This window comes from Channa argus, chromosome 2 (genome assembly GCF_033026475.1).
Source record: "Channa argus isolate prfri chromosome 2, Channa argus male v1.0, whole genome shotgun sequence".
NCBI lineage: Eukaryota > Metazoa > Chordata > Actinopteri > Anabantiformes > Channidae > Channa > Channa argus.
The window spans coordinates 26,807,027-26,908,180 of NC_090198.1; the positions used below are offsets into that span (position 1 = coordinate 26,807,027).

Here is a 101,154-nt window from a genome sequence, read left to right on the forward strand (position 1 = left end):
GCATCAGACCAGAATGGGACAACATTCCTCTCCTAAACTCCAGCAACTGGTCTCCTCACTTCCTGGACATTTAGACAGTTGTTAAAAGAAAAGGGGATGCTACGCGATGGTAAACGTCACCCTGCTCCAACTCTCCTGTGATGTGCTGCTGCCATCAAATTCAAAATGAGCTAATATTTTCTATGAATTGGTAAAATGTCTAATTTTCAATATCTGATATGTTGTTTATGTTCGACTGTGAATAAAATATGGGTTGATGAGATTTGCAAATCATTGCATTCTGGATTCATTTCAGTTTTACACATCGTCCTATTTTTGGGGGGAATTGGGGTTGTTCATAAATGCCATTCAACCTCCCTTTGACTTCCCTGTATTAAAATATCTCTCTACGTCTAGCTGACAAATGTCTCCAGATGACATCACTTGGAGGAAACTTCAATTGAGTTTACGTTATCTTGTTGCTCACACTATGGAGTTTGTAATCGTGGTCAAACTGCTTTTCCAGGGCTCCCCCAGAGGACATCATCTGAACACTTAAAGTTTAAAAAAAAAAAAAAAACTCAGCCGGGTGATGTCATCTGGAGGAGTTTTTCAGCTAGAAGCAGATAAATATTTTAATGCGGGGAAGTCAGAGGGAAGTTTAAAAGCATTAATGTATATTTACAAACTAAACTAAAGCCATAGCAAGCAAGTTGAACATTGAAGTCGCCCTTAAAGTAAAAAGCTGAGACCCTCTTGACCGACAGCTTCAGTAAACACTGTGAAAAGTCCTGCCTTGACTCAAACTATGGAAAATGTGACTCTAAAAAATGAGTTGAAAAGTTGTTGTTCTTCCCTGAAAACTGGCCATTGTTATGTACATAGACAGTCCTGCAGATGGCAGCAAAGATATATATAGAGTGCCTACACTACTAGTTTGAGACAGCATGTCATGTCCTGCAGGACAAAAGAGTCATGAGGGGCAGACAAGCCAATCAGTAAAATCCCAAATGACACCCTGCAGACTTTTCTTCTGCGGAGGGTTAGGTTATAGGAGGACAAGGTTCAGCTCCCATCAGCCCCAGGGCCTCTCTGTCCTGCCCTTCCGTTTGGATCTGCTGCTGGCTGCTCTGCTCCCTGAGGAGCCCTGTTGCTGCACAATACAAAGCAAGAAAGGAAGCTGTCCTACTGTCCTTGAAATCTAAAAATGTCATTGCAGACAAGCAGACACACACACTGAACAGACAGGATGTTTATTGTTCTCACAGTGTAGATTAGCGGCTTCAGTAATGTGTGTACATACAGTGTAGTAGTCTGAGTATTGATTCTCGTGTTAACACAGAACCATAGTAAAGCCAAAACACACTCTGAAACCGTGTGAATACGACAGCTTTATCCTTGGATTCACAATGACTGCGATACAGGGTTGTTGTTCTTGGCCAATCTATGATCCTAAAAGTGAGAATCATCATGAGTCAATCTGCACCAGACAACATGAGAACAAAACTACACACCGGCAAGGCCATATCACAGTTTCACTGTTTTTAATGTTGATCAGCCACAAACAACAATAGTTATATTGAGTGTAGGTGTAACACAGATATTGTCTCTTTTTTGGTAAATTTGTTTGGTCATTTTTATTTTTTTTTTGTCTCTTTTGGTTTGTTTTGTGTCTTTTAGTTGAAATAGTGACTTAACACCATGTCATGTTATCATGTAACAAGCCCAGCGTCTTAAGAGTTCATGCACTGTGGGAAGGGGACTGTAATACTGCATTTCTTCAGAAAAAGACTCCTAGACTACTCAGATTCTTTCTTAAAGAACTATTGTAGTAGCTTCATACGAGCTGATTTTTCACTGCTTAAACTATTAAAAGGCAGCTACTATGGAGCTCAATGGCCGCCTTGTCCAGCTCTGTGCGCATTGGTGAGGTTGCTTTTTTCATCAGCCTCTTAAACTTGACTGATGGCTGTGGAAGAGAACCACAGGAGTCCAACTAGACCTACAGTTGTACATACAGAGCCGAGTGTGTCCGTTTCGTCTAGCTAAAAGGTCTCATATAGAACGCTGGACCACAATAGCAGGTTGTAGTTAGACACTGTAGGCATTCATCCAGCTCCCATTCTCGCTCCTAAAACTGTGCTGACCCCGTTGCCTTCACACTGCACAGATTTCAGCAGTGTCCTAACCCACTAACACACAGTCCTACAGTTTAAAGGCAGCTAGTTTACCATGAGGTCTTTCTGAGGATTTCACACGTCTAATCTGCATTCATACTACTATTGTTGCCAAAAATTTGTCTGTAGTCTCTCCAGGTCTCTTCATGCTGGACTGGCCGTGGAGCTCGACTCACCTGAAGGCACAGGTGTTCATCTGTGTCCCCGCAAGATCAAAGGCCCTTAAAGCTACAGTGTGTCATTGTTTTCCCCCCCAAATCTTTTGCTACGATTTGCTACATTGTTTCCCAATGCAGAACGTGTAGTTTCACAAAAGAAATGCAATGCTTGCTCCTGAGGCAAAATCCAAGTTCCAAAATCCAGGTTTAGAGGAAAGAGAATCATCAATTAAAACCTCATTTCAGTTGGTTCTTCTTTAGTGGTTTCAGGCTAATCTGAGATTTTTGTTTTTTCTTCCTGAAAAAAATGTAAGTTTAGCTTTTTTAAACAACATTCCTACAGTCACCCGGGACCTATCAAAATCTACTTTAATGCCAAAAGTTTAATAAAATATGACGTTTGCCACTATTATTGTAAAGAATGTCAACCGTTTGGTTTTTCAACTTGTACATTTTGCATTGTGGACTAACCTAGTTAATTGTACATGTTAATGTGAGACTGGCAGTTAAATCTTGCTTATTTGACCAGTCAGAGAAGACCAAACCCTGTGCTCCACATGCTAAAACAAATGGGAACCACATATCAATGAGACCTCAGTATATGTCAGCAGTGGATTGACTTCAATTTTCCTACAGCAAGCTCAAGTTCCAACAGTTGCAGCTTTAACCAGAGCCTTTCTAAAGAGTGACGTGTAATGTCTTCGCAAAAAGATATAAGATGACCACAGGGACAAAAACTGTCTAAACAAATGTTTTCTAAAGAGACACAAATTAACTAAACAACACAGCTGAGACATAACAATTACTGGGGAGACCCAAAGATAAGATAACTATTAGAAGGGACAGTAAGATTAAAAATAGGAAGAAACACACAATAATACCAAAGACTCAAAAATAAAAAGAAGACACAAAACTAATGAAAAACAACGACCAACGAGATCACAAATGTCCAGGAAGTAATTGCTCCCTTCCTTATTCCTTATAAGGGCCTGCAGCTGTAATTCATTTAACCCTAAAACCAAGTCTTAGCTCAAACTGCTGGGAGCTTTAAAGAGGTGACATTCAGCTAAAGCGTCCTTACTTTCCACGATCGTCCTCTCTCTCATCTTCACTAAGACCAAGGTGCTAGTTGCTCACACTAAAAAAACACTACACACACACACACACACACACACGGAGGATGTGTCTGGAGCTGACATGCTTGTACATCCTGCCAACAACTGAACAGCTGACTGTGACAATTTCCTGTGTCCACTGTGTGTGTCGGCGTCATCTGTAATTTATCAGCGTCACCCTGAGCTGTGGAAAAACACAACAGCAACCTACATCATTTTTGTCTTCTCCTCAGTCCCCTTTCACCTCTTTTCTGTCCCTCGTCCCATTTTTCTTCTCCACCCACCACTGTGACTTCCCTCCACCTCTTCACTCCACCGCCTGCTCTCTGCCCTCTGATCCTTCCTGTCCTTCCTATTTCCTTCCTTTCTGATCACTTTGTCTCATTCTCTCACTTCCTGTCCTAGTGTTCCATCCTTCAACAAATGTCTAACGTAAGACCTTCATGTGGGAGGCGGTCCAAAATATCCACCTTGTGATCATTAAGTTTCATGTACCAGTGTGGTGATGATACAAATAGCAACCAAAGGAATGTTTTAGTATAATGCTCTAACCTCTGCACAATTATTTTAAAATACAAAACCAAATTACAAGCAGTGTGTTACACCACACTGGACATTTGTCTCAGTAAGTGAGGTTCAAATATGGATTTCTTTTTATGGAGATACACACATACAGCCATGTGTCTACAGACATGCAGAGACATATAATCTTCATGTGTGTGCCTGTGCATCAGTGATGTCGGCAGGTACAAGCATGTGCTAAATATAAACATGTCAGTGTCAGTGACATCAGGGTTCATCAGGGCAGCACATTCCAAGACCTGACACGCATGATTGTTTTAACTCCTTCACACACACACACACACACACACACACACACACACACACACACACACACACACACACACACACACACACACACACACACACACACACACACACACACACACACATCATTCATGCCAGAAGTGATGCACACCTATCTGGACATCAGTATGTACATTAGGCAAGCACACAGTCAGGGTGTGGAGATAAGGGCAATGTGGAAACAAGCAGCTGTCTGATCAGAGGACAAACTGCTGCCCTTACGTCACCCAGCATTTCTTCACCGTCTCATTCGCTCGTTTCTATCTCAGCCACATGCAGTATCCACCTCCTTTCTGGCTTTGTCTTCCACGGAGCTACACTGAACATGGATAAAGATATTTTTACCAATTATTTATGTTTATTACCTTTAGTTAGCTAATGTGTGATTATGTGAGCCAACTGATCATTGATTAAGACTGTTTTCTGGATCCAGTTCCGTCCGCAGACTAGCTGAGAGTTCGTATAAAGATCGAGTTTGAGTAAATGCAGAAATGCAGTTAAATTTTACGAGGAAAAAGTCAAAAAGACTCCAAAACATTGGAACTGGAGAAGATCGTCCTCCTTTTTTCTCCTATTACTCATAGTCTATCTGATGAACCTGACTCCCTGATCACACACATTCTTTCTCTACCCCACTGTCCGCTTTAGCTTACACACACACACAGAAAATACACGTTAACATCTGTTGCTCTGAAAAAACACACACACACACACACACACACACACACACACACACACTCATGAACAGCTTCTTAACACTAAGTGCAGTTTATGTGCACTTGTCTGTTGTTTTAATATCAAGAGCAGCCGATCCAACAAGTGGAATAGTTGAACGGGAACTCTCCTCTGCAGCAGACATTCATTGGCTACAGAGATGCACTGAAGCAGTCTCCATGTTATGTGCCAGCTCACACAGTTAGGGAAAGGACAAAAGTGAGCTGTGTGTGTGTGTGTGTGTGTGTGTGTGTGTGCGTGTGCGTGTGTGCCAGCTGGTTACATCTGGTTTAAGAGGCCACGGTGGGAGGCTGTTTTCTCCCACCTCTCAATATCAGTTACTAATCCCTCTTTCCCAGAAGTGTGCATTTGTGTGTGTTTTTCAATGTGTATTTAGTGTGTATTAACTGTTAACCCGGTGGTGACTGAATGTGTATTCACAATGGGTTTACTATGATGTGATGTGTGTGTTAACGCAATAATGAACTAATGTGCATTTTGTGTGTAGTCACCATGTTTTAAGTGTGTATTCAGTGACTGTTGTTCAATAGTGTTTGTTTTCAATGTCTGTTTAGTCTTTGTTCAGTGTGTGTCTTGTGTGTGCTTAGTGTGTATTAGCTGTGTGTTCAGTGTTCGGTGTGTATTTAGTGCTTTTGGTGTGTTTAGTGAGTGAGTGTTCAAGAAAGGGTTTCAATGTGTGATTATTCACTGTGTTTTTAGTGTGTTCAATGTGTGTTTTCAGTGTTTGAAAGATGTTTAGTGTGTATTCATATTGTATTCAGTGTGAGTATTCAATATAGGTTTAGTATTTGTTCGGTGTGTATTCAGTGTGTGTTGAAGATGTATTCAGTGTGTATAATTAGTGTGTATTGTTTATTCAATGTGTGTTTAGTGTGTTTTTTGTGCGCATTTAGTGTTTATTCAGTGTGTAGCCAGAGTCCAGCGTCTTTATTGTATCTTTTGCTTATGTTGTGATTGATGTTTTTTTTTGTGTATTTTACATTTTAAAAGATAAGAATAATCATAATAATTATGATGATTATTCTTAAAGTAGGAGTGGTGTAGTAGTAATGTAGTGGCCTAAAACTGAAGTTAAAGAAACACGCATTTCAATAAGCAGCACTGTATCACAGCTGATACTGGGATTTAAAATCTGGGGCTGTTTGATAAATCAACTTTAATGTCAGCAGCAGACTGAAAACTTCCAGTGTGACCCCCCAGACAGCTTTCATCTTTTTCCAAGAAACAAACACCAACAGCACCTAATTAAATCAAATGTAGATATTATTTATAGAAACTGGGTAACCTTCATCTCTCCAAAATAAAAGTTCTTTGTGAAGTTGTTTTCTTGCAAAGTCAGATCAAGTGTGTTATGATAAGAAACCATGTGTCCTCATTAGATTCTGCTTTGATTGAAAAAAAAAATGCTCGAGGTTATATCTACAGGATCAGGATATCAAAACATATTTCATATTAACCTCTTATCTGCAGTAATGTGCTTACTGAACCACAGTGGTCAGCATGGACAGATATGTGTGGGAGGGAGCTGTGGGTGTTTAAACTGGATGTGTCACATCGTTTCTCATTTGTGGAAATGCCACATGACTCTCTGTGAACTCTGAACATGCAAATAAACAAACCTGTAGAGATTTGGAATACGCATGAGAGAAGGAAGAGGTCGGGTGATGCCTGGTGGACAGAAGATGAGGCGCAGAAAGATCCAGAGAGTGTGTTTGACAGGAAAAAGAGCAGAGTGATAAAAAAGGAAGGAAAGGAGGAAAAATGTGGTTGCGTGAGAGCAAAGGTTAAAAGGACAGAGATAAAGCACATTCAAGCAGTTTCACATTCAATAACGATTCCAGGACTGTGGGTCACTCAGTTTTAAATCAATGTTCAGCCAGCTCTGTCCATGTGTGTGTACCTGCATTCACAATGCTGCACAGCAAAATCTACAGGACTGAGACAATGTTTTATAAGAGTAAAACATTTTTTAGCTTTGCTTAAAAGACTGAGACCAGTGTCGACCGAAGCTCGCCCAGGTGTGGACAGTGAGTCAGTCTGTTTTCTTCCCTAAATCCCTTTGACCTTTAACGGCCTACACAGACACTGAATAAACCATCTTAGCTGCGGTTGTTGCAACTCTCAATAGCCCTAAATCCATTTGCTTTCTGGCACTCGCGCAAAGCATTGCGAGCGCTGTCAAAGAAAACATGGAGAAGAAAGAGGAAAACCTTCAGCCGGCGGTGCAGAAAAGGAGCAGCAGAAAAAGCAAAGGCCGTTTCAGTCTGCAAAACTAACTGCTAAACCAGTGTACTCCTGCAAATACAATCTGTAAATTCTAATTTGGAAGTTTAGGTTAAACCGTTGTAATATTTTCAATATTTATTTTTTATATTAATCAGAAAGCAGGGCATTAAGTCCAATTAGGTGTCAGATTTAAACAGAATACAGAGAGCCAAGGCTGGGGAGAAGAGGTCCATTGTTTTACATATTTACACAAAATGCACAAAAATGAGCAAATTGTGCTTTGTTATTTTTATGATTTGCTCATGAATAAACGTTCAGTCTCACAAAGTTGCACATTTTGTCTCGGGGAGTTAACTTTAGCAAGACGAGCTTGAACCTAAGGCAGTTTTTCCACTTTTGATTCAAATCACAGTAATGCACCACCTCACCTGCCTGTGTAAAAGGTACCATGCCAGCGTGGGGGGGCCATGATTGAACCTCCTTTGAGAGAGGCCGTGACAAAGGCGGAGCGGCCTCGGCGTCTGTATAAAAGACCTGAGGCAGCATGGGCAGTTAGTGGTGAAGGCGTATGAAGTTTGGATGACATGTTATTGTACAACCGCCAACCGGGTTGAGAGTCTCCCACGTACACTGGAGGAGAAAGAATGAACGACATGATTCAGATTTAAAGTTGCCACGGACTGTGTACAAGTTGTTCTAACAAAGCTACAGCGGCAAACATTTAGAGAAGAAGAAGGTGGTCAGGTTTTTGGAGTCCTTATGCCTAACTGGACTTTAACAAGTTCCTTGTGCTTACTACCAGGCTGCACATCAGAAGAGTCCTCAAGAGTCCCCCTGGTTCTCCTCCCACTTCTCATCACACACATTTCTCGCAAGAAACTGAGTCTGTGATTTAACTTATGGTCATGCAGGCCTACTTGTGGTTCCCAGAGTTTCCACTGGTAGAATGGGAGGCAGAGCCTTTAGCTATCAAGCTCCTATCCAGTGGAACCAGCTCCCAGTTCAGATTTGGGAAGCAGACACCCTCTCTACTTTTAAGTCTAGGCTAAAAACCTTCCTCTTTGATAAAGCTTGTACTTAGTTATAGTTATGCTGCTATAAGCTTAGACTGCTGGGGGACTCACCCCCCGATGCACTGAGCTCCTTTCCTCCTCTCCTACCTCTCTCCTCTCTTCTCACCCCACATTATAAACCCTGCATGACATTAACCAACCATTACCAACCTGCCGGATGTTTTGTTGTTGCTTTTTGTTACTCTTTTTTTTTCTTTCTCCACTTTCCACTCAACCCAACCGGTCAAGCCAGACGACCGCCCACCCTGAGCCTGGTTCTGCTGGAGGTTTCTTCTGTTAAAGGGAGTTTTTCCTCTCCACTGTTGCCTAGGGCTTGTTCAATGGTGCAATTGTTGGGTTTCCTCTATACATCTTCATAGTCTTGATTTTATTCTGTAAAGGGCCTTGAGATGACTTTGTTGTGAATTAGCGCTATATAAATAAAGATGAACAAATTTAGTGGTGCGTATGTTTTTGGTGAATCTCCAGTGTCTGAATGATCACCAGTCTTGATGTAAAAGGCCTGTGAATCACACACATTTAAAAAAAATTGTTTTCTTCAAACACTGTCTCTGTGACTTTTTTAAAGTTTATCAGTTTCCGTGCTCCCCCTTCCCATCTGTCGCTCCCTGTAACATCATTTTCTCGACTTTCTCGTAACTGAGAGAGCAGCTGTCCGTATGCACACACTCACCCACACACACACATTGATTGGGGTTATACTGCAGCTTGTTAGGAGGGAAGATTGCATTTCAACTCTTGCTTGTTAAGAGTCAGCACTGATGTCACTCTGGCCCCTCTTTATGTAACACATGCACGTACACACACACACACACACACACACACACACACACACACACACAAACACACACACATACATGCAAACTGAGTGTGAGGCTATAAAATCATAAAATGAGCTGGAACTAGTGCCTTGAGATCTGGCACTTTTCCTTTTGTATGTATGTGTGTGTGCACATGTTACAGCAACATTATGCAATAGGGAGCGAAACATGTATGTTACACAATTATCTCAGACGTCATAACCCTCTGTATGTATTATTTTGCTTTCCTTTCTGTACATCTGAATATGACAATAAACACCTAATTGAGCCTAATTCAGTAAATGTGTTTAAAAAAACAGCACCATAATAAATCACTGGCTAATGCTAATAATGGCTGTTGCAATTTATTAATAATTTTCTATAACTCTAGCGTAGACAACTGCAAGATTGAAATTTCTAGGCAATTCTTTTTTTTTAGTCCATCACATTCTAAACAATATGATATATCATGATGATAGATACATGATGGCAAGCACATTTAAAAAAGCTTTAGAAGCCATTTTCAATGGACATCATAAAGATTGTAGGGCTTAATTTCACATAACTGTTTTGGAACCTTACAAAAACAACATCTCTATATGGGTCATAATTAGGCCAAGTTCGATTTAATACCCATGCAGGGGGATATTTTATTGCATTTTGACACAATATGTTATTGTATGCTGATATTACGTAATCAGTTGTTTTTTGGCTGTTTGAGTTCTGGGTCACAAATGAAACAAACAAAACGTCTGGAGACAATAAAGAAAATTAAAAACTAGCAGACTCGTGTATAATCTTTGTACCGGTCCTTTCCCAGCAGAATTCATACACAGAGGAAAATACGCTGTAAGTTGTATGAGTCAGTATCCAGTGTTCATGCAGGAGAATAACAGCTGAATAATATCATCAAACAGAACCTGCCGCCGCTTGAGTCACGGAGCAGCTGATCTGACCAGAACAAAGTCAGTCGACTCATTATGTACTAACTCTGTGTTAGTAAGTTTGTTTCCCAGACAGAGTTAAAGTCAGGGCATGTCCCATCACACACACACACACACACACACACACAAATACACACTGCCTCCCACAACAGAGACACGCCACAAACCAAATATCACATGGCAGCCTTCAAAATAAAGTTATTGCATAACCATGAGGGCCTGGAAGCGCAAAGTCTGTTTACAATGATCTAGTCTGAAGTTGGACAACTTTTGGTGTGTGTGTGTGTGTGTGTGTGTGTGTTAGTTTGACTACATCTCCATGGCCCCAAACTTCATCCCATCTTATCCCCTCTATCCTGGTGTGCATCAGCTGAGTGCAGCATGGTTGTTGAACTTGATTATCATGAAACCTGCTGTGCAGTTTAAAAATATGAATTCAGCCAAAACAACATGAACAAAAAAAACACACATTCAATCTGGAACCACGCGGGGTGAAAGCAGTTTAGAGTGTGTTCATGTCTGTGTCATACTACCGAAACATCCTGATGATTATTCAGAGTCTCTTTTATGGTCACATTGTTGAAATGAAACCGAACAAACACAACAACACTTCATGTTCATACTTCATTGGCCTTGATCTCAACCACACCACCAGTTAAAACAGTTTGCTATTGTTTCTTCCAACCCCAACTTATTTCTCTCACATATTTAGGCGTGTAACATACAGGGATCTTCTATTCAATAATAGCAACACCTTTCACTAACAATTATTCAATAAAGCCTGCACATGTGCAAACTTTGGTCTTGTAAATAAAAAGATTGGACTGAGAGGTGAGAGCAGCCACATTTAGCCTCACATAGGACTGGATTGTGCCATGTTTTTGCTAAAGAAAGGGGAGTTTGGGCAGACATGGTTATACTTTGCACCCAGAATTAGTTACAATTATTTCTTTGTATTTTTTTTTTGGGGGGGGGGGGTAAATTAAAACCCACCTCATTTACATTTAAATATGTTCAAATCTGGTGCAGGGGTAGAACACATAAGACCTAAACATAACCCCATTTACAGCCTGTTTGCTCTCATGACATGAAGCTACAGAGTTACATACATCCAGGAGTTATATTTAAACACACCCAGTTCCACCGCTGAGCACCAGGCCTCAAAATCAACAAAACACAGCAGGTATTATAACAAATAATCTTTATTTCTCTGGGTATAACACTTCTCTGCAAACACGTCCGACAGTTGAACAGAGAATTCAGTGTGAGCATGTTGCAGCAGTGTATTATCTGTTACACAGTTTTCACATGCAGAGACAATGAAAATGTTTCTCACGGGCTGAGAAGCTCGGTTTCCTAGGAGGAGTTCTCCACTGGTGTCCGAGGTGAGTGAGCTCAGGTGTGCGTTATCAGCCTTCATAAAACAAATGATGCCTCTGTGTCGCCCTTCTGAGGGATGTCAACAGTGAGAATGTGTGGGTATTCAGTGTCTGGTGACCAGAACTGGATTTGCTTACAATAACCCAAGGCCATTCACAGAAACACTCCAATGTATATCATGTATGGATCTGATTTTTCTAACACAAACACTTATGCAAAAAAATCACACTTAAAAAAATAGTACGGTATTTGGCTGTGTTTGTACTAATACAATACTTAAAATGGCACAAGGTAAAGGTCTGTTCCAACATTACATAAATCAGCAACTGCCCTTAAACTCATAAGACCACCAGTCACGTTCTTTAAAGCAAGTCCCCATCTGCACTTGGCCCAAACACAATACACTGACATTTCTGTCTCACCTTCAACAAAACACTACACTTGCAGCAGAAAACTCTGTCTGCCTACTACAAAAATCACTACAATCATCTTATTCACAACCGTTGACTTTCAGTGACCCATCTGTTCTACATTGCAAAGTCATTCCTCGGTTGTACAGGACACGCGGTGCACTGCTGTGGATCAATCTCATTCTGGCTCCTGACATGCAAAATATTAAAGTGAAACCGTGTCACTTCTAAACAGGAGAAATAACGCAACCTTTGTTCTGAAAGCTGAGGACAAGCAATGCAACATATTCCGTTCGGTGCTGTGAAAGGAAGAGCTCTGATCAGCCATGGGCGCACAGCATCTTCTGCCACTAAAAAGTAGAATCTCTGTGCCATGTTTCCAAAAGAAGAGAAGAAAACACATTACTCACATGATGCTTACACGGATTTCCAGGAAGCAGGTTACTCACTAACAAAGCCCTGTGTTTTGTCACCCATCTACCCAGACTTTGTTGCTCTTTACACCACAACCCTTGCGCCTGTCATACTTCCCACAGCCACTAGAAGTTGCATAATTGATTCATAATTAATACCACCTATTAATAATATTTACCTTCTTGCCTATTTGTGCTATTTGCCACAACTGAAACACAATTACTGGCATGATATCAACTGATATCAGCAATTAGATGAGGTGATAACATTCCAGTGGATTATAGAATATTTATCAGGTGTTAGAGGCTTTTGGCAACAGACAAAAATATAATTAATGCATTTAAGTCTATTTATGCTAAAAGCCAGATTTTTTTTTTCCCAGGCCCCAATCTCAGACAACTTCATTTCGCTGAAAAACTCCCCATGCTGTCTCTAAACTGTAAGAACAGAAAATCGAATAACTCGAGAGAGGAAATGCCAGCTACAGCATCATAAAGGTCTGTGTGACCTGTAGCCGTCTTAAGACCACCATCAGCCACAGCTGCACACAAACAGCAAGACAAGAAACTTATTATGCCTTTTCCTCAGTAAGAAAAATTACATTTTCTATCATGAGTAAAACATCAAAACAGTGAGTTCATTCAACATCTTCAGCAGAAAACTACTCAACAGCCCGAGTAAAACACAGTCTTCAAATCAGGGATCACAGCTGTGGACAGAAGCCCAAAGCCAACAGTTTTCCAAACAATATAATGCATTATTTCAGATTTGCCGTACAGTAAAGAGTGGTATTAGTGTACAACTTGAAGCCAGATTGTAGAAACATCTGAGGGTCTTTCAGGGGATGGGTTTGGACGATAATAAACACATTTTGGTGCCAAAAGTTATGTGTATATGGGTCCTTGGACACTTAACGGAGAGTAATAGAAAGGTTTAAACAGGAGTAGCTCACTAGTGGGGTAAAAATGTTTCACACAATTCTGTGTAATTGTATAAATCTATCGCATCAATGTACAAGTATTTCAGTCATCTTCACAGTACCATTACATTTGAAAGAAATGATTATTCACTGTATAACAAGCTCACTCCATTTCATACAACTTGAAATACTGAATTTAAAGCACAATAAAAGAAATCTCGTAAATTAGCGCTTATGGAGAAATAAAAGATCTATGGAGGACGGCTACACTTTTTCAAAATCAGCAGGGATTTTGCCCTGGATCTCCATCTGGTTTAAGAGTCCTGGTACCACATGGTTTCCAGCGCCTTTAGCTGTGGGCTAACATTTTTCACTTTTTCTGCAAAGCTTTTTTAAACATTGCATTAAGATCCCCAGTGTGAGTCACTGCATAAGCTGTCAAAGGAAATGCTGGCATGATAAGGATGCGGTGAACACTGTGCAGATGTTAGTCCTTACACTGCAGAAAACAACAAGAAAAGAGTTAAAAAGGTAACCAGGGTTCTTCATAGACAGGGGTTCACATCAGAGTTTAGATTTAAGAAATGTTTGAACGTGCAACATAATTTTTTGTTTTTACTGCCCAATATGAACAATGATGTTGTACTAAACAACAGCCCATCTGTTTCACTCAGTATGGACTTCAACCTTGTTGGGTCTTTTTCCATTGTTGTGTCTTTCTCCAATCTGGCACAGTGACGCTAACACAAGGATGCATTTAGATATATTGACTGTAGAGAATTGGTTTGAAATGACACTAACTACAATGTACAAAAGAAGGTGTGGCAGTTGTGTTTTAGTTTACTCTTTTTCTGCTTTACAAGAAATACAGTTTAATGTGTTGGACGGAAAACAGACTGCGGGGGCAGCTGCAGTACTAACAGAATACAGAAGCTGTGGGAAGGACAATGGATGGCTCTGTAGTTTTAAAGCTGAGTGGATACAGAATGGCAGGCGGGAGCGATGGTTAACACTATAAAAACTGCAGCTTATATCTTGTGAAAAGAACATGAATGCAGAGCAACAATTGCTGTGGGTAACTAGTAATAAAAGATTTCCTTCAATGTACAAATACATTTTACAGTGTAAGCTGCATAATTGCATTGATAAGATCAATGATTCAGTTTTTCCAGAATAATTTCCTTGCTACAATCCTACACATCAAATAGCTGCGGCTATTTTGTAAAACACGTGAAAACACTTGGTGCTCACACTAAAACCCATTTAAGTGCCTGGAAACATAGATCAAGCATGGAGGAAGTGCGACTCTTATCTGAAATCAATATATAGATTTTGTCTGCCTTGCATGATGTGCTCGTTACTGGTTTACAGGATGAGTTTCTAATTCATATGAACTCACAGCATAATGCCCCAGAGGAGCCACCTGGGTACTGCACTGAGCAAAAAATAACAATGTCCACCTGTCCCTTCAAGGTCAAGTGTTAGCCAGACTACATTCAACCACCACAGTGGTTTGGGTTGAAATTTAACCTAAACCACAGCCATGTGCCACTGATCAGTATCCTTTGCTGGTACTAAGACATATTTTAGGTTTCATAGTTTTGGGAATCGTGTTTCAGTAAAAACATGCCAAGAACAGCGTGTTTCTATCATGGAGAGGATGCTGGCATCATGATATGAACCTGAACAAATTCTAAGCCTCATTAAACTGATTCACTGGCTTCATTCTAGACCAAACACAGAAAAAAACAAAAAAACAAAAAACAAAACCAGATCGGGCCGCCCTGATAGCCTAATGGTTAGTGTGCATGATCCAGGTTCCAGATTATTTTTGCCGGCAGTAAAGTGTGCATGTGACCAGGATAAAATGATTAGCCACTTTGAAAAATGTTCTTTCATTAGAGCAACAATGACCGCAGCTATAAAAATCAGCTCCGGAATTAACCATGGGCTGGATATGCTGATTAATTTCAGACTTCAAGCAATGGAAATGGGTTCTTCTGTTCTTAAGGATGACAGCCACTCTATTTGTGTCAGCAGTTCTTTCTAATCATGAGTGTTGGAAACAAGACTAAAGTTAGAAACAAGTTAGAAAAATTTGTTTAGTTGCAGTTTCATGTAGACCACCAACAGTAACAGGAAGCATATGACTACACAAATCCAAAGTGGGTTTGGAAGGTTTTTTTTTTGTTTGTTTTTCTGTTCAAACTTGGACCCGTCCAAACAGCATTATGACCTCTGCCAGTTTGATCCCAGGAAAGGCCAGAGCATCTTCTCCTCCAGAGACATCGCGCTGGCTAAAACCAGGCTAGAAGAAGGACATTTAAGCACGAAAATCCCAGATTCTGCTGAACTGGGCTGAGCTCAGTAGTAAAATGTCTTCAAACTCTGCTCTGAACAAAAACATTTTAGATCCACAACAGTCTTACTTTGGTTCTCAGCGATCTGTTACAAAGAACCCGAGCTGGAATCCAGCGAATCCAGTCAGTACCCACACCCAGCTGAATCCAATTCAAGTTAAGTCGACAAAGGATCAGCACCGATAGCAAGACCAACTGCAGGGCCGGTCTAGGCCACGCAGCAGTATCTTTTCCACCACGACTTCGACAGACTCTTCATCGTGTCCGGTGTCTGTCTTTGTTTTTTATGTCGTTTTTGTTTTCCTCTCGGGTGCTTATGGGAACTGCAGGTCTGCAGGCAGGCCAGTATGGCCGTGTCAAACACTTCCTTCAGGTTTTTTTGGGTCAGAGAGGAGCACTCTATGTAGACCACGGCTCCAATCTCCATTGCGCAGTCCTGGGCGTCCGATGGGTCCACGGGTCGCTCCCCGTACTTAGCCAGGTCAATGAGAACCTAAACAGAGGAGGTAATACTGTGTTAGGTACAGTTTTAGTCATGTAGACAGGGGACATGTACGGTTCATTAAAAAGCCCGATAAAACGTTTGCATACTATCACAGTATTCTAATGAATTATTTAAATTGTCTAGTGAGCATCTCAGAAAGCTTTTGCATACTTGTGCACCTTTCTTTCTTTGCTTTCATGAAAAATAAACTTATTGTGCTTCAAAGCAATGTCTTTGATGTCTTGTAACGATGAATCAGTCAGTTAGTCAAGTTAGCAAATGGTCCCATGTGTTTACATGATAAGGATGGGAACATAAATTAGTGTACTGTGTTCACACTATATGCTAAAAAGCACAGAGCACATTGTTCACACCTTGACATCTCCCCTGAGGTCACACTGCGTCCCAACCAGGACCAGCGGGGCAAACGGGGCATGTCGCCGGATCTCTGGGACCCACTTCTCGGGAACGTTCTGGAAAGAAGCGGGACTGACGACGCTGAAGCACAGCAGGAACACATCTGCACTGGTGTAACACAGAGGACGCAGCTTGTCAAACTCATCCTGGAAGTTACGGGAAAGATCAAGAGACAGTCAGCCGCATGACGCTTTGGAGGGTATTTGGATAAACAGAAGAGATGAGCACAGCATGTAGTCATCTACAACATCCTGTAAGTCCTGACTGTTCAAGTGCAATTACACAAGGGACTGGGGCAAAAGCGGAAAGAGGGAGGAAGAGAAGAGAAAGGGACGATATGACGATAACCTCAAAGAGGAGGAAGTAGGACTCATACTGTATTTAGACCTGCCAGAGGAGTGGGCCAACTTTCTTCCTCTTTTGGTGTCTAAGAGGAAGAGGTTTATTTCAGTGATACTGGGATAATAAACAATAAAGACATCATTTTGTGTCATAGCCCTGATGTGTGACTCCTCCCTCTGCCTGTGATCCTCCCATTCACTGTCACTGTAATGGAGAAGATGATCATTTCAGCTTTACTGATGCTTATGACATCTTGCATGAACTAAACTCTATTGAGCAACAATATAACTTGAATTTTAATTGCAATTTTACAACAACATTGTTTTTGCATTATGAAAAGCCAACAGTATATACTGCTGTTCTGTCAACACTATAGTATCGTATCTTCAGACTGTTATTCTCCTCAGTGTGTGTTTACATACAGTTATGCGTGTTAAGTTCTATTATGTTATGTGGTATGTGTGTTTAATTTTTTTCAGCACATAATCACGGTTTGTTTTACAGTTAACAAATGGCTCTAACCAGTGGTGGCTTATCCCAATGTTATGTCGATTTTGTAGCAAACAGTATCTGTTGAACATGTTGACATAATTACATCATCTCCTGTTTTCCAGTAAGAGAACTTTTCCTAGGAAAGATCCATCGGATAGAAAAAGGCAGTTTCTTGATATCATGAACCGTGTTTAGTCTAATCTGTCTGTTATCTATAAACTCCAGTTCAGAAATGAGCCATGTTAGTGGGACTAGACTGTCTCTGTTTTATGGTGATGAGCAAAAAAAAATGTAAGTAGAGCAGCAAAACCAATGTACAGTGTAAAACATCAAACAGATTTAATTGAATCGTCTTAGAAATTATGATGTGAATTAATTAACTTAACTCACTACTTTTTTTTTTCAAATAACAAACCTAACAATACCTGCCTCTGAAATAGTATGTCAGCACTGTTTATGAGTATAACTGTTTTAAAGAATCCATTCATGATGCAAACTAAGTCATTGTTGTTTCTTTTTACAACAGTAAAAACTACTATGATGAAGGTATTGAATTTCGTCTTCTTACAGACACTTTAAGTGTGTAATTTAAATCAAGTTCCTCACATTAACTCAAGAACTCAGCCATTAAACTGAGAAATGCATTCAAATGAAACACCTCTACCTGGTAATGTTGTCTGTGTGACTGAAAGTCAATTCAATGTAGTATCTTCAGTTTACTGAAGTTGAATAGTTTTACTATTCTTTACTTACACTTACAACAGTTCTAATTGTAAGTAAAAAAAACATCTACAGTGCATTTATAAAGAAATGTTTACTGCATTTGTAGCAAGATATTTTAGATATCCCGGCAAAACTCATTAAGCAAGTTCATTAAGCTTTGGAAATTACTGTTTCAGTTTTCTAAACGATAACGCTTTAGAGGAGGAGGCACGTGAAGCCTCCACAATATCTCTGTTTCAATTCCAACAAACTCTGTTGCATGTTACCACACTTCATGTGCAGCACAACACTACCAGTTAAATCGAATCAAATAAAACAGCTTCTGTACTTCAGTAACACAACATCAAGAAATAATCACTTCAGACCATCACACCCACTGTTTCCAATTCCAACAAAACAACAGAAAATGCTGCTGCTGCTTCTCGGCTTCTATGTTGTTTGAAAGACAGATCACTGACCTGTCCAGCTGTGTCACAGAGCTGAAGTTTGACTGGCTGCCCGTCCACCGATACCGCCACTACACACACACACACAAATTAAGGTCAGAAACAAGTAAGACGTTCTTTCTACTCAAGGTTAGTAACTTCATTGAGTTAATAAATAACTTTGTTAGTAATTTAATTAAAGTACAAATGCTAAAGAAAAGATTAATTTTATGTACACTAATAACTATTTTAAAGTACTTAAGTGGAGTATTCCTCAAGTAAATGTATTTTAGATGTATTCAACTTCTGAGGCCAAGGTTTGTTCACATTTGAATACACAACATTTGAATTAGTAAATGATGGACCAGTTAATGTAAAAGTACTGATCGCTAGTCTGAAATTACTGTCCACAAAATAAACATTAGAGCCACATGGCGGTGACAGAAAGTAGCTGAGTAGCAAACATTAACTCAAGTACTGTTCACAAGTCCTTCATCTGAAAGCTGTAGTTTACAGTTACTCTGCAGATTCAGACCAAAACTACAAAATAACATGGGGTAACATTGGGGTAACATCATAACTAGTACTTTTTTGACCCCCGAGAGAAACTAATTAATAATAGCTTCACCTTTAGCAACTACAACAGTAATCAGTACATCACTACATCAGTAATCGGTAACTGTAATCCATTAAAGTACTGTAATATACACAACATAGTTCTAAAAATGTGTGTGTACATGCTTGAAGTAGATTTTACTACAGTGTAGTATTACTACACTATTAACAGCACTAATACTGTAGTACACTAAGTAAAGAATCTGCTCTGATAAATCCCAGATTGTCGATATTAGTACAGCGTGTCTCCTCTGTCCAGTACCTGAGAAGTTGTCAAAAGCTGTGGGGACGTACTCGGTGGGATACCCGTTGGTGGAGTAGCTGACCACCAGACTCGTCTTCCCCACAGCTCCGTCCCCCACCAGCACACACTTCACCCGCCTCTCCGCTGCCCCAGACCGCCGCGTCCTGCCCGAGCTCGTGTCCCGGCTTCGGACCCGTCTCGGTGGGACAGGCGGAGCGGGGGACACCGCCGCCGGCTTGCAGCCCCCATCGCCACGCAGAGGCATCTGGCAGGGAGAGGAGGGCGACATGAAGCTGGAGGAGACCAGGTCCAGAGATTCAGTCCCGGTTTGGTCCAGCTTCTACATCCATTCTTCCGGTGTGTTCCGAACTACGGAGCCGCTTCCTTCTCGTTTCCATGACTAAATCAGCAAAACTTCGAGGTCCCGCTCACGCGCCACAGCCCACAAACTGAGACCGTGTCCATGTTCATTTAAATATGAATCCAAGTCCAATTAAAAGAGAAGCGATTCAATTAACGGCAGCTGTCCGTCTGTAACAGCCCGTGTCCGTCCAGTCCTCCAAAGGACAGAGCCCTGCTCAACTCCCCCACATGACATCACGGGATGTGTGTGTGTGTGTGTGTGTGTGCGGGGGGGTCTTGTCAGGGTCGTGTGGACACATTTTAGCTCAATGCCGCCGTTGTGAGGGCGTTTTGACACTGTGAGGGTCAAGACCTGGTTTTAGGGTGCAGTTTGGGTTCAGGTAAAGGCTGTGGTGCCCGTCTTTAATTGTCATGGTTTAAGGGACACTGCACAAGTGTAAAAGCTGTGGGGGTGTGTGTGTTTCTTGGAAGGGCCCCAAACTCGTTGACACATTGACTTGTGCCTGTTCTTGTGGGGATCACTGGGCCCCCAAAGCTCAGAACAGAATTAAAAGGGATGACAAAAGATTAATGTAAGTGTGTGTCAATGGAAAGTCCCCACGGGGTCTTTTTGTGTGTGTGTGTGTGTGTGAGAGAGATAGAGAGACCTGACCTACTCATGGGGACAAAGAGCAAGTTCAGTAATGAACAAAGTACTACAATATTAACAAAATATTCATATTAAATGCACATCATGTAAATGGCCACTTATGTAGCACTTTTATCCAAAGCGCTTTACAATGTCGATTCCCCTTCAACCATTTACACACACGGCGTGCACCATGCTAGGTGCTCAACGGACCCACCGGGAGCAACTTGGGGTTCAAGGACACTTCGACATGTAGCCTGGAGCGGGGATCGAATCAATGACCCTGTGGTCCGTGGACGACTGCCTTAGCAACTGTGCTACAGCCGCCGTGTCCATCGCTTTAATGTAGCAGCTGATACTATGGTTCCTTGATGACTATATGTTTTAAACTAGAATGCTTCTACAGCTGGATCATCTGTATCTAGATTGCATTTTAACTATAATAATGTGGGAGGTGTAATAATGTGAATAGTGCATATGTGTGTTAAATGGACTTTTATCTTTATCTTGAAATAAAGTTTATCTATCTATCTATCTATCTATAGTACTCACCAAAGCAGAGGTCACCAAATTCTTACTACATTACTAATCAGATTCTGAAAAGTAACTAGCAGTATAACCATGTTTTCATCTCTTCAGGCCAGGCGAGAAACGAAGGACGTGTAGTTAAGTAACAAGTACTCATGTAAACTAATTTTGACAGCTTGAGGGTTTATACTTGGGCTTAGGAAAATCTTTTATTTGCGATGGTCAAACTATACTATAGTAAATGTATTTTATTAAAGGCTCTTTAGTCATCTCTTTTTGTTTTATCTACAAAGTCTGTTTCGGCATTCCTCTTTCACACCACACATGCATATGATATGATCAAACAATATAACTGTTAGATGTAGAAGTAAAATAGTAATATAAAAAAATTCTCCAACTGTAAATATACTTTAAGTAATTGATTAGCCTTTTTGTGGAACAGCTTTGACATTAGCGCCATCTAATGAAGTAAGAAATATGACAGGCTACTTTATAAAAATCCTCTCTACAATCTTATGAATCTGACAAAAATAATAATATGTTAAGGCTTTCAGATTCAGCGACCACATCACCATATTTAATAAATGGTGTTTATAAATCTGTAAGACACTTTATAGTGGATTATTAGAAGATTTCTTCATTACGCGCTGCAAGGAGTACGGAACCATTTACCGGCTGGTCTGTGTTTCCTCACGGACACTTCTCAGAACTGCACCAGCCTTGCATGTGTTGTGTTGTGACAGGTAGAAGATACTGTTTGCTGTTTCTGAACAGTCAGTAACCCAACACGTTCATTTTAAAGACAGATAAATGTCCAGCGATACAAACATGGCCTCGGCGGAAGTGACCCTAGGCTTCCTGGAGGAGGCGGAACCGTGGCGGCTGCGGTCCCCGCAGTTCCCCAGTAAAGTTGGAGGGAAGCCGGCGTGGCTCAGCCAGACAGGCATCCCCTCCCTACCCGCGCTGGCCTGTGAGATATGCCGCCTGCCTATGGTATTTCTGTTGCAGGTTAGTGAATTTTCTTTAAAAGGTAGAAATGTGAATAAAAATGTCAATATTGTCAGATACTGAACTGGAAGTTTTTAAACACCGGTTGACAGTTTCATTGACAGTGTCAAGTACAGTATATTCAAAATGTGTTAGCTGTGTAACAGTAACTCAGGACATGAGATACATAGCAACTTACAGCATTAACAATGACAATCCAACATCAGTATGACTTAAATTTGCACACAGAAGATTGTTGTATGTGTGTATATATATATATATAAACATAAAATAAATATTAAGATTGAGAGTTGAACTCTGAAAGCACAGTCACTTAGATGGACTGTAAACTGCTCTTCCAGGCATAATATTATGACCACCTGTGCAATTTACAGCAATTTTGCAAGTTTGGTATTCGGATGGCTCCTCCTCTGCTGCTTTGGACCAAACTTTGCGTCAGCTTCATCAAACGGCTTCACATTAATCCTAAACATTTCTTCTCTGTTGCAGGTGTATGCCCCGATATCTGGTCAGGACAGAAGTTTCCACAGAACGCTGTTTCTTTTCTGCTGCAAAACTCCGGAGTGCTACGCTCACAATGACAGCCGCTGTATGAAAGGTAGTCATTGCTGATTTTGTGCTTGGCATTTAGAATCTTGACATTTTCTTGCTTAAAAGCCAGACATCCAGTGGTTTCAGACTCTCGGGTTTAAATATTTTCTACTGTTACTGGAGTAATATGAAGTTAAACTGGATGTGCTTGAGTTTTGGACTGTTATTTGAAAGTGACATCCTGGACTTATCAAAAACTATCGCACATCTTTTTTTGGACATTTTTATAGAGCAGCTTAATTAAGTGTAAAAAAATAAATTGCATCAGCTTTCTTTTATTCTCATCCCCTCTCCACATCCTTTCCTCTGCACATTGTAAACTGTTGTAACAAGTCCCCTCTGTGGCCGTTTATTTTTTAACAAGACTCAATACGTTGTTGCCATCTGTTCTGACAGATTCTTTTATTTTTTTTCCCCATCAGTTTTCAGAAGTCAACTTCACAGGAGGAATGAGTTCTACTCTTTCGACCCTCCTCCAGGTTTGTGCATTTGTCCGTATAACAGTCCAAGGGTCCATCATTTCAGTCTTCGACATATTCCAAAACGGTTTAAAATGTGTTTTAGTACTATGTGTAACTGCCTGCTTGAATCTCCTGCAGTCATGTCATTACTGCACTATAGCTCAGAATCCCATTGCGATATTAATCAGTTGTAGGCCTTCTCATATAAGCATGGATCCAACATTGTATTCACCAAATACTGTACAAACCGTTTTCATTATTTTGAGTCCATGGATCATAAAATGTAAGGTAAAGAAAATTTGCAGATTAAATTCTCATGACTCTCACTGGACAATCACACTGATTTGTTTGATCAAATTGTTTTCTTCCTCCAGACGATGAACCACCCAACGACCCCGAACAGTACCAGTGTGTGCTGCCTGTCTCAGGAGTTAAACTGTGTTGGGTGTGTGGTTGCCCCGGAAACAAAGCCTGCTCCCGCTGCCACACTGTGACCTACTGTGGAAAACACCACCAGACCCTCCACTGGAAACACACACACAAGAAGGAGTGTTGCAGCAGCCAAGGTATGTGTTTGAGTTGTGAATAGGTGGAAGTTAATGGAGTTGTTTTTTCACCATGCTCTAGAGTAGTGATGTGCTATTATGTAAGAGAGTTAATGATAATTGTAGACTTTGTTTGTTGTTAATGCAAGACAGGAGGATTTGGATACATTTTCCAGTATCTGGCATCCTCAAGAAGAGAGGTTACTTGTAATTGTTGGGAGCATCACAAAGACGACTTACTGTAACCTGTCTGCTGCGTCTTTTGTATGTCTGTCTCTTTGTGTACAGTAGCTTCCACGGTCACAACCTCACCCTTCCTCTTCCCCGAGTCTGAGCTGGTCACCGAGCCTGAGGAGGAGGAAGAGAGGAACAAGGAAGACACAACGGAGGCTGAAGGAGGAGAGGACACCCAGAGGATCGTAGATTGTCCCTCCTTAGCAGATGGTAAGTTTAGATTTTTGCCAGTGGTCAAAAATACAGTTGCTGCTGGGTTCCGATTCACATCAGTATGGAAAATCTATTATTTGGTAATTTATTACTGATTAATTAATCCTTAGTCACCGTCTTTTCCTGACCTTCTGTTCTAGAGTCAGCCCTCTTAGAAAGGGACTTGGAGGAGATGGCCATGCATGAGACTGAAGACAATAAAGTGTTCCAGCGGTTTAAAAAGAAGATCGCAGCAGAACCACACCAGGTATGAAAGCTATGTGAAGCTAGAAGGTTCTACATAGATGGGTTCCTCTGTGCTCATGCCTGTGCTTTCTTAGGTGCTGCGTTACGATCGAGGCGGCTCTCCTTTGTGGGTTTCTTCTCAGCACATCCCATCAGATCAGGATATCCCACCATGCACCTGTGGCGCCAGGAGGATTTTTGAGTTTCAGGTAGTAACTGCTTGGTTATCTGGTCTCTTTAGGATTTATTGTGATTCATCTACAAGTGATTCCTTCCATCTTTGTCCGTCTTCAGTTTTTAACTAGCCAAAATGAAGCGTATTCAGTTGTTTTATTAGTGGGAAGATTCAGAAATGTTCATGCAAAAGAAAAACGGTGTGCTCTTCATACAGAAGAAAATATCTTACTTTTTGAGATGATTTAATAATAGTAGTTACAGCAAAATACATAGTAGTTTGCCATCATGCAACACATACAGTTGCTTCAGAAAGTATTCTGTCCCCTTCATTTTTTGCACACCACCTGGTTTTAAAGTTATGATTGATCAATAAAATGAAAAGCCGGGGGAAAAAAAAAAAAAAAATCACAAAATCAGATGAAAACATACAAGTGTAGAAGTGCTGGATAATAAATGTAACAGTGTCTCTCCACACAGGTAACAGTCCAGTTGTTGATTTAATGTGTGTGCGCGTTTGTAGGTAATGCCCCAGCTGTTAAACAGTCTGTGTGTGGACTCGACAGGAGCTAGTATTGACTGGGGGACGCTTGTGGTCTACACCTGCTCCGACAGCTGTAACCATGACGACCAATACTGCCCAGAGGTCATCTGGAAACAAGACTTCAGCTCAGATCTGCATACACAGAGTAAACATTCATAATGTCTGTCTCCTGCTGCACAGAGTTCAGGACACACTTGTACATTTGAGAAAGCAGTGAAGAAACTGGTTTTATTGGACTGAACACAGTGCTGCTGCTGCTCCTGTGTTTATGCACAGATCACATGTAAAAATCAGTTTTACACGGACAATGAAGATGTGTAATGCATCTGGGTACAGATGTGCAGATATTCACTCTGGATTCAAAGCACATTTGTTTTTAAAAGAAAGTGTTGGAAATATGTTATTCCGTGTACTGAAAGTTTATTATACAGTTTGACTTTATAAAGAGTTCAGACAGAGCTGTTGAAACCAATGCATCAGTGTTATTTCTAACCTGGGGGGTTACCAGACCATGTTCCTTTTCACCACGACATGGTTGCTGCTTAAGCATTAGCTCTAGAATACAATATAAATATAAGCTTGTGCCTTATTCTATAATAAAATTGTAAACAAAAGTTCTCTAAACAAGGGTTTGTTTGATTTGATTTTATAAAACAGTGTTTGGATTCTTCTGTTTATTCTAATCAAAAAAAATGATGATGCTTAGAATTATGCTTACACATCATCTTTGCAGTGATGTTCACTGTAGGAAGACAATTCAGCAGCAGGACATGATTTCAATTTGTTCACAGGAGCATTCTAATGTGAGATTTGGTCATTTCTCAGATTTCTTTCTTAGATTGATCAACATATAATGCATTACTTTTCTATCATTTAACTTTTCTAAAGCTGCTGACATGGATTTCAATTTTGTCTTTTACATATCTACCTAGTATGGATTTGTTAGCAACACAAGCTACCACAGGTGTGTGGTTAATCATGCTCCAAGTGGAATAAGTGGAACAATGCATTTAAACGAGTGGCAGGGAGTTCTGACATAGTACAGAATATTTAGGTTTATATAACAAACAATGGAACGTTTATATTATATTTGTAATAGTCAATGGTGTCTCTGTAAACACTTTCTGAATAAATAAAACCACTATCTGCTATTCAATTTAAAGTGATGCAGCACCGTGTAGATACTGGACAACAAAGACACAGTTTCCAATAAAAAAAAAAAAAAAAAAAACAGCTTTAACAACAAAGTCATTATGTACATATTTATTAATGTACACTGCAGCATATTAACAATTCTGGGGAAAGCAGTATTACATTGCATTGTGACAGAATTTCCTGCTCTTCTTTCTGCTTGAATCACAGGAGAAATGTATTATTAAATACTAAATAGTCCAATACTCTCATGTCTAGCATTCAGCTGCCAGGTGGCATATTAAAAAAGTAGTGACACTAACTTGGGAAACTTCAGCATAAAAATGTTTAAATATAGTTTAAAATGGGCAAAATAAAAAAGAAAAATAGCAAAAACAAACTTGGCAATATATCTGTCATCATACTGTTAGTGCTGCTCAATTTTAGATGCAGATAGCTGCAGAGCATCTCACCCTTTAAGGTTGGACTCACTTCGTTACAGTGAAAAAAATAAAATAATAATAATATATATATAAAAATTAACCATTAAAACACTTCTTGTAATGACAATGTGAACAGTTTCCATGTTATCCCTAGTTACTTTTGGACTGACGATTCCTGACAGAAACCGAGACACAATCCTCAAAGAAAAAACCAATAACTTGGACCAGATTCATTTTGCCAAGTTTAAGAGCTTCGGTTATGGCTTAACAGACTGAACTATAATGCGTCTCCTTTCTGAATTTACAGGGAAAGCTACATGCTGAACCCAGATCCAAAATAAATGTAGATCAATCTTCAGACCAACTTGTTTTGGGATTATTCTAAACAAATACGGCGATAGGAATGTGAGACTGAAAGACCCGAATACAACTTTATACAACCAGGGAGCTAAGTGGACAATTGATAAAAATGCAATGTATAAAACTATTGAAAACGGCTTAAAATAAAAACAGCAGCAGTCTCAGTCAGACTGGCTCTCTTGCAATCAGCAATCTTTACATTTACATTTATGTACAATCAGGGATGTGATGAGAACAGAATAAAAGACTGTGGAAAATAACTAAACTTTAAAATGTACCATCAAATGGAATAAGAACACGGGTAGAAAAATAAAAATCTACTATAGGGAGAGTGAAAAGTGATTAAACCACATCCCTGAAAGACAGCCCTTACATCAGTCCACTTTAAGAAGTCAGCATTTAGGATGACATATCAAATGATGATTAAAAACAAATCTGAGTAAAGAGACTGTGTTGGGGAGACAGTGAAAGTAAAAAAATGACAGGTCCTACGTTGTCTTGCGGAAGCCTTTAAGGATGGGGTAAATGTTTTCAAACGCTTCGTAGATCTCAGCTCTCACTTTGGCGCCTCAAAGACAAAACGACACAAATATCAGTAACTACAGTGTTGAACCTTTTACACTTAAACACAAAACGGCCTTTTGGAAACAAATTCTTATTATTTTAAAAAACTAATCTATTAAAATTGTACAATGTCTACTTAACCATCAGTTGACGCATACACCAAGGAGAATGGGTCTCTCACCTGTGAGGACAACTTTCCCAGAAACAAAGATGAGCAGGACAATTCTGGGTTTGATCATTCTGTAAATCAGTCCTGGAAACAGCTCCGGCTCGTAGCTGCGACACACAAGTCACTTTATGTTAGTCATTACATGAACACATGTAAACAAGAAACTTCAATGTAACTGCTTATCACCTAAAACCGTGGCAGTAAATCAGACGCCAATCTGGCAGTGAATAAAATGCTCTTCCAGTGGTGGACAGTGGCAGAGTAGATTTACTAAGATCTGTACTAAATTTTGTGGATGGTTGAGTTTTAAGATTTTATACTGCTTTATAAGTTAATGCTTATATTCTCAGGGAAATAATGCACTTTTTACGCCACTGCATTTATCAGGGGTCAGGCTTTTCTTGTCAGCATGTCCACTAAAGATTGATTTCCCTTCTATATACATTACTTAATTTGAGGAGTTATTAGATGGTCAAATGATTTTTGAATTTTTTCCAATATGTCACAAAAACTACTAGAAAACAAAAAGTATAAAAACGTACTCCCCAAATCATCTTTAGTACCTGTTTTTGAATGAAAGACTATTGGTGTCGATTGGTATTGAAACATTTAGTCAAGTAAAAGTTTTCAGTAGTTCTTTGAGCAGTGCCCTCTTCATCAATTTCAATATGAACAAAACCAGAAGTCATTAATAAATCCCATCCATCCGTGTCTTCACTTACAACACACCGACGTGCTGGTAACTTGACACACATGATCACAGCTTACAGTCATGGAATCAAACATAAATCACACAGTGTGTACCTGCTAAACTGTTGATGTGTGAGCACTAATCCTTCCAGCCGAATGGGAAACTTCACGTCGCAGCTGCCGACCATGTTCTGAATCTTGAAGTCTAGGAACTTGGCAGGAAAACCAAGCTTCTGCACGACACGAGCATACTTTCGTGCTGCTAATCTCGACTGCTCCTCACTGGTAAAAAGGCGAGTTGGTGAATGACAGATTACAGGCAAAGATGAATATGTAAAGTGGAGTAAGGATTAAGTAAAGGCAAACTCCGCCCTAAACCTTATAACAAACTGTAGCAAAGGAAGAGTCAGCTGACCTTTTGGCTCCAGTGCAAACCATCTTCCCAGAGCTAAAGATGAGGGCAGTGGTCCTGGGTTCTCTTATTCTCATGATGACTGCAGCAAAACGCTAAATAGAAAAAGAACAGAAAAGACTTATTTTACTATTCCTATAACCAAGGATACAAAATGAATCAGTGTCTCCACAAGCAAAGGTCTGAAAATTCTGTCTTGAAGCATCACATACAGCCAGCAAAGTTCATGAGACGTGATAGAAGTTCAGGTAGTTCAGGTCTCAAAAAGACTTGTACTTCCCTATATCAGCTTGATTAAAGTAGCAGAAACAATTATTCCTTGAAATTTGTTCCACGAATGTTTGTTTCTTACACACCACATAAGGCTTTGGTGGATATGGAACAAAACAAAAACAAGGTACGTTGAGAACAGCGGCGGTCACGACCTGCATCTGTCACCTAAAAATTACATTAGATTGAACATCCTCCGCATGTCTGTGCCAAAGATGCTGAGAATACAAAGTGAACATAAATACTGTATATATCAGGCCACTTAGTGAGAGGGGCCCTGGTGGATTAGTGGTGGAGCATTGGGTTGGGAAACAAAAGGCAACGAGTTCGAATCCCCCTCCACCAGGCATGGGCCCACCCAGCCACCAAGGGCCGAGCCCGAATAAAATGGGAGGGTTGTGGCAGAAAGGGCATCTGGTGTAAAAACTTAGGCAAAAATCAACGTTAACCACAGCCTTAAAGATTGTCATGCTTTTTGTGCAGGGGTCATAGCACCCCGCACAAAAATGCACAAAGACAAAACATGCAGCAGGAATCCATCACAGGAGGGACAAGCCGAAAGCAGTTGATGGGGTATTTGGGTGATTTAAGATGGTTCCTTGAAACTTGGAGACTGGCTGACAACAGCATAAATAAATATTCACATTGCAGATGGTTGCATGAATGTGTGTCAGTCTCACCTTTGGGTTGTACTCTGCATTTCTGGCTCTCAGGGCAATGGTCTTCAAGTCTAGTTTACAGCCCAGATTTACAGTAGATACAATGTTTCTGATAGCAAAGAGAATAAGAAAAGCACATTAAACTGACTGTTCAAGTTTCTGGAGAAAATTCTCTTTTCCATTTGTAATAAAAAATCAGATAAGAAATAAAACCAGAAGACCCAGTAGTCCCCAAAATGTCTAAATGTTTAGCAATGTTTTGCTTGGGTGTTTCCCTACATGAATATTTGCCAACAAACTAAACTCAAACCACTGACTTAAGCAGCATAAAAGGAGATGTGTCTTAGAAAATGTAGGCTTTCTAAAAAAAAAAGCTTTGGCTTAAGACTTCTGCTTTTCAGACTTAACAATAAAGCACCGATGGTAAACTGTATCAAGATTAATAGATATGTTTGATAAATACCCATTTAAATGTGACTTTATAGAATAGGCCTCAAACAATACTCAGACAATTCTTTGCATTGAATTTGAGACTTACTGAAGCTGTGGTACTATTCCTGAGCTCTCTGAAGCTGGTGTGGCCGGCGTAATAGGGGTCATAGGGGTCAGCGGGGTGTTTGCGGGGTAAAGTGGGGTGTTCCCCGGTAGTGCTGTAGTGGTTGAGCCTACTACTGTCTGGGAATGGAAAAGCTGAGGGGTCTGCCCTGACGTTCCCGGAAGACCTGGTAGATAACAAAAGGTTATTTTTAACTCCAGTTCTACTATCAAATACATTTCTGTTTAGGACTAGAATAATGAGGTATAATGTTGGAATATGGCACAAGTTATGTACCTGTGTTGGCCTGCTGTGCCTGCTGTGCCTGTTGTTGCCTCTGCTGTTCCTCCAGTATAGACAGACTGTTGGTGTTGGTGACTGGCTGGGGTGTCAGGCCTGTGCCGTATGGCATCATGGGACTGAACATTGTCATGCTTGGGGTCATGGAACCCTGTGCAAAAATGCACAAAAAGAGAAAACAGTTCAGTAGAAACAAATCACAGAAGACGTAACAATAATGTCAAAACATGCACCACTCTCACGTCTTTCACTTTGCATCTTCTTTGCATAAATGAAGTATGGGAGGAAAAAAAAATGAATGAAAGCAAATTGGTTGTCAGGCACAGGTTTGCAATTATGGCTGCATGGGTGCTTATAGGTGTACATCTTTACATTAATATTAATCTACCATGGAGGTGTTATACTGTATGTGACATTATGACATTAAGACTTGTTGCTTGGCGCCATGCAGTTGCCCAATCAGACAGCTAAAAAAAATAAACGTGATGGTCTGCAATGTTTCTCAAACATGGATTTATTTGTGTCGTCCCACTAAAATATCATCATTTTAGGTGAACTGTAGACAGGGTTATTTAAATGCTTATGTTATGCCGTCGTACCCTGAAGACCCTTTAAGTGTTCAACAATTATTACAGACTTGAGCTGCAGCCTTGCAAGTCAAATTTATACTGTGTGAATTTGGCAAATGATCTGTGTTGTTAAAAGTGTAGATAACATTAATGCAGCAGCTTCACATTTTGCTGATCTTTTAACCACAATTATCATCAGTCGGCACTAAAACACAATTGAAAGAAATAACTAGTCTTAAAACTCTCCTCTCTGAAAGACCAAAATTCTGCATGAACATTTTCCTTAAGTAGGTTATTTTATATTAATCTACCACAGCAGTATAGCTGTGCCACAGTTAATGTTAATGAGTAGTAAACACGTTTTTTCCTCGCCATCAATAAAACACACTATTATATTTAAATGATTATTTTTTGTTTTTTAAATATCACCAATGAGCTTAACAACGAGCCCAGTGGAAATTGGGGAGGCTGCGTCAGGAAGGGCTTCTGGCGTAAAAGCCGTGCCAACATGCAGACAAATGATCCCCTGTGGCAACTCGCTGAAATGAACTACTTCACTTGTAAAAAAACAAACAAACAAACAAACAAACAAAAAAACTTTCTATACAAGGTAAACTTCAGAGGGAAACACTTTAAAGGCAGCCATGTGATGTAATTGATGACATCATCAATACACTTATGCATACACTTCTTGAATACACAACATGAACAAAAACAGAACCTCTGCTATTTACTAATATCTGTAGTGATGAAAAATCCACAAAGAAATTATTAAAATTGTTTTACACAAAATGTATGTTCTTTTCCTGTTAAACTTGTCTGTTTAAATTCACATTTTCACGGTGTAGGCTCCATTTTAATTTGATATAATGTACAGTACAGGTGTAATAACTCCTGCCTGTATGCATCACTGTCATTGATGTCAGACTTTTAAGCAGTAAAACTTGATATTTGTAACCCAGGCCCTTGAGACTTTTATTATAAAGCTCTAAAAAGCTTTTCATCTCATCGTCTGGTTTTATATTTTTCATGTTTGCTGGGCAGCTCACCTAATCTCATTCCCACATTGTCACAACTGCCTGGTTTCTTTGACAAAGTCACCACACAGACCATGAGCTTATTCTTTTCCCAGTATGGACAGAAAATGTTGTCAAATTTGTTTTGTAACTATTTATTGCATATTTCCAAAATTCATAGGAAACATGTTAGTCGCACTAAGACAGAGTGCTGTAAACTGCAATGGGTGGATATATGAAGCAGAACCTTTTAAGTCTCTGCAAGATGCGGAGCAAGCTTGGAATGTGAGGTGAAAATCTGTCCAGGTTCAGAGCATGCTGGCACTGAACACTGGTAAGAAGAGCTCGTCATTTAAAAATACCTTAGTAGTAAAATACTTGGTGGCTGGAATTACCTGAGGGGAAGACAGCCCCTGATAGGTGGGTGTAATACTGTTGTTCTGGTCCATCGCTTCACCTCCCCGCGTTAGTTCACTCCCACCCAAGAGCAGGCAGGTTAGCTCACTTAAGACAGTATGTGCCGCAGAGCTGCAAGTCCAGGGTCCTTAGTGCAACAACACCGCACAACCAACCACCGTGAAATGGACTCCGCAGAACCGAGCTCTCCTTTTGTAGTCCGTCAGCTATGTCGTTTCTGTAACAGAGGAAATAACCTGGGTACACGTACGGAATGACTTCATTAATCGTTATTGTTTGTCGCCGTGTATCATGATGGTGGAGGATGACATGGAGTCGCAGCTGCGGCGGTGGCGCGAACACTTTGAGCTCGCTAATACCATCATTTAGCTTTAAAAGTTAAATGTTAACCTAACGTCACTTTTATTACGATGCTTTATCTCATTCATTTTAGTCTATGGTATACTGTGTCCTTTACAAAGTTTGATGTGTAAAACACCAGCGATACGTGTATTTATGTCCTAATAGACGTCCAACAAGACTTCTCCAAAATGTTACATATCAACACACTCTGGCTAGCTTAAGTTAGCTTCACAGCTAACGCTAGCCACACGAGCTAACATGCAAGTCAAACGCGTTGTAAGCAGAGTGGAATAACCTTCTAAAAGAGTTGCATATAAGTATGAGTTTGTCTGTGCACCATCATACACTGAATACCATTTTACACTCACGTTATCGCAGTCGAAAACAACAAGAAAGGAACAGAAATTCAGCTTGATGTTCGTTTCACCATCGGTTCTGTTGCTTGGCACTCATGACCATTCGTCGGTTGCTTCAGGAAGTTGATTTGTTTTGCAACTTTATTGACAAAAACGAACAATCGAAACGTTTTAAAACTAAAATAACAAAAATACTAAAAAATAAATACAAAAAATTATTTCAAAAATGAGATTTATAACATTGGACTATTTGACAGCTATAATATTTGCAAATGTGTCAATAAAAAATTGATTAATGACTAACAAGAATAAAATATAGAAACAAAATACCTGCTTAAAATGTGAATTGAGTAGCTAGCGTACATTTTAAAGGTTATTATTGTCTTTCAGAATGGCCAAAGGGTCCCCGTGTGACATATACTTTATCATGAGTGGATTGATAGAATAACACACAAGTAATATTTTGACAATAAATAAATACAGAAGATTTACTAATGATACCTCTTTGGATTAAATGTATTAATATATTTGTGCCCGGATTTAGAACATTTATATTTTAGTTATATCATTTCATTTTATTTTTTTAGCATCTGTGTTATGTTTTTACGTTTCTCCCTGTACTATTTTTTTTTTTATAAACTATTACAACGGTAGGCCTGTGAAGAGAATTGCCGGCTTCTTCCTGTTGCCAACTTCTCCCCTAATAGTTCATAGAATACTGAGCATACATAAGCTAATTATAACAACCAAGGAAATAATGATTCAGCATATTTGGAGTAAAAAGTACAAGAGGAAGTTCAACAAGACATGTAACATACCAGTAGTTCTTCAGTTTAACAGTTCATATTTGAAATAAGTTTGAGACTTTTTTATTTTGACATTTCAACAAGAATTACATTAATAAAGCATATGTGTGGGACATTAGCATATATTAATATTATATTTACACTTTAAATTGGTCCGTGTACGAAGTATGATTCTTTTTTTATTGTTTCATTTTTTACAAATTAATCAATGAAGCAATAATTTTCCATCGTACACGGACCTTACAGGGAGCGAAAATAATAATATAAAATATGTCCGTAAAAATATTTTATATTAAAAACATAGTTTGAATGTTTTATGTTGTTCCTGCTGCTGCATCCATTCATTTACTTTTACAGCTTTAATTGAAATTTTATTTAAAAAAACAGAAACAATAACCGTTTTCAAAACAGACGGAAGTAGAACCTTTAACTTCCGTTGCGTCACAGTTTACCGCAGACAGAGCAAAGATGGCGTCGCTGAGTGACAAATCAGTTTGGGACGAAGTGGAGGATGGAATCGGTGAAGAAGTGTTAAAAATGTCCACAGAGGAGATAGTTCAGCGGACTCGTCTCCTCGACAGTGAGATAAAGATTATGAAGAGCGAAGTGCTGAGGGTAACACACGAACTGCAGGCTATGAAGGATAAAATCAAAGAAAACACGGAAAAGATAAAAGTGAACAAAACACTGCCGTACTTGGTGTCTAACGTGATCGAGCTGCTGGATGTGGACCCCAACGACCAGGAGGAGGACGGGGCTAATGTGGACCTGGACTCCCAGAGAAAAGGAAAGTGCGCAGTCATTAAGACCTCCACTCGACAGACCTACTTCCTGCCGGTGATTGGGCTGGTGGATGCCGAAAAGCTGAAACCCGGAGACTTGGTGGGTGTCAACAAAGACTCCTACCTGATCCTGGAGACCTTACCCACCGAATACGACTCCAGAGTAAAGGCAATGGAGGTGGACGAGCGCCCCACAGAGCAGTACAGTGACATCGGAGGGCTAGACAAGCAGATCCAGGAGCTGGTTGAGGCCATAGTGCTACCCATGAACCACAAGGAGAAATTTGAGAACCTGGGTATCCAGCCCCCCAAAGGGGTCCTGATGTATGGACCGCCTGGCACTGGAAAGACCCTTCTGGCCAGGGCCTGTGCCGCTCAGACCAAAGCTACCTTCCTGAAGCTGGCAGGTCCACAGCTGGTGCAAATGTTTATTGGAGATGGAGCCAAGCTGGTGAGAGATGCCTTCGCCCTGGCCAAAGAGAAAGCCCCATCCATCATCTTCATTGATGAGCTGGATGCCATCGGTACCAAGAGATTTGACAGCGAGAAGGCGGGAGACAGAGAGGTGCAGAGGACCATGCTGGAGCTGCTGAACCAGCTGGATGGGTTTCAGCCCAACATGCAGGTCAAGGTAAAGATGGTGGCACCAAAACAAAGTTAAACATTTACATTTATAGACAGTATGTATCAGAATCAGGGTAATTGCCAAGGATCTTCTTGTGGTCCAGTATCAGTGGAAAGCACATCATAAACTTCAGTAGGAAAGTTACTAAAAAAAAAAGAAAGAAAAATGTTTTTTATAGCTGTTTATGCATATTGACAGGATATATGTGCAACTAAAATCCCCCAGCAAAAGAGTTTTGACTAAGAACAGTATACATGGTACAAAGGAAATAGTACTTTTATGCAGGATGAACTTGGAAAAATCTGGTAAGTCAATGGTAAGTGCGTGCTGATATGTACCAATAAGTGAAAACTAAAGGAAAAAACAACTAAGGCCCTTAGTAAGGTTATTTGCATAACTCACGTATGACAAAGTTTTGATCCAAAAATGTTTATAAATTTTTTTTTTATCATACCAGACTCAAAAAAAAAACCCAAAAACCTTCAGAAAACTAAAGCAATAAGATTAAGTTTACCAAAACGAGCACCGACTTTCCAGACTGCTTTCCTATGTTCATATTTTCCATGGTGGCCTTGATCACTTCAGTGTAACTGCAGCACAATATTATGCATATTCTTCAGGTGATTGCTGCCACCAACAGAGTGGACATCTTGGACCCTGCGCTGCTCCGTTCAGGTCGTCTGGACAGGAAGATCGAGTTCCCCATGCCAAACGAAGAGGCCAGAGCTCGCATCATGCAGATTCACTCCCGCAAGATGAACGTCAGTCCCGACGTCAACTACGAGGAGCTGGCTCGCTGCACCGACGACTTTAACGGAGCCCAGTGCAAAGCTGTGTGTGTGGAGGCTGGTATGATCGCGCTGCGTCGTGGAGCCACAGAGCTGAACCATGAGGATTACATGGAGGGAATCCTGGAGGTCCAAGCCAAGAAGAAGGCTAACCTCCAGTACTATGCCTGAGGACACTTCCTGTGTCTGTGTTTGTGTAAGAGTCTTTGATTATTAAAACAGTTCTTTAATAAACACTTACAATTGCTGATTCACTTGAGTTAATAAAAAGAAATTACATTTCATGAAAAAGCGTTGTTGTGTTTACTCCAGATGGAAAAGGTGTAAAAATTGTGTAAAAGGAAAATCGTGGTTTCAGGTGGTGCAGAGTAATCTGGCATCTGCTGTGTCTTTAGTCTTTTTTTTTTCTTTTTTTTTATGTCAAACTTACACATTTAAACAAGCTTACACGTAGCTCAGTTGAACTTTCTTTCTCAGTTGTCTTTTTAAAGTTGGAGACAAAGTAGAAAATCCACATTCGTAATAAATCAAGAAATGATCAGAAAGATTGAGGATTTATGGACCAGTCGTGATATGAAATAAAATAAAGGTTCTGCGCAGTAAAAGTAAATGTATTCCAATGCATTGAATATGCAAACTCCTTTCTCCAAAAGATGAGCGGCTCATCACAGGCTGATAAAAATTTGGCCATTCTTCAGGTTTGCAGCAGAGCATTGCTGACTAAAATAGCACCGTTGCATTGGGAAACATGGCATCAGAGCTAAGTGACAGTGTATAAATATTTCTTGTGTCTCTTAATCCTCAGACATGATTAATTACAGATTTGCATGAAAATATCATGGTTTCAATGCTTTTTGGAGCTGCTGCCTCACAGCTAGAAGGTCTATCTCCTTGCTGTGGCCTTTCTGTATGGCGTTTGCTAGGGTCCAAAGACACGCACGTTAGATTGTGAATCAAAAATTGTGCACGTTTAAATAGTTGTCTGTCCGTGCATGTTTGTCTCTGTCGGCCCTGAGATAGACTGCAGACCTGTTCAGGTTGTATCCTGCCTCTGACCTAATGACAGCTGGGATACGACTTCTCAGTTGATATTTCCTGTGAAATCTAAAACAAAAGGTGTGTCAAAACCAGTTTGTGCTATCTGGCATTTTCATATTCTAAGCTGCACTGATCTATGAGTCATTTTTTTGTCAGATAATTTCATTCAGTCTTAAAAAAAAAAAAAAAAAAAAAATCCTTTTTTTTGTTGTTTTTCATTGGCGTTAAAATCAAGAAACTGATGGTGGGACTTCCTACCTAGACAAGCAGACCAAAAACACAAGTCTGTTTTGTAGAATATATTGGATCACAGAAGTGCATTGTCCCATTTGGACATGAGGTTCCCAGTTAGAAACAGAAATGTGCCATTTTTTTTATGTTGTGTGCACAATTTCTGTAGCTTGTGGGAACAAAATCTTATCTTGTGCTCGTCTGTCCGTCCGTCTCCCGTTGCTCTTCGTGATGTTTTTTTCACTTACCGGATTTGAGGGTCTAAAGACAGAAAATGTTCTATGTTTTGTAGATTGCAAAGAGAAAAGTAACTTCACACGGTTTAGTTTATATATAAATGCATTTATTTAAGTTAATCATTTCTCCTCATTCAAAGTTTCTGCAGTATCTATAAAACAGGGAACAGTTAGAAGCGCTGTACAGTCTGACAACAAAACTAGGAACCGCAGCTGAGTACACCGTGTATATATGTACATACTGTACACACACTGATGTAGGTATATACAAAAATATACACTTTTACACATGTGATCCCTTCAAGCCACATTCCACCTATGAAACACATTATTAATCCATAAGTTCATGTCCCTCCTAATTCCTTATATTTGTGTCACCTGTTATAACCGGCTGATGAGACGTTTTACAGTATGTGCACCTCTTACGGCCTGACACTCACACACACACACACACACACACACACTGTTACAGTCACTCGTAGCAAAAGATGAAGACGTTTAAGCAGTCCTGAGCTGGATGTCTCAACAGGCATTTTCACAAACCAGAGAGGGCTTGTCCCCAGTTAATCTATGGGATTGGAGGAGGGCTGAGAAAGGAAGGAGTCCCTCTTTTCTACCAGTTTGAAGGACAAGCTAACCTGCCTGACCTCAATGCCTCATTATTCTAAACTCCATCAAATAAAGTATAGATCGTTCCCCTCTAAACACAGTGAGTATGAATAAATTCCTACAGGCTCAGTAGTAAAGATGCCCATGTTCACTAAGTGGTGTATAGTTATACGCCTCCTTTCAATAACGATGCATGTCTGCAAGACTGACAATATTCCTCCTCTGTCTGAAGATTTGTTTAGTCGTTTCCAAACAGTAACACACACACACACACAGACACACACACAGGGAAAGTTTAGTTCTGACTTATTTAAATCTATTCCAGAATTGATTTTAGCCAGAAAGCTTCAAAGACTTCTATCAGGAAGTTTATCCCACAATGGTCCATTATAAACCTGACACCAGATCGGCAGCTGAGAGCCATCCTCATCCCGGGTTCCTTAAAGAACAATGACATAAACAAAACACTGTTGGGGATTGTTCAGCACACACGTAACGAGTCCTCTGCAACTCCTGTTCTCTTTTTCCCAAGGCTTTCACCTGTTTCCCATTCCTCATACCAAAAGAAAGAAAAAAGCAGGAAGGAATATTTGGCACATTGTGCTGAAGATGTAAACATTTAATCATCCAATCAAAGTGAGGCGCTGGACTACTTAATTATTACAGTTATTTCCTCTGCATATAAAATAAAACATCAAAATCAAATAGCAAACCGTTCATCTTCACAAGATTAAGACTTGTTCCAAAACAAAAGAATTTAAATAACATATTTAAAATGCTGAAGCAGACGGGTGTATGTGGTTTGGTTCTCATGTGGGTTCTGTGGTGTAAATAGGCTCCTTTCCCACTGCTTGGCCAGGTTAACAGGGTTTTTTTTAATATTCTAAAATAAAAACAAAAAAACAAAAACAAAGACAAAGCAAATATGAATATAGAATACTCTTTCAGATGGTGCATTGTGAGATCTCTACCTCCCTTTTCTTGTCTAGTTCAACGAAGAAGAAGTGCGGCAATAGAGGGCGCTACAGGCCACTAAAACATTAGTTTATCACCAACACAGACAATAAAAGATTAGTATCCAAGACCAAGGAGGAGGCAGAGATCACTTATTAGGGTTCAGGTTGGGGTCACGTCAAACATCACAAAACTCATCTTTTATACAGGTAAACACTCTTCACACCCCAAGTCTTGGAAATCTAATGCCAATTTACAGCGAACCAGATGCTTTGAAAAAAAAGCCTCAGGAGTGTGAGTTGAGGTCTGTAACTATCCCACAGCAAAGAGAAGCAACATTTGATGAAACACATTAATATTTCAGATTTCCAGCTGGATGATACCAAATTAGGAGGCTGCAACATCTGGATTTGCATCTCATTAACACAGTTCTACACGACTCTAACAAATATTTGGGAAAGGTAAATTAATAACTGCACTCCGCTTAATCCCCACCCCCCCACCCCCACCCCAGCTGTCAGACCTGACCAGTGAATGATCTTCATGTTTACACCCCTCAAGCTCTCAAACAGCTGCTGAGCTGCAAATTCAGAATTAGCTGAAAACTGTTCATCTATAACCCTCCATATGTGAAGAGCTGTTATCAGTCCTGCAACACTCATTACCGCTTTGCTTGTATTGAACTGGCCGTGTTGAGTGTGTGCACTGCACCACACAACAGGTTGGGGGTAAATGATGTGAATCGGGATGTTTTCCCCATTAAATCCTCTCCAGAGGAGCATAAAAATCAAACTGAAACCCTAAATCAGATCTGGGCATGAGAGTCAAACGTTCCTCATGTCAAGGCGCCCACTTGGGTTGACTCTCATTCTGGCCTCGCAGCACAATGGTGCAACCTATCAAGTCACAGGATAGGCTTTCAACCCCACTCACTCTGCTTCAGCCGGTTGGACGTGTACGACAAGGCATATGTCAGAATATAAAGAGCAAAAAGGCAGGAAAGAGGACTTGGATAGAAGAGCATCAGACAACACGGCAAACACAACCAGCTGTCTTTGTCAGAAACCCAGTAAAACAAAGAAAAAGAAATCTATGGAGCATTTGCAAGCACAAGTATGACTGTGCGTATGAGAACAGGAGGGAAATATAGAGACACAGAGAATATATTTGATATTAAAAACACTCGAGGCTAAAACTAGAATAAATTAAGACACAGGAGATTTTTATAGGCTATTTCTCTTGTACTCTATATCTGTTCAGAGATAGTTTGTGTTGATGTAGTTGCCTTGAAGCTGCCAAGTGATGAGTCCCTCCAGATTTATTCACGACCAATTTCCCCAAACTCCCATCATCATGATTACTCATCGGTGACTAACGGTACAGAGGATCACAGCAGTAAAGATGAAGCCGTGACTTGTGACGCAAAAGAAACAGCAAGCATCAGGTGCTGGACTCGCAGAGAGACACGTTGTAATTACGGGTAGCAAGAACAAAAAAAACGGGCGTGTGTCATCACAGTATTTCAGTGGTGACGCCGAACAGTATCCCTGTTCTTACACGTGTGTTTCGGAGCCGTTTGCTTGTGCGCTAAAAAAATGCTCACCGCCGCCAACAGTGAGGACAAACAGTTAAAACCTTGTTTGTTGCAGTTTCTGAACGGATGCCTCATCTAACGAAGAAAAACATATGCTAATGCAGAGCACTACGGCCTGAGTGTAACCGATGGTGATACATGCAGCTACTGCAGGAGGAGCACTGGAGAATGCAGGTGCATGCACATTTCATACAGTTTGACTACAGTCAGGACCTTGAACAGACATCTGTTCCCAAGCTGGAATAAGCAAGTTTCTGTGAGGTCTCGGTCAGTAAAAAACCCAACCGGACTGTATCACGTGCCTTCATTGTTAGTAGAAATTTAGACTTCACCTATGCAGGGTCGGTTTGAGCTAAGTGAGCCAACGTGTAATATTATTTCATGATGATATCATAAATGTGAGTGTTACGTATCTGCAGCCATCACCTTTTGGATCTAGAGAGGAAGCGACAACATTAAGTCCAATCTGGACATGATTATTAGACAGTAACCTCCCCACAACAGCCACACAGACACTGACAAAGGAAATGATCTAAAGGAGAAAAAAGAAGTTAAAGAGCTGCATAAGTATGTAAGAACAAGACAAAAATGCTCCTCTGGTTTTCCTGAAACATCCATTTGAGATTTGGTTCCATTTTTTTAAGGAAAGTAAAGAAAAAATGATTTGTTTCCGTGTGTTTTCCTTCGTGACATGATTGTGAAGAAGTGAGAAGCTGTAGCAGCCAGTGCTACAGACAGCAAATCCTCAGAGTGGCCTTTAAGACACTTTCAGGTTTCAGGAACTGCAAGTCCGGCCAACTTGGCATCAGGCCTCACTAAAAGAACCTTTTCCCCAAACCCAAACCGTACAATACACACAGCATTCCTCTGTCCGGCTTATCTTTCTTTACTCTGTGGATACGGTACAGCAGAAAAAGCAACCAATAGGAAAAGCTCAAAGAACAGAGTCTGTTTCCTCCCCTCACAACCCTCCACGCCCAAACCCGAACCTGAAGCTCCTGTCTGCCATCACAAGCCCACAGAGAAAGCGCCGCAGATGAGCGCCGCCGCCCAAACACCCGGTTCTTTTGAGAACAAAGGAAAAAAAGCTCCTGTGAATCTATAGAATTATCATTAAGAAATAAAAAATATTAATAAGAAAATAAAATAATTACAAAGTAAAAATGTCAGAGTTCTAGTTCACCAGCATTGAAGAAAGTTAAAGAACAAAAGGAATTCGCTCGCCGTTTGCCTCCAGAACCATCAATGAAAAAACACTGAGGTATGTAGTTGGAATGGAGAGCCTCACTGTCACCATCCATCCAACACAGTCACATTCCTGTTTATGCCATTGTGGTCTACAAGCCCCTCCCCTATCAGGCGCGGCGCCTTTTTTTCTTCATTTTTTTAATTTTTCTTTTTAATAAAGTGAGGGGCGAGGTGGGGGAGAGGGGTGTAGACACGGCTGGCTGGAGGAGCAAGAAGGATCTATTATAATCCGTTGAGTTTGTCGTTCTCCTCGTTCTACATCCATCTTCTTATCCGCATGTCAAGAGTCTCGTTGGTGTCTCTCTCCAAAATCCAGCTCTTCCCGGGGTCTGCAGTGCCCCCTATGACTGTAAGTTGAGGGTGAACTTCCACTGCTGATTGAGGCTGGGGCTGCACACCTCCACGGTGAGTCCGCCCATCCTGGCACTGCGGCTGTCCAGACAGAGGTTGCTGCCCACATGACGAAGCTTCGAGTTGGACTCAATCTGCTCCCATTTCTGCCAATGAAAAATGATGACACACAAAACACCAACAATGCAGAAAGGTTACAGACATCTTACCGTCTAGTGGTGTTTGCCTTATTTGCGAACAAAGGACAAAGTAAAAGATGGGAGTTTACCTGTCTGCTATCGTTCTCTCGACAGCCTTGTAGTCTGATGAGGGAGCCAGCTGTTCTGTCCACCACAGTAAGACATAAGTCCATGTGTTTAACGGATTTATCCTTGGTCAGGGCCCATTCCTTAAGAAACAAAAGCATAAAAATTACAAGATAAATGTTTTCACACTGCTGTCTGTTTGCCCACAAACTGGCAGATAATATTCTGAGGAAGGTTTTCATAGGGAGTCAACATTGATTTCAAATCAGCATCAGCAATTTTATAGTTGCAATTCTAGCTGCAATTGAAGAAAAAAAAGAAAAACAGAAGAATTTAAATTAGCTACAGCTTCAAAACAACCAGGGAGGCGTAAGCGTCTGTCGGGAAACCTCCAGACGAAGCAACAGCATTAAAATGAAAAATCGAAAATTAGGAAGAGACATGATTCCGCCCAAGACAGCAAATAGGGGCAGATTTAAGGCCGTGGTGGTGAAGCTACCAAAGAACTGGAATAACACGCCCTCACACGAATTCCTCTATCAGACCGTAACACCAGAGCTGCAGAGACCAAAGCAACTGCGTGTTTTGCTATTAGTTTGTCTATCTAGTAATATACAATAATCCTGTCCTAATCTTTACTTTGCACATTTAATGTCATAAAATCTAATCAGTAAAAACATAAATAAATACTTGATAGTATTAAATACTTGGCAGAAAATGTAAATCTGCATCACAGCTTTGTTTTTCCATTCTGCTATATGATCAAAAAACAAAAAAAAAAATGTACTTCCTTATGGTAACTGCTTCTAGCTGAGACGAACTGATAACAATGAACAATAGTCTCGCCTCATACTGGGCGTTATCAAACGCCAGTCGAACAAAGGGTGTCTTCATCACGCTGATGGATGCACAAGGTGTGGCATGAAAGGTAAGAGCAGTTTAGTCCTCTACATGAACAAGAACAAATGTGCACCATTGTTCTTTAGTGGTGGTTTGTGCGGCTCAGACTTGGCAAACGACATCAGAAAGCTGGAGTGTTGTCGTTCAGCATCTGTGTTATATTACACTTTATAACCAACACCCACAATTATTAGTGTCCAAATAGACATTAGTCTTGTCCTTACATACAGATATACTGAATGTAAGTCGAGTTTCAATACATACATTATGATATGTTTGCAACAGAGCAGACATACAGGCTACGGAACTGTCCAGAAGTTTAAAGACATTTTCACTTTTTAATTATTGTTAAGGTCAATATGAAAATAGACATTAGCCAATTTCACCTGACCGTTGTACATGCTTTGTTGTTAGTAAAGTCATTTTAAAAATTGTGTGTATTGATCCACCTTATTAAAACAGGGGTGAGCGATCTGACGATCTTATGTGATAAGATGTCCACAATGTCTCATTTTAAATGACTCAAGAGGTGATTTATGACGGCCTTCCCCCCCTCACAATATTAATAATGGGAGCATTAATGATGTGGATCCGCCAGGTGCAATATACCGTGTCTGCTGTGTGCCCTCACCACCAGCCACCCGGGTGTTTGTACTGCAACGATTTCGCAAGCTGACCTGCGTGTGTTGTCGTAACTCTACCTGGTTTCCCCCGGCGTTGTGGCATTCATAGACGCCCACCACCCCGTCAGCAAAATGACCCAGGGTGTCCAAACAGTTTCCCCCTTGCTGCAAGGCTCCAAACGCTATATCCTGGTGGTCTGGGACTCTAAACACAAACACATTTTCAATTAGACAGGTTTATTATTTACCATTGCTTTAATAAGTTCGCTGACTAGTAGGAGAGCATAGCCTTAAACTTACTACAACTGCAATTATTTCAGTTTGGACTTTCTACATTCATAGCCACTTTTAGGTTTGTGAACATTTCGAATTTCCTGTGTTTCAACAAATGTTTGACCTAAAACATGATCAGAGTTTCATACAACTAAATAAAAGGAGCCCAATATTGTGTAAGGTTATCCATTCGTGGCAAAAGTAGGTTCCTGATTTTAGTTGTATTAGTTTATTCCTCCTCTCAGAACTGCTTTAACTCAGGGAGGGTGGTTGGCTTTATTGCCTACTTCAGGTCCTTCTGCTGCATTAGAGTTAACCTCAGGTTTTTTAACTAAGCTATTCCAAACCATCACATTTCTTCAGCTTTAGAATTCATCGGAAACATGACGTGTGTGTTTAGGGCCATTGTCCTGGCGCATGATGCGCTCTCTGTTGAGCTTCAGTTCATAAACAGATGTTTTGATATTTGCCTGTATTCATATTCCATCAATAATGGCAAGTCGTTCTGGTCCAGAGACAGCAAAGCAGACTCAAGTTATGATTCTGTCAGCATGTTTCACAGATGGGATGAGGTTAGTCTTCACCAAGCTCTTCTACTTTGGTCTCGCTCATCCACAAAATGTTTTTCCAGTAGCCTTCTGAGTTATCCACATGCCCTTGAGCAAACTATACAGACAGGCAGCAGTGTGATGTTTTTGAAGTAAATTCTCTTTTGTAACTTGACCATAGTTTTTAGATGCTCTCCTGATGGTGGACTCATAAACACTGATATTAATCACCGCAATAGAGGCCTTTAGTTTCCTAGATGTTACCCTGGGGTTCTTCATGACTCTTACATGTGTTGGTCTCAGTGTGATCTCATTGGCCAACCCCTCTTGGGGAAGTACGGTCTACTGGTGGAGTCCAAAGTCTTTGTGAGGATCAGCAACTGTCCTCCGAAGGGCTTCCATAACCTCATGCGTTCAAGCCATGACACACTTTCAATTCAATTCAACTTTACTTATATGGCGCCAGTTCACAACAAAGTCATCTTAGGGCACTTTACATAGCAAATTCGAGATTATACAAATGTGTAGAGGACACCTAGCAAATCCCCCTTGAACAAGCCATAGGCAACAGTGGAGAACTGCCTTTAACAGAAGAAACCTCCAGCAGAACCAGGCTCATGGTGGGCGGCCATCTGCCTTGACCGGGTGGGGTGAGAAAGTGAAGAGAGAAAAGAAAAGAGCAACAAAAAGCTGCAATGTACCTCAACCTGGCAGTGGCAACGGTGGAAAACTCCAACTTAAGTTAATTCTTTCTGCTTAGTTCGTTTTTTCAAATATTTGATGGTCTCTTGAGGCTGTGTATTGTCCAAATATGATCATCCCTGAGGTTCACATACTTTTTCCAATCACAAATATTTAATATAGGAGATTCTACTATAATAAATACATTTCTTGTTTTTTGCCTAATTGGGTTCCCTTTCTAGTTTTAGGACGTGCATGAAAAAAAAACCATTGTATGCAGAAATAGAGAAAATTCTAAAGGGTTCACAGACTCCACTGTATTCCTACAAGTGACAAATTGCAAACCTGCTAAAACTAATAATAACGCGGTTGAATCTTGAAAATTGAATGTAATAGTTAGTCATTAGTGCCACTAGTCATTAGAGTCTCATTTAAGAATAATAGAGCGCAGCACACAGGAGATCATAATGTTGTACTGCTACTGCTGCCAGATCTGTGCTCTGTTACAAATCAAGATCCTTAATGCAATGTGTGCCTGGTTATGTATTATCATTTATTAGAGACAACACTATTGAATTTACATGAAAATGAAACGATCTTCGTTTCTTACCTCAGTTCAGGGTAGACGTTCTCCAGGTACCACTTGAATGGTTTACAGGCTAATCTTTTCTTCATCTCCAAACGACTCTGGATACTAAGACAGAAAGAGACCGTTAAGTGAGGAGTTGATTATTTGTGGCTTCCAAATGCATCTGTAAAGCCTGATACAGGTTGAATCTTTGCTCAGCCATTTTGTACGGGCACAGAGCGGAGACTCCGGGCACGTCTGAAGCTGCTCGCGTTGGGGACATTAACTGGTTTTGCTGGTGTAGTGGTGAAAATGGGCCAACAGCACAAACAAGTTTTTCAATCGGAAACATCCCGAGTAGTTTCAACTTCCTGCTGAAAAGGATCTAAAACATTACTGTCAGATCTTAACTTCTGCAGAGGCAGCAAATTGGTTCCTAGAGCTCGAAACAGTGACATCCAGTTGGAGGTAACACCTCAGGTCAGTTGCATCTTACACTTTTTTTTTTACACTTTCCTTAAAAGGAACTCATGGCTCATATCCGATTTAGTGATGGAGGATGTGTGACCAATATTTTTGGGTATTTTGGAAACTATGGCCTAAAAAGTTTGACTTTAGATCAGACCAAATATTGGTTTAAGGGGCTGCTTTCCAAGAATTACTGTTTCAAATCATGGAGATAAGACACGAGGCAGAGAGGGAACCCAAATGAGGACACTCTCTTACTCATATAGCACAATTGATAATATAATAAAAGTAATTCAAAATGCTCCACAAAACAGTTATTATGCTGAAAAAAATACACATAAGAAGACATGTATAAAAAACGCATTTATAAAAAGCTAAGTTGATTTTTAAATGGACTCTCCTGAAGTTACCTGTCTTAATCTGCTACAGGCAGATGGAAGAGGCCTGAACCACTCAGGGCTTTATAAACTAATAAAAGGACTTCAAAAATCCTTGTGAAACACTGTGATGAGGCCAGAACTGGCACAAAGTGGTCTGTCCTCTTTCCATGGGATCAGAAAAATGATTACATGTGTTCTTTCGTTGTTTAGATATTTCATGTAAAATCCCAGGATGGTGGTTAAACAGACACTTGAGCCACATTGCTACAGTAGCGTGGTCAAAAGTTCAAACCATGCTGTTTTTCATTATCCGTGTGACCCGTTCATGGAGCGTTACTGTCTTATTCTGCCTCCTCTTCACCAATAGTTTGTCTCTGTCCTGTTCTGTTGCTTTTGTCTATGCGGTCATAATTTCACACTAATCCGTCCCGCAATCAAATATTATGGTAGTTCTTTGTTCAGTGCAAATCAGACATTGACTTTTTGCCCTCTTTTAAGCCTCATTTACTGCCTCGCATCACTTTGATAAAGGGGTTTTCCACTTCTTTCACAGCTGACACGTTAATTGGCTGTTAAATTAATGCGCCTATTCATGCGGCTGCTTTTGCGACCTTCTGATTGAGCAACGTTATTCTAAGGTTTCCACTTAAGGGCACTTACTTTCCATAGGGGACATTTCGCGCTGAAGGGACGGCGGCGTAGTAGAAGTTTTTATACTCATCCATCCACACCTCTGCTGCTCTCCTTGTGTTCCTGGCAGAGGGGAGAAAAAGAAGGATAAGAAAATAAGAGAAGTGTGCGTTTGAAGAGCTGACGAGGCATGAAACAAGGTGAAAGAAAGAGAAGGAGGATAGAATATAAAAACTTAAGTGGGAGAGACAGAAAGAAGGAAAAACAGGGACAGAAGACAGACAGAGGTATGTGGCAGACTGTGCCACTGTGGCATGGGAGCCAGACATAGCTAGTCATCCTCAAACTGGGCATGAGCCAGACACACACACACACACACACACACGCACAAACACGCACACACACGCACGCTCCTGCCACTTAGTTTTTATACTTATATAACCATAAGAGGGCAGAGTTCCACTGGTAAAACAGACAAATAAGAATCTTTTTATATATCCAAACACTGCATTCGTGTGTGTGTTAGTGTAAGTGTGTGTGTGTGTGGTTGTGTGTGCATGCGTGGGTGGCTGAACATGATCATATGAGCTTTTGATAAGAGGCGTTTTCTGAACCTCTGGTCAGACAGAATCATAACTTGCTGCCACAGTTGTTTGAGGTTTTGGTCTGTTTACAATAAAGTACAGTAGATTCTCAGGGCAGATAAAGTATCTGTGCAGAGTCTCAGCGTTGAAAGGAACTGACACAACATCTGCACTGTTACTCACTTCCTACTTCTATCTGGGTGTTGAATAATCCTGCTTTAAGTTTTGAAACCATAGTTCCCATAAATGCTTTTGGGGTGGGGAATGCAGCTTATTATGAGTGGGTGAGTGTGGACAAAATGTTTGCGTCCACGTCTTACTTTTAATTCCTAGATGCAGATCTTGGGAATTTGTGATCACTGGTAGATGTTTCTATGGGAACAGGATGTGAACAAAGCATCTCCTAGAGTTACAGGTCTATGTTTAAGCCTATATCTGTTTACATTTTGCCAAACTGGCACCATTCACAGAATCGTGAATAAATTATTCATAGGTCCGGGTTGTTCTGTACTCACTGACACAGACAGTTGAAAATGGATTACTTTGATACTAAAAATGAAGCAGTTCCCAGGCATGTTCTGAAAAAAAGAATATTTCGGTCTAAACTGATTTGTAATAATAAGATGTAAGTGTGTAAGTTGTTTAATTTGCACTGAATCTGAAGCCTGTGTGTATCACACAGTATCTGTCAGTTCACATTTGTCTCAGCTATAACTTTTCGAAGCGATCGAAATTTTAAATAATTGTTTGGGTAAGAATATCACACATATTCTCATTGCAGCAGTTATTTGTGATGGTAAACTGTATATGTGTTGAGTGTAAAAATCATGCAACTTGCACACTTGTTTTTACGTTCCGACGGTTTACGGAACGGAAGTTGAATAAAAGAACTATTGTCAGATTAACTCAGAGTTAAAATAACTGACAGTGTTACATCGTGAGGCAGCTGTCGCAGAAAGGCTTAACAAGTTGTGCCTGGAAATAACAAAATATGTCAATGCTCTGGTCTGGATGGGGCAGAATTTCTACCTGTATTGACACATCTTAAGCAAACTGTCTTTTTCCTTCACAGACACTGGACAAATAACGAACTACAGGGTCACATTCAGCCTTTTTGTTTCCCTGTGAAAAATCAAACCCAAACTCATCAAAAAAAACAAACTTCTGCTACAGAGAGTGTCTCACTTTCAAACCCTGACGATGTTTTCTGCCTTAATGAGGCTTAATGAGCACATTTCCAGAAATTTCCAAAACATCCTTTTCCTGCACTAAAAGCAGCAAAAATTATCATCTGAATATCAATGAACTCAAAATTCAGATGTCTGCCAGGCTCATTATCATATTACAAAGCAACAAACAGCAGAAACTTGTGGTTTTGAAACATAAAATTGTAATAACTACCACATAAAAGCAGGTAAAGTAAAAAATAAATACGGCTTATAGAGTAACGGAGGTCGAGAAGAAAACGTGGGAGACCTTTGTGGCACTACTTTGATTTTAAGTGGGAAATCAGTGTGAGCAAAGGTTATATTTGTGACACAGAAATCAAAAGCAAAAGCTCATCTTCGGGTTTACACTGAGGAGACAGACACGTCAGCCAGGTGACATGGAAGATTTTAAAGATTTCAATGCTCCTGAATGTTGAAACTCAAAACTTCCGCGGCTGCACACATCAGTTCACTGACTGCACAGAAAGTCCAAACTAGTTTATGATACAGGGCTGACGAGGAAAAATGGTTCAAATATTTAAAAACGATTCCTGCCTTTATACTTTTATCTAACTAAAGTCACTTAAAGTGAAACTGCACTAAGAGGAGTTCATGAAATAACTATAGCGCCTCTGAATGTGGAGCTGACCCACCCAATGCAGAAATCTTCATCCAGCTGCACAACAGCAGCACTGCCTGATGCACACTAGTGAACTTCACATGGGGTCTAGGGTGACTTTTTTCACACTGACTGTATAGTGGTCCCGTCCCAACATTGCGGCACCCAGAAGAACAATTATACCGTCACCCAAGCAGACAAAGCCGGTGCAGTGTTGAAGTTCCCCAGGGTCACTGCCCCACGGGACACAGTCTGAGGCTTTATCCAGACTGAATGGAGAGTCTGCATTGTTTAAAGCTGGGAACTGCATCAAACAGACACTGAATTTACTGTATATTAATAGGTTATGCAACTGCTTTTGAGAAACCTATGGCTTTTAATATTTGGATGATTGTTTCAGTCATTTCATTAAAGTAAATCTAACATTTTCTCAGCTGTGACTAATGGATGCTTTCTTTGTTTTTTTAACATTTTGTTCTATTTTCTGACATTATACAAAGTTAATGCCTGTAACTAACACACTGGAAATGTCAGTCACAGATCTCTGAAAGTTTGATTCAATGTTGACATTTACACGTATGAAACGTCTAATCCGACCATTTCTGCTCCCTGAGCATCTCTGCTGGCCACAATCTTCTCCGCCACATTGTGCAGCCATCAGAGCTATAAAATATTTTCTTCCTGCAGCGGTAAGACTGCACGTGCCATGAAAGTATTTTGTATTTGAAGCTAATGCACTCGGTGATGGATGTTTTCACTAGTTTGTAATTGTTGATTTGAATTATCTACTATATCTATGGTTTGATCCTCAGAGCTGCAGTGACACTCAACATTTATTTTGCATTATTTAAACCATGGCCACAAATAATAATTTGAGTAATAGCCTACAATATAATATATCTGTGTTAAAGCTAAGCTAACTGTTATCTAACTGTTATCATCCTGAAACATCCCTCTAAAGTCTTAACTGTGCATCTACAGGTTCCTCCCCTTTATATTCAACATCAGACTTAATATGTGGTGTCTTACACTGTAATTGCTGTACATGTCTCCAGCAGCAGCCATTATTACAGTGAACTAGCAGGTGAGCAACTGGAGTAGCTGGTCAAGTAGACTAGAACTCTGAATGTGATCACTTCCAAATCAACTTTTAGAGCATGTAGAGACGAAGAAGAAGTGGGGCTGGGGGCACAGGTAAAAGCCCTCAAATTCAAAGAATACTACTGCTATCATTTTGTACCGTCTCTGTGTTTCTCTTTGGTCATTTTCCACTAGTTTTTGTACGTCACAGGTTTGACTATTGTTCTTTATGCAGCAGTTCATCAGGTATAACTCTCTTGCTTACAGCTAGTACAAAACGCTGGAGCCCGAGAGCTTACTGGCACTTGTAAGCGAGAGCATATTACTTCGATACTAGCATCCCTTCCTTGGCTTTGAGTTCAAGATTTTATTTGCTTTTACGGCTTTCCATTGCCTTGCTCCCTCTTATATTTTAGAACTTCTCCATTCTTCTACTACTGTTCGGCCCCTCAGATCTACTGATCAGACCAGTCTGAGGAGCAGCGGTGACCATGCTTTTTCAGTCACAGGACCCTGGTTATGGAATAATCACCTTCTCCATGTAAGGCAGGCCCCATATGGGGCGGTTTTAAAATCACGTATTAAAACCCATTTTTGGACTGAGAGTTGTTTGCTTTGTTTTTTGTTTTATAGTTTTTATTAATGTAATTTATTTTATAAAACTGGAACTGGACACTTTTTAAATTTAATTTTTTTTATTTATAGTATCCTAACTTCTGGGGTTAACATGCATGGATGGGAAATGTGCTTGGTTAAAAAAGTAAATGAAAGTTGGAGTCTCTGAATCATTGTTTTACAGTGTTGGAAGTGTGTGTCTATGTGTGTGTTACCTCGCAAACACAGTTCCGCTACCCCCGGGGAAGGTGTATGGATGTTGCTTTCTGAAGACGTGGCCAACTCTGCTGCAGGGGATGATCTCCAGACTGCCACCGCACTGCCACACACGAAACGAGATCTCTGAAAACAAACCCACACACACGCACAGAGGTCACTAACCCTTTCTCACACATATTCCCACAAACTGTTTTCATAAGCGCGATGATATCATCAGGTTCCCACTGCAACACTGTCCGCATTTGACTAAGTGCACACACAAATAAACCTGTTTCTGAATTGTCGACCCAATTAATCACACTGCCTCGAGAGAAGCATGAATCATTCTGTTCGCTGTTTATTCTTAACAATTTCCCAACTGAATTCGGACAACAGCAACAGAAACACACAGCTCCGATTATAACACTGTGCATTATCTCTTTTGTGTTTTATTCAACGCTTACTCTAATCATTTTCACATTAACACTGTAATTTTCTAAGATTAACTGTTACTCTGTACTTTTCCCAGATCTGGCCGCCAAATACTGTAACTGAAGGATTTTCTTATTTTGGCAGGCAAACTTAAGATGATACCATGCACTGATCACAGTGTGAGACCCAATCGCTGCGCTACTTAAGCACCAAATCTCACAGGATATTGGAGATTTTTTATATATAAGTAGGAGTCGGTGGTTTTCCAAGCTAAAGACACAGCATGTATAGTGGAAATAAAACACAGTGTGGAAGACACGCTCTAAAATATCAAAATGATCTTTAATATCATAAGAAATCCTCCAGACACAACTGTCTATTTGAGAGGTTGATATTAGAGTCACAGTTTAAAGAGTCAGGCGGACTTCTGTTAATAAAAATTGAATAACTGGTTTTTAAATAAATGTGCAGTGTGTGTCTGGCTGTTTACAGAAAGCGACAAAATGCAAATAGCATGAGATAAAAAGCCAATGTCCCTCTCCCTGCTCCTCTATGCTCTTCTGTCATCTGCCACACTCTGCCAAGCTTTGCACAGCCCTTCAGGTATTAGTCATTACCAAATTATTAATAAATACGAAGCTGCAAAACATACTAATGGAGCAGAAATTTTTAGAGTTCTCGTTGCAGTAAGATAGAAAAAAGATTGCAGTAGTAATAACTGTGCAAGGCACAGAAAGCTCTTAACACCTGCAGGCTGAACCAGCTGTGTTCCAGTTGTACCATCATCATCAGAGAGTCATGTTGATTCAGATGAGGCGTCTGAAAGTAGGACATCTAATTTCTCTAAAGAAATGCTGAAAAGACTAAGACACGAAGATAAAAGAAAATACATTCCCAACCTTATCTTACTGTGGAGAGATGATGCTGACGCCTCCCTTGACCCAGACTCACGACATCTGACAGCAGTGCAGAAATACTCACGTTTTACTCAAGGTTTCTTGAGCACTTCCAACCAATCAGAGCTTTAACAATTTCTGCTTAATTAGTGAGTTTTGCAGCATTTCTTATTTGCTGTAAATGGATAATGACTAATGCTGTAAGGGCAGTGCCGAGGGGGCTGGGTGGAGCACAGTGAACTTAAACCGCATAGTGTAGCTTTAAGGCAACATGACTCTTGGCTAAATTTTGACTGGACTAAATGTTTCTGTGAATGACAGAGAAAATACGCCGTGGCTGTGAATGACTGCGCTTTGGCTGATGAAAGTTGACAGCTCTGCCAGATCTGATGAGGAAACACCGGTAATCGTGCCTGTATCTTATACAGGGCTTCGCTGCCAAGTGCAAGGTTGTGACCGTGGCTCAGACACATTACAGTGTTGTCAGTAGCTTCACTTGAATGTCTCTCAATCACCTCCCACTATTTAATTTCTTCTCTCACTCACAAAGTTTTCTATTGCTCTGACAAATGTTACAGTGTCATATTTTCATTTAGAACCAATGTCGTCTGTCTATTGTGATGCTACCAACTTCATGCTCGGCTGTGAGTCTGTGAATTTGCATTTGACCTGTGGCACCACTCACCAAGGTTTTCTCCACCCCATACATCCATCATCATGTCATACTTCCCCAGCAGCTCAAAATATTCCTTATCCATGACGAATAGACCTCCTGCAATCATCGGAGTCCTGCGAGGCCAAAAAGAGAATAGAGGGAGATTAGTAGTTTCATTATGTTAAACCATTTATTAAATAACATCAAAAAGTCTCGTTTTCATCTGCAGTCTCTGGGCAGGTTTATGTTAAACATTAAAAGACACAAAACAGACCAAAACATCAAGATGAATGTAAGACGATAGAGCACAAGTGCATGGAAACCTGATCGAACTCATAAAACACGGTCTGAACACGATCTTGGGTCTTACTTTATGGGGGCGATGGGGTTGCCTTGTCTGGCTCGTCTCTGCTCCAGAGTCATATAGTCCCATTTAAACACCAAATTCCAGTCAAAACCTACACGTACAAACACACGAGATCAAAGAACAACACTATTGTGATCACGATCAAGATCGTACAGATGTAGAGATTCCGAATTCGCAAGTCTGGATGTGTTCATGTGTCAGAGGCCTGCTGATTGGTACTCAGCAGGTGTTAATGGTAGTTATGGTAGTTAAGTCCCTTCTGCCGCTACCCTCCCATTTTTTTTTTCCTGTCCACGCTCGGGACTGGCACCAAGGTCGCCCTTGATAGCTGGGCGGGCCCACACCTGCTAGGGTGAGATTCGAATTCGCGGCCTTCTGTATTCCAAAGAGTCACCAGGCCCCCTTATGCAGTAAGCAGTTAAACTAAGTACAAAGGGTATGTACTCGGCCGAGGCGCTTTTGAGTGTGTGAGTGTGTGTGTGTGTTCGTGTGTGTGTGTGTGTGTGTGTGTGTGACATAACAACAGCATTAAGTAAAATAAAGCACTGGATGCCAAAACAACAGCATAAGGTAAAAAAATCTTGAAATAAAATGTAAAACAGTCCAACAGGTTTCCAAGCTCTATTTAGTGAAGAAGGTTGTGTGTGTTCATATTTACTAGGGGACTTTACCTCCTTTCAAATCGGCCGAGGCTCCTACATACTGGAAGTTGTCCATGTTAATGACGTCAATAATAGGAGAAACTACTCTGGTCTTATCCTGCAGAAGGAGAGAGAAAGAATAAATATTTTTAATATTAATACTTTCCTTTGGAAACTTTCTCAACTTTGTTAAAACTCGAAATGGGACTAAGAGCTTGTTAATAAAGATTTACTCATCTTAAAAAGTTAAGTATAAAAAGCTACAGGTGATTAAGGGTATTTAACCACATTTTGCATAATGTTAGGGAAGTATTTACTTCTGCTCTAACACCAGTGATTCCTGTGTTTATGTTCTATATGTAGCTCATCAAAACGTTCATAAAGTAGAACTGAAAGTTAAGCATCCTTTTTTTCATATCAAATCAACCTGTGAGCTGAAAGCCGCAGCAGCCTCATCATAGTGTAGTTTAGAGAAAGGACTGCTCAAGTGTCCAGAATGACAATAGGAGAAACAAGCCCCCAGGTGCTGAGTTGATTCGTTTTGATATGACTCATGAGGTTTCACCCACGCAAATAGCATTTTTCTTTCTTCCTTTTTTGTATTGAGTGATTCATTATTCAAAGGTGTAGCTAAAGCAAAGAAAAGCAAGGTCAATTACTCTGACAGCTAAATGATTTGGCTCCAGGCATTCGTTCACTCTACTGAACCCTGCTTTTTAATAATAAAGAGGTACCTAAACTGAAAATAGTGCGGCGCAATTGTCTAAGTGGAGGTTTGTGCCAAATGAAATTCCTTTCGTTTCTGAGATATAGCATCGATTAGTATGGGACAGATGTAAAGTCACAGGGACTGTGACCACCAAAAGCCCAAATGTATGTATGTGACAAATTGAAAGCAGTTCCCTTAATGGGCGACTACAACAAATTTTTATCCTGCTTTTTCTGGCTTTAGTTCAGTTTTTCAATGTACATTAATGCTTTTACACTTCTCTCTGACTCCCCTATATCCAAATATTTCTCTGCTTCTAGCTGATCACATCACTCCAGAGGAGTTTTTCATCATTAGGAGTTCAGATGATTTCATCTGGAGGAGCTCTGGAAAAGCAGATTGACCATAATTACAAACTCCATAATTCCATAATTTCCTCCAAGTGATGTCACCTGGAGGCATTTTTCAGCTAGAACAAGTGAGATCTTTAAAGAATTTACAAGGAGATGGGACAACATGAGAACATATTGCTTTGTTGCCAGCACAGAAACATAAAAACAACTTCAGTCTTCTTTAGTCTTTACTAAAAGGCCTCACTGTAAGTACCACCACCCAGCTAACATATAATGTAGCTCAATTTAAATGTATTATATTAATGGTTTTCACTGTTACCACTTGCTTTGGAAACAAACGTCTGAGATGTCTTGCTTTTTGAAACAGAATAAAACATGATGTTTTGTGATGTCTCTTTATAACTGTTTTGACTAAAGCAACCTCTTATCGGTGCATAAATATCCTCTTAACAGCTGACAGAGTAATTACAGTCTAAGTTCTGACTGCTTACACTTTGGAGAGACTCTCTCCCACACATTCAGGTCAGAGAAGAGAAATCTGCTGCTGGGAAAGTGTGCTGCTTTTACACTGCTGGGTTCTGAGCCAAACCCGGTAGAAATTGGGGAGGGTTGCGTCAGGAAGGGTACCCGGCATAAACTGAATTGAATTGAATTGAATTGAACTACTTTCCTGCTGTTTTGTAGTTGACCTCTGACCTCTGGGTGAAAGAGGTCAACTTGGAGAAGGGTGGGCTCTGAGCCCCTTAATTAAAGCTGTCCCTCTCCTTATTAATGAACTACTTTCTTCCTTTTACTAATGCGTCATCTGTCCGGGTTTATAAACACCTGAATAAAATCAGTACTGCAAGTTATTGATATACACTTTTCAGCAAAGCATGGACTGTTTGAATGATGACTCCATTTAAGTGTTTTCAGCATTTATTTACCACAAATAAAACTCTGTGCAAATGTTCATGGTCTTCACATATTTAGCCCAAAATCCAGGTACAAATAAAAAAAACAACCAACTGAAAATCCACATGCCTTTCAAAATATGGGCTCTACAGAAAGTGTGTCTGTACAATAATAATAGCTATACATATTTATTATTTATAATTGTAATACTGGAAGCTTGCTCCTTAGTGGGGTAGATACATGCCCTCTTTTTTAAATATGATGCACCTGAGAAACTTTTCACATCCTTGAAAAAGTGATGAAAAACTTTAAACATTAAACAGATAGTTTATCTGTGTGCGTACAGATGATAGTATGTGTGTGTGTGTGTGTGTGTGTGTGTGTGTGTGTGTGTGTGTGTGTGTGTGTGTGTGTGTGTGTGTGTGTGTGTACCTCAGCTACGCGCTCCAGCAGTGGCTCCAGCCAGTGGTCATTACATTCACAGTGAGAATCCAAAAAGGTGAGAACTGGCGCTGTGGCAGCATCTGCACCACGAACCCTCGAACGCATCAGTCCTGTGGGAAACATCCATTATCATTTGACCAGCTGCAAAACTGAACACGTCATGTCATGCAACTGTGCTGAGATGTTTGTCTGGGGATAAAAAGATAAAACTCATCACCTTCTCTGCGGTCGTTTCTCAACACGCGCACTTTCTCAATCTTTCCAAGCAATGCTCCGTCCTCCGCTGAAACACACAAAGGCCACACTGATCTAACACACACTGCATTTACATTTACACGCTGACATAAACAGGTGCGAGTGTGTGTTTAATAAGTCTGCACGTATTACTCACGATTGTCACTGTAGTCGTCAACCAGAATGATCTCTTTGACCAAGTGAGGCGGACTTTTCTTCAAGACACTAAAGAGGGAGGCAGAAATTCAAAGAGAATAAAAGTATAAAAAAAAGCGAATCTAAGCCTATAAATTAACAGCTACCTCCGTTTACATACCTGACCACAGTCCGCAGCAGAGCAGAGCGAGCTTCATTGTGGAAAGTGATGACGACGCTCGAGGCTGGTAGCTCTGACTTCCACTGCTTATGTCTGCAACTGCACACACAAGAAAGCATCCAAATTATAAAATAAAAAGGACAGAAATACACAAAACACAAGGTTAATGCTTTCTCTCTCTCTCTCACACACTCACACACAGTCACAAAGACTCCTACACACACACTTTAATAAATGTGCAAGCCAAGCTGTGAGCTGGAACTGTTCCCTGAATGGATTTTGATTACATGAGCACAATCAAAAGGATTCAGCGCGCACACACACACACACACACACACAGAGAGAGAGAGAGAGAAATGCTCTTCTGAAGGCAGGATTAACAGTGGGTATTTCAGACCACAGGGTAAAAACCTTGTAAGATCATGTATGTGTGTCCAACATAGATAAGTTCTGACCTGGCTGCAAAGTGAAGACCGTGTGTGATGGGACAGGACATAAGAAAAAGAGGAGCAGGAGCAGGAGGAGCAGAAAGCAGGATGAAGAGGGAAAAAAAAGGGGTCATTCAGTGACAAGCTCATTTCCAACTGATACCAAACTGACCTAAACACAACCAGCCCGTCAGGTCCTGTGGTAAGACACTATTCTATCATATCCACTCTACATTTTCAACCTAAAAACTGATCATAACCTTGTAAAAGCAGTATTCACTGAACTTACTTATATGTTTTTAATGTTGTGCCTTTTTAACTGCCTATACATAGCATCTTCTTTACTGCATCTGTTCATCTACCTCCTACTGAATCTATCACTCCTTCCATTGTCTCCATCATATCCACCCTCCCATTTGTATCTATCCATTTATCTCATCAGATTAGATGGATGGATCCTTCTATGGATACATATAGTGCCGCATTAGCAGTGGCTTTCCCTAAAGACAAAAATGTTGACGTGCATCAATACTGAACTGACAGCCTCCTCTACAATAAACTGGCTAAGAAAAGATCATATAGCTGTAGAATAACTCTACAAGCTCTTTTGATCCTGTGTTGAAGGCACAGTGCCTCTGGCATTAAAAAAAAAAAAAAAAAAAAACCTAGCGGGAGAATTTCTTTGTTGGAAACCTTCACAGCCAGTGCTGCTGCTGCACACTGTGCAAATGACACATCACTGGCAGATCAATGGGAGACACATTGCTGCTCCTTTAGTAGGCTAATGGCTCAGCTGTCTGAATTGGATCAATATATCAATGGGGCCACACCAGTGCATTTAGAAATAAATACAAATGGGACAATAGTGGCATTAGTTTCCCATCTTTGGATCTTAAAATGATTTACAGCTAAACTTAGTAGTCGCTGTCCTTTTTAAAGACGTCAGAACTGCATCACAATGTACTGGTAACACAGCACACAGTGCTCAGCATTACTATGCTGAAACAGACAGGGAGGTGCTGCAAAGTTGTGGCTGAAAACAAATCCTCAGTGTCACAACAGCAGGAAAAATGTGTCATGATGACAAGTCGCGTATCCAATTACTGTGGAATATTTTAACTTGGAATAAATCTTTTTTTTAAATATTATAGAAAGTTGCTCATAATTGGACGGACATTCTCAAAGTGATGGAATTTTTGTATTCCTTTTTGGAGTGGGAGTAAATCACTCACGTCTCCACTGAAATGTGGAGAGCTGCTGGTTGGGATTAGCCAGGAAATGGCGTTCAGACAGCAACAAGTGTGCGCAATCTGTGGAAGGACAAATGTTTCCAACATTTTTTTCATTTCATTTTTTTAACAGATGTTGTGTGTGGGGGGGGGGGTGCATTTGATCTGCGAAGGAATTGTGTAAAAATCCCTGTAGTTGTAGTAGACAGTAACGTAGTCACGATTATTTTTCACAGGGAAAATGTGAAACAATATATTAATTATCAGTGCTCTTCAATGTGTGATACAGGGGAAATGCGATATAGGCGTCAAGCAGAGACATTCTAAAAAAAACTACACAACCAAAGAAATATCCAATATCTATGTCCTACTCAGAGTATTTTTATACTTTCAGTGCAAATGCTGGGAGTGATACTGAGATGCTCAGTAAACGTGGGCTCGGAATGACTCCAGTTTCTCATAATCTCCCTGTTTTTCTCCAGAGTGAGGTGAAGCAGAGCCAGAAAACAAAAGCCCATTACTGAACACACAGTATGTTCTCAGCACCCTGCTTGGCTCAAACAGGTGAGAACACGGTGTCTCACTTAAAAAACAGTAACTCTAACCAGTCAAAAAACTCCGCCCAGGGTTCACGCACCAGCTCCCACTCAAACTCCCTCACTTTCCATTCAAGCAAACTTTTTGTTTGCACCTTATATTACATCACACTTAAACCTCGATTCACTAAACCCTTTAAAATAATGACAACCGCTGCATTAATACAAAACATATATCATTTGAGGTTATAATATTTCCTCTTCTTCCTATCCATTAGCTATACCATACTGAGGATGAGAAGGAGGGTTTATTTGTTGTGGTCAACAAATCCCCCCCAAAAAAGACATGTAATGAATTATGTCTACTCACTGGGACATCTGTAAATCCAGAACCATCTGTATCATAGAGCTTTCATTGTTGCTCAAAAACTGCAATTTTACGCCAATAATAAAACAACACCACCCGTTAATGAAACACCAGTTTTTTTTTAAAATACTTTAGAAAATTAGAAACTCAGAATATAGTAGGCAGATGTATTCCATTCATAATTTATAACTCAGTAAATACAGAAAGTCAACAAAAGAGAAACTGTTATTTTTGTTTCAATGTAGGTTTGCACATAACTCACCGGTCTCATCAAACACTGAACTCTTTTAAATGCCTCAACCCATACTGTGCATGAGACGGTTGTATCAGTTTGCTTAAACTTGCAGAAGAAGCCTGAGAACCCACAGTGGAGTTAAACTACAGTGTACTTGGTCCATTTGTTGTTATAAATGCATAAGAACTTTTCCCACTGAATTTTAAACGACATATCCCACATAAAATGTGCATGTATTTTATTGTTCTCAAATGTATGATGGCCCCTGTGTTTTGAAAATTCAATACGAATGTATTGACACATTATCAATCAGGTATTTGATTTATAGACATGACAAAAATATAGAAAATTACCAGCCCTGTCCTTTAAGAGGCATGTAGACGCTTTAAGACTGCCGGTTGTTTTATTGTATGCCACAGTGTTGAAACATCTGCTTAATATAAATCAGTGCAGACTGACAGGAAAACAGGGTGAGAGCAGGAGCTGTGGTGTAATAATTAGGAAGGCAACGCGTACATCTGGCAGACATACGATTCAAGCCTGCAAAAACCCAATATTAAGTCTCGATTTGTTCTCGTCTGCTCTTCCATTTAACAAAGGGAACAATCGCCAGTCATTAGCAGGGGTTTGTTTTAGGAACAAAGCAAACGGTGTCCAGTGTGTGTGTAGGTGTGTGTGTGTAGGTGTGTGTGTGTGTGTGTGTGTGTGTGTGTGTGTGTGTGTGTGTGTGTGTATCTGCTCTGCTGCTACTTCCTGCTTTCATCTGATGGACAAAACAAAGAGAGATCTTATGGTCTGGCAGCAATTAGCCAAATACACAGATAAAGAAGGCCAGCGTGTACACACAATCCCTGCAATCACGCATGCAACTGCACTGTGGTTTACAATCACAATCGTATCAACGCAGACATTCAAAGCGGCAGCACGGATACATACTGGTCGTGTCTTGTATCAGGCACAGCTCTGTCCATGCGAAGTTTGTCGCTCTCCACTTGATTAAACTTGTTCCTGGCGTATGGGTCCTGACCGGGTCGGACCACTGTGGCTCCAACGTACAGATCCTGATCAAAATCCTGCCAGCGGACCTTACCTGGAGACAAACCCACACATTAAGAATAAATATTTTGACGACCAACACGACAATTTGTTTTTTAACCATCTTGATCTCCTCTCACTCACTTTAAACACACTTCATACTATAAAACTTATGTCCATCCAGATTTCATGGACCACTTTGGGATTTTTGCCTAAAATTTCATGACAGCTTTTCTAAGAAAAATTGAGATGCATGTTGCAATGTTTCATGATGTTTTACATTGCAAGGTCTCACAGAATTCAGGGTATTTTATTTCAGCGGCAATAATTACAAACACGTAATTATAAACAGTTTATTATAGTTTTTCTCTTGGAGTTTCTGGACAAAACATATAAATATATAATTATTTTTACTTTGCTACGTTTCTTAATTTAAAAAACATACAATGAGCTGATTACTGATAGGAATTTATATTTTTCTCCATTATTAAATCATGTATGTCTGTTGAATTCCTAGAAATTAGCAACTAAATTGTAGCTACCATCTGGAAAATAATGAGAAGTTTTTCTGGAAAATATGGGACCTGTAAAATACAACACTTCCTGAAATTACAATGTATAGTACTTCTCCAAAAACGCACTAATCAAGCAGAAAAAACAACAACAACTTTCTCAAATCAGTTAAAAGGGTGAAAATTACTATACAACTTCAATTAGAGAACATCTCTGTACTATGCTTTTCAATTAATTTGTATCACAAAACGAATGAGGGCTGTAATTTAAAGGGGAGCTTATCACCCTCTTCTGATCTGTAGTATAACTACAGCGTTACACCGTAAGTATTCACACCCATCATGTTATTATTTAAGTACCCGTTAACTACAAAATACGTACACTGTGGGTATTTCTCTTATTCTTATATTGTTACCATGTTATCACCCAAAGATTGCTTATTATCATCAAGTAACAACAAATATGTATCCATTGGTATGTGGAGGTACTCGCTGTTACTAATAAGTACACAGTAAGGGCTGTAATCTAAAGAGTTACCTAGAAATATATGTATTAATGTATAATAAATATGTTTAACTTTTTAAATATCTAATTCAAAAAAAAAAAAAGTTACATACTGTATCATTATGCACAAAGCCAAAGAACTTGCATAAAAGTTGGATAGATAGACTGTTTTTGTGTCGATATACAGAGGATTTCAATCCAGCCTCCATTAGTAGAACATGAGAAAGTATTTGGATAAGAGAAAGATGAAACTATACCAAAGTTGTCAGGAGTGATTTATGAACCTTTCTAGTCCGTTTTGTTAAATAGGTGCAGTATCTGTAATTATGTAGTAAAAAAAGAGCACGTTCCCTTTTTCATGTTTCAACTGTGAGATAAAGCTGATACTAGCAGATAAACTGCAAGACCAGGTTTTAATAGGAAACATATTCTCAATGCGACACTCTGGTGTAACACGTGTTAAATAAACACAACACGTTCCAAAAATAAAAGCCGCCACAGAAGATTATGTTTGAAACCTTCGCAAGTGTGTCTCAGGAATGAATGGGATTATACATCGGGGCGGAATGTGAGATGTAGGCAGCAGCCTGGCTGATGCAAGGACCCTTCACCACTGACAGAGAGGAAGCCTGGTATCAGCTCGACGAGGCAGCAGCAAGGCACAGAGGAAAGCTGACATGAAATTTATGCTGGAAATATGCAGAAGAGAATTCGGGAGGCAAACAACAGACTACTTTAGCAAAGCCAGACAACATAGAAGAACATTTAATAAGTGCTGCAGTGAGTCAGGAAACAACTGGCAAATTTCAGAGTCGACTGATGCACAGCAGCCTGACATTTAAGTTTAGAAAGCCACGTTGCATCTGTCTGACCAGATTATTACAGAGATCATTGCGCACTAAACAGCGAAAGTTGTCATGTTTAATTTCACAGTTTATCACTGACTACTGAGATAGAGACACACACGAATAATAATGCAACTAATTAGCCGAGTGCAGCTGCTATGCTAATGACTTGTGTTAAGCATATGGCGGTATGAGATTACACCATCTCTCAGTATAGACGAGCATGTGCATGACAGGCAGAGACAGACAGATAGGGGAGTGTGTGCATGTGTGCGTTTGTGTGCACGCGCTCTGACAGCATGTGAATATATCTGGCATGCAAATTAGCTGAAGCTCGCAACGATCTGCCTGCGACTGTAGAACCCCAGAGATGCTGCTGCATGTGTCACCGTGCGATGTCCTTGCTGATATTTCTGTTTAGTGGCAGCAAGTAATTACTGACATGGAAGCAGTGTCTCGGCGTCTCCGTTAACGAGTCTCTAGCTCTCTTTCTGTCGTCCTGTGTTCTTTCTGCACTGAACCAAATCGAAGCTGAATATCTGTTCTCTCTCGTGCCCATTTCTCATTTTTCGAAACACTTCTCCAGGTGTGCGAATGGTGTGTTTGGATAGTTTGTCTTTCTTCCCCGGTGTTTATGGCAGAAACTATGTAACTCCGGTCTGGAAGATGCCTGGTGTCCTCCTGGATCATATTCTTCACCCACACATTTATAATTTTGTCGTTGGGATTGTTCAAACTGTGAATCCACTATGCTGCTTTGTTCTGTCCACACTACATCTTGCTGCTATTACTAAGGTTTCTTTCATATTTTGTTCCATTTAAATTCTTTAGAGCGAGTTTTTCCCTTATTCAAGCCGAAGGATGGAAAACTGAAAAAAAAAAAAAAAAGGTTATAAAAGGACGAGTTCACATTTCTTTCCGGTGTGTTGTCAAGAAATACGCAAATTTATGATTTGTGATTTTGGGTGAATCTATTTATAACCATCTGTGGCTTTGCTGCTTCAAACCCCGTCACCCTGTTGGCTGCCGTTGAAGTTTTCGCACTCCCTCGGCCTCTCATCACCGATTTGTTTCCACCCACAGCTGCTGACTGGTTGTTTTTGTTTGCTGAAACATTTTCTGGTTTGGCTGGTTTTCTGGCCGTTGCGCTTCCAACTCAAGTTAACTGGTACACAGAATTCACGCTCAGTATGGTTCCCTCCATCTGCACTGAACCATGACCCTAGCAGACCAGAGGATGATGGCGTTCAGCGTGCCCAAACATGTCTTATTCGATTAACCCCCTGAAAAAAAGAAAAAACACTAAAAGGAGCTGAAAGGCGGAATTTCACCACCAGGATCACAGATGGCCCTGTACGCACCCTCAACGCTGATATGATGGTTAACTGCTGCAAATCAGTGAAGGCCAGATTTTAAGAGAGCGTTCAGTTCCTTCTAAAGTTGATTCCAGTCAGTCAGTTCCGGGCAGTCAGGTGGCAGCCAGGCGGCGGCCGGGGAGCTAGTGCTGGTGTCCTGCTCAAGGACACACCTGGTGCGTGGGCTGAGATTTGAACCTAAAGACTTCTGCATCCCAGTTCTACCCATTGAGCCACCAGGCCACTTAAATAAAGTTGACTGCACAGGAAAAAGCTGGTACGAAGACGCTGATTTTTATGCTTTACACTTGCATTTCCAAGACCAAGAGTTTTGGGGGAATTGGTCAATATATTATATTTATATCTAAATTGTTCCTTATTTAGATACAAATTTAAGTCCTGATTCCGGTGAAAATAGGCCATTTTGATATGCTGCGTCAGGACTGAATAAAAATGAAAAACACTTTTTACTGTCGCATTAAAATGGTTTACATGAAGATTTAAGTGGATTCACACTTATATTACTACAGTTTTAATCATGAACATCTGAGCAACCTCTACTCTTTTCACTTTCCATATCTATCTATCCATCCCTCACACTCTCTCTCTCTCCTTCCCCCTCTTCTTGCGGCTGTTGCTGTGTGTGTGTGATGTTGTGATACGATGCCGTCCTTGAGTGTAAAGTCAGCCTCAAGTTGAAATACTCCTGGATTCCATTTTCACTCCTGGATCCGATAAGAGAAGAGTGTGTGTTCAGCACTTGTGGGTCACAGGCTTGCGAAAGATGGGGCTGCTTTGATTCAGAAAGATGATGGAAGCTAAGTGAGAAATCGTCGGCGTTTATCTGCTGGACTCAAACAATGTTCCTCCAAGTCTGGGTGGAGCCACATAGCTGGGTTTGTGGAAAGATTTAAATGGATCGTGGCTCCAACATTTTAAATTTGCATCACTGAATTGTTTCCTCTTCTCTCTCTGTGGTTATTCAGATATGATAAGGTTAAGCATGCTGTTCCTACTCTACTGGTAATTAAAACTATGCCACTGTCTTACCACATTTCGTAAAAGGAAACTGTGCTTCCTGTTGTGTAAAGTGTCTGCTGTGTACAGCCTTCACAGCTGGGATGCATTTGTCCTCCCTTTCCCTTTAGTACTAACACAACCACAAAGAAAGACACTGAACTCGTTCCAGATGCAAAGGGAGTTACGATTATGACAAAGGGTTTATGATACAGTTTGGATTTACACCTAAAGCATGAATATGTGTAGTTGTGGGACAAAAAATGAGATCTTTTACTTGCAGCTCCTCCCACGTGATGGATTAAGACTTTTCATCTGATTGGAATAATAAATGGTCTCATATAGATTTTCCCCCCAAACAGCTGCTTTTTCTCTTCTAATTAAAAATGTGAATGTGAATATTGATAATTGTCATTGTTTAAGAGATGTCCCCTACCCCACTATGATGCCTATTCTAATTGTTTAAACGTTATGTTTAAAGATTTATTCATTCATTTCACACAAGTTGCTTATTAAACTGGGATCAGCTTCCAGAAAACAAAAACAAACCAAAAAAAATAAAAAAAACAACCGAACAAAAAAATTACATACACGTGCATATTTTTTGAGTTTTGTGGTGAACTTAGACAAACTTTCCTTTGAAGAATTAAACACCATTCTGAACCCCTCCACCCAAAAAAGAAAAACAAGATGAACCTTGTGAGTCTTGTGTGGAGGGAGACATTAAGCAAAAGCAGTAAAAAAGTTGAAAATACTCAATTTGTACTCATACTACAAAGGTACTATCAGGAAAATGATATGTAAAGCATCAGGAGCAAATTAATGACTCGTTTTCATACATGTTTTTTGTGTACTCTCTTTTTTTTGTTTCAGTTGGTTATGATGAAACCAACCTTTATTACATGATCTACTCCCGATTAATCTGTAAATTATTATTTGGGGGGACACAAAAATTTTACCTGGCAAGGACTCAAATTGCGGACTATCAGACATCCTATAATTTGTATAATCAAAAAGTATGAAGTATTTTAAAGTTACACTAAAGTACAGTACACCAGCAAAAGTACTTAGTTTATTTCCACTACAGCATATTTAATTCACTGTTGATGATTGGCCTCTATTTGTGGTTGCTTTGCATTGTGGGTAATGGAGGTTTTGATCAGAAAGAAGAATGTTGATCCACCAGTTTTCACGACTACAATACTGCAGGATTCAAATGATGAATCAGTACTTTTTTAATGTAATCATCTAGTTTTTGGTGCATGATGGGGAGGGACGTTTCCTACCTGGTGGCAGAGTCTCCAGGCCGTGAGCCTTATCGTCAGAGCTGTGAACTTTGCTCCTGCTAGACGAGTCGCTGGAGCCCCAGTCATCCTGAAAGAGACAAAACAAACAGAAACACGTTGCATATCAGCACAGAGCTTCGGTTTGATCTGATAAACAGTGAGTCAGAAGCAGAGGAGGCCAGCTGAGACACATTATCCACGATATTGTGTTTTTAGGATATTAATTACAGCATTTGAGTTGGAAGAATTGTAACAGTCAGAGGACACTCAGGAGAAATGTTGAAAGACAACATGTGGACCTTATTTGAGCACTTTCACCACTAAATACTTAAAATGATGGATCAAATTTTGCATTTTGCAAAGATCAAAGCTGTCTTCGAGCAAAGCAGGGAGCAAATAAATCAATGCATACACATAATTATGCCATTAAAACACTTAACTGGTCCTTCAGAAGTAATGAGACTGAACCTATTTTGCTTCACGTCATAACTCAGTTAAATCAATGACTATAATCAGATGTGTGCACGGGCTTATACGTCTCAACCAGACCGAGTCATTTCTCATCGTTTCCTCCTGCCTATTCATCAGGAATTCATTGACTCGTTTCCAGTCCCGCTGAGTTCATCTCGGCATTGAGAAACACACTCATGTCTTCAGCGTTTACACACACAGACAGGCGACTGAGCCGTCTCTCCTTGTGTCTGTCTGCGTTACCATTTAAACCCACCAGATCAATACACTGGGAGGCACAGCAATTAGTGCCATTCAGTGTCTGTCCAGGCTGCCGGCCTGGACTTTACAAAACTATTGTCCAGCTCTCGTATTCGCTCTGTGGGTCCCTTTCACCTTCAGCATCTTCAGAATGCTTTATTGATCTGTTTTCTTTACTGCCTCAGGGCAACCAATCACAGTTTGAGATCCCCACAAACAAACAAAGAGCATTTAACCATTGATTTCCACACCTGAGAGCTGTGCTAAACCGTAAAAAGGTAGGTTTTTATACATTTGCATATCCAGTTGCAAAACAACTGTTTTTTTCTGACTGTCACTCATATTTCACTCTACACTGGCCTTCCACCTATTTTCCAAGTGACTGAAATGAGATTAAACTGTCTAACACCCTAAAAATCTTAAATACAGCTGAGTGTGTGTAATTCTCCGTCGAAGATAAAAACTACAGCTGGCAGTTTTCTCCCTGTAAAAAACACAGACTGACAGGCACCGAGGGGAAATATGACTCAATTTCAGGTAAAATAAAGCGACAAGTTGGCTTCAGATTTTTGCTTTTTGGGCTGTTTTTGCAGGAAAAGCTTTCTAAAGCTGACATTTTATAGGTAACTCTACGAAATGAGCTGCTTACAGAATCTCCCGCTGTTATAGCAGGTCAGCACAAGATTATGAAGTGAAGAACGTCTTTGCCTCATCAGTCAGTAAACATGCACACACACTGTATACATAGTCAGGTGACTCTATGAAAGAAGTCTGCGTCCTTTCACATGTGAACCATCTGAACTTGCCACTGAACTTTCCATCACTTTTCATCTAAAATGTTGATTTGTATTTCAAAAACCTGACTTTACTTCCACGGCCCATTCTTTAGAATTCCTCCTTTCTGACAATTTTCCAAAAGGCTCTGATAGATGTGACAGTCTGCACGGCTGTTCTCAATCCGTGTACAGGGAGACGGTAACTGACAGCTGGCTAAACAAGCAGCATTGTGACTAACTACTGGTTCACTGCTCAAAGCGTTGACAGACTATCAAAATAAAGTAAGACCATGCATCACTTTCTCCTCTGCTTTTTGCTGGCTCCAAAGATTTAAAACAGTTTTTTCATAGACTCGCTTAGCATTTTTGTGCTTCCAGCTCCCTCATCCCAAAGTTTATGGGCTTTTTAAAATGTGTTTTTGATGAGATGAGATGAGATGTCTTAAATAAAGTTCTGTGGTTAACACAAACCCATAAAATTGGTCAGGAAATAGCCAACTTGTGATTTTTTTTTAAGCTTTGATGTGTCTTTAAAAAAGGCAGTGGCTAAATGAGACTCAAAAGGTTGTTGTGAACATTAAACATCATTACAGCGAACACAGAGACGCGTCACTAATTTGCTTTCTGAGCCTCCTTTTCTCACGATCACTAGTTCGATAAAGTCGTACAATAAAGAAAACCTGTTTCCCAGGCCCATCCACGCCATTTGCTCATCTACTCAACACTCTCATGAAGAGATGGTGCTGAGAGCAGACTAGCAGGTAATTTTCCCTGCTGTGCTGGTAAATGCCAAATATTTATCTCATGGCTGCAGAGTTGGGTTCCACGTTTAGTGTAGAAATTCATCAGTTGAGTCAACAGGCAGTAGAGAAAGTAAACAGTAATGAATGGGAGGAAAAAAGCTTATGAGCAAAGCTTGAATAATGAAAAAAAAAAAAAAAAAAGGAAGGAAGGAAAAAAATGGAAGAGAAAGTACAGATCTCAAGCTGCATCTGTGCTGCCTGCCTTCAGTCCAAGCACCCCTGTGATTTATGGGAACTGTAGTCCATCACAAATCTCACACCAAGACAGAAAGCATTAGGAGATGATGAGAACAATGCACTGCTTTAAGGACTTTATCAACAAATGGCTGCTATAAATATGACTTATCGCAGCACAATTCAAAAGAGTAAGTAGAGAGCAGATGCTTGGGAGTTATTTTTATATCCCCACATCATATGAATGGATTTAGAAACCTCTTAGTAAAAATGGTCTCAGCCTGTATCTGGCTAAACACACACATTGTTGATTTAAAACCACACACACACACACAGACCAGGTACAGCTAGAGACATTAAAAAACCCTGAAACACATATTTATGAACAGTATTCTAAATATATTGTGCATAACCTCTACTCATTTCCCCACAGTTTACAAGAATTAGCACAAGAATTAAAAATAATTTTCTGCTTCTGAAACCCAGTTTAACTGCACAGCGTGAGGTAGTGACGAGTAAATGAGAGGAATCACACAACCTTGAGGTGTTTATCTGACTACAGAGCGGGTTCACGCACACCCATTATCATCAAGTGCATTGAATGGTTGGCTTTCAAACAAATCAAATCCACTCCACCCCCCCATACTGGACCAGCAGCCGTTCACCTTCATAGCAAGAAGACACACCCAGGGGACACAGGGCATGCGAGGAAGCTTTTTAACGATTAGGGCTCGGCATTCATCCCCATCGGTGCTCTGCGAGGATGTGTGCCGAGTCCCTTTCCTCTCTACTCTCCGATCCAATTCCCGTGTACCCGATTTCCGATCTCACGCGAGGATGAGACAGTCTACAGGGACAAAACAGCACTGAACACCAAGAAAGAAAGTTGCTGCTCTGTACGTCAATTGGCACAACTTGGACAGGGGTTTCAGTTTGACATTTGTGGGAAACCACATCTCAGAGGGGCTCACATGGACAAAGAACAGCGCTGCGCTGGTGACGAAGGCACAGCGGCAGTTATATTCACATGAAAGAAACCTGCCCAATGTGCCACTGCCCCATACAGAGCGGGAAAACTGTGTGGTGCACCGATGGTTAGGCAGCTCTCCAGAGTCATAAACACGGCCTAAGACATAATCTGCAACTCCCTGCACTGACTAGATGACATTTTCAGATCGTGTTGCCTCCACAGACCCAGCAGCGGCACAACCCACCCATGCTACCATTTCTTCAGCCTGACACACTGCATAGCTTTTACCTCAGACCCAACTGGAGCTTCAACCCCAAATGTCTCGCATGCTCCTCTGCATGACCACTGATTACAGTATGTGCAATAAAAATACATAAACACTAATGGTGCACAAAAATGGATGTTTGGATTTTAAAGTCACGGTTAGGTTCAGTAAACAATAGAGGACAACCGCAGCTTTTTGCTTGGTGCTGGAATGATTTCTGGTAAAAAAATAAAATAAAATTGGTCAAGAAGATTTCTTTTAGCTACCTTTAAACGTGTGTTTAAAAACTGTGAAATTGTTCTACGAATCTTTAATTTTTAAAAAGTGTCCTCATATTTTCCTTTATCTGTTGGTTTGGTCTCTCAGTGACTGCGTTGACACACACTGAAGTAACTGGGATACTGGAAATCTGCGTATGCATGCAGAAGCAGAGTAACCTAATTTCTCTGACTTATTTTGGAAGCCTGCCTCACAGATTTTAACTGTACAGTGACAGAAAATGCAGCTCTCTGAATATTTTTGTGTGTGTGTGTTTGTGTTGCAACAGAGTGACAGTGGGAGAGAAAGAAAAAAGGGGCAGATACACACAGCTGATCCACAACTGTCTGAGTTTAAAAATCTGCAAGGGAAAATGACTTATTTAGACTTGTTAAAGTTAGCACTACAAGCATTGGTACTTATTTAACCAGCCAGTCTGAGCTCTATAAAGAGCAGCTACTAAACAAAATGCATCCTGTGAAAGGTTTCTTTGGGTTATATCCTCCATGTTGGATGTTGTATTCTCCTAGTGCTTCAAATAAGGACAATAAAGTTATCCCTGACTGTTGGAATCCAAAGCTATAAAAAGCTCATTTCTTTGTCCTGGAAATGTGCAATGACAAGCTTATTCTCTATGCTTGTAAATTGTGTTTGCTAAAAAGTACTTTGGCACCAAGGGGCACGTGTATTATATGTGAACAAGTGTCAAAGGTCCACATATGGTTTAACTTAGCTTCAGGCCAGGGAATTACAGTTTCAGGCCTAGATCACAAGATTATTGAGCATCTCATCTGCACGGTGAATATGAAGCCACAGTTAGCCAAGCACCAGGACAGGGAACGAGCAGAAACAGCCACCTGGGCCTACACCACATGTAAAAACGGGTTTTTGTTTGGATCATGTTCAAAATACTGTCTCTACAATAATTAATTTTTCTCTCGGATTTCCTTGTTACTTTTTTTTTTTTCCCAGCGTTTGTCTGTCGTTCTTTCACTTTGTTCTCCTCGTGTCGCTTCACTTGTTTGTTTAGTTTGTATGTCATGCTATCCTGTCACATAGAGACAAACACACTGAGGTCATACAAACATTGAAACCCCCCCAACCACACACACACACACACACACACCTCAGTGAGTTGTACCAAAGCCAGTTAAAGCCCAGCTCTTTGGGTCCGGGAGTGAAGATCTGAAGTAGATCTAAAAATGTTTCTTTTGAGTGTAAATAAGGTCAAATGATAATTTAAGTACTGTGATAATTTAAACAATACTAGGTTATATTGTATTTTATAAAAAGGCATTTCTGTTAGAAGTAAAGCTTCTTTTGGTTTGTTTGGTTCTCTCTCTCTCTCCTGCTTCATGTTTCTGTTTAGGATTTTTCTCCTGTGGCAGTGGGTTTGTTCTGCTGGTTTGAACCACATATAAACTTTCATGGACGCATGTGTCCCTGTGGTGTGTGTTCGTCTCCATGCTTTGTTGTTGGTTTATGTAAGGCAGCACTGAGCATTTTATTGAATGCAGAGCGCCAAAGAATTTGTATCAATCATGAAAAGGATGATTTGAGGTATTTTTGAGTCATGCTAAAAAAAAACACACAGGAGCAGGAAATTACAAGAGTCAGTGGGAAACAACATTTGAACAGGACGTTAAAACAACTGAAACTCCAGACTAAGAACACGGTCTAAAGTTTACTTCGAGTACATAAGTATTAGGGCTACACATCAGCGAAACTCAAAGAGAAAATATTCATTATGAACTTGTACAACAGTTGAGCTACACACTGCAAGCAAAAAACTTCTAGTCATTACTTTATGATTCATAAGGTCAATTGTCTGTGTAACCTAGAAACTGTCAAGTGACAGGAAGAAAACGTTTTTTAATCTGTGTCACAACATCTGCATGACAATTTGACAGTTTGTATTTTTTTACTTTAATAACAGTATAACTATTTCAATGTAGGAAAACTAAACAAATAAAAGCATCTCTATTAGAAACTTTACATAAGGAAAACAATAGTGTCAAAACATATTTAGAGTATTGTAAAGTAAACACATTTCAATATTTAAATGTCAGCAGGATGTCACAGTGGGACAAGTTTGAGTCTTCCTGCTGCACACGTCAAAAACTGAACTTTGTGTCTTCTGTGATATATCCGACACTCTACTGAACACTGGCTCCTTCCCATCAGCTCTATTGTATCCAGGAAAAGAGCCTATGATCCATTACCGTACATTTTAACATTAACACATCTGATTTGAGGGTTTTTTCTGGTCTATTTTCTGTCAGTTACTTAGTTTTAGTAACAAGTAAAAGTCCTAACAAATGTGTCCTCTCTGCCAGTTGCAGGATCCACACGCAGACTGTCACACCTGCTTCTCGGATAATGGGATAGACTTTAAAACCCATCAGATCAGACCAAGCAGGCCTGTGTTGTGCTAACAAGTGTCAGCTCACATTTGTGTTTGTGGGGGTTTGAGAGCTCACATGCATTAGTGTGTTGCTGGGGTTACACGCAGACATAGCGCCTGCCTGCGTGTAAGTGTGTGGGTGTGTGCGTGTTCGTTTTATCTAGTCTTGGTCAGGCCTAGTCAAAGTATAATCCATCGTAATCTGATCACATCCTCGGAGATTAACTCAGATAAGAGCCAAGGGTGCACCAACAACACACACACTAAATATGACATATTATGTAATATGTATTTGCAGTACTGAAAATAAATACTGTATTTTTAGGTGAAATTTGTTTGATCATATTATTTAAAAGAGCTGAAATATGTACAGGTAAGTGCCTCTGACTTGGCACAAACATTCTGATTTTAATGAGCTTTCTGTGCAAACTGGTGATTCACTAACTGATCGCGGCATTAACTATTCACATCATTACCTAAAAAACCTGGACTTCCATAGTTACTGCACATAGGACATATCCACCACTGAAGCCACAGAAGTCAAGGCCTCTGTATTTTTATTACAAGTGGATATAATGGATATAATAATCATGATGCTGCAAAGCTTGACGCACTTGACCAAAGAATGTCACAGGCTGACAGTTAACATGTCAGTGCCATTAGCATCCACGCAGCCTCTGAGGAACAGCTCCTGTGTGGTCGAGTAAGTAAGTTGAGTCGAGTAACTTAACAAGCTGGTTTGCCTACATTCATTCCATTCCTCTAGGTCACACCCAGGCTCAGTTTTTGGACCTCAGTATGTGTAAAACCCCACGGAGTAAAATGCATAGCACCGAGCGTGAAACGTGAAAGTGATACCAGGGGGCTGCATGAGCACACAAGTTAGAGGGTCAAGACATTTACAGATGCACTTACAATTAACAGATTACTCCCAGCTTCAAGAAACTTGATGGGAGTGGAATTTTTAAACAAGACAATGATCCCAAAACACAGAGGACAAAAAGAAGCCAGCAGGACAATTTTGGGGTATTTTAACGATGGAGGTGGAACAAACCTATCTAGAGAAAAATAATACATGCAGAGTTGCAGATTTCTGGATCATCTATACTCAGGAGTATTAAATCTGTCATCAAAACAAAAAAAAGGAGAAAAAAAGTAAATATAAGATAAAGATAATATATATATGAACCTTTTATGAAGGTTAAATTAAACATTCATTTTCTTTAGGACTTTTTAGGCTAAAAACAATTAAAACTGGATAAAATGGACTGAACAGGATTTGGTCGGAGCATGAAGTGAACAATCTAGTGAGGGCTGGTAAACACATCTTGGATGCAACTTCTTCTTCACTAACCTGAAACTAAATTCGAGACTGGTTTTAGTGTGGACACTGTGGATCCAGATTAAACCATGTTTGCCATGAAACAAACACATGGACAGAAGCACACGGTGGTATGAGCGACTACGAGTCACTCTGGTTATTATGATACGTCTTGTACCACCTTTAGGGTGAAAAAAGTCCAGCACAACTTTACAGAGTCAAAAAAATGTTCCACTTGGTATCACACATTGTATCTTACAGATTTACAAACGTTTACAAGTTTTAGCACAAAAGTGAAATATTGTTTGAAATACTTAGTTCTTGTCTGTCTGGAAACAAACAAGGTGAAGCTGCTTTTTGCTAGAATGCTGCACATGGATGAAACCATGACCTTAAATCTGCTCCTACACTAACAACTTTCAAAGCTAAGTTGAAACAGCTCAACTGTTTTTCTGTGCCTTTGATTAATTAGTTTCTCTGCAGCACTTTTGTTCCCAAATTGCATTGTGGGCCATTTTATTTATAAACTATAACTGTGCTCTTACTGTGTTTCTAGTCTGCTTTTATCTTGGTCTTATTTACTTTCATCTTATCATTTATTTTTACTTGATTTTCTTCATCCTTGTATTTTCGAGGCCTGGTGGATCAGTGGTAGAGCATTGGGTTGGAATGCAGAAGGCCACGGGTTCGAATCCCACCCCACCTGGTGTGGCCCCACCCAGCCACCTTGTAGCTGGTCCTGAGCCTGACTCAGCAGCTGTGCATTTAGTTTCCAGATGAGAAGAGTAAAAGCTCTATAAACATATCCATAAATTAAATCCAACGTATTTAAACCATTTCTCAGAAAATATAAAATATACTGCTCATTGTCAAGTGTGTTCTTTCAGCCACAGGGCGGCAAACATCAGCGAGTGCTCTTAGTAATTAGAGAAAATGTCCTTCAAGTGGGTGGCTAACGTTCAAGACCTTTTGACAGCCAGCATCTGTCTTGCTGAAGGTCCAGGGGCAATCCTTGGTGGCAAAACTTGACCTTTGACCTCCCTGTGGAGTCTAAAGAGACGTGCTGCCAAAGGGATTCAAAACAACATCTCCTCCATCCTTCTCACTCTAATCGAAACAAATCCCCTAAAATCTACTAAAACGCAGGGTTTTCTCATTTTTTCCTTCACTATAATCCCAAACATCATCATTTCCATTGAACAAGGTTGCTCTTAGTGCACTATGGCCTTGAAATTTCTCAAGAAAAACAAAATATGAGAAATGCCTTCAATGTAAAACACACACAAATAGCATTAAACTACATGGCCTAAAGATTTCTGGAAGATTAACTATAAGTGCGTATAAACCAAAAAACAATTGCCAGATTTAATAATTCATTTTTTGATTACATTTTTTTCCATTAAAGGGAATAACAGTAAACACAATGTCTTCTTCATGTTATTCCTAAAAAAAAAAGAAGAAACATGAAACTTGAAACATGCCAGCAGCTAAACTAACATGCATCCATACAGCAGTGGGTTGAGCGTGTCAGTGTGTGTGTTGTGCTGAATGCGTTACCCGCTAACATGTGTTCATTAGCAATAAACCCTTAGCAGACGCTGATGGGAATTAGCAGGAAGCCGTAGGCCATTAATTAGCAGGTAAATGGTCATGGACACATTCATCCGTGCTCTGTGGGATTTCCCCTCTCATTCATGGTAAAGGTATTTCTGGAAAAAAACGTCTGCAGTTACGGCTGAGAAGAATGTGTTTATACTGAAGTGTTGGATACGCTAAATGTTCAACCTGATAAAATCATTATGCCGTTGAGGCAAACCTTTTTTTGACGTTGGAACAAGGACAGACCGTTTATCAGAGAGAAGAATACGAATTGTGAGAAGCTGAAACTATCAATTCCTCATACGTTTTTTTTGTTTTTTTTTTAAATTTCAAAGCTCATAAAAATCAGTAGAAAAGCAAAGTGGCTCAGGGGACATCTGCAGCAACTGTAGTTAAAGGATTTTATGGAACAGGCCTGTGCAGATGAGTACGTGTCACATGGCTCATCAAATAAAACAAGGAGAGCTGTGTTTGCTGGAGGGCAACAAATTAGAAATTTAGATTGCAACCCACCCCCACTTTCTCCTGTGCAATACTCTCATCATCCAGAAATATACAGTAGAAGTTAGCAACTGAACTGGGGACACCGTGTATATTTTGTTCGAAAACGTGACATCTCCATGTGCATTCAGTTCACACTGTGACCGTGTTAATATCCCTGATTCAGGCTCCCTGCGGTGATGCTGTCCTCTCCGACTCACACTGCAAGTTGTTTATCCAGGAGAAGAAAGACTCTAAACAAGTCGCAATTTTTTTCTTTTTTTCCACCTCTTCAATCACAGCACAGTGTCCTCGGGCCACACACACACACACACACACACACACACACACCCCCCTATCTTTCTGGCAGTAGTTCAACATGAAAAGAGTGAAAGAAGCTTGTTGCTGAAAACAAGTCATAAGAAACACGGCCATTACTGGGATGTCGTTACACCCAGATGAGGATGGAGGAAGCAGATGGTGGGTTCTGGCATTTTGGTTATTTTGTTGAGTCTCCCTACAAAGACTTACAGTAACACTCTTGTTGAAGTTCAACCTTCTGAAATGAATGTTTTCGTGTTTCTGTGGCGACAAATGTTGGAATTAAAACTGTAAAATTACATGTGACTGAACCTTTCACCTGCAAACATCACCCTCCTCCTTATTTGCCTCGATTACATTTCAATGCATCTCATCTCCCTCCTGCTGAACTCTCATGTGGTTGCATTTTTCCCCTCTCATCCCTCCATTGATCAGTCCTCACCTCATCTTTTCTCAGTCTTCCTCAGTCACTAATTTCATATTTTGATGTGGCATTTCCACTCACCACCTACAAGCAGAAACACAAAGCTGAGTAGGTGGTGAAAAAAAGACCCCAAATTAAATGAAACCATTTTATTTAAACCATGCCTGTTTTTTTTTTTTTTAGGAACAGAAATTATGTCTGATAGTTTACCATAATCTGGCTACTGCTGCTAAACACTGCTGAAGGGAAACATTACAGGGGAACATTACGTACATAGCTGATTAAAGTCTCCGGCTGGCAGACATGAGAGAGACGGAAGAGAAACATGAAAGCATTAGCAGTTTGTTCATGTGACAGCAGCCGGGCACAATCGCTTCAGACTGAAAGAAATGAACCCTCCGATGTCCCGCAGGCAGATAACACGTCACTGATGAGCACAGTCACAGGACCACGGCTTTTATGTTGCTAGAAATATTTCAATAGTGCACAAAGAAACAAGAACCTCTTTGTACAAACATTACTGCACACACTTTAAGATGTGTGCAAGGTGCAGTTTCTACACCAAAGAAGACAAACACATCTATTATCACCTGCTCTACAAATCTCCCTAACAATAAAAGAAAATGTTAACGTGTGCAGCTATGTTCTTCTACTGTCTGCACAGCATTTCAGGCATTAGTCATTATCAAATTACAGTAAATGACAGGCTGCAAAACGTACCAAACAAAAAGAAATGGTTGACATTCTTTGATTGGTTGGAAGGGCGAGCCTCCCTCAGAGATTTAAAGGCAGCGGATCTTCAGAGGAAGCTTTAACAGAGCCTCTTCGCAACAAGATGCATTTTGAAACATATTTCTACAAAATTGTTTTAATGTAACTTTAATTCTGATACATGAAATAACTTCCTAAATGTTCCAATATTAAAACAGCTTTTAAGTTTGATAAACCTTATTTAATGACTCCTTTTCCTGTTGCTTTTTCCAGGGAGAAAAACTATACAACAATAATTTACTAGATTTTGTTTGTGCCTCAGTTGGTAGAATGGCCGCCCACCGACCATAGGGTCTGAGGTTTGCGCCACAATCCTACCGACCACATGTCAAAGTATCTCTGGGTGGGACACTGAACCCCCAAGAGCCCATCCCCAGCCATGGAGTGCCGGTCCCAAGAAGGAGCATCACCCTAAGCTAAAAGGTCAAATAAATAAATAAATAAATCACTAGAATTTAATTATGTATTCTGTTTACTGCGTTACAGTATTCATGATATAAATATCCCCCTTTAAGTTTTATTTTTCACTTTTCTTTTATTGTACACAGCCTGCTCAGCTTTAACAACTTTAAACCAGCTGCCATTTCAAAAGTTGGTGCAAGCTCCATATTAGTCAATGACCTAAGGGACCTGGGAACCTTAAACAAGGTAATTCTATAAGAGAGAATGAGAAAGGCGGAGAAGAGCAACAAAAGGAGGGGAAGGTGTCGTTTGTAAAATCCACCAGACTTCAATCCTGAAGTCCAATCTTTACAGTCTGAATTCTCAAACGAGTAAACTGTGACACTGTAAACTGTGTCTCACCAGAGTGTGTATGAGAGACAGAGACAGACAGAGAGACAGAGACAGACAAAGAGAGGGAAAAAGAGAGAGCTAGAAACAGAGGGAGACTGAGAGAGAGAGAGAGAGAGACTGAGAGGCTCAGGGGGTGTAAGATGGCTCAATGGAGCAATTGTGTGTGCTGGCCCCCTTCCCAAAACCCCATCTGCATCCTACACACACAAAACACCACACGCAAAAAAAGATGTGCACACGCATGCACAGACACACACAAACTAGTTTTTTTTTTTTTTTATCTAAAAGGTGTTTTTTTGTGAACGCAGATGAAGATCTTTAATATGCGCAGAAGCAAAATTGATAATTGATCGAACTTTCACCACATCACAGCAAAAAGCTGTAAGAAGAGATTTAAATTCTCTGGATAAGCACCATCTACTGTACACCTGCTGCTCAAAAGACTGTCTGCACTGAAGGACACGCTGTCATTTAAAAAGAATTCCTAATGGTGCACACACACACACACACACTCTCACACACACACACACACACACACACACACACACTCTGTTGGTGCATGGGAAAGGTCTAAGTGAACACATTTCCTAAGCATTTAAGTTTTGGAGAGCTGCGAATCTGTACAGCTGCAGCTCAACAACAATAAAGAGAAACACAAGCAAAACATTTTTTCCAGTGAAGCTGATATGTAATGTTTTGTGCAAAAATGCCCAACATTTCTTAGCTTCCCATGAAGACTCACTGGTTCACTCTTATTTGGGACAATTAGTCCTATACTAGACGTTACACTCCTTGGCGCTGTGGCTCTGTTCATGTGATGCTCTGGAACAAATCAGAGAAAGCCTGACACAGACTGGCCTTCATAGTCTGCCTGAACAAGAAGAATTGATTGTTGAAACTTTAATTCCAATATTTAGTTAGAAATAACCAGGGACAACTAGGCAAAAGCTAATTTCAAGAGTTTAAATAAAGAGTTTTCTTTCCCTGTGGAAGAAGTAGCTAGCATTAAAGCATTATTACTCTGAATGCTTTTTATCACAATGGAGGAGAAACTCACCTTTGCCGTCTCTCGGGATTGTAAATAAGCTTTTAATCGGTCTGTCCAGTCATAGCTTGGAATTCAACTGAACACCACAATATATTTTCAGAACTACATCACCACCAGAGTCCAAAACAAAAAAAACTACCTTCTTTTCACTACATGTGTGGTGCAGCTTAATTGGAACTGTTACGGTCGGCCACCAATCCTGCAAACCTCAGTTCGAACCCTGGCTCCTGTCATTCATAGGGAAGACATTAAACCCCAATGTGCTGCTGGTGGTCAGGTGTTATACCCATAATAAGGTAGAAAATTTTAAATGTAATGTAAAAAAGTTTTTCAAAGTTTAAGACCCCTGAGAAAAAGCTTTTAATTACTTTCTTTTTCATAAAAAAACCTAAATATATTCAGCTATATTAATATATATATATATATATATATATATATATATATATATATATTTACCAGAAACAGGTTAAAGTGGGTTGTTTCTCTTAAGGCAAAGCACAATGTAAGCAAATCAACTGCTGTACTGAGCCAAATAGACAAAGATATAATTGATGATAGAAAGTTATTTAGAAATCTGCGGAAAATGTGAATATTATTTTTTTTAAAGTCAAACTGATTTTAGCTCTTATAGGATTTCAACTAAAATAAACTAAACAAAGTTTACTGCATTCTGAAAACAAAAATTGTCCATCACAGGATGTCAATCAGAAGATAGTAAATAAATGAGTAAAATTAAGTATCATATTCATTTTTATTTTCTGTCCTTTCGGCTTATCCCGTACGTTCGCATGCTTATTTGGCAAAGATGCCCTTCCTGATGCAACCCTCCCGAATTTCTACCGGGCTTAGGACCAGCACCGCCCCCAATTAACATATTAATTAAAAAAATAGAAAAGAGCCTAATGGGAAAATAATCTATAGATGAATCAATTAATCTAATAAATAATCGATAGCTTAAATCCACAAAATAATAGTAGTTAGGTGCAGCCCTAAAAGTGAGGCACCTGCACCAGCACGGGGATAATCAGAGGGAACAATCACTTGCCATCTTCCACCGGTCAATAACACTCATGAACTAATCTAGGAAAATGACACTTGAGACTACTGTACACAACCAGGTGTAGTCCGTTATGGTCTGTGTGCTGCCCAGCAACATTCATCTGTCTCTGTGCATGGCAGTGATGGTTCAATAGACACAATCAGCAGACGTCAGGTTCATGGTGTCAGTTACATCTATTGTTGGAGCACTGCAATGATGCCTTTGAAGACTAACACACACACGGGTCTTTTCATGTAGAGGGAGAGGGGTCAGAGACAGGTCCTTCTGGGTTTCTGTGCACAGTGCAGAAAGATGTGAAAGCACATCAAAAGAAGAAGATTAAAAAAAAAAAGTGAGAAAGAATTCAACAAAGAATGCTGGAGAGTGTAGTTGATTCACCGGTTTTGACCGAGGCACTGAGGAGATCTGAGGAGGTGTTAGAAACAAGATGGCTGGGGAAAAAGGCAGAGCAATGGGACGAAGCAGATGACCCAGATAGTCTACATTGCTCCCACGTCAAACTATGTGGTTTTCATCCCCCTACCTGAATTCACAGATCAGGATACTGGATACACACTATCCAGCACTTGCAGATTATTGAAAAATTCTTATGAAGGCAACAAGCTTAAATGCCTTAGTCTAATAGCAACAATAATGTTGCTTGATAATCTGCTACAGTCCAAAGTTTTGAGTTTGCCTCTGCTCATCGATGCACATTAATGGTGAGGTCAAGTTGTGTCAGAAGCTCCTCTTCTTTTTTTTTTTTTACCCAGAATTAGACCTTTATACAGAAAAAAACCCCTTGGTGATCGTGAGGTGGCCCCAGTCTTCTTTAGATATATAATAATCGCTCTAGTGCCTTCAGGGTCTACCCCAGTGTCTCCTACTAGTTGGACACAATGAGAAAAGTTGTCAAAAAGGCTTGTTGATCAGTAAAAGTAAAACTGAAGCTTTGCATTCCACCTCAGCTCCCTTTTCAACACAACACCTGCATTACTGCTGACGCTGCACCAATCAGCATGTCAACATGTTTTATCCTCACTTGCAAAAAGGACGCTGATATACTTAAACTCCTCTTTTTCGGGCAGAAACTCCCTTCCAACACGAATCCATTGTTTTGCAGCAGAAAATCATGGCCTCAGATGCTGACCCGCAAATAATTGTTAGTCCACTGGCTTCTCAACCAGCTGCAAACCACCCCAGTGCCCCCTGATTCAATAAAGGTGCCAACGTTGTCTGGAGTGGATAATGTTTGGACCACCAGTCATCAGTCCTTCTGCCTGTCCATGAATGAGGCTTCACATTAATCTTCAAACTGTGTCCACCACACAGGACATAATGGCAAAGTTCAGGAGTTTCACAAAGTGTCTTTCCCACTACCCGATGATACCCTCTTAAAATCAGCAAGTTTTTTCTTCAACACTTTGCCTGACACCATTCACAATTTGCTACGATGTCGTTTAAGCCAATCGACAGTCCGTCTGAAACGTGTTACCATCGGCTGCATCAAAAGACTGACACACATTAGTCTGAAACCAGAGATATTACATTTTATTTCCTGAAATCCTTAAAAAATGCCAGATGTTCAGCCGACGGTTATAATTATTCAGCATTATGAAAGCAGCTTATTTCCCGTTGTTAGTCGACGGGGGTTTGGGAATTAATTTGAAGGAATGACTCCTGATAAGGGGTGAGTTCAAATTTAATTTTCAGAGAACAGGGAAGGCGCTGCTGGAGACACCAAATGAGGCCGTGCAAAAAAAAAATGAAGCAAGAGTTAAAAGGAGAGAGGAGCAGGAGAGAAATGTCATGAGCATGAGGGTGATGGAGCAAAGTGCTGAATCACCTGAATGTGTCAGCAGAAGGAAAAAGTAGGTCAGCGTGTTGACCTGCAGAGTGGCCATGTTAAAATCCTGAATTCAGTTGTACAAACTGCTTCTTTAACTGCTTGCTTCCTCTCCTTTATTTACTTCTTTGATGACCCCCCCCACTCCTGCTCATCCTTTCCTCCCTGCTAACAGCAAATGATTGTCCCTCCTCCACCACACTGGCAGTCTGTCATTACACCCACCCAAAAAGGTCCATTCTTGCTATCATTAGATGGTTTATTACATGACAAATTATGGCTAAATGAGAACACAATGGACAACATAATGAAGGGGTCTTCGCTAAAATAATTCAGACAGATCAAAACAAATGGTTTTGGAAAGTTGTGTATGAACTTACAATAAGAGGTCCTAAGCGTTTCAGCACTGAAACACACCAATAGACCATGTTACCTCATACCACAGATGTGTGTGTGTTTGGCTGGAACAAGAAAAGGCTTTAAGTCTATAAATATTTCCTTTCCCATACAAGGTGAAGTTTTCTGTTAGCAACAAGGGGCAAGTATGTTTTTTTGCAAATGGGTGTCACATATGGAGGTGAGCAGTAGTGGTGTGTAATGTGTGTTGCAGTGTGTGTGTGTTGCAGTGTGTGTGTGTGTTTCGGCTAAACCAAAGCCAAGATTTCAACAGTCAAACATAGAATTTAGAGCCATATTCAATAACTCTTGTGATACACCAAAGTAAATAAAACGCACAAACGCACAAATCCGGATCAACTCTCCCACTGCTATGTATAAATGGATGAAGACACAGTCCTGTTTGGACATAAACCAGGCTTGTTCTGTTGTTGGCCTGGCTCCAATAATGTGCTCTACATGTGCCAAAGCAGTTACACAATGATTGAATGACTGTTGGCTGAGGACATCAGCAGGTCAGATCTATGATCCAGTGGGTGTAATTCTAACATTATTGTACAACGCGGGTGACAAGCTGTAAATGCTTACAAATGTCATAACTGCTAAAGCCGACTTCATGTTATTGTCCCTCTGTTGCTAAATCACAGTAAGTCACTTATTAGAAGGAGAAGTCAAGGCCTTCAGTGTTGAAAAGGTTTAAATCCCTACAGTTCCAATCGGGGCCATTTCTGGACATTTTGGTGCCTAAAGCGAGCGCCCGCCTGCCCTGGACACTGCCTGGCAGGTGCCAGTAACTCTGTAAAACTCCGCCTCACGCTAGCCCACATCTACTTATTGGTGTTTGGTTGGAGTGAACCCTGATCCAAAGACTTACTTCTCTGCCTCCTTCCAATGCACACTGGTAATAGTTTAACTAACATGCTTCTAAAGAGCAGAAACAACATAAAAGTAAGTAAATCTCAATCGATGCATTGTTCAACTGTAAAGTTATGATAACAATCAAAAGAACTTTACTTTCTTCTTCTCTGCAGTTTTGATGTTTGGACCCTTGGTCAAGACATCCTCTGGTGAGCCAGAGAGGTGGGTTTTTCCTTAACAATATAATGATGGTACAATGTCCAAACATCTTTCAATTAGAAAAATGTACATGCAGACTAGTCCCTGTTAAACATGACTATATTTAAACATGCACTAATTATTCATCTCTCTGTATGCTTCTAACATAACCAGTGTATCCTTTTCGTACTGAGGAACAAGGCTTATTAATGAGCCTTCTATATTCATTTTTATTTTATTTCATCCTTAATTTTTCACATGTAGGTGTATAGCAAAACAGAGGATGTTGGTGTGGATCGTTCGTAGCAGGACACGACTGACCGACTTCTGAAAAAAGATGTGTGGGGGGATGCAACATATAACAGAAAGCCACTTTGGAACTGTGGCTTTGTGTTACATGTTAGTCTTCAAACAACTCATCTAGAGACACTTTAAAACTGCCTTCACAGAGGGAAAACGAGCCAACTGGCCTTTGACAATGTTTGATTTCTGCAGTGTAAAAGAATCCATCAACATACTAACACGCCACACTTTCTTCTTTTTGTTGGTTTATCTGTGTGAAGTGCCAGATGCACTATTTTGTGAATCATTTGTATATGGGGTCCCAGGTCAGTCCTTTTTGATGTGCGTCATGTTATTGTGTGTACGACCTCACAAACTGCATGCAGACCTCCAGTCTTTTTTTTTTTTACATTAAAACTCACAAAGATGTTGAAAGACGCTGGAAAGCTTTTCCAGCGTCTTTTACTGAAAGATAAGTACAAACTCAAAAATCTCGTTCTGTTACTTTTCTGGCGCACAAAAGGACGTTATATTTGTAGAGACTCTTTTGAGTCCCTTTTAAACAAATTATTGCTCTCATCGTGCGTCTCGTCCCCGAGGGAAAAGCCAAATGTCTCATTTTGAGCTACGACCAATTTAAGGCAGTAATTTTCAGTAACCAGACAGTGACAGATTACAGATATATATTACATATCAAGCCATTTTTATGTACTAGTCTGACAGTTCAGGCATTTGGTGTGGTGTCAGGGTGTGTTATTCAAAGTTGGATCCGGCTATCATAAATAAACAGTTATGACTGCATTCAAAAGGCAGCTGGAAGATTTCTTATCATTAAATGAGAAGCGTGTAAACAGTACAAACAACTGCTCAATACTGCAAGTGAAAAGTAAAGGCTGCTGCACACAGAGCAACCACAGCAGGACTGGTCGATCCAATAAAAGTGTAAACCCACCTACATACCTGGAGAACATCATGCATGTTCAAAAAGCCATGGGAGAACTCAACCTAATGGTTTGCTCTCTTCAGTAATGGGTATGGGATTTGGTATGACTGTCATTTGCTTTGCTTCCCCAACTGTACACGCAGCAGTCTGCATACAGTCCAAAGATCAGACAGCGCATGCAGCCATGCTCTGCTCTACTGTGTCGGATGTGTTCACTCTATAGCAAATATTTGCCATTGAGGTGTTGTTGGCATGAGCACTGATGCATGATCGCAGATGTGTTCCATTTATTCCACAACTGCCCCAATTGCCAATTTTACAGTCTCCAAGGTTTCACACAACCCCACTTGACTTAGTTTCGTTGTACTTGTACAGCACTTTCCACATTTCCCCATGGCTGTGCAACAATTAACAGTCCAAAACTGTTAACCACTTCATGACCAGTAACACCTGGCACCTCTAAATACGTTACTAAATATCAAACCAAAGACGTATGCACTGCTGGTGGGAGGTACAGAATGACACAACATATGAACACTTCCTGCAGACACATCGAAAAGAGTTTTTCCTTGTCAGATCTACTTTTGTTGGATGGTTGCCATTACTAACCTGAGGTTAGAAAGGTAAAAAAAAAAAAAAAAGAAATGCAAAATTTGACCCAGAAAAAGATAATTTGGAGGAACACATTTATGTATTTATTTAGCTGATTGGAATGATTATAGCCAATACGACATAACCACAGCAGAAAATTTGACCTTTGCTTCAGGTCATTAAAAAAAAAAAAAAAAAAAACTTTAAATAGGTGCCCCAAACACAACAAGGTGTAGCCAATCATGCATGGTTGTTCTCTGCTGATAATAGTTGCCCTTGAGCCCTAGTCCACAACTTCCTGGAAGGGTGTACCTGTACCTGTAGAACCTGTCTAATCTTTGTTAAAATAAACAACAGAGATATTTGCATGTTACAACCATGGAAAGCAGCGCAGGGCAGTGTTGGATGTATAACGTTGTGTTAGGAAAAAAAGCTGAACCACATCCCACTATCTTACCCACACGATAATGCATTGTTTTGGCAGAGCCCCCTGAGGTGCAGGTCCCAGCTGTGTAACACACGTCCCCATTCAAAAGGACAAGAAGTGCTGCGTTTTCTTGCACCGAACGGAAGTGCGTGTGAATGCTGCCTTTGCCCAAACGTCGATATGTTGTTTCTGGCAATATAGTTCCTTTTTTAGTCCAGCAGAACGAGGAGTTTTATTCCTTTTCTCCTCAAGCACATTGCATCTGCATCTGAGTTGTACTTGGTCTAATCTGAGAAATCTGAGCTGAAAACTATCACACAACACAGCTGAAGTAGCTAAAATAATGCCACAATGTGTCAAAACAAATGAAAGCAGTGAAGTGCAAGAAGAAACATTTAAATCAGCGTGTTTGTACAATCTAACCGGCTGATTTATGAACATCATAATTTTAGCTGGCTTTGGATCACCTCAGCGTGCAATGGTTCAGCAGCAGAGCTAATTAAAATTTTAACACGGCTTTGCTCGACACCTCCAAAACACCATCACCCTCATTTCTAAGGAGGATCGATCTCTCCAGTAGTGCAGTAAGCGAGTTTGATTTCATCTCTAGTATGCTGCTGTTTTTGGAACGCGAGAACCGTGAGTAACAGAGTGTGAGAGCTCAGCAATCTGCCAACAACAGAAACAGACTTCAGTCCAGCAGGAATACAAACTCTCTGGTGCCACGATTTATCTCAATTCTGCCATTACAGCTTTTAAAAGCATCATTTCATTCAGACGTCACTCAGCTGGCATCAGCCACACGCACAGATCCGTGCGCGGGTGCAATCAACGCGGTCACAAGCAGAGTGAGACCGTGAACCCTGACCTGCGATAACATCACCCACCCTGCGGCTGCCATGTTGTTAATGGACAGCAGTAGAGAGAAGAGGGGACAGTGGAGGAGAGATGGAGGCTGATTGTGTCGGGAACAAACAAAGCTGACAGACGACACGCTGTTCTTGTATCATGAAACAGAATGTAGCCCAACAAGTACTCCAAGTTGGGCCCAGTAGGTCGTACCTGGGTGTGTTAACAGTTTGTTCGCAGCGGCCTTGGCCTCACCTCCACGTTAGAATTTACAGCACAATGACATGCGGCACAGAGGGCAAGAAACAACCCATTTCACACCGATCCAAGCTAAGGTGTTAGATGGTTCTTGCTATTCTTAGGCCATCTTGATGGGGTCTGACACAAACACATCTGCTCCACCCCCCACCGAGCTGAGAGCGCAGATAAATCAAACCTACCTTTTAAGGCAGAAATGCACAGACAGTAAAAAGGCCCTGCTGGCCCTGGAGCTCAGGAGATTCGGTTACTCCCTTTATGTCTGCTTTGCCTAAATCTGTAGTTTATGGCCCCAAAGTGGGTCACGGGCCCGCCTCTGGTGGGTCTGAACATGACGGGAATATTGTATTTTCATTGACTTTTCATAATTGGCTCCCAGGGTGACCGGCTGGCTTACTTCAAAAGAACTTTCAAACAAATGGCATGAGAATGCAAGCAAGCACGAGAACAGAGAAATGTATTTGTATGGCTTGTTAAACACACACACACACACACACACACACACACACACACACACGCACACGCACACACGCGCACACACACACAGCAGAGGAAGGAAAATCTAGAAGAAAAAGAGGAGGGGGGACAGATAAAGGGAAATAAGTACATTACCATATGGCCTGTTGTGGAGAAGCTGGGGAGTTTAACAGAACTGCAAACTAAAATATGGCCTGAGTGAGGGGAGCAAGCATTGCTAAACACATGCACAATAACCCGATGCTCACTGGATAAAGAGAAACACTTGGTTCAAATGACCCTTAGTTCAATTTTACCACTGTTGCTACACATGCAAGCTCTTTTTATTTTCACACACAAACACCCATGAGCAGCTTACAGTGACGTAACAGCAGCAGATTCACCATCTCTGTCATGGCTGCTGATAGGAGCACAATGATGTGATGGAAACAACAAAAAGGGTCGCAGGCAAACGGGCAGGTAACAGGTAACAGAGACAAGAAAACATAACATGCATATGGCACGAACTTTGCTGCTGCCCCGGCCAGAGGGTTTTGATATTTTGTGATTTCTCTGTAACCGTGGGTCTGGGGGCTTACTAGCGCATCTCCACTAGACAAACACACTATTCAATCAATTTCTTGCATCTTACTTTTTTTAGTTGTTTTTAACAAATACTGCATCTACAAAACAGAATTTAGTCTTCCGCTGGCTTTGTTAATGACCTGTTTACTGGTGCCACTGGTGTTTCTGGCTCAGCCGCCGGTTCGAAAGACTTTCCTACCATAAATCATTGTACATGAACAATTACAACAGGCACAGAATGTAGAGTCCTGACGCAGCAGAACTAGTCTGCTGTTACATTTAAACCCATGCTCATAGGAACTTTGGCTAAAGCAAAAGCTTGCGTTGCTATTATGTGAAATGGGTAAATGTACGTGGTTTTATTTACCGCACTGTTTCAGTCTGTTTTAACACCTACGGTTGTTGTCAACTACTTGGTTTAGGGTTAGGGATGGCTCCATTTTCCAGCTTTTCTTGAGCTATTGAGCTCAGACACAGCAACTAAACGTGGTCAAATTACTGGGGGAAAAAAAAAAAAAAAAAAAAACTTGGGTGTGGGTGTTTCTAAATTGTGTAAGGAGTTGGTTCTTACGCACAGGATGGTCTGATACACAAAACCTGCTGACGTGTCCCTGAGAGCAAAGACAAGCCCTCTGCAAAAGCCAACAAAATGGAAGAACATGCTGTGGTCAAACACACACACACACACACACTCCGGGGTCCTCCAATTATTCAGTTTGCCCACTTCTACCCACATACTCAGTTCAGGAACACTTTAAACACTCAGCCAGCCTTTCAAACAGCTCGAAGAAGATGGAGCCAAGTCAGCACCTCTGCTTCCTGAAACCCATTTCAACATAGTATTAAGACACTCTACAAGGCTTTTTTTTTTTTTTTACTAGGGAGTTTTTATGAGTGTCTAGTTGTGTGTTCAGCTTAGTTAGTTAAGGGTGCAAAGGTCATGAGAAGAAGCACAGATTCAGTATAGGTCTCAAATTATAATTAACCACAACCTAGAGGCGAGCAAGCTGACGAGCTTTTAATCAGTGCATTTAAAATGAACTCAAGTCGGCCGTCTTGGAAAAGCTGATTTCTTAACTGTCATGTGAACAGGAAAATGGTTTCCAAAATCAGGGTAGGGAATCAGAAAAGCAAGATTTCTCCAGGCAAATTTCTCCTGGAGAATGCTGATTTCTCTGCCATGAATACCATGTAACCAGCTTCCCCCAACTGCGCATGTGAGCAACGAAGGGCTGCAGACAGGAACATACAGATGAGTGAAAGAATGATTGAAAGGAGAGATCAATAGCAATGCCGTCTTATTTTTAAATCAAAGTCTTAAATCAAATCAATCCTACACTTTTTTAAATCAAAAAGTGCATGTAAACAGAGTAATTGTGATCACTCTCAAAGATGTCCACACTTCAGGTAAATCTATTTATTTCTAGTCTAATTTGTCAGAACTGTGTGCAAATTGTTTTTGTTTTTTTTAATAAATAAATAATCGCCAGATCAGCCCCTTTAAACGACCTTTATTCTTCCCGTTTCTGTTTTAATCTCACGAGTATTTATTGTGTGATTTGCATCTTTAATATACATATCCTTCTCCACCGGCTTCATTCACTTTGACATACTTCCTTTAGGCGACCACCAGAGCATGTCTGACTATCTGACAGTGACAGTGACAGTTTAGGAAAGTCAGTGGAGAAACTCGTTATCAGCATATTCGTCCAGTGTTGCTGCAACTGTTGACAGTTGCAGCCTGCAACAACCTTACAGCAGTACAATGATAAATAAGCATTAACACACATCTTAATCTGAAAACACCACATCTGATGAATAGTTAAAGCTGCAACTGGCTGTGACAAGCTGTGATCTGCCAAACCAAGAACAAATGGACAATAAAAGCATCAAAATGCACAAGTTAAACCAGGAGAATCAACTGAAATATGGCCTGAGGCACAAAGTACATGAAAAGCAGCTGCTGTTAACAGTACTATGAGTCCAAACTAAAGCCTGTACAGAACCAGTTCATTACTCAATGACCATGATGTGTTGCAGGGTGAGAAATTAACACCTCCCACCAGGCCAGTTCCGAACCAAATAATTAAATAAAAACCTACCCACCACTTTGGCACGTGTCCAGGCATTATTTGGACATTTACTCCAATTTTAAAAATCTGTTTTTTAGGCTGCGGACAGATAAAATCTCCTTTTATCACCTCTCATTACATTTATTGAATAATTAATAAGGGGCCATATTACACTTAATTTCGGGTTTATTTATTTATATTTTTATTTTGTGGCTCTGCTGATCTTACTTTGGATTTCACAAGTCCAAACATCGCAAATCTTCCCTATAACAGGCCTTAACGCACTCCTTCAACTCTGAATTTAAAAACTGACATTCATTTAAAACTAATTTATTTAGACAATTTTTTGTACATTTTGTCCATTACAGGTCAAACCAGTCCAATGACAGAAGTTTCTATTACTGTTATTTCAAAATAACAATGTCTTTAAAAACCATCTACATACCGACACATTACAAAATAAAATATTTGAATCATCAATAGATTGCGAGCTCCCTGATAGCAGATTTGGTTGAGATGCATAAAGCCAGCATCTTGAGTTTGAGTCTGGCTGTGAATCTTTGTGGCATGTCATCTTTCCCCTCAAGTCTCCTGTGTCTGTCTTTCGCAGTTTTTATTAAAAGGCAAAAAATGCTCAAAAATTAATGTAAAAATAAAATCAGTTATACAACAGACCGTGTTTGGAGTGACAACAATTATCTTTTCTTTCACATGACACAGAAAAGGTCAAACTATTTTTTTTTTATCTGTCATCAGTTTGTTATATCTGTGACGACCTGCAGCTCACATAGCTTCATCTCAAAGTTTGACACATTTTGCCGTTTAAGGTAGGGCTGCTTTTATCACATACACATTTTCGCAATTGAATGCCGATTTAGTTGGACCATTTATTTTTTATCATTGAATTTTGAATATTCCGCCCTCACCACAAGCCTGGTTCACTCTGTTCTGAAGTTCTGAAGCCTGCAGAAGCCTGCTGGTGAGCTGAGCACAGCGATGAGCCACGGATATAATATGAGAGCATATGAGCATATCATTTGTGGAGGGCCAACTGTGGATTGTCTTACAAACTGCTGGAAAGTCTTGCAATGGACTGGGACAGAGCAGACGGAGATGGGAGTTTTTCCTTTGGTGCAATTTCTTCGGCTCATGGTTTGGAACTCAGGTTTTCATATTAAACAATGCCAATTACCACAACAGTCAGCTTACAACTAAAAACACCCAAATACATAATATGGCCTCTTAGGGGTTATATATTTCAGCCTTATGTTTGATGAATTATGTTTGGTATCAATACGTAACATGTTTCAACATTAACACCTCTCATATCCACAGCAAAACTACACAACATAAACAACCTGGTCAACTTAAAGTGGACAAACGTATTGAAACCAATAGAACACTGTACAGAATTTTTCTATTTCTTCTATTCTGTGTGGCATTTATTTATTATGTCCTCCAGGATCAGCTCCAAGCCCCCGCTACAACCCTTGACAAGACAAGAGGTTTAGACCATGAATGGATGGATAGACTAGACTAAACATACTAAATTAATTTCTTCTTATTAATATCATTTGTTCTTTTGACAAAAGACACTGTTCAGCACAGAAAACGACCTGCACTTCATTTGATGCCGATGCACAATGTCAGCATAATGATCCTGTGACCCAAATGTGAAAGATCCACACACATCTACTGTGAATGTTTCAGGAAGGGTTGGGGGGGGGGGGACGGGATGCCTGTTTGCATGTTCCTCAATCTGCTCTGTGTTATATTTGTTTTCTAAGTCGACAGCAACAAGCAGCTGAGAGCTGGGCAGATGGAGCATCAAGACAGAGATTTAGTATACTTAAAAAAAACAACAAAAAAAGAAACAGGTTGAGCTAAAATATTGACGAACCCTCGGAGCTGATACATATGCTCATGCAGATTCTCATTTGCTTGGGCTTTTAATGTGTGTAAATATAGAATTGAAGCCACAGCAGATAAGACAGCAACAAATGTCAATCACGCAGCTTCTCTTAGTCCTCTGGCATAAAGTAATTTGTCTTTCAGGTGGACGATTATTAAAAATGGCGTCTTGTAAGTGCAGCTTCGTTAACAGGGCAATAGCAAAACAAGGGTGCATTTGAATGGACTGAAGTGTATTCTGAAATGTGTGTAACACGTTCAACTCAACGAAAAAGTTTAGAGCATAATTTAATAAAAAAAATAAAAAATAAAAAAACGGGATCCAATTCCAGTACCGGTGGCTGGAAGCGCACCAATAGAATTAACAAGGCTGATTGCTACAATTAGAGATAATTTATTAAGTGATTTGAATGTCCTTGCCACAAATAGGGCACAGGCAAAACGCAGAGACCATCTGCGCTCCCTATCAAGCCTATTTGAATAGTTTAGCCTGATAAGTGGAACACTGTTGTGTGAATTACTGCTGACCCGACTGTGACGTCCTGAAGACGGCAACTTTAATGTTGTGACGCAGCTACAGCAGTTTGACAAATGGAATAAAAGGGGGCTGCTCTGTTTTCTTTTTATGTCTGAATAAAAAACAGATCTTTGAAAAGCTCTTGCCTAAGCGCTGGTCCCATGAACAATGGATGTCCTCATCCCTTTCAACTTTTCCATGAATGCTTGTCATGTGCCAGGGAAGAAAATTATCATAAGAAGAAAATCCTGCAGTTTCCAGATGCAACATGTTGTTATGTTTAACCACAATGATCCGTCATGTAACTGAAAAGGGTGAAGATAAGACGTGCAGTGGAGACATTCATGCCACGTTTTGATATAATCAGCAGATGTAAACTGCTCTGTTTGACGCCTACCTTTGTGGAACCATTAACTCAACTGTCTGTCTCCTTTCTTGGCAATGTCTCATCTTTTGTCTTCTGGTATCTACACAGCTGTCTCCGTTTACTGCACCAAGTCAGGGCTGGTAGATCAGGACCAACTACCCCTGACTGGTGCAACAACAAAAAAGAAAAAAAGCTGTTGCCCTTCTCTTTTTTTAATAGATCCATTCGCTCTCCCTCTACGACCACTTTCTTCTTCCTCATCATCCTTTCTGTAAATGGTGTGATTGACCATTTGTCCCCACTAATCTCACGTGGGATATGTGCACTTTACAACGCAACAGTGGGAGATTCATTTCTAGACAGCGGTAGATAAAAACAGTTTTTTCCCCATTTTTTACAACAATTGTACAATTTTCCAGCAGAATTAACATCTGTCAGTGGCCGATTTTAATCAGCGGCAGCATCCAGGCTAATTAAGCTAATGCCAGCTTCAGGAGTTGGCTTAGCTGTTTCCAGCAGACTCGTTTTCCAACGACAAACCTATAAAGAGCTTTTAAATGTGCACTTGATGGCTATGATCTGTACATACAACAACTAGCTGGTTTACTCTCTACAGGCTGTGGACTGTACACGGACTGCACATGGTCTCACAGACCAGTTTGATGACAAATTAAATCATGACACTACTAACATTTGACAAACTATTTTACATTTTTCCTCTTTGCAACACTTGCTGAGAGCTACAGTTTAAGATTCTGCAAGTCAAACTGGTTTATCTGCTTGACATGTAAGACCATTCCAGGTTGGACCATTCAAATTACAGTCACGTGGAGATGTCCAAACCCCCATAGTGATGGATGCTGTGCAATGGTTGCCGTTTGAGGGGTGAGTTTAGCCAACGCTCCGCTCCCTACATTAACTGGGAAAATACCTTGATCTGTCCCTTGAGCAAGGCACCGCCACATCAGTGGAGCTGTTGCATCAGAACACCAGCATCTCCCTCCTGGGACTCCCAGCTATGAAGCTGTGCAACTCCAATAGGACTGTGAAGCATTTTCTTGGTGCAAACAGGGGGTTTCATTTAATTATACCCTCAGCAACAAAGTCCTTAAAAAACAACAATGACACAAGTAGTTTGCTGTTTCTATTTACACTGTGAAATAACCAAGCATCTGTAAAAAGTTATCATTACTTAGAAGAAACACACACACACACACACACACACATAGAGTCAATACTTCAAACACAAAACGTATATTTTGAAGAGGACTCTGTACCCAGGGATTCCCTGCTTAATTTGCTTGTATTGATTCAGTGTTTGCTCAGTGGAACTGCTTTTATTTAGCCACCAATAATGAATCTGTTCACTGGCTAAAATTACATTCTATTCCAGCATCATAAACATATTGAACTCCTGAGGCCTCAAGAGGTTTCAAAGCCACAAGTCTTTTAGCTAGAAGATTTTACCGTAGTTCTACAACAGCAGGGACTCAAACACATATAATCAGTATTAAGAGCAGAGCTGAGTGCGTGTCACGTGCACATACAGTAAACTATTTCCTTGGGAAACAGCAGACACCTGTGCTGAAGGGCAGGCTACTTACTAAATAACAGGCGAGGGCGAGCACACGCTAACGTAGACCCATAATGCAGCATACTCAAATGTCGTCACCGTGAGTGACGATGTGCAAGCGCTCAATTTCTCCAACATTTTCAATTAAAAAAAAATTATTAAAAAAAAAAAAAAAAAAAAACAGCAAAATGCTCCGAGCCACTGAAGTCACGCTGCCTACAATGAGACAGATGCATCGATAAAGCCGAAGTTGGAGACGCGCACAGACTGGCTGCGGCTGAGCGCCTAGAGCGGCAGATAACAGACACTGTAACTTTCACTCAGGATTTCTGGACCAGCCAGCGTTACAATCTCCCTGAATCCCTTCTGAGATGATTCATGCATGCTCCTCTCTTCTCCTCTCCATTGGTTGGCTGGAAGAAAAGCACTGAAATCACTTCAGAATCCTCTGGCACAAACTGGAAACTAATCCAAACTTCCAGCTGATAGCAACACACTGGGAAATACTTGCAGTTCAAAGCTGGGATCCAGCTTTGGGAGAGCGCTGAGCTCCATATATACGGTGGGCAAATGTATTCCTTTGTATTCTATCCAGCATGAATTTTTGTCCCATGTGCATGTGATCCCAAGTGCATTATAGGTCACATTTGTAGTCATCTCAGAGGTGGGAGCCTGGTGGTTGCACACATCACAGCAGACATGTGACAACTACAGGCGTGTGAATCCAAAACAACACACAACAAGCTGCGTTGGTGAGAATCGATCGCAGATGTTGCAGCTTTTGGAAACAAGGATTTTTAAACCCTCAACTTATCTGAAAAACTCTGCGTGCAAAGTATGTGGTCCACCACATCCAACTTAATAGGGCCATTGAAAAACACATCCCTGTACATTAGCCAAGCTGAGCCTTAGGTACCGTAAAGCAACTTAACGCCATTACTGCTTATAAACATCTCTGGACGATCTACATTTCTATAAGACATAAGCACTGATTGTAGGAAAAGAGTACAATCACTATTCAACCCCACAATCACTTGTCTCCATCTTTTATCTCAAAACAACTTTCTAACGGATCCCTGTGTTTGTTCATTTTTCCTGTGGTTTGGTGCCACCCTCCTCTAGCTGCCATTTAGCTCCCCACCCTCACACACTGCTGATTAGCAGGAAAGGAGACTGAGCACTGAGAAGTTGGCAGGAAAAACCCTCTGAGGTCTGTCCAACAAGGCTTTAATGGGGCATCCTGGTGAGGCAGTAGGCTCATGTTTGCAACATTATCCTCCTGTGTACAACACTGCATTTACTGATACATGGGTTTACTGTGTCCAGCGGCTGGGTGTCTTCCAAGGTTCCCTGTCACTCTACATTTTTCATGTGTGCAGAAGAAAAGGGGGACACTTCACTTTCGCCTCAGAGTAAAAGTTTTTTCACACAAATGTATAGCAAAAAAAAAAAAAAGAGTTTTAAATTTATGGATGGCCTGATTAAGATAATGTCAACATTTCTACAGGTTACGGTGTGGAACAATGTACACGACCCGTGAGGTTCGTACATTGCTGATGGGGCTCACACATCACTCAGCTTCAACTCTGTCACTTTACAGTGTAATTCTGTGTCATTTTGTGCAGTAAACCTGAGACAAATTCAAGACGAGTCAACAAGAAGACTAATAAAAAGGGATGTTTCCCACTGACGCAGCCTGAACTTCATGATGAAAAGATATGAGGAACATTTTGTACAGGTTTGCTTTTGATCTCTGGAGGCACAGAGTGACATTTCACTGCTTGTTTTTCCACAGCTGTGCCCAAAAATAAAAAAAGAAAGAAAGGAAAAAAAAAAATAAAAATAGCTTGCGAGGATTTTGTAAGAGATGTTCACTTTTGCGCATGACACTGTGCCATCTTCCAGGCACTGATACAGTGTTCAGAAAGTGTCTTTAAATTGGCTTACAGCCTCCAACAAGGGGGACATTCTTCCAAAATGGGACACTTCTGAATTGATAATAGCTAAAAGGAGATTTGGTGAGAGCTTTGATCTTAAGAGTCACAGTATCACATGTTGGAGTGTGTGTGTTTGCGCATGCACTGTGCAGAGCAACTGTGTGTCAGATAATTTAGAAGTGGGAATTCGAATGATCTGCCACGGTAGTGGTGTGAGTCCTACTCACGCTGCTGGACGCTGAATTCAGTGCAGTGCTTGTGAGCAGCGATGACACAACAACAACAAGTATATTTGTGAATGTTAAGAGCTGGTTGTGGGAGTCCTGGCTGAAATGTGTCCTGCAAATAAATATCCACTGTAAATGTCACGTTGATGTGTTACAGGAAGGACTTGTAATCAAACGGATGCTCGTGGACATGCTTCTTTGTCTGACTACCAACAACACCCAACAGACAAATCCCCATTAACTCAAGTTCAACTAATGTATGAATGAACGCACAAAGTTGTGTCACACTTTGAACATGTTCCCTTTGAATATTTTCCTCTGTATGGAAACATTGGGGCATATTTAAATTCCCAGGTTTTCCAATTCACCTCTCCGTTGCCAAGAGAAGACAGACGATAAAAAGGTAAAGAGGGACTGAGGAACTGTTTGACATTAGGAGCTGTTTACAAAAGCAACAAACTGATCTGTGTTTCATAGCATTCACAGCCGCCAGAAGTTGTTTAATAGAAAATTAGATTGGAATTGGGTTTCTTGATGCCTCGGTTTGTGTTTTATTACACTATTTTGGAAGATCCCATCAATAGCGTTTGTTCCATTGACAGCAGAACAAAATTACGAAATGACTATGCTGGTTTGAGGTGGAGGAAAAACAGCACTTTACCTGTGCAGCAACTTTGTTTGAACAGATTAGGTCTCACTCTGTGCAAAGTCACCAGCCAGGTGCAGCCGATCATTGAGGCTGCAATTTAATTCAGCCCAGATTAAACTCCAGAGAAAGTTGCTTATCCCAGAGTGTCACTTTGACCCCCCCCCTTAACCAACTCAAACAAACACACACACACACACACCTATCAGCCTAATGGAAAAGTAAAAGGGCTGCCGTGGTTGACTGACGCAAAGCAAACACTAAGAGACAGATAGGGCAGGACAAGAGACAGGTGGAATACACACAGGAAATTCACACAAACACACACCCCCTCCACATGTGTGGATCCGTGTAAGGGTGGGGGGGGTTGTACATAGAGGCAGAGCACTGTGTACAAAACCATCCATGCAGCAGGATATACTATATTAGCTTAGGCGTACACACACACACACACACCCACGGTGCATGTGTGTCCAACTGTAACATGTCATATTTACTGAACTTACATTTTACTCATGACAAACTACAGCCTGCACAGACATGGTGTACAATGTAAAGAATCCATGCCTCCACATAAAGCACACCAAATAAGCTGTTACTACTACTACTACTACTACTACTACTACTACTAATAATAATAATAATAATAATAATAATGATAGACGTTTTCAGTGTCTTGTTGTTTCACCATAAAAGTCAACTGCTTTAAGGAGTTGCTGGAAACCAGCGGACAGGAGAAACTGCATCGGAACAGATTAATGTTCTAAGCTGTCAGTTTATTAGGAACACTTTGCCCAACCTACTGCAGTGTAATGCAATAGATGGGAGTAGTAGTGTGTGCTGTTACTAAAGGCCTGCCCTGCCCTTAAATGTCTTCATCACCAAGTTCCACCAAGTGAACAGACAAAGTTTGTAAATGTGTGCCACTGTGGCCTCACATCATATTTTAATCAACTAATTGAATAACTTTCCGCGCTGTCCACTTGATGTAAATGGAATGTGTGATATCAGAAACATGTATTTAACAAACCAAAGGATGATTTATAAGCTGCATCGATTACAGCTTTGTGTTCCTGCACCAGCAGACACAAAATCTTGACTTCACACCTGAAAAGTTAAACCCACAGCAGAAACTGTGCAGGTACTGTTGGAAGTGACTTTTTAAATCATCTCAGCCTGACAGCACCGGCACACTTCCTGCTCCTTTCTCGGGGCAGCAGCAGCTTGTGCTGACGTGCTCTTCAGGCGAACAACTCCCCCCCACCCCCCCCCCGCCGCCTCAACCCCCCCGGCCCTGTGAGCCAGGCCATCGCCTATAGTATTAATAACACCAATCAATCTGCATGATTGCATTTTTCTGTAATTGTGCTGCTCCCACGCTAAAGTGGTTACCCGGCGTGCTCCGCTCCCTCTGCCAGCGGACGGCGAACACCGGCACAGCGGGGGGTCTGTGCACGCCGACCCGGCCAGCCCCGCTATCCCGCTGCCCTTGTCCACACTCATCTCCACCAAATCAGTGGCTCCAGCACACTGACACTAGCAGGCCCTTTATCACACTCCTTACAGCATCGGTGCTGCCGCAAAAGCCCCAAGAGGAAGAAGAGCAAAGGGGGCACGACGGCGTCAAAATCACGCCGCTCCATCTTCGCTTTGTGCTGGAAGAAAACATCCACACGGGCGCGGAGACGAACCAGAAAAAGCAGACGAGGAACGGGAATCCTACCTTTCGACTCATCGCTGTCCCCGAGTAGAAGTAGTAGGCTATGCCCAGCACCCACAGCACCGCGAAACACAACAATATCCTCGATTTCCTCCGCATGGCTGCCTCGTTCCTTCGTCCGCCCGCCTGGTGTCGTGGCTCGGCTCGGCTCTTCTCTCGCTGTAGCGGGTTCGTCCCCGGTCGGCTGTGTCCGTGGAGTGCGCTCGGCCGTGCGGCTCCGGGAGGCTTCGTCAGTCGGTCAGGGGGAGTGGGGGGAGCGGAGGGAGCAGGAAGCAGCCAGCCAACATCAGCGGGGTTAGAGGGCAAAGGCTAGCCGACTCTAATCCAATCAAACACCGGCTCGAGCAGCCCTGGAGGAGGAGGAGGAAGAAGAGGTGGAGGAGGGCCGGGGCTGGCAGCGTCTCCCGAGCCGTGCCGTGCGGTGCTGTTCCGCGCTGAAGCAGAGTGGAGAGGGGTGGAGACGGACCCTGTAGAAAGCGATTGTTATGAAAATTCACTAATGTGGCTCGGGGAGCTGTGAAGGAGGATCGGTGATCACCGGGTTTAGGGGCTTCAGTGTGTGGTGGAGCTGCGTGTGCTCCGATGGGACGCTAGGGGCGCCAGAGAGCCCGCGAGCGGGTTAAACAGGAGCAGACCAAACCACTTTTTGGCGTTGTCTCTGTATCTTGAATCAGCACATAAAAGGTTTAAATTGAATTAAATTAGTTAAGTTAATTATTTTCTTCTTTCAATTTCCCATCCTCCTCCTTTTATTTCATTTCCCTCTCTCTTTCATCTCCTCTCCCCTGATTTCCTTTAAAATTTCCATCCTTATCTCTTACCCTCCTTCCTCCCTCCCTCCCTTCCTTCCTCTCCTAAATCAGCATCCTACTGGTCCACACGCTGCACCTCAAAACAAACATTTGGGACAACACTAGAAGAATTGTGCAGAACTTCATTATCTGTTAGTTCACAGTCAAAGTGTGAGGAGAAAATATAGTTATTTATTACGACGTTAACATTGGAAAACTCTGCTTATGTGTTTTAGGACTGTGTGGGTGTAGTTAGATCAGGTTGAATTGCTAATGAGTGTAAGGAGACCACCTCGCAACATGCAAATGGTATTAAATTATAACTG

At 40.6% G+C, this 101,154-nt stretch overlaps 5 protein-coding genes and 1 long non-coding RNA gene across 9 annotated transcripts; 3 read left to right on the top strand and 3 right to left on the bottom strand.

The window, feature by feature from the left end:
- Positions 1 to 11,258: 11,258 nt before the first annotated feature.
- On the bottom strand, positions 11,259 to 20,044 carry rhoua (ras homolog family member Ua). Its single transcript, XM_067488277.1, has 4 exons — positions 19,318 to 20,044; positions 18,474 to 18,532; positions 16,416 to 16,604; positions 11,259 to 16,050 (listed from the first exon to the last, which is right to left on the bottom strand). The coding sequence occupies exons 1-4, from the start codon at positions 19,586 to 19,588 to the stop codon at positions 15,766 to 15,768; spliced, it is 804 nt and encodes a 267-aa protein (XP_067344378.1). The 5' UTR covers positions 19,589 to 20,044; the 3' UTR covers positions 11,259 to 15,765.
- A 1,464-nt stretch (positions 20,045 to 21,508) lies between these two features.
- Positions 21,509 to 25,970, top strand: pdcd2 (programmed cell death 2). Of its 2 annotated transcripts, none has more exons than XM_067488242.1 (8): positions 21,509 to 21,826; positions 22,316 to 22,424; positions 22,840 to 22,896; positions 23,253 to 23,444; positions 23,715 to 23,867; positions 24,011 to 24,117; positions 24,191 to 24,304; positions 24,793 to 25,970. In XM_067488242.1, the coding sequence occupies exons 1-8, from the start codon at positions 21,629 to 21,631 to the stop codon at positions 24,970 to 24,972; spliced, it is 1,110 nt and encodes a 369-aa protein (XP_067344343.1). In that variant the 5' UTR covers positions 21,509 to 21,628; the 3' UTR covers positions 24,973 to 25,970. The 2 variants fall into 2 exon arrangements, with proteins under 2 accessions (XP_067344343.1, XP_067344333.1); XM_067488232.1 differs by having other exon boundaries at positions 21,510 to 21,826; positions 23,712 to 23,867; positions 24,793 to 25,963.
- A 91-nt stretch (positions 25,971 to 26,061) lies between these two features.
- Positions 26,062 to 33,197, bottom strand: tbp (TATA box binding protein). Of its 2 annotated transcripts, none has more exons than XM_067488254.1 (9): positions 33,059 to 33,197; positions 32,327 to 32,565; positions 30,344 to 30,497; positions 30,050 to 30,233; positions 29,533 to 29,620; positions 28,586 to 28,677; positions 28,285 to 28,452; positions 27,493 to 27,587; positions 26,062 to 27,315 (listed from the first exon to the last, which is right to left on the bottom strand). In XM_067488254.1, exons 2-9 carry the CDS (start codon positions 32,378 to 32,380, stop codon positions 27,236 to 27,238), a joined length of 915 nt encoding a protein of 304 aa, XP_067344355.1. In that variant the 5' UTR covers positions 32,381 to 32,565; positions 33,059 to 33,197; the 3' UTR covers positions 26,062 to 27,235. The 2 variants fall into 2 exon arrangements, with proteins under 2 accessions (XP_067344355.1, XP_067344364.1); XM_067488263.1 differs by having other exon boundaries at positions 32,327 to 32,584; positions 33,059 to 33,157.
- Positions 33,198 to 34,288: 1,091 nt separating this feature from the next.
- On the top strand, positions 34,289 to 36,338 carry psmc3 (proteasome 26S subunit, ATPase 3). Its single transcript, XM_067488221.1, has 2 exons — positions 34,289 to 35,265; positions 35,880 to 36,338. Exons 1-2 carry the CDS (start codon positions 34,321 to 34,323, stop codon positions 36,216 to 36,218), a joined length of 1,284 nt encoding a protein of 427 aa, XP_067344322.1. The 5' UTR covers positions 34,289 to 34,320; the 3' UTR covers positions 36,219 to 36,338.
- A 2,357-nt stretch (positions 36,339 to 38,695) lies between these two features.
- On the bottom strand, positions 38,696 to 100,705 carry galnt2 (UDP-N-acetyl-alpha-D-galactosamine:polypeptide N-acetylgalactosaminyltransferase 2). Of its 2 annotated transcripts, none has more exons than XM_067488200.1 (16): positions 100,041 to 100,705; positions 67,220 to 67,307; positions 61,601 to 61,754; positions 57,870 to 57,968; positions 57,711 to 57,778; positions 57,537 to 57,602; positions 57,308 to 57,429; positions 54,950 to 55,037; positions 54,282 to 54,369; positions 53,942 to 54,045; positions 51,946 to 52,072; positions 47,655 to 47,747; positions 46,189 to 46,272; positions 44,155 to 44,281; positions 42,577 to 42,696; positions 38,696 to 42,454 (listed from the first exon to the last, which is right to left on the bottom strand). In XM_067488200.1, the coding sequence occupies exons 1-16, from the start codon at positions 100,134 to 100,136 to the stop codon at positions 42,299 to 42,301; spliced, it is 1,680 nt and encodes a 559-aa protein (XP_067344301.1). In that variant the 5' UTR covers positions 100,137 to 100,705; the 3' UTR covers positions 38,696 to 42,298. The 2 variants fall into 2 exon arrangements, with proteins under 2 accessions (XP_067344301.1, XP_067344310.1); XM_067488209.1 differs by lacking the exon at positions 100,041 to 100,705 and adding an exon at positions 85,919 to 85,951.
- On the top strand, positions 84,190 to 85,889 carry LOC137105734 (uncharacterized). The gene is made up of 3 exons (XR_010911854.1): positions 84,190 to 84,568; positions 84,652 to 84,700; positions 84,941 to 85,889. It is a non-coding gene; the product is annotated as an uncharacterized lncRNA (long non-coding RNA).
- Positions 100,706 to 101,154: the final 449 nt, after the last annotated feature.

What these genes read in the sequence shown, in the direction of transcription:
- rhoua (XM_067488277.1), bottom strand. Translation starts at nt 19,588, where the DNA reads ATGTCGCCCTCCTCTCCCTGCCAGATGCCTCTGCGTGGCGATGGGGGC. An exon ending in AGCTTTTGACAACTTCTCAG is followed by an intron (nt 18,533 to 19,317) that starts GTACTGGACAGA and finishes GTGTGTGTGTAG; the next exon opens with TGGCGGTATCGGTGGACGGG. An exon ending in ACCTCAGGGGAGATGTCAAG is followed by an intron (nt 16,051 to 16,415) that starts GTGTGAACAATG and finishes TCCTCTGTTTAG; the next exon opens with GTTCTCATTGACCTGGCTAA.
- pdcd2 (XM_067488232.1), top strand. Translation starts at nt 21,629, where the DNA reads ATGTCCAGCGATACAAACATGGCCTCGGCGGAAGTGACCCTAGGCTTC. An exon ending in TTGTCCCTCCTTAGCAGATG is followed by an intron (nt 23,868 to 24,010) that starts GTAAGTTTAGAT and finishes CTTCTGTTCTAG; the next exon opens with AGTCAGCCCTCTTAGAAAGG. An exon ending in TCGCAGCAGAACCACACCAG is followed by an intron (nt 24,118 to 24,190) that starts GTATGAAAGCTA and finishes GTGCTTTCTTAG; the next exon opens with GTGCTGCGTTACGATCGAGG.
- tbp (XM_067488254.1), bottom strand. Translation starts at nt 32,380, where the DNA reads ATGGACCAGAACAACAGTATTACACCCACCTATCAGGGGCTGTCTTCC. An exon ending in GGCACAGCAGGCCAACACAG is followed by an intron (nt 30,234 to 30,343) that starts GTACATAACTTG and finishes GTTATCTACCAG; the next exon opens with GTCTTCCGGGAACGTCAGGG. An exon ending in ATGCAGAGTACAACCCAAAG is followed by an intron (nt 28,678 to 29,532) that starts GTGAGACTGACA and finishes TTTTCTATTTAG; the next exon opens with CGTTTTGCTGCAGTCATCAT.
- psmc3 (XM_067488221.1), top strand. Translation starts at nt 34,321, where the DNA reads ATGGCGTCGCTGAGTGACAAATCAGTTTGGGACGAAGTGGAGGATGGA. An exon ending in AGCCCAACATGCAGGTCAAG is followed by an intron (nt 35,266 to 35,879) that starts GTAAAGATGGTG and finishes CATATTCTTCAG; the next exon opens with GTGATTGCTGCCACCAACAG.
- galnt2 (XM_067488200.1), bottom strand. Translation starts at nt 100,136, where the DNA reads ATGCGGAGGAAATCGAGGATATTGTTGTGTTTCGCGGTGCTGTGGGTG. An exon ending in CCTGGAGACTCTGCCACCAG is followed by an intron (nt 61,755 to 67,219) that starts GTAGGAAACGTC and finishes GTTTGTCTCCAG; the next exon opens with GTAAGGTCCGCTGGCAGGAT. An exon ending in AGCGGAACTGTGTTTGCGAG is followed by an intron (nt 47,748 to 51,945) that starts GTAACACACACA and finishes CCCCTCTGCCAG; the next exon opens with GAACACAAGGAGAGCAGCAG.